The sequence below is a fragment of the Prosopis cineraria genome, unplaced genomic scaffold, assembly GCF_029017545.1.
Source record: "Prosopis cineraria cultivar Desert tree isolate PC_DT_omini unplaced genomic scaffold, ASM2901754v1 PC10, whole genome shotgun sequence".
Taxonomy (NCBI): Eukaryota; Viridiplantae; Streptophyta; class Magnoliopsida; order Fabales; family Fabaceae; genus Prosopis; species Prosopis cineraria.
Window position 1 is genome coordinate 21,868,330 of NW_026555341.1, and position 144,179 is coordinate 22,012,508.

The window sequence follows — 144,179 nt, forward strand, 5'->3', positions numbered from 1 at the left end:
TGAACCACCTTTAAGGATCTAGTTGTTGAACCAAGACAGTCCCAAAGGGTTCGTAGGTCTACTATTCCAGATGATTACATGGTGTATTTGCAGGAATTTGATTCAGATGCCATTAATAGTTTAGACCCGATATCTTACTAAGAGGCTATTTCTAGTTTGTGTTCTTCTGAATGGTTGGAGGCTATGAGTGAAGAAATCGCCTCTATGTACCACAATCATGTATGGGAGCTTGTAGAGCTACAAAGGGTTTTCAACCAGTGGGTTGCAAGTGGGTCTTTAAAACAAAACGAGGAGCTAGAGGTGAAATTAATAGATACAAAGCCAGACTTATAGCTAAGGGCTACAACCAGAAAGAAGGTATTGATTACATAGAAACCTTCTCTCCGGTATCTACAAATTAATTTTGCTGTCATATAACAGCACCTAAGATAAATTTTAACGTGTCTTATTTCTCCGTCCGACATCTAATTGAGGTGATCTAGGTGCTACATAAGCTTTCTCCTAGATCTAGCTAATGATATAAGTTTCACGATCAAATCATTTTTCTATAAAAAGTTAGACACCCAATACAAATCTTACTCTTTTTGCATATTAACCCGCATCTAGGGTGTTTAAACTCCAACACATATGCCAAAAGCCTATACCAAATCATAGATTACACTCAATAGATCGACTTGGACTCGCACAACACACCACAACCAATCAAATACACATATTGCACAAATTCACCATTCAACCCCTTGATTTATAAAAACAAGAAGGGGGAAATAACTTGCATAAAATCATCAACATTTGATTATTGACCGCCAAAATACACTTTACCCTACTTGTACTAGTATTTTGACCCTATATAAGTTTTACAACCACATATCACTAGCTCATGGCACAAAATACAAGATTTTCTCAACTATAATGCAAGCAGTCAAAATAATGGAATAAAATCCTATTTGGTAAATTAACAATGTTTAATACACATAATTAAAAACTAAGAGACCTACAAGTAGGATTTACTTAAAATCCTATGCCTCCAATCATTTTTCCCTTATCTTGATCCGATGAATTAGGTCCTGAAATATTGAATAATAGGGTGAGTACAACTATTCAGTAATTAAGGTCAACCTAGCCTATACAATTGCATATCAATTAATTATAGATGTAAATGGCAATAAACATAAATAGCACATGCATATATCAATTATAGCCTCGACCAAAAAAATAATAACCATATGATTGGGCATGCAACACATATCATCAAATATATCACAATTATACACATCTTAGGGTCACAAAAATAATAAACATGCAACCTTAAAACACTGGACCATAATAATAACAACCATATGGCTGGAACTAAATGCATGATCAATGCTAACTTTATACCCTCCTAATACTTTTGGCATGAAACCGTGGCTATTAAGTGCCTATATTCATAATTCGGACTAACTCAGCCTTTCACTTGCTAGAAGGTACCAAGTCAGAGTTAACTCACTCATTTATGTACCATGGTTTCCCTAATACTAATAACCATGGGGTGTCATACCCTTAATCAAGCCTCCTCATGAATCGATAGAGACTAGTTAGGCTCGAGCTCCTCAAAGAATAAATAGGACAGTCTCAAATCAATCATAAGACAAAGGCTACCTCCTAATTCTAATAGTTTATTCCAAGGTAAGCTTTTAATTTCAACAATAAGCTGTGAGTACCACGTGAATTTACCAATCTACTTCTCTCCTTATGCGAAACTCTCCCTAATGAATATACTATGCACATATTGATACTTAATATGTCATTTTAACACAAGTCATAATCTCATATCATATTCACACAATTTTCTTACTCCAACATGCTCCACATGTTAGATGTCACATATTCCTTATTTTCATAATATCATGTTTTCAAAATTATCATCATCATTAGTGACATAAATGAACATGCATATTATTTTTCCAACAACTCAACACAATTTCACAGATAATCATCACATTGCGAGAATTTGCAACAAAGAGTTTTCAAACACCCAACAAGTTCTAAACAATTTGATTCAACAACTAATTAATTAACAAACAACTATACAAATTAGATTTTCCCCCAGTTAACTTAAACCTTTGAGAGGTCAAAGGTTTACCTCTCAAAATGCCAACTTCTAAAGCTTCTTCTCAACCTCAAATGGTGCCAATTGATTAATTAACCATTATATCACAAGGACATTTATTAATACCCATCTTCGAGTAATTTTCCTAACATTTAACTCCACATTCTCATTTCTTCTCAAGCTGAGCAAGTAACAAGTATTGTTGCATGATTAATAAGTAAAGTTACATGATTAATGTAACATCTTGAATATTTTAAGACTCGAATTTATTTTTAAAAAATAAAATATTTATAATCAAATTAAAATTAAGAATAATTTGATAAAAGTTAAGAGTTCAAATTTTACTGAGTAAAAGTTTAGTTTTATTTTATTTTTAACTATGAAAAAAATTACTAAAGTTGACCCGAGCTTTTGTGCTATAATAAAGAAATGTTGAGCCCTTCCTTGTAATTTTCCCCAAAGTGTTTGGATCATTTTTGTAAGACCAATTTCACGCAAAAATGAAATAAAGTAAGCAAATAAACAAAGAGCAAGAAAATAAGAGAGTAAGAGGAAGAAGGGAGGAGCAAGAGAGGGAGTTAGGTTTGGATCTAGGAGGCTTTTGGACTATTGTGAACTCGGCTACACATAGTTAAACTCCCTACTTCAACTTTCTTCCTTCTCTCTTGGTTTTTTTTTTGAGTTTTTAAAAGGGGGAAATTCTTGATTTTGATCCTAAAGGCTTTATTCTTATAAGCTTTAATTTTCTTAGGTCTATGGAGGTTGTTTTGAGTTTCTATATGATGCTCTAATATTTTAAACGAGCAATTGGATGAAAAGAGGTGTTTTGGACACAAATTCAAACCCCAAGAGATTGGATTTCACTCCTTAATGGTTTAAGCCTATTGATTTAGTTATAATTATACTATTTAAATCCAATAAAATTTAAATTAAGCTTTGGTTTTCATTATAAGGGCAAATGATGAAAGTTGGTGACACTAAGTGAAGGTTTTTAATTGATTAAAAATTATATGAATTGGAAATTGGCCTAGTGGTGGCTAATAAATGGTTTTGGTAGTTAAGTGGTATTATGTGAATGGTTGGTTTAATATATGAACCATTAGGATAGATTATGACTCATTGATTTAAGTTGTGTGATATGAGTTATAGTCTTCATTAATGCTATTTACCATGAAAAGTGATATGGATCACTTATATATTGTGGGGAATTATTGGTGGAATTTAATTAGATGATAAAGAGCAAGCCAAGTTTTATTTTATATAAGGGGAAATCCTTTTGGTATAAAAGGGTTGAGATAATAAGGGAATTTATATTTCTTATTGCTTTGTTTAGCTATTTTTAAATAAATATTACTAGCTATCATGCATTACAAGTTTTAAATGATTAAATGTAATTAAATGTGTTTTATAAAGACTTATGGGGTACTACTTAGATAATAGTGCATATATGTTTTCTATTTGTTTAACAATAATATTTTTATAGAAATGAGGTTATTTGCATGCATTGTAAATATAGAGAATGGAAGTTGTACATAAGAAAGTGTAATAGAGTTAAGTACCTTAGATAGGCTAAGGAACCGCTTAAGGGAGGAGTGATATTTGTTATACTACCTTAGAGTGTTAAAGTGGTCAATACTCAAGAAAGGTAGATAAGAGTGAAAGGCATGATTTCGGTAGAAGTTCACTAATGGAGAGGTGTGGACTTATGATATTCTATGACACACTGCCAGTACTTAGTGTTGCCTTTCATATTGTAGGCTTAGTGCACTAAAGTGGTTAGTGTATTGAGTATTTGACACCTCTTAGTGGGGGAGGGAATCAGACATATAAAGTGCGAGGTTGAGTACCTAGGCTAAGGTAGCCCTTACATAGAGAGTAAGTCGGGCTAGCTCTGGCAAAGAGTTAGCTTCGATTGCTCAAGATTCACTTTGAAGGGGCACAGGCGATTTGGTGGATTAGATCATACCTTAGATTATGTTTTGTATTTGTGGAGGTATAAGGTTTACTTGTGAGTTAAAGAGTGCTAGGGGCATTCTATTGGTTAGTAAAGGCTATATCGGTCTATGTCATGCATTCATGCATTTGGAATGGCTAAATTGTGTACTATGTTGAATCTATTATTCGGTTGTTCGATTATGGCTTACTTTATAATAATCAATGTAGATTTCTCTATTACTAAGACTGTGGTTGTCTCATCCCTTTCTTTACAATTTTTATAGGTTCAGGCAAAGGATCCAGTGGTAGACGGGAAAAAGAGCTAAGCTAGGGGTTTGCTTGTGATTTGTAAAGAACAGCATCCCCTTTTCTTCTAAGCAAGTATATTGTAATGTATTTATGATTAGGGTGCCAGTAGGATATGATTATATATATACGTGTGTGTGAATATGTGTGGATTGTATGCTTGTGTATGAAATTTTACTGCTTGTAGACTTGTGTATAGGAAACTTGGTTATAGTATGTGGTTTTGATAGATTCATTTGATAGATTAAGTTTCCACTACAAGCAAACGTTTATTTTGGTGTATATATATGAATATGTGTGATTCTACACGTAATTGCAAAGTGATTGCATTGTGAATTGTATATTAAAAGGAAACATACACCTTACATAGAGAAAGTAGATGAGTGGACCCTACGGGGATCTCTAAGCCAAGTAAAAATGTTTAACATGTGAATTTATATAAATACATGGTATTTGGATTGAGTTTTGATCACTCTTATATGATTTATGCACTTTCAGGGTTTACGTTCCATTTTGGGCAATGGCACCCGGGTGATCAAATTTTGATGTATGGGGATTTTCCATTATTTGAATGTTTTATTAGGTACTCTTAGTCCTATTTGACGTGTCTAAAGTGGTCCCATAAGTTTGTAACCCTTAGGATGAGATTTGGACAATTTTGAAAATGGTTTTTACCAAAAAACTGTACTTTTGCATTTGGGTGTCTAAATCTTAATCCAACCGTTAGATCTTTTTAAAATTTAGAACACTATTAATAAATATTACAAGTAACATGTGAGATTTGAAATCACTTTAATCAGTGGCCAGATGGTGAAATGGCGCCTCCCGAAATTTTGCTCGAGAGGGCTGTCGTGACAGCAATTAAATGCCCCTATTTGCCTAGTTTGCTTTTGTGCACTATGCCGTAATTCTTCATATTTTTCTTAAAAAAATTAAATGTGTGTTTTTCCATTTTGTAGATTGTTTGTAGTGTGTTTCTTAAGTTGGTTTTAGGATCAACTCCTTAACTACACCTAGTTTATTTGACTTGAGTGATTTTTAAATAACACTAGGGGCAAGTGTTACAATTAACAAGTAATGCAGTTCACTTGAATAAGTCATGGATTTGACAAATAAATTCAAGTAATTAACAAGTCCTGTTAAAGTATTAACAACTATAGTTATGCGATTAATAAGTAATATAGCTCTATTATGAGAGTCACAAACTTAACAAGGAGAGTTAAATAATTAACAAGTCCTATTACGGTATTAACATGTATAGTTACGCGATTAACAAGTAATTTAGTCCTATTATAAGAGTTATAGGGTTAATAAGGAAAGTTAAGTAATTAACAAGTCATGTTAAGGTATTAATAAGTAAAGTTACACAATTAACAAGTAACATAATAATCAAGTGGTTTGGAAATAAGGTTTATATATATATATATATAAATAATTTTATACATTTGAGTGGCTTGGTAGTCTAAAACCTTTTAGTGAACTAAGGAGTCTTAAGTTCTACACCCACCTTGGCCACCTTTGAAGAAATTAATTTTCCATAATTCTCTAGTCACTGTCAATAGTGGTCTAGCCAGCGGCCGAAGCTCCGACTACAGAGGTCCAGTGGCTTCCATCACCGATAAGGTTTAGATTGCCGGTTGTTGTGCTTTGGCAATGGTGGCTAGTGGTTTTTAAAAAAAATATTTGAACTGGGGGTATTTTGGTCTTTTTTACATTTAACTTATTTTCAATTTCATCCTTAAGAACTAAAATGAGGTTTTGGAATCTTTTGGGACCCAGTAAAAAATATGTTTCTTCCCAAGTCCTTAAATGAAATTCTCCCTTTTATTTATTTATAATGGCTTGAATAAAATACGTTACTTGTAACTTCCCTTAATATCTACTTGACATTAGGAAGGGTTAACATAATCACCACATACATACCAATCTAAAATCAAATAAATTTTTTTTGAAAAGCTTGGGATCGAAGGTTTTGTTTTGCAAATCATCAAAATCATTTACATATCAAGAAATGCACAACGAAAGACACATATATGCATTCATCACTACCAACTTAAGATTTGAAATTAGAGAATTTAGGCCAGAAATTGGGCCACCCCTTCTCTGTGCCATGTGCCACAACATGATGCACAATGTTCCGCAACACACATGACATTATTTTGCTATCAAATATTAGTTCGCAAAAGTGAACTTTCGACGTGTGCTGTTTTCACATATGACATTCAATTGAAATGGTTCAAGCGCCTGCACGAAGCTTATTTCATAAACTAGTTAATAAAATAAGTTTGGATAAGATCTAATGGTTCGATTGAAATTTAGACACTTGAGTGTAAAATGTCACCTTTTCAAAGATTTAGGTGCATCAAAGTGTTCAAATTGATCACTTAGTCTCATTAGACCATTCGGGCCCTAAAACCAAGTCCAAAAGGACCTTATACACCTTATTGACCACAATATATTTCATATACGTACATAAATCAAGATTTGGTCGTTTAATAGCCTACTTGATACATTGGGCAACTTAATATACAAAAACACCGATTTGGCCACATTCACCATAAATTCACATGTTTCTATATTCACAACATATTTACAATTAAATCTTAGCTCATGTTACTTATTTCACCACATATTCTCACATATAGGCTAAGATTTATAAAATTACTACAAATTATAGTTTTAAACATGCTCATGTCATCTTGTGGCAACTTTTCATTTTTACAAATATATAAAAGGTAAGTTCGATACAGAAACTTGAGAATTCCACAACAATATCACAACTATGCTAGTCTTGAATCCTTTATTACGATACGTTGGTACTTAAGAGGGGGTGTGAATTGGGTGACACTTAAAATTTTTTAAAATTACAAAGAGTGAAGAACTAAAGTGTGAAGGAAGAAGATGAGACACACAAGATTTATGCTGGTTCAACCTTAAATTTGGCCTATATCCAGTCTCTGAGATCACATTTGAGATTTTCAACTAAGGTCACAAGCTTCAATAGGTACTTGCCACCACAGTACAACTCTCAAGACTTAACTTATCTTGTGTTCCTCAACGAACCTTTTTACAATCCAGTAAATTGTTATAAACACTTGAAAAATTCCTTTTCAAGATTTTTGAGAAAATAAAATAAGATTTTGCAGAAAACTCTCTTAAAGAGTAAATAGAATTACAATTGAAAGCTTATAAACTTATGAGAGCTTTTCACAATTTTTTTCAAGAATAATGAATGAATGCGAGATGTAAAAGCACAATTTGAAAGCTTTTTAAATGCTTAAATAATGATTAGTTTGCTCAAAGATCATTAGTTTTTGTTTTGGCTTAAAATGAATTGCATATATAGTTTAGATAGTTGATAGACTGTTGGAATAGTGATGCTATCCATTAGTGCAATTTCTTATGAGCGACTGGCAAAATCATGCATGAAATTGTACTTGAATTGTTCCAGAAATGTATATGTGATAAATCACATGTGAATCACTTGACCTCTCACATGTGGTTTTGCACTTTTGAATAAGCATCCAGTTTTGTGTGCTAAAACTCATGTGGTACCTCTTTGCTTTCTTGTGTGGTTTTGCACTTATGAATAAGCATTCAATTCTATGTGCTAAAACTTGCATTGTACCTATTTTCTTTCTCATGTAATCTTACACTTATGAATATACTCACATATTAGAGTGCTAAATCTTGCGAGTCAACTATTAGCTCTCACACATGGTTTTGTATATAAGAAACTATCATCAATTTTATGTAACAAAGCATGCGTGGAACTTCTTCTCTCTCTCACATGAAATGGCTAGCAGAAAGCAAAAGCTAATTTTTACTGTCAAAACTCATATGGAACTAGAAAGCTATCACGTGTGAAATGGCAAATAATAATGCACAAACTTATCTAGGTGTATTTTCACACGTGGAACTGCATATGGCTCAAGTAAGATTTTGCATGATCAAGAGATATAAATTTGTAAATCAATGATCATATAAGTGCACAATTCTAACTTGGCTTGAGATGACTTAAGACTCAACAAAACGAAATGTAATTGTGTAATAAGAAATAAATCATAAAAGGCTACCATTAGACTCATGCTTGAAACAACACTTTGATACAATGTATTGAAGCATAGTTGTTAAAACTTGTGTGACAACCGTGGCTCTTATGATTTTGCATGCAAAAACAAAGCTTAAGGCATCACATAACACAGTACAAGTGATAAATCATGTGTGAATCACTTCCTGACTCTTGTGTGATCTAGCAGTCAGTATACCTAACCTGTAGAATCTCGTGAGCGACTTGCATGATTTTGCTTCTCACATTACAAATACCTTTTATAAATTTCAACACGTAAGAAAGACATTGTTTGTAAGCTTTAATACACTTAGATGAATCTTAATGCATATAAATGAGATATATGATGCATTCATTTTAATGATTATAAAAGTGAGATTAAGCTCTCAAAGTTTTTATTTTGAATCTAAGAGAATTTAAATAACTTATCCTAGAACTTCTTCAACTCCTATTGATTCTTCATGCTCTTGAGATTTTGTCTTCATCCATGATTCTTTATATATACACACATAACAAATATATCTTCTCTTAGTTTTGTAATCATCAAAAGACATGATCTAATATCCTTCCCTTTGGCTGGCTCACTACTATGACCTATAAAAATGTAATCACGGGTGAGATAATAATTTTAGTAACTAAATTATTCACTACTATCAACTATTACGAGTAACTATAAGCAAGTATAACATAATATACATACGAACATAACATTAATCATAAAATTCACTTCATCAATAATATATTACACTACTATTCACCAAATATAAGCATAAATCGCTACCATTCGAACCTCCAAATTACCCTGACTTGAAACTATATGCTCACCTTAGACCAATACACACATACACACACATACTTATTGGCCTTGAGCACACCTTCAGTGGTAGAATTACCAGGCCAAAGACATTCTATCTCACTTCTAGACTATAGTTTCTCCTATCACACACAATGAGGTATTGTTGGCTCTAACACTACATCACAAATGTTAAAGGGCTAAAATTTTCAACATCGCACCTCGCATGGGCACTAAGGAGATAATCTCCCACACCACACCTCAAAAGGTACTAAGGAGATACTACAAAGTCCTAACTCAATCTAGACTTTACCATTCCTATTTACACAATCAACAAACACAAGAACAATAATATTAGAGTAATAGCCCTTTATTTGTTTTCAAATCATGGGATCTCAACTTCTTAAAATACATATTCAAATAAAAGGGCTAGTTGAAGCACAATATAAATATACTACTAAAATAGGCATAACATTATTCCCCTTGAAAAGGGCCATGCGCTCCGACATGTGGTACAAAGTAGCATGCCCTGTTTCTGTTTGTGCCATGCGCCGCAGTGTGGCATACCATGTCCTGTGGCGCATATGACAGTAATTTCTACTGTTATATGACAGCTTGGAAGACGAACTTGGGCCGTGCGCTATTGCCATATTCAACGTCTTATTGGAGTAATTTAAGCATCCACACAAAAGCTTACAACATATACTAGCTAATGGAATAAGTTTGGACTTGATTTGACAGTTCAATTTAAATTGGATACTTGAGTGCAAAAAGTCACTTTTTTTTCAAAAACTTGCACCCTAAGTGCTTAATTTTTATTCTTTGTCCCATCAAACCACTTCAAGCCTTGAACTAAGTCCAAAAGGACTACATACACCTAATTAACACTTCACACCATATATAATACTTCATATACATAAATTGACCTCTCAATGCCACAATACAAACTTATGGACTTATATGAGGTACAATCTATATGACATATAAACAAATAGACTTGTTCCACTTTTAACCCTTCGACTCTTACATATGGGCCTCTGCCTCACCATATGATCGAGAATCACAAACATACTCAACTCTTCTAAATGGGGCTTTGCCTCACCATTTGTGTCAAGTTCTCACATATATACAAAATTCACATTCAACACATATATACAAGTGGAACAAGCTGTATAATATCATACACTTGCTTAATTAACATCAAAGCCTACCCACGTACCCACTACTAGGCACCCTCGGTGAGATGCAACATGATATATATATATATATATATATACAAGCAAGCATGTTTCACAGCACAATGTATATACACATCCACATTTACTTATGCATCTTAGTTGGCAACTCAAACTCTAACAAATAATTATATGTTCATTTACACAAATGGTAGTCATATCATTACCAAGTGAGGTTACTCTTTCTTCAATTATTTTCTCGACCTTCTCGTGCTCTCTTCACCTGTGTTCAAAAGTAACGAAGTGAGACGTACGTCCCAGTAACTCAAAGGTAACCCAATTATCGGTTAGTAAGCAAAATCATAAACAAGAGATAAAGTAACATCTGTTTCAACCAAAGTAATATCATATGCATATTTAGAAATTCATTCTCATCAATCTCATCATACTTATGCTAATACATTCCTAGTTCCACTTAGTAGAGTAATCTCTACACTCAAACAAGGACTTCTAGTCACATGGAATAGGGCCCACCATACCATTGCTCAAACCAGATAATCCTCTTCACATATGGATGGTCTCTTAGGTCCATCATAGTGGAGTTAAACTCTACTTTCTAGACCATCAGGACTTCCTGGCCTTATATAGAGTAGGACTATGACCCCCTACCCTAGTCTAAGGTAACCTCGTGGATCATTCTATGTCATAAGTCTATCGTAGCGGAGTCAAGCTCTATGCTCTAGATCATTAAGATTCTCTTAGGTTTGTTATGGGGAGTTAAACTCAACGTTTTAGATCATCAAGACTTCCCGAATCTCCTTAGAGTAGGGCTTCTTCCCCCTACCATAATCGAGGGTATAATCACAGATACCATCACTTTAAATTTATTTCAATTAATACTCACACACTCACATGCATACTCTTTCACAATACTACTACTCTATCAGTTCAAAACATAATGCACATAGTTATATCAAATACTTGTAAACAATTTCACAAATAAACAAGTAAAAGGGTTACTCCAATTACCTTTAGCTCTTGCAACTAAGGGTTACTAACCACACTAAGCTCCTAAGGGTGTAGATTCTCACGAGCAACTTCATAGGTGCTTAATCTACATAACATAGTGCCCCTCAATCAATTCTTAACGCTTCACATAAGCATTGATTTAGCTAAACCGAATCTCTTAATACACAAAATGATCCAATTAACACCTTTTGAATTCACAAATCTACTATCTATAATCATTGGCCTATAGGCTATTTAAATGACCATAAAAACCTTCTAACACATTTATTCACATAATTTCATCCTTTTTAACCTTAATTTTAGGCTATTTTGAGCTTAAACTCTCAAAACTCAACCATTCAACTCTATATTAGCCACAAAACTTTAGTTTTGTATTCGATAACCCATTTTAAACCTTTCTTTTAGATTACAACATCTTAAAACTCCTTAATTCAATTTCTTAACCGATGGAATTCAATGATAATGGGATAGAAATGAAGCACAGGGTTGCGCATTACTTAACCAACAAATTACTAGTTGAAGCAAACTCTCGAGCTCTAGATATTGCAAGCCCTAGCAGATAAGAACTCCTCCTCCTCCTCTTCAAATATGTTTGCCTCTCTTTCCTTTTCTGATTTCATGCATTTAAACTTAGCTTTTAAATAAAAATATATACAGTGCACTATGGAGCATGCAGTTTTTGCTATGGCGTGTGGTATAGTGAGGCCAATCTCACTTGTGCTTGTGTATTATGCCTCGACTTGCCATTCTACCTTTCAATCCTATTAATACAACAACTAATCAATACAAAATACCAACTCAACATCCCAACCATGATTAATCCACTAATTACTAATTTATTCCTAATTAGTAACTAGTTTTCTCAGATTGAAATTTAAGATGTTACAAATACGATTCTTCGACACCACACCCCGTCGAGTACTAAGGAGAATGTGCCATATAGACTTTCACTACTTCTCTCTACAGGTGAACTCCCACCTCTATGATCATGCTTCCATATAAATCACACATTCAAATATAAATCCTTATATATATACACATGTAAAACCATACAAACCATGCAAATTTATAAACTCAAACCTTTAGAAATCAATTTCATGCAATAATACTCATTTAGCAAATATGCTTACTCTAAAATATTTTCATACAATAATACTTATACTCCTAAACAGTTACAATAGATAATCAAATAAAGAAAGTTATTCAGTTATCTTAACCTTTCTATCACAAGAAAGGTTACTCATAGGTTTTACCACAACTAACGATTCACTACAAGCTTTCCTTCTCACTCTATATGCAAAATATGTCAATCTACATACAATTAGCACAATTAGTCAATTAATCCACTTGACCAAAAACACTTAATTACCACTTAAAGCTAGACTTAGCCATTCATTCCTTTCTACTTAGCCAATCTAGGTCCATCTCTACTCAATTACCACTTTCTATCACTTTTAGCAATCCCATTTCACTTTCACTCAATTTTCACCACCTTTTACCATTGATTTAGGGTCGAATTAAGCTTATAGCTTTAAAGCTGTATCTAGGGGTGTTCAGCTTGGACCCATCCCGATTGGCCCGGTATCATCCCGATCATATCGGGACGGGTCTTGTCCCGGCCCGAAAATAGTCGGGACGAGACTTTACGAGACGGGACAGGAAAGGGGTTCGGGACGGGATGAGACACGGGATTACCATCGGGACGTCCTGTCCCATCCCGAATATTATATATATATATATATATATATTATTTTTTATTTTAAATATATTAATTATATTAATATAATTTATACTTATATTAATTATATCAATTATAATTTTAGTACTTACAATTCTTATTTAAAACTAAATTTTTTCTATATTGATAATTTTAATAACATGGAGTAAACATGATGATATCTTTCTTTATAATATATTAATTATATTATTATAATTTATTCTTATATCTATCTATTTAATAACTTTTATTTATAATGTATTTCTTGCTTTATTTTTAGAAGACTAATTAGCTTAGTACGTCTCTACTAAAGTAGAAGAACAATAATTTGATGTTGCAGTTAACTTGCCTATTATTGCTACTCTTATAGCATAAAGATCACTTGTATTTGCTATTATAATGTGTAGTTATGATTAATATAATTCAATAATTGACTTTAAATTATTGTGATTTATGTACTTATGTTGTTTTGATTTTAAATTTAATAAATTATATGATTTAAAATTTTAATAAATATTATTATCCAGATCTTTCTTCAATATTATTCTATTTATCAGGATGGCGTGATGTCCCGATCTTGTCCCGGTCCCGTCCCAACTCCTAACAGGATGGGATAACTTTCAGGACGGGATAGGACATGAGACCAAAATTCAGTCCTGATTTTTTTTTCAAGATGGGACACAGGACGGGGGTGTCCCGGTCGTGTCCCATCCGGTGAACACCCCTAGCTGTATCATTTAACCCCAAACCAATTGCAAAGTCTTAATTTAACTCCCAAGAATCTTTTTACTACCATAGAGTAAGAAACTAACTCCTTAAATTTTACTGATTCAATTTCTCTATAACTTATACTAAGAAAAATTATAGTAGAATCAAAGCTAAAGGCTGTATGAGACTTATTCGATAAGCTACCAATCAAAAATACCTTCCAAGCTCCAAAGAATCGATACCCTAGCTGACCTCTACTCTCCTCTCTTTTCCTTTCATGTTTCGTTATTTCTTTCTCTCCAAACTTATGAGCTCCACTACTTATCAACTCATTTTCTATGTCATGTACTGTGGCATAGGTAGCTTATGCTATAGCACGTGGCATAATTAGGAAATCCTCACCGCGCGCCCACGCTTCATTCTAAAACTCAATTCTAACACCCTTATCTATTCATTTAACATCTTAAAAACTCAAATCATCAAGTTGTCATTCAAAATTCTAATTATTCACTAATTACTAGTTCACCCTTGATTGGCAACTAGTTAAGGATTAGAAAATTAAGATGCTACGGTATTCACACACTCTTTTATCCCTTGGTTCTTTCAATTAACCCTTATTTAAAGCTAGAATCTAATGTATTCCAATAATAATAGAGGAAAGTAATGTTATCCATTGGTCTCCAGGAAATCTTGTACCACCATTAATGGACTCTCATTTACCCATTCTAAAAAAAATAATAGCCTCTTTTGTGACCCACATGATTGGATCCAAAAAAATGCAGCCTCCACAAAACTTCATTATGCTATTTATAAAAAAAGGCTAAAAAGCTCTATTTTAGGAAAAAATTTAAGTGGCCTTATCTGTTTGGTGGCATTTGCTATATGCTTTCTCTCTTCTAAAAAAACCTTAGTCATTCTCCCATCAACTAACAACTCTATTTTTTTTGTTCTCTTGTATCACTCAACCCCTTCCATTTTTAGTTGTCTTCCTCCTCTTTCATCTTCAAACACTTTCTTCTCTAGCCCATCATCCTTTTCTTCATTCAAAATCAAAACAATCAAAGCTACATCGACTTCCTCACTTGCTGTGAAAGCCACTGCCAAGTTCTTTACCTCAATCATTCCATCACTCTCAACTCCTTAAAGCTTTGTATATGTATTATCATCGCACCATCTATTCTTCATGTCTATTGGCTAGCTTGTGATAAGTCTAGGTCAATCCTAGGTGATTTGTCTATTATCAGTTTTGCATTTTTTCTATTTATATCCAAATTTTAAATTTCATATTGGGGGCCTTCTTATCTCAACATCGCCACTTGGTTGCTCATGGGGGGAGGTTCTAATTTCTACATATCTATTTTTCATCATCATTTTCTATCTTGGTTTTTGATTTCCTTATTTTCCATATTTTGAACTCTTCTCCCTTATTATTTTGAATAAAGGTCAATGAAGAATTAGGAAGAACGTGATGAAAAATTCAGCCAAGAATTTTGTAGATTTTTTAAGGTTAGTTGTATGCATATCCAATTTTATTTTTATTTTTTATTTAAAAATAAAATAATCAACATCATTTTCATCTTTGAATGTCTAGGAGATTTCTTGGGTAATCTATTTCTTTACATTTAGATCATTGATTTTAAGGATCCATCAATATGTAGTATGCATTTTAATTAGTGTTCTTTTTATGTTCATTTTAGGTATCTATAATTTTTTCTTTTTGCAACTAGCAAGTTAAAGTACAAACCAAGGTGGCTAACAAGAGTTTGGAAATGCACGTGCGTGCACACATATATAAATTAGTTGTTTAAAATTAAATTAATGTTCTTGGCATGATTATTTTAGGTTTATTTGAAACTAAAAAGATTGAGAGATACTTAGCATAACTTCAAATCAGGACATTGGGGTATTTTTTGTTCTACGACAACTATGCTTCTTTGAATCTAATAGTTGGTAAATAATGTCTTTAAATCTAGAGATTTACAATCCTTTAAATAGGAAGTTTAGCTTTTTATATTAGATGTTCAAGGTTTTGGTTCTGGCTTTGTGCTTTTGCTTTAAGGTAGTCCTTTGACTATTTTGTGTAGAGTATGTGGGTTTTGGTATTGTAACATCCTGATTTTCTAATCCTAAAACTAGTTATTAATTGAGGATAAATTAGTAAATTCGTGAGTGATTAGGATTTTGAATGGTAAATTGATGTTTTGAATTTTTGGAGTGTTGGATGAGCAAATATAGGTGGTAGAATTATGTTTCAGAATGAAGCATATGCTTATGGTGAGGATTTTTCTTATTGTGCCACCACCTTGAGACAAGCTACCTACGTTGCATCGCACGTGGCACAAAATTAAGCTAATAAGGATGTGGTTAGCTCGTTAAAAATAGAAAGAAAAGGGGAAATACATGAAGGGAGAAGGGCAAAAGACAATTCTCTACTAGGGCATTAGTTCTTGGAAGCTTGGAAGATATTTCTAACTGATAGCTTATCAAGTAAGTTTCATACCACCCTTAGCTTCAATTCTATACTAATTTTTCTTAGTATAAGTTACAAAGACATTGAATCAAGAAATTTTAAAGGGTTTGTTTTCTTACCCTTTTATAATGAAAAGGTTTTCGAGAATTGAATAAGGATTTATAACTAGTTTGGAGTCAAATAATAAAGCTTTTAAGCTATAAACTTAAACTAACCTTAAATAAGAAGAGGAGTGGAAATTTAGTAGAGATGTGATAGGATCAATAGAAGTGATAGAAAGAGGTGATTAGAATGTACTGAACCTAAATTGACTAAGTGGAAGGAAAAGAATTGCTAAATGTGGTTTTAAATGATAATTAATACTTGTAGTCAATTTAATTAATTGACTAAATAGTGTTAATTGTGTGTAGATTGTTATGATATGACTGTGCTTTTGAAAGGAAGTGTGTAAGAACATTAATAGCTGAGAGAAATTCATGAGTAATCTTTCTTATGACAGAAGGATTGAAGAAACTAACTAACTTCCTCTATATAATTATCTATTGTAACTATTTGGGAGTATGAATATTATTGCATGAACATGTTTTAGAATGTGCATAATTGACAACTGAATGTTTGATGCACAAAATTGATTTCAAAGGATATAAGTTTATGAAATTACATGGTTATGTGATTATATATATATGTATATGTATATGTACATATATATACATATATATATATACAAACATGTGGTTTGTATGTGAACATGATCATAGAGGTAGGAGTTCAGCCATAGGGAGAAGCAGTGAAAATCTATATGGCATATGTTTCTTAGTGCCCAACGGAGTGCGATTGGAGAATTTCATCTCCTCAGTACCTATTGAGGTGCGGTATTATAGATTATCTCCTTAGCATATATGAGATGCGATGTTGGAGATCAGAACTCCTTAATATCTGTGAGAAACAGTGGTGGAGTAACAATACCTCAATCATTATGTGTGATAAGGGGAAACAATAGTTTGAAAGTGGGACAAAACATCTTGGGTCAGGTGATTTTACCACTAGAGGCGCGCTTGGATTAATGAGAGTGTGTTAGCCTCATAAGAGTCTATGGTTTCGATCGAGGTGATATGGAGGATCAGATGATAGTTGATCATACTAGTAGTGATGATTTGTTGTGAAAATGATTTTATGAAGTGAAATTTTTATTATGCTATGTTCGATTATATATATACAATACTTACTTATAGTTACTTGTGATAGTTAGTAGTAGTGAGTTATTCTATTACTAAGATTTTTATCTCACCTCGTTGTTAAATTTTTACAAGTCATAGTAGTGAGCCAAGTAAAGAGAAAGACGTTAGACCTGCATAGTAGTGCTATTGTCGTGTGGTAAAGAGCTTGTGTAATGAATTTATTTTGTTGTATACTTGTAAATGAATAAGTTATCATAGGATTCATGTGCATATGAATGGTTGTGAAAAGTGGTGATCATGTGATCCTTAGCCCTGTAGTGGTGATTATGTGATTCTTAGCCTTGTAGTTGTGTATATGCATTGAATGTTATGAAAATGTGCTAATGGGCTAAGAGTTAGTTGTAATTGTGTATGTAGTAATGATGTGGTAATATATGATCATTGTGTGGAAATTAGCCAATAGTGAATGTTGTAGTGACATTGTATAAACAGCCCCAAATGGGCTATTAGATAGCCAAACGTTGATATATGTGTATAGATGTTGATGTTATTAGTTAACTAGGTGTGAATGGTCCTTTTGGACTTAATTATAGGCCCAAAATGGCCTAATGAGATAAAGTGAATAATTTGAACACTTTGGTGCGTGAATTTTTAAGGAAAAATAACTTTTTGCATTCGAGTGTCTAAATTTAGATTGGATCATTGGATCAAGTCCAAGCTTATCTCATTAGTTAGCTTATAAAATAAGTTTTATGTGGGCACTTGGATCACTCCGATTGGATGTCATATGTGAAAATGGCGGGTGCTTGAAATTTACCTTAGTGAATTATCATATGACAGTAAAATTTTGTCATATATGTCACAGCACATGGTGCAATCTGTTGTGGTGCATTACATAAAATGGAAGCTTGTGGCTTTGTGCCACATGCCGCAGCACATATGGTGCACATTGTGGTGCACTACCTTTGTTTTTTTCTTGACTTGAATTTTGAGTTATGAGTGATGAATGTTAGTTAAATGTCTTCCGCTGTGCATTATTTAATATGGATTGATTTCAAATGATTTTTATAACAAGAAGGTCTTGGGTTTTCCAAGCGTTTTAAATAAATTTCCTTGATTCCTATTTTGGTTATTTGATGTGGTGATTGAGTTAACTCCTTGTTATATTAAATTTATGGTGGGACTATAGTTTAATATGGGGAGAGGTCATAGGTATCATACATATTAAGTGTAGTCTAAAGCATATGAATTTATTATGTTTAGTCTAAATTATATGAAGCTTCATTTCATTATAACAAACACTCCTCTCAACTTCTGATAACACACATTTTGTGCAATCCTATTATTGCACCATCCTTAAGTTAGTAACCATATTGGGTGAAGTAAACTTGGAGCCAAAAACATAGGCCATGCAAGGAGAGGTAATGTTGTAGTCACTCCACACCCTCTTTACTCCTACTTTTTGTGAGTTGCTTTTGTGAGTCTTCATGCTTAATCTTTAGACATTAGATAATTAGCTTTGGCTTTTAGTGATAGGTGACTGTAACCAAGAGACCCATGAATAGTGCTTTGGATGTTGATCTTGATTTTGAGCAAAATGTGAGACTAGCTCCTGATATTATTGAAGAAGTTACAACTTTGATTGTAGCTTCTATCGGGGTGATAATCCAGAAAAGGATCTTAGAGGTAAATTTAAAAGCTGATAATCCACATCAAAACCAATTTACTATCTAACAATAATAAAGTGGACTCCATTTGTGCATTCTGGACATCTCAATGTACATGTGAGTCACACATACACACAAAGGCTTTTGTGGGATTGATTCTAACTCTAAATATGTCAAGCTACATGTGAGGGCACCATTAGGAATGCCTAAGGTCAATGGCTTTTGATCTTTAATGGTAATTCTAGACTCTCTATTCCCTATTATAGCTTGTGTTTAAACTATGCTAGTTCTATGGTTTGAAAAATATAGAAGTCCTTTGTGACAACTTGGAGGCAATCAACCTCATTAACAGACCATAAGTCTCAACTACTTTTATCTTGACATCATTCAAGATGCTATCAATTTATTGTGTAAGGATTGGGATATATTCGTTAATTTGATAGGCAAATTATTTTGCTAATAGTCTTGCTAGCTAGATTAGGTCATAGTTTAGTTAATGAGTTTCATATCTTTGATCATAAACCATCTTTCTTGTGAATGAAGTATGATGAAAGAGATTTTCTTTGTATTTTTTGTTTTTAGGCTCTCTGTATTTTGTGATGTTCTTGCTTTAATTAATTTTTCCTTGCAGTAATTAATTTTCTTGTATAGGACTTTAATATAACTTTCCTTTTTGTTTTCTAGTTTCAAAGAAGGGTATCAAATATGAGCTTCAAACTATGAGTATTACAAGTTCGAAAATGAATTGCTTTGCTCATTGTTTGCTTGTTTTATTTAGTATAAATTCTCTTGTGGTAGATTTTAGTACATACTTTATATCTTGTAATCACATGTTGTCAAGTACATGCAACTCCAATACAATTAACAATCAACTCACAGGTATAGAAGTTCCAGCCACGATAGATAATAGTCAAACAAGGTTGGGTGAAAACTATGTTTTTTATCATGTAATATTTCTTTCTTTCATGTTGTCTCCAGATGCCAAGTTAGCCCATCAAATAAATTCACATTTCCAAAAGAGAATAGTTTAAAATCCTTCTTACTATCAATTGGTTACAATGTTTTAGCCCATATACTTAGCAAAAACTTAGCAAGTCATTAATAAACTGAACCCAAGACAACTCTTACAGTTGATTGAAAATCGAAAAAAAAAAACAAAATGGAGTGCAAATTTGACATCATCAATTTTTATGTCCACTTCAATTGAAATGAAAGTATACTAAAAAAGGAGCATTTAACGTATTTCACTATAAATCAAAACTATGCAAGTAGTGATAACCAAGATCTTAAATTGCAAATCCAAAAGTCAATTTATTATGATGCTCAAGTATCATTGATAGACTTTAAAACAAGATTAAACTAATAAGAAACATTTCTAATCTACTCGAGTCATTTATAAGAGTGATATCAGATCCTACTTTTGTAGCAACCAAGCCAGGCAAGAAAGTTCCAATGCCAAGCTATGTGAAAACAATCAAATGAACAACAAATCAAAAATAGGCCAATCCTTGAAATAAAATCATAACAAAGTAAAAAAAATCATATAATCGAGGGTTCACGATATTTGGAATCTTGAACATATGTGCAATTAGAAGATTGGGGGAACACATTGAGAGTGAGAAAAGGGAGGAAAATGAACCATTTCGAATAGCAAAGACTTGTTTGTGTATTGAATCCTCAACTTTGCTATCGGATGAAAGGTCGAAGAATTGTTTGAGTATAACCTTGTGATCATCAATCATATGGCCTTGAATCTGGAGCAGCCAACATGATATGGGGTAGGAGACGATAAAACGACATGATCTAGAGTAGAGAAACCTAACAATGGTAGAGCAGTGACACTGAAGAGAAGAGGATGAGAAGAGTCATAGGGTTTAGGTTTAGGGATGGAAAAGATCAGGACTTTAAAGATTTGAGGATTTAAAATTTAGAAACTGATTATAAAAAGAATCATTTTAGATATATTAAAAAAAAATTTTGTTTTTAAAATTTGAAACACATCTAAACCAGTTAAAAACTATAACCAGTTTAATTATGTTATAAAACAATTTTTTTAAAATTTAAATATATATCTAAATTGGTTGTAATTTATAGCCAGTTTAGATGTCTCTTTAAAAAAAATATTTTAAAATATAATAGATATCTAAACCGGTTATATATTATAACCGGTTTAGATATCAATTTCTAAACCGGTTACTAAGGATAGATATCATCTCAACTGTCCATTTATGTATGATAATGCCACCGCCTCCTATTTTTAAACTGTATGCGTTTGAATCGGTTTAGATATGGGGGTTTAAAAAACATATTTTGTTATAGTGATTACGTACCTTTATGCTAACTAAGAAGGGTAAAATTAAAAAAAGTAATTTAATTATTATAAGGTATCTTATATTTTAGATAAAAAAATTATTTTTAGAAGATGTTTTATAAATAGGACCGGAGGAAGTAATTTACAATAAATAATGAATAAGAAGGGAAGAGGCCAAGATTGTCATTGCACTAAAAAATCACAAATAAGTATTTGAATGGTACATAAACTTTAGAATAAGTCCAAAAGAGACCAAATTTGAACCAAATATTGTGTCTAATTTCATGATTGAGTAGTAATGCATTAACATTATCTTTGTCGCTCGTGCACCCAATAAATGAATGAAATTTAAGTATATTTAATTTAGTCTTTTACAAAGCAATACAGTGCTAATATATCAATAAAACAAAGTCATAATGAGAACATAGAGTTGTAATGATAAATTGAAAATAGTTTTTTTTCCTGTGCAACATTAAAGCACTGAAAGAAAAAACCAATCCATATCTTAAATAAGTTAACAGTATAGATAATGATAACTAGGATAAGAAGTCTGCTAGCATGTGTCCTAACTTTTAGCTCAAAATTTATTTCCAACCTTGACTTTTTCTATTGTTTGTCCATTTGTCTTTATTCTAATTAACTCATGTGACATGAAAGAGCATTATTTCATGGTAGAAGTACCTTTTTTTTATTGGCTAGATACATGGTAGAAATAATTGACATGGTAGAAATAATTGACTTAAAAAACATGCATAGACTATAGAATCATGATTTTTGTATCTTATTTTTATGATAGAAACAAAATTTTGTTCTTATTACTTATTTATGCTATTAATTTTATAAAAGTTGTTGATTGTTGATGTTGTGAGATTGACTTTAACTTTTTTTGACTAAAGAGACTTATTTAGTCTCTGTTATCTTGCTTTTTCAAATTATTGTAATGAAAAAAAATTAATTCCTTAGCATTTTGATAAGATGTTCCCTAGTATTATACTTCTTTGATTAGCATAGCCTAAGATGTGCATTACACTGAGAGAGTAGCTACTACAAAAATATAAATAACTTTAAATTTCAACAAGTGTTAAACATCTTAAATTTCAACAATTATACACCTCAAAGTCTCACAAGAGATTTGCTTATAGCTTGCAAATATAAAAAGCCCCGCTATGCTTACTATTAATTATGCCTTTTCAAACTAGGATGAAAGATGGCGTATTAGGAAAAGATGATATGCCATGATGACCATCAACTTTTTGAACTTGCAATGAAGCATAAGACTCCTTTGAAGCTGTGGGCAAGTTTTTTATATTTATAAGGATTTAGGCTGTTGAATTATGCATATACCAATGGCTATTTCGTATCTTTTTCTTTTGAGGTTTATAGGCTTAATGCGTACTCCTTTGATCTTATTTATTAATCACTTTTAATATATTTTATTGAAATTAAAAAAAATTTTAAATCTCATTAAGTACCCGTTTAGATTTTAGTTAGGTATAATAAATTATGAAAATAATTAATTAAGTGGTAGATTTTAATCATAATTGATTATGTTATAATGTAATCTGTTTGGATACTGTTTTTTTTAAATTAATTATAATAGAATTGAAGATGTTTAAATAATTTAATCAAAATTAATTTTAACTATATAAATTACTATATAATTTAATTTTTAAATACCAAATATTATTTTTTTGAGATACAAAGTTTGAATTTTATTAAGAAAAGAAAGAGAAGGGAAGAGAGTTTAGTTTTATTTTTATTAAATTATGTGCTATTTTTATAATTATTTTTGAACCTTTCTTTGTAATTCTCTCCAAGCTTTTTGGCAAGCTTTTTGCGGCAGCTAGGATTTTCAGCTTTCAGGAAAAATTAATTTTTAACCCAAAAATGGATTAACCAAAATGTTGGGTGTTTGGATAATTTTGTGGAGAATTCATATTTTGGTCAAAATATTGATTATTTTTTGTATCCAAACACATACTAATTTTACCTTAAAATTTAATAAATTCTTACCTTTATTTCTAATAAATATTTCTAAATTTATTAGTGATATTTTTATTCCAGGCATTTAATAAGGCAAAAATAAACATTGAGAATTGATGAGTGTTTTATAAATATGACCACATTTTTTTTTTCTTTTTTTATGTTATAAATAGGATTAGAGGAGTATATGGGTGTTGCTATACTCATATTTCCTATAAGTTTTTTGTTATTTTATATTGAACTTTTTGGTCTCATTCTCATTTTAAATCTTTCTTTTTCTATAAATTTTATAAAAAATAGTTTTTATAATTTAACAAGTTGTTAATTATAATTTAATTAGTGATTAAACACATTTTAGAGAAATTATGTTCAGTAAATAGATTTAAATTTAATAATTTAATTTAATGCTCGCCGTACAACGTACAGGATAGTAAGAGCCAGTTTTCCCTAATAAAAATATTATTAATAATTTTTCCTAATGATAATATTATTAATAATTAACAATTAATAATAATAATGATGATAATAGGCCTTGCTACAAAACGCCCCGGTTACATTGAACCTGGGTTAGCTACCATTGACGAAGTGAAAGCAAATAAGGTAGTGAGTGTCGGTGATGAATTCGAGTCCGAATTACGGTAACAGTAACGGCTATCATATGCCGGAGCAGCAGCAGCTCGGGATGAGTCGCAGGGGGCGAGTCCGCCGTGGAAATCGGAGGTCACGAGATTCCAGAGACGGTGCTAGTAGCCTTAGGGTTTGCGAACAGCGGCAACAACAGCACAGACCTCCTTGTACGGACTTCGACATGGCTTATTTCCATTCTTATGCTCACGTTGGCATCCATGAAGAGATGATCAAGGTTGAAATATCTTTCTTAAACTTTATTTATTTATTTTTTAAAACTTTCTCGACACCCTTTCTATTATTGAACGTGAAACTTACTTCACACCTTTTTTAAAACACAGTAACCCCTTTTTTAAAACACAGTTGAAGAGCTTCCTTTATTCTTGAATGGGAAGCATTTCTAGTTTTTGACCGTTATTTTGTTTTTTTTCAAGCGAAAGACGGTTTTCTGTAAAAGGGGCCTTTTAGTTAGTTACCAAACTTGCTGCAAGTCTGCGAACATAACATAGCATTACTTGTGAATTTGGTATTCCGTGTCATTGCTGAAGTGAGTGGGTGTGCCATAAGCAGAATTGGCTGTTTAGACATCCTAACAACTGGGTATGCTTGGGCCAGCAGACAACACAATGTGCTATCTCTTTCAGCATTACTCTATGAAATTAGCGTTAGTTTGGTATGAAGCCAAAGGAAACAACCTTCCCTGGTGAAAAAAATGTTAACAACTGCACGTGCAATTGTCATTTGGGAAATGTCGCTATTTGGAAAGAATATCTTCTTGTCGTTCTTAGTGTCTCCTTGTACTATTTAAAGGCTTGGCCGTTATTTGGAACAGTGTATTGTGTTTTTAGAGGTGTCTCATTTTCTCTAGATGATCTCTGGGCATTTACTTTCTTTGAGCTTCTTTGTGGTGTTCCCCTCAAGGATTTTTGAGGGGAGTATCCTTTTGGATATGTTGAGGGACTATGTTAGCCCCGTTGCATGTTTAACTTTCTTTCCCCCCCCTAATATATATACACACACCCATATACGCACACATTTATATCTATATATTTTCTTTTTCAAAACATGTAATTTTGTTTTCTCGGGAGGATACCCTCATACACATTCCTTGTCTTTTGCACAACTTTTCTCTCTTAACAAAATCCCTTCTTTTATCCAGAAGAAACCAAATTTGATGCATGCCAATCTAGAGGTTTGTATTTATTGTCTTAGAAATTTGGACTCTTCCCTTGGATTGGGTCTCTTCAATGGCTTATGATGTTTTCAGCAATGTTGTCAAAACTAGATTGAATTAGCAGGTTCAACTGGTAGACTGGCGAATTGGCACCTGGTCTAGTTTGGACTTATAAGGGAACTGACCAGAAAGTAAACCAATAGTAAACTAGTAGAACTAGTCTTGAACAGGTGAAAATTGATAAAACCAATAGGTTAGTCAGGCTAAGCAGTTCCAAATTTCATGAGAAGAAAAACATGGCAATTAAAGAAGAACACAGCAGAAGTGTAGAACTCCACAGAAGAAACCTAAAGAAGAAACAAGAGAATGAAATACGAAGGAAATCAAATAATTGAATAATAAGAACAAAATCATATAAGAAAATGACCCATCAAGAGGAGGATTGACTCAATATTTCACAAGAGCATGCAAGATGAGCTGATTTGCGACATGGAGTGATGACTTCTTTGTTAGAGGAATAGCTGCTGGAGAGACAGTGTAGAGAATAGTGAGAGACTTAGACTTAATGGGCTGGGCAAATGTTTTTTTCCCATTTGGATAAGACTTATGTACTTAGCTTATATACTTTATAAGCTTTTGTTCAATTAAATCAAAACAAGTGAAAGCACTTACAATATTAATAAAAAGAGTTTGTTATATGATAAATAATATTAAAAAAATCTGCATACCTTGATTTGATTGGAAGCAAGCACAAGCACTTTAAGTATATAAAGTTAAGTACCTAAGTTTACTCCTTTTCATTTTTTAATCTATCTCCTCTTTTTCTTATCTTAACCTGTTATGTAATTGTAATATTGAAATATTAGTTACTTTTAGTTAGTGATCAAATAATAAATAGCTGTTGGCGGTTGGTGAGAGTTAGAAACCTATATATAGATGAATACCTATGTAATTCAATCTGTGATTTCCTAATGATAATGTTTCGCATTATTCAGTCACTCTTCTTTGTCTCTCCCTTTCTCTTGCCCTCATCCCTCTGAATCTCTCTCCTTCTCTGTTCTTTCTCTCAATCCTTGCTATTGCTCTTTCATTCCAGATTACATTCCTACAACATAAACCTTCTACAATGTCAATCAATCTGATCTTCGAACCCCTTCCAGCACAGTCATCATTGCATGCTACCTTCACCAAGACAACTTTTTACAATTTTAGGTTTAAGAATTCCAATGGATAGGTGAGCCAAGTGATTCTAATAGGTCTAGGCAGGTTTGATATTTATTTTTTAAATGAGGAAATCCTTAAATTTTTTTTTTTGTTTTGCTAATACTTAAAATTATTATTTTTGATATTTTTGTTTTCATTTTCATTTTTTTTAAGTAATCAATATAAAACTAAAAATTTATTAATTTGATCAAGAACAAATACATTAATGAATTTTATCTAATCTAATTCTATCATTATAATTAAATATTGCCCAAGTTACTTTTATTTTTCATATATATTATTTAAAATATGATAATTTAATTAAGACTAGTTTGATCATTGTTCAACTACTAAACCTTGAATCAATGCCTTACTTGGTTTAATGTTCGGTTTGGTTTTGAAAACATTGGTCTATAGACAAACACACAATACATTAGTTGTTTGTAGTGTGGAAATTACATAATAGTGAACGTCTATCCCTTGTAAACTTGATTACTAAAGTTCTGTTTTTAGTTGTGATTTGTGACTCTATATGAGGGCCAAAGTTTTTACTGGTTTCTATTTGTTGGATAAAATAGGGGTAGACTAGCAAGGGCGCCTTTAAATAAAATTAACCTAATATTTTCCTCACTGAAGTTATCGCATCTTTCATCTATACCATGTTAAACACTCATACTGGTACTTGTCCAACATGGGCAGGAAGAGATCAGCGGTAGGTTCAAAATGCTTCATAGTATTTGATGTTTAAAACCCACTTACACTCAATTGGCATTCTTCCTTTAGAAGAGATGAGTGATATCCGAAGTTCCATTCCTCAACAGAGCATCCATCTCCTCTAGGATTGTCTGTCTCCATTTGTTATGCTGCAAAGCTTCATTGATATTTCTATGAACTTCCTCACTTGAAACTTTAGTCATAGATGCTTGACAATTAGGAAACATATTATCATATTATCTCATGATATATAATTTCCAATAGGGTTATTAGTACAGGACCTAAGACCCTGTCTTAAAGGAATGTAAAGATCCAGGAATCATTATCAGCAAGAATACCCATACCTGGGTTGAGTGGAGGAATGACCTTGCTTGGGAGATTCATGGGCCCCAATTTCCTGATTTTCCATCCTCCTGGAATGCACCAACATAATCTTTCAATTGAGCAGTGCCAATTCTCTCATTTCTGCCTTGTGATATTGAACATCCATCTGACTTGTGGTCTTGGGTTTATGTTGATCTTGGGTTCATGGTACAGGCTATCAGTTTGAGGTCCAGTAGCAGGTTTGGTTAAGGCTATATGTCTAGGTCCAATGTTAACAGTACGAGGATCATTGTGGATCCCAGGTATCTCTAAGTGAAAAAATACCATCATTTCATCACAGGTTGGTTCTCCCCTTGAATGGGATTTCTTACAAAGGTTCATTTTCAAAGAAAGTCGCATGCATGGAGACTGGGAACATAGGCAGCGGGGAAGAACATTTATACTCTTTTGTTTTTTGAGGAGTTCTGAAATAGTATATACTTGATGGCTCTTGGGTGTTTCATGGTGTGAAAGCTGAACTGCATTTTCAAGATTTTGTGGTTAATTCGAAGTGTGATGCAGTGCTCAGTATTGTAATTTTAAGCTGTGTTTTAAGGTTATTTTCTTTTTAGTTTTCTGTTTCTTAATTTTTTTCCTTCTGTTTTGTACAGGATCGGGTGCGGACTGAAACTTACAGATCAGCAATCACACAATACCAGAGTTATATTGCGGGAAAAGTAATTTAGAAAACACAATGTCATTAATTGAGTTGGGCATAAAATTGTGTTTTATTTAATAACATAGTAAAGCAGAAGCTTCTAGTGCATTTTGACATGTGTGATTATAGTATTTTTGGAGTTGTGTGCTTTTGCTAATTCTTCCTTTATGTTTAAAGATGGCCTAAGGCCCAAAAGAAACAACAGCTAATTTTCTAGATTAACAGATAATTGATTTAATGATTTAATCATTATGGAATATCTGTTCTGGTATTTGACATTTTAAATTAGATTAAGTAAGCATTATATAAGCTGTAATCCTTCTCTTTCATGGGATTTGATTGTAATCGAGTGGCTTACATGTGGCTACTCTTTCAAAATCCCTGATTATATTGCTGCAAAAGAAAAATAATGAAGAGAGAAACCAGAGATGAGATCTTGATCATTCTTCCACTGGCTTTTCAGCATTTTGCTGATTTGAATTTGAAATTTCTCTGGTTTACTTTTTTGTTTTTATTTTTTTGGTTTGTGTTAAATCAATCATTCACAAACAAGCTGATAGATAAATATGGAAAACAGGCACACCTACATTTAGAAGTATTGGCGTGTTGGACATTGATATCACTATAATCTGTTCCAGTGTGTTTCACAAGTATTTTTTTTTTTCCTTGAATATGCATGCGTCAGACAATGTTGTTGCATGGCTGACCTCAGAAAGAAAGGGAAATGGGGGGAAAGGAATGGAGTGAGATACTAGAAACCCATCCTGTTGAGGTAAAATAGATAGCATGTGCACATAAATCTCTAAAGTAAAAAGGTTAGGGGACAAAATATCTGCTTGCCTCACTCTTACTTGACCCCAAGACCAAGTTTTAGGTCCCATATTGACAATAAATGAAGATGTTGAAGACTGTTGAAAGGCTAACAATCACTTCACAACTTTTATTAGAAATTAAGTAGGAGCATCAATGGATTAGGGATTTACTAACATGTAGGATTTTTGACTAGAGAAATATTGTTAACGCTTCCCTCTCTACATATATTTTTCCTTGGGATTTTCCTCAGAGTAGCTCTTCTCTTGTAGGTTGTAGTGGACGTTGGATGTGGCACTGGCATCCTTTCTATATTTTGTGCTCAAGCTGGTGCAAAGCGGGTAAGATCTTTTAAATTGAATTTTGAAAATCTATATTTCTTTATGATTAGGAATTGGTATATTTGCCAAAAGTTGGAAGTAAATTTATTAAGTGATAATCTTTTTGTTTTGTTGTTGTTGTTTTTTTCTTTTTGGACAAAGCAACCCATGAGATTTGGTTGATAGATCCTCCTTAATGACCTTTTGCATGGGAGAGTGCTATTTTAACACACCAAATATTGGCAACGAACTTCATTTAACTGGTCCTAGAAGAAACATACAAGGAATTTTTTTAATTATCTCTGAAGTCTGAACACATCTTTACAACAGCAGCAACAACAAGCCTTATCCCACTAAGTGGGGTTGGCTATATGGATTATATGATGCCATTGTACTCTATCATTTATTAAGCTTTTAGAAATATTGTTAATTAAAAGGCCTCACTCAACAATCTCCAAAAATGTTCTCTTTAGTCTTCCTCTATTCTTTTTAAGAGGGCTCAAAGTCATTTGTTTCACTCTCCTCACAGGCTAGGCTGCACAAATATGAGTACAAGTATCAGATATGATATGGCATGATTCAACGATACAGCAAATTTTAAAAATTTTAGGATACGGGTATGGGAATATATAAAAAATTTTATATAAATGTAAATAACAATTCATCTAATAAAAGTGCATTGTAATTCAACCAAATGCAAAGTGACCAAAGTGACATTCTTTTTGTAGCTCATTCATAGAAGAATAATGATGTTGAATTAATACTTCCTCCAAAATTATTAATTGTAGCCATATCTAATTAAAAAAAAGAAAAAACAAATTGAAATAAACTAAAATAAGACAGGACTAGGACCATTGAGAATCATAGTCAAACTAAGTCTAAAATAAACAAAGTGAGCAACAGGTTCTGTGCATATGGAGAGCAGGATATTAAATTAATAATATAAATAATAGTCAAACTTTTAAAAAAGCAGCAACATAAAATAATAATATGCTTCAGTTTCAAGCTATCGCAGTAGGCAGAGAAGAGCAGTGACATATTTTACCAAGAACTCAAGAAGGTAGAGATGAGAGAAGAAGAGACGAGTAAAGGACAAGAAGTCGAGAACCTTGACTAGACTGACAAGCTAAGCAACCACAGAAGATAGAATGAGATGCTACTTGCGAGTTGAGAATGGATGGGTTCACGATGGCGCAAACAAGAAAGCACAGATAGGGATGAGAGTGACAAACGAAATTGGGGAGAGATTGCAGGATCCAAAACGTTTGAACTGCTGAATGGCTTGCGAATTAGGAATTTAGTTAAATTTTTCACACAAAACGCAGCGTCCCACATAGAAGCCATGTCCGCTGCATCAAAGTTGTGTCCCGTTGTGACCAGCCATATCACCCAAAAAAAAAAAAAGTGTCAGATACGAACATACTCTCACAGAGCGAATGTCCATGCCTGATACGTATTGGACACGGATATGCCACCAAAATTAGCGTATCCATGCTTTCTAGCTCACAAGTGCCTCCCGTGGTCTTTGTTGTCCATGTCCAAACCACTTAAAATAATTTTTTACCATTTTTTCTTCAATAGGTGTCACACCCACTATTTTCCATATTCGTTCATTTTGAATTTTGTCTTTACATGTATGCTCACACATCTATCTCAACCTTCTCATCTTTGCTACTCCATCTCAACATTTGAATTTTATCTGAACACATACTCCATCTCAACATTTCGAATTTTATCTGAACACATCTTTATATATTGAAAATTTTGGTGGCCTAAACCATTGTGCCAAAATAATGTTTTATAACTAGCTCTTGTTGTGGAGCCATATGTTGGTATTTGGGTGACATCTTGGAATGATTACGAGAAATTTGGCTGAATTCATTGGTTGACCAAATCTGGAATGTCTGTGTAAATTTGAAACCATTTATTGGAAACAAAATCTCTCTCTTCAATGCCAAATTCTACCTGATGGTCTTCTCCCCACTAAACTCCATTAATATCTTTCCTCTTATAGCTTTATGGACATTAGCATTAAATAAAAGTTGATTTCATAGTTTTCTTTCTATGTTTGGAGCATGACCTACGGGTCAGACTTATTGAAACATTTTACAAACATGACACCACCTGTATGTTTGTCTTGGCAGGTGTATGCAATTGATGCAAGTGACATTGCGTTGCAGGTAATTGTCAAATATCACTTCTTTAATTGTTATAAGCTGTTTTTGCCCTATGGTTTAGTGTTTATGTTTGAGTTTGAGTTTCTTTTCTTTTTTTATCTTTATTTTTGATTTGTTTCTACTTTGATAGTGTTCAGCTTTGCTGCAGGTGCAAATGTCTCTTCATAATCAATCCTTTATGTCTGTGTGAAACCTTTAGCCACCAGTCTAGCCTTGTAAACTGCTCACACCACCATCAGGATTGTATTTAACAGTAAACTCCCATTTGCTACTTTAGTTTTTCCTTCTGGAAGTGTGGTTATCTTCCATGTCTTGTTCTTCTTAAGAGCCCTTAATTCTTCATTAACAGCTTCTCTTTACTTTGAATCTGCCATAGCTTCTTGAAAACTTTCTGGCACTTTTTCAGTTGAAAGGTTAGCCACAAAGGTTCACATATGAGCAGACAATTTTCCATATGAAACATGTTTCTGAGTAGGATGTTTAGTACGTGTCTTTATCTCCTTCTCAAAGCTATAGGGCAGCTGAGGTCATCATACCCTCTAGGATTTATATTCAGGTTGACTTCTTGACTGTGTTCAGGAATGGTAGTGGTCTCTACTTCCTCAGTCTGCTGGTTCTGAATTTCTGCATTCTGGAACTGTTGTGAGCTTGTTTCTCATTTATAACTAGTGTTAGCACTCATTCCCTCTTCCTCTTGAGCCTTGAAATTAAAGTTAGAATCATGCTGAGAATTATGTTTGGTTCTGCTTTGGCCAGGGTCAGACCATTCCGGGCTAGATTCAAATAAACTCAGATTCTCGGGGTCAGTTTTAGAAATGCAATTTGGCTTCTCAAGGTCTGTTTCAGGTCTGTGGTGGGATTTTGGTGTTTTCAGGTCTTAGGTTGAACATTAGATAGGATTTCATTGCCAGAATCTGAAACTAGCCATTCATCTACCTCTTTCTCCCCTTGAATGGGCAGTTTTGGGTAGAAGGGGCTTTCTTCTTGAAAAGTAACATTCATGGACAAATATTTTTCAGGAATCTGGACAGTACACTTAAAAACTTTCCCCTTTCCTCATGGTCAACAAACAAAATACACCTAAAAACTTTTTGACGTATGTTGAAAATGATAGGTGAATTTGGTTAGGATTCAAGAAACTTTTGTAAGGGAGTAGCAAAGTTCAATACCTTTGAGGGCATCCTATTGAATAGGGAAGCTGAAGTAAGAATGGCATCGTGCCAGACGAAACTTGGAAAATTTCTGGTTATCATCATCGCTTTATCAACTTCTAGAAGCTGTCTATGTTTCCTCTTAGTATTCCTATTCTGGTGATGGATTCCATGTGATTTGAGGAAATTTTAAAATGGAGAATTCAAATATTCATTGCCATTGTCACTTTTGAGGACTTTAATGGAAGTTTGGAACTGTGTAATAACAAGAAATGGAATGATTTAAAAATCTCAAAGACATCAGATTTATTTGTCATTAGGAATGCCCATGTGACTCTTGTGCAGTCACCTATAAAAGTGACAAACCCTTTTGTTTTTGATAGATTTGGAATTCTTGAGGGACCCCGGATATCACTATGGACAGTAGCAAAAGGTTGTGTAGGTTTTAATGGTTTTGGGGAATAGGAGCTTTTGACATGCCTTGCTAATTTACAAGCATCAAAGAGAGGGACAAATCCCATATTGATCACTCACCTTCCTTCACCTGAATCCTACTGTGCTCAATCACAACCTCAAAGGCGACTTTTGATTATGTCAAAGCACAACACTCTCTCATCTAGGAATCAATGACATAACTATAATATGATACACTAATGACCTAGTCCATGCTTCTCATTTCATGATCATCAATCAAAATCATATTGGGTTTAATTCATTATTGTTTCCACAATAATGATTGACTAGGGTGCTTAGAATAATTCTATAATTATTCATGGATCTTATTATTATAAAGTAAACATGCAAACAATATAATAAACACAATGTCTAGATCCAAATTATTGGCCTAAGTAATCACTAACAAAACAAGTAACTGGAGTGTCTAAATAAGGATGGAGAAGTAAAGATCATATTAGCATATAGGTGCTCACTTCTTTTGTTCCTTAAGTAACTTAGATGGTTGAGGATTCCTCTTAAATGTTTATAATTTTTAGTAGCATTGGGAGCTTGATTTGTTGGTTTTAATTGATCCTGTTCTTTTGTAAGCAGGCAAATGAAGTAGTGAAAGCAAATAATCTATCTGATATTGTCATTGTATTGCATGGACGAGTTGAGGTATGCTACTCTGAAACAATCCTCAATTTTTTAAATAGTTATTACTAATATAGTTTCTTAATTTTAGATTTTGATTGTCTAAATATTAACATGGTGTTTAGCATCTAAAAAATTAAACCTTTTTCTCAAATTTCAAACTTTTGATATTAATACAAAAAAATAGATGAAGTCCTTATTTTGTCCTTGTAAATCAAAGTTAAAGACTGAGTTGATGTTTGCTTTTTTAAGGAGAAGAATTTGTTGTCAAACAGTTGTCACACTTCACATGTGAAAGGAGTATTAAAGGTTTTTGATATGAAGAAATAGTGGCATGTAGCTGTAGTGATTTTTCTTGTTATTGTTGTTTGATAATTTTCTAAGAATCTTTTTTTATTTCCTTTCAGATATGATTACAAAGGTAAATAGGGTTTCACATCACTAACATAGTTGAAAATCATGGTAAAATTAAATGCTACAATACAGCAAAAGTCGAGTGTGGAATTTTGAGAGAAGAATATTTTTGATTGACGATAATCTCTGAGGTAGATGTTGGCTATATATATAGGAGGGGAAATAACTACTAATAAAGCCTAATAAATACTAATAAAGGCTATACAATATTTACAATAAGTGTCAAATATTCCCACACTTCTTCTCAAGTTGGATCATAAATGTTAATTTTGTCCAATTTGCTTATACAATTATCAAATGCAGGTCCAAGTAGCCTTTTAGGCAAAACATCAGTTGATTGCAACTTTGTAGGCAAATATGTCAAACATAGAATTCCCTCTTCTACTTTTTCTCTGATGAAGTGTCGGTTTATCTTTCCATGTCTAGACCTATCATGTTATACTAGAATTAAGGCCATGCTTATAGCAGCCTTATTGTCACAGTAGAGCTTTAATAGTGAGCTTGCTCCTACTTGTATGTCAGTTAAGACACGTTTCAGCCACAACTCCTCAGTTATTCCTTGAGACCTTGGCATTGCTTCTTGAAATTACTCTTTGCTTTTGGATTCTCCATGTGACTAAATTTCCCCACATGAATGAACAATATCCAGAGGTTAACCTTTGATCTTTATAGGTTCCATCCCAACTTGCAATGGTGTAAACTTCTATGGATCTTTGCTCATGTTTTCTAGAGAGCAACCCTCTACTAGGTGTACCTTTCATATATATCAAAATCCTGTAAACTACCTCCATTTGACTCTTCATTGGGTAGCTCATATATTGACTGGGTACACTAACAACAAAAGCTATATTTGGCCTTGTATTGTAAAGATATATTAGTTGTCTAACAAGTCTCATATATCTCCTTGTCGGTTACTTCTTCCTTTTCTTCGGCCTTTTCCTCTTCTTTCTCACCTCTCTCGAGCTTAGGATTCTTCGATTTCTTGACCCCAATAGTTTCAATAGGTTTGCAACCAACGTACCTGTGTTCATTAGAAGATCAAGTATATATTTTTTTCTGAGAAACATATATTACTCTTCTTGACTTGGTAACTTCCATTTAGCTTTCCAAGATCTTTGACTTCAAATTCCTTGCTAAGAGCAATCTATACCCTTTCTATCTCCTCAAGATGATCATTGGTGAATATTATTGTAGATATTCAAAATAAATATTTTATTCTATAAATATTTTATTTTATTAGATGGGGTTTTATTCGATTCCTGTTACCTCTCCTTCCCTGATTCTTAGGCCATATTTTTCAGCCCCCTGCGGTATATACCAAGTCATCCGACTCTTGTGGAAATATAGAAAATTCTCCTACTCCTTGTTTCTTCATGGTATTAGAGTAGGAGGGAGAAGTCGAGCATGTGTCTGAGGCTGAAATGGAGAACCTTCGGTCAGATGCTCATACGCACAATGAGTTGCTTGACCTTGAGGGATCTTCGAGAACCAATCCATGTCAGGGTGGCGGAAACTCTATAACTGCTGCCCTCAAAGGATCGATGGTCTTGCTAGTGCCTGAAAAACTCTTTGGAGATAATTACAGAGAGTGGGCCCAATCCATGAAACTCGCCATTGAAGGTTGGGCCAAGCTGGGATATATTTCAAGGGAAATTCACGACCCTAAATGCATTGAACAACAAAGCTCTACAACTGTGGAAGTCTTTAAACTCTATGATGTCTTGATAGCTCATCAATTCTATGCAACCCACCATAAAGAGAAGCTTCATGTTCCTACCTAGTGCACGTGAGATATGGGAGGCTGTCAAAGAAGTATGCTCGGATGGTGAAAACACATTCCAAGTGTTTGAGATTTGAACAAAACTTTGCCAGATAACACAAGGTACTCGAACTCTAAATGAATATTATCTAGAAAAAATGTCTCTTTGGCAAGAACTTGATATGAACACTGAAGAAAAGTGGAAGTGCTCTGAGGACGCTGTCAGGTTTCACAAACGTGTGGAAAAGGAGTGTTTGTTTGAATTCCTTGCAGGTCTTACTATTGAGTTGGATGATGTTCGTGGAAGAATCCTAAGTTTGGACCCACTTCCCTCAATGCATGAAGCATTTGCTATTGTCCGTCGGGAAGATTCTAAACGAGGGGTCATGTTGAAAGATAACTCAACGCCTTGTTCTAATTCCTTTGAAGCTTCAGTGCTCGCTGCTCGCTCAGGGGATCAGAAAACAAAGGAAAAATTGTTTGCCAACATTGTAAGAAGACTGGGCATATGATAAGGCCCCTTATTTTCCTAAGACATATCAGAGGAAGTCAAAGGGGAAGAATAACTCTAGTGGAAATACTTGAACTAGTCTAGAAGTTTACCCTTCGGTTATAGCCGTAAGGAACAGTATTTTGTGATCTTTTGTAATGATTGGGATCTTTTGGGTAGTATGGGCTATGTGTCAGCCATTGAAGGTATTAGTAGTCTTTTGCTTAAGAAGGGAGGGCCAAGAAGAATGAGAGTGGAATAGTAAGGAGAGATTGGCCTCTCGAATGCCAATGGGAGTGAGACTCTTGTATTGAAGCTTGTAATCTGTGTTGCTAAAGTGTTTTATCATCTTTTAGAGGAAATAGGGTTTTGGGCCAGAATCAAAGTCCCCATGTACATCTGATTTGGTTATTCATCTCATTAATATCGAAACCTAAGTATTTTGCTCTCATATTTATTGCTGTTGCTGTCTTATTTATTACTCTTTGCTGTGATTCTGGCTTGGGACACATTAGCATACTAAAGATACTTGCTGTGACCTTCATGGTATGCCTCCTGATTGGAAACCCAAGAAGGGAAAGGGCCGTGGTTATGTTGCTGACACAAAGAATGAAGAAGTACAGTAGCAACCAACTTTCTCTCAAGAGCAACTCAACCAGCTTTTGAACATGTTAAATGCCCTCCAAAACAACCCACGGCCACCGAAACAACCTACTACTATTGTGGTTCAGCGAGGTTATTTCTTTCATGCTTTGACCATAATCAAAGGTATGTGTATTGGAAATTGTTGGATTGTTGACTCGGGTGCCTCTGATCATATGATTGATGATGACAATATCTTTACTACCTACACACTTGTAAAACTAGAATCACTGTTCAGATTGTTGATGCGTCACAGTCTATTGTTGCGGGCATTGGGAGTGTTAAAATCTCTCCAACTCTTACTCTTCATTCAGTCCTTCATGTCCCAAAGTAAAAGTGTAATTTGTTATGTGTCAACCAGCTAGCAAAAATTGAGAAATGCCATGCTGATTTCTTTGCAAATCATTGTATTTTTTAGGCTCTATTGACGGGGATGACGATTAGCAGTGCTAGAGAATTCAACGGGCTTTATTACCTGGATGAATGAGTTAAACGTGATGTTAGAAGCTGCAATAAAGTGTCTCTCCCTAGGACTAGTGAATTGTAGTTATGACACAAGTGGTTAGGTCACCCAAATTTTAAATATTTGTCAAAATTGTTCCCTTCTATTTGTTCTAATAAATAGTGTTCCAATTTTTATTGTGACTTGTGAAATGGCCAAACATCACCATACTTGCTTCCCTAGTATGCCATATTGTGCATCTCATCCTTTTACAACCATACATGGCAATTTATGGGGACCATCCTGAACGCCAAATCGAACTCGGTCTAAATGGTTCGTCACATTTATTGACGATCACACACGAGTTAGTTGGGTCTATTTATTGAAAGACAAGACAAATGTTTCCCTAGTCTTCATCAATTTCTATCACATGATACAAAACCAATTTCAGACTCCCATAAAAACTCTACACACTGACAATAGTACTGAACACTTCAATATTTCCCTCACAAGTTTTCTCAAAACTTATGGCATTATCTATAAAAGCACCTGTCCTAAAACGCCTCAGTAGAATGGCATTGCTGAATGCAAAAATAGACACATCCTAGAGGTCATTAGAGCTTTATTGTTCAGCAGCCATGTTCCTAAATATCATTAGGATGATGCTGTTCTCACTGCCACCTTTCTCATAGATCGCTTACCAAGCAAAATGTTATCATTCCAAACACCATTACAGTTTCTTTACCAAACCTACAACTCTTCTTTCCTTGAAAATAACCTTCCTATGAGAGTTTTTGGATGCACTTCCTATGTCCATCTACATCACAGTTTGAAACTTGACCCTAACGCTGTCCGCTGCATTTTTCTGGGCTATTCTGCCTCTCAAAAGGGGTATAAATGCTTTGATCCTCTTACTAAGCGCCTCTTTGTTACCTGTGATGTTACTTTCCATGAAAATATTCCTTTCTACTCTTAGTCCTCAATTTAGGGGGAGACTTGGAGTGAATTTCAGACGTTAACACTACAGCCTGAAGTCACACTACCTACCTTAACACAACTTGATGTCACACCACTATGTACTTTAGCACAACCTGAACTTGGACCTGAACCTGAACTTGAAAATAACCTTGATGAAATGACAAACAAAAGGGATGTGCCTGATCTTAGTGCTAAAAAGAAGACAGGGGGAGACACAAACCATAATGTGAAGACACATACATGGAAACACAAGACAGGTACAAGACCCTATGTTCCTAGCACTCACCAAGAGTTAGAACTGGCAGTGGGTCCTAATGGTGATCAAGTTGAGACTGTTGAGGGTGAACAAGTGAATATGCAAGAAAAGTGAAGTTGTAGAAGATATTGATCTTCCCATAGCTGTAAGAAACCTAAGGCATGCACTTGACATCCCGTAGAACGTTTTGTTTCTTATCAGGCTCTCTCTTCAAGATATCATGGGTTTGTTACTCATCTTGACAGCATTAAAGTACCAAATACAATTGAAGAAGCAATGGCTGTACTTGAGTGGAGACAAGCTGTAATGGAAGAGATGGAAGCTTTGAAGAAGAATGGTACTTGAGAAATAGTTGATTTGACCAAAGGAAAAAAGGCTGTGGGATGCAAATGGGTATTTACACCAAAATATAATGCAGGTGGAAGTCTTAACAAATACAAAGCAAGGCTGGTTGCAAAGGGATTCTCATAGGTATATGGCATGGACTACACAAAAACTTTTGCAGTGGTAGCAAAACTCAATACAATCAGGGTTATCATGTCTCTGGCAGCAAAACTTGACTGGTCATTGCACTAATTAGATATAAAAAATGCCTTCCTAAATGGTGAACTAAAGGAAGAAGTTTACATCAAGTTGCCTCTTGGCTTCCCAGAACAACAATCAAATCAAGTATGCAAACTAAGAAAATCCTTGCATGGATTGAAGCAGTCCCCTCGTGCTTGGTTTGAACAATTCACAAAAGTACTAAAAAGGGAAGGATATACTCAAGGACAAAGTGACCACACCTTGTTCTTTAAACACCAATATTGTAAGACTACCATGCTAGTAGTTTATGTGGATGATATTGTACTTATAGAGGATGATGTGAATGAGATTGCACAAGTAAAAAAGGCTTTGGCCCAAGCATTTCAAATAAAGGATCTTAGGGAGATGAAATATTTCCTTGGAATGGAGGTGGCTAGGTCTAAGCGAGGGATCTACATTTCACAAAGAAAGTATATTTTGGATCTCCTAAAGGAGATAGGCATGCTTGGATGTAGATCAAGTGATACACCCATACGAGTTGACAAAATTAGTGATGAAGAAGATCCTGGAAAGGCAGTTGACATGGGTAGATACCAACGTATGGTAGGAAAACTCATATCTTTCTCACACTCATCCTAACATCACCTTTGTAGTTGAATGGTTAGTCAACACTCACATGATCCTAAACAAAAACACTTGAATGAGGTTTATAGAATCCTTAGACACTTAAAAGGCACTCCTGGTTGAGGCTTGTTATTCAAGAAAACTCAGAAACAAATTGTGGAAATATTTACAGATGCAAATTGGGCGGGTGATCAAGATGATAGGAAGTCAACCTCTGGCTATTGCACATATGTTTGGGGCAACTTGGTTACTTGGAGATGTAAAAAAATAGTGTTGTTGCAAGTAGTGCTGGATTTGAATTTAGGTTAGTTGCTCTTGGAATTTGTGAAGGCATATGGATCAAATGAATTCTAGAGGAATTAAAGAAAAATGTAATCTTCCAATCACACTTTACTCTGATAGCATGGTAGCCATCAATATCTCGCTCAACCCCGTACATGACAGAACCAAGCATGTAGAGATAGATAGGCATTTCATATGAGAAAAAATTGATTGTGGAATTATTCACCTGACCTATATACCTAGTAAGGAGCAAATTGTAGATATCCTTACCAAAGGTCTAGCACGAGACAAATTTGAATATCTAGTTGGCAAGTTGGATATGACAAACATTTATAGTGCAACTTGAGAGGGAGTGTAGATATTTAAAATAGATATTTTATTCTGTAAATATTTTATTTTATTAGATAGGATTTTATTTGATTCTTGTTATCTCTCCTTCCCTGATTCTGAAGCCATATTTTTAAGCCCTCTGCTGTATATACTGAATCATTCGACTCTTGTGGAAATATAGAAAATTCTCTTACTCCTTGTTTCTTCAATTATGTCATCGACATAGACAATCAAGATGCATTTCTTACTTCCTCAACTTTCATTGTATGATCTGACAAGGCTTGCTTGTAACTTTCAGACTTAAGGACTCTTGAGAACCTATCAAACTAGGCTCTTGGTGACTGTTTCAAGCCATATATAGAAATTTTTAATTTGCAGATTTGATTTTCTCTACCTTTATCAAACTTGGGAGGTAGAGTCATATAGACTCCTTCCTTCAACTCTCCATTCAAAAAGGTATTTTTGATATCAAGCTGGTGAAGAGGCCACTCAAGATTAGCTGTTACTGATAATAAGACTCTAATAGTATTCAATTTTGCCACTAAAGCAAACGTTTCTTCATTGTCCAGGCCATGTGTTTGGGTAAATCCCCTTGGAACCAAGTGTGCCTTCAACTTGGGACTTATCAGCCTTGTATTTTGGGGTGAACACTCACTTACAACTCATTGTTCTCTTTCCTTTAGGAAGCTAAACAAATTCCCATGTTCAATTCTTTTCTAGGTCCCTCATTTCTTCCATGATAGCATTCTGCCATTTAGAGATACTTAGAGTTTCTTGTCTAGTCTTGGGTACCTTCACCTTATCAAGGTTAGTAACAAAAGCCCAATATCGAGGAGAAAATGCATTGTATGAAACAAATCTTTCTATTGGATGGAAAGTACATGAGCAAGGTTGCTTCCACAAAGCAATAAGAAGATCAAGATTAGTAGATTAACTTACGTGTTTTGTAACATATGGCTTTGGGGTTTTAGGGGTTGCCCCAATTTCTAAGTCTCCATGAGTTTTTGCCTTAGGAGCTACCTCTGGTTTAGACTCTCTTGGTGCTTCAAGTATAAGTTGTTCACTATCTTTCCATCTCTTTGTCCGAATGTAAATTGACAGTTCACCCTTTTGTGGTCATTCTACATCTCTTGTCTGCCTGTGTTCCTCAGGTGGTGGCATAAAAGATGTTGATGCTGGTAGGTCAAGTGAAGGTAGTGGCTCAAGGTTTGGAGGTAATGTCTCATTCGGTGGCTTTGGAGTTGGAGATAATGGCTCAACAACAATAACAATAACAAGCCTTTATCTCACTAGGTGGGGTTGGCTACACGGATTGCAAGACGCCGTTGTGTTCTATCATTTATCAAATTTTTAGGAATATTAATTAAGAGATTGCATTCAACAATTTCTAAAAGTGTCCTTTTAGGCCTTACTCTACCCCTCTTAACAGGGCTCAAAGTTATATGTTTCACTTTTTTTATTGGTGCCTCTTGCGGTCTTCTTTATACATGCCCAAACCATCTCAACCATTTTATCCTCAATAAGTGCTACCCTTACTTTTTCACGTACGTACTCATTTCGAATTTTATCTTTACATATATGTCCGCACATCCATTGTAACATTCTTATCTCTGTTACTTCAACTTTATGCTCTTGCTGTCCCATTAGAGCCCAGCATTCACTACTAGATGATGTAGCCGGTTTGATAGCAGTAAGGTAAAACTTTCCTTTAAGTTTATTAGGTACCTTACGGTTGCAAATAACTCCTTTAGCTTTTCTCCAATTAAACCAGCTAACTTGAATTCTATGTGAAATATCCTCACTGATTTCGCCATCATTTTGAATAATGGCTCTCAAATATCTAAACTTTTCCACTTGATGTATAATTTGATTTTTCAATTTTACTTCCAAATTACTGTCGATTTGTTTCTTACCAAATTTACAATATAAATATTTCGTCTTACTTCTACTTAGATGGAAACCTTTTCACTCTAATGTCCTTCTCCATAACTCAAGTTTACAATTAATCTTTTTTCTTGTTTCCGTTATAAGAACTATATCATTTGCGAAGAGTATATATTTAGGGAATTTCCCTTTGAATATATTTCGTCAAAACATTTAATATCAAGTTAAATAGATAAAGACTCAAAGATGATCCTTGATGTAGTCCACTCTTTATAAGAAAGTCCTTTGTTTGACTACTAGACGTTTTTATACTAGTTTTTACCCTCTCATACATATCTTGCATGACTTTAATATAAGCAATCCGTACTCTCTTCTTTTCCAAGGCTTTCCAAAGCACTTCTCTTAGTATACGGTCATACGCTTTTTCCAAATCAATAAAAACCATTTGTAAATATTTATCTTTACAATGATACTTTTTTATTAATTCCCTGAGTAGATAAATAGCCTCTGTAATCGATATACCTGGCATAAAACCAAATTGATTCTCAAAAATACTTGTCTCCAATTTCAACTTGTGTTCAATTACTTTCTCTCACAATTTCATTGTGTGGCTCATGAGTTTAATCTCTCTATAGTTAGTACAATTTTGAATATCATCTTTATTTTTATAAAGGGGAATTAATGTACTTCTCCACTCGTTAGGATTTTCTTAGACCGTAAAATCACATTAAATAACTTAGTTAATCATTTCACCCCTTTTTCACCTAAACATTTCCTCACTTCAATAGACATATAATCAGGTCTGTTGACTTTACCATTTGCCATTTTTTTTAAGAGCTTCTTTTACCCCCTTATCAGGTATTATTTAATAGAATGACAAATTTTGTTCTCCTTCACAGGTTACTAAATCCTCCAAGTTACTAGATGAACCTTTTCCATCATTGAAAAGTTTAGAAAAGTAAGTTTCCCATCTATTTTTAATTTCATCATCTGTAACTAAAATTCTTCCCTCTTCATCCTTTATACACCTTACTTGTTCTAGAGCTCTTGATTTTCTTTCCCTACTTTTAGCAATCTTATAAATGTTTCGTTCTCCTTCCTTCGTTTCAATGCTCTTATAAAATTCTTTAAAAGTTTTAGAACGCGCTTCAGTCATAGCTCTTTTAGTTTCTGATGGAACCCTCTATTCTAATAAGCTTTAAACAAGCATAAACCAGAAACTACAACACAAATGGGGACTGAAAATTACTATTGCTGAATAGCAAAGTTGGATTACAGCGAAATAAGGAACTGAAAATTACAGCATACTGAAACAGAAACAGCACAAAAATACACAACCAAACAACATTCACAAAATATAAGTCACTCACTTGCAAACATACACTAAGCAGAAGATAAAATGATGAAGAAAGATGACTTCCACCACCCCCAACCTGACATTCGAGAGGCCAGAGCTCTCCTCATCACTCTCAATATTCCAAATAATCCACACCCTCTCTCTAGGCAAGGAGGAAGATTTAAAGACCCAAAAAGTGACTCTGACACAACCCTTACCCCTAGAAGTCTAACACATCACTAGGGACCTAACACATCACTAGACCATCAATTACTTTTCCTTATAACCAGCATCCAGAGGGCAAACATCTGAACCAACAATAATGTTATCTTCTAAGCTCATTGCCTTCATTGATTTCCTCTTATAGGTCTTAGTAAAATCATGGGCTTTATCAGTTTCCTTCTTAGCCATGTGGTACTTCTCCTAATTTTCCTCATTGTTACACAATTGTATGGTTTTAAAATAGTTCTTTTATATTTGATTTTGTCCTGTACACTATTATTCCATCGCCAAGACTCCTTATCTCTCGGACTAGAACCTTTTGATTCTCTCAAAACTACTTTTGCAACCTCCCTTATCTTTTTAGCCATATCTTCTCACATGATATTAGCACTTCCTTGAGATTCCTAAAATTCCTTTGTCTAAAAGATTCTGCTTGAAAATATCTTGCGTCTCACCTTTTAATTGCTACCACCTGATCCTTGGTGCTATTACTTGTCGACGTTTTTGAATTTTACTCATAATACACACATCAAGGACTAGGACTCTATGTTGTGTCGTTATAGCATCCCCGAGAATCACCTTACAATTTTTACAGTCTTCTATCTGTGTTCCTAACCAAAAGAAAATCAATCTGTGACCTTGAGGCTCCACTTTTGTAAAATGATGAGATGCTTATCTCTTTGTTGAAACACGTGTTGGTAATTTTAAAATCATACACTAATGAGAAATCAAGAAGAGTTTGTCCTTCATTGTTTAACTCTCTAAAACCAAAACCACCATGCACTCTCGCATACTGACTAGCCTCCCTCCTGACATGCCCATTAAAGTCTCCTCTAATAAAAATCTTTTCTCTCTGTAGTATGTGTTGAATCAATCCCTCCAGATCCTCCCAAAATAATTCCTTAAGACTGGCTTCTGTCCCGACTTGAGACGCATAGGAATATTAACAGTCTCACGTCCAACTATCATTTTTAAGGAAATAATTCTGTCTCCAATTTTGCTAACTTTTACAACATTCTTCTTCTACTCCCTATCAATAATGATGCCTAGTCTATTGCGTGTGCTTACTTTTTCTGTATACTAAATTTTGAAACCATGAATATCCTTAGCTTCTTTTCCACTCCATTTTGTTTCTTACAGGCATAGGATATTGATTTTCTTTTGAATCATAACCCCTACAACCTCTACAGATTTACAATTCAATGTTCCAATATTCTAAGTACCAAATTTAATCTTGTTCTCATGGACTAACCTCTTTAGCGTCCAGAATGACGCGGTAGCCCTTGCTCAATTAACACTACATCCGGGTGTCGATGCAGTGGCTCTAACTCACTTATGGCTGTACTCGAGCCATGCAGCACGTTACTTACGGGCAACGACCTAGCATTAGCATTATAATATTTATTATCCATGTTGATGATATAACAACAACAACAACAACATGCCTTTATCTCACTAGGTGGGGTCGGCTATATGGATTGCAAGACGCCATTGTGCTCTATCATTTATCAAGCTTTTAGGAATATTTTTAATTAAGAGATCGCGTTCAACAATTTTCAAGAGTGTTCTCTTAGACTTTCCTCTACCTCTCTTAATCGGACTCAAAGTTATATGTTTCACTCTTCTCACCGGTGCCTCCCTTGGTCTTCTTTGTACATGCCCAAACCATCTCAACCGATTTTCTACCATTTTTTCCTCAATAGGTGCCACCCTCACTTTTTAGCGTACGTGCTCATTTCGAATTTTATCTTTACGTGTATGTCCGCACATCCATCGTAACATTCTCATCTCTGCTACTCCAACTTTATGCTCTTGTTGTCCCGTTAGAGCCCAGCATTCACTATTATATAACATTGCCGGTTTGATAGCAGTGCGATAAAACTTTCCTTTAAGTTTATTAGGCACCTTACGGTCGCAAATAACTCTTAGCTTTTCTCCAATTAAATCACCTAGCTTGAATTCTATGTGAAATATCTCCACTGATTTCGCCATCATTTTGAATAATGGCTCCCAAATATCTAAACTCTTTCACTTGAGGTATAATTTGATCTCCCAATTTCACTTCCAAATTATTGTCGAGTAGTCCTTTACCAAATTTACAATATAAATATTTCGTCTTACTTCTACTCAGATGAAAACCTTTCGATTCTCCCAAAACTACTTTTGCAACCCCCCGTATCTTTTTAGCCATATCCTCCCATATGATGTTAGCACTTCTTTGAGATTCCCAAATTCCTTTATCCAAAAGATTTCGCTTGAAAATATCTTGCTTCTCACTTTTTAATTGCCACCACCTAATCCTTGGTGCTACTACTTGTCGACGTTTTTGGATTTTACTCATAATACACACATCAAGGACTAGGACCTTATGTTGTGTCGTTACAGCATCTCCGGGGAGCACCTTGCAATTTTTACAAAGTTTTCTATCTGTGTTCCTAACCAAAAGAAAATCAATCTGTGACCTTGAGGCTCCACTTTTGTAAGTGTTGAGATGCTCAACTCTCTTCTTGAAACAAGTGTTGGCAATCTTAAAATCATACGCCAATGAGAAATCAAGAAGAGTTTGTCCTTCATTGTTTAGCTCTCCAAAACCAAAACCACCATGCACCCTCGCATGCTGACCAGCTTTCTCCTGACATGCCCATTAAAGTCTCCTCCAATAAAAATCTTTTCACTTTGTGGTATGTGTCGAATTAATCCCTCCAAATCCTCCCAAAATAATTCCTTAAGATTGGCTTCTGTCCCGACTTGCGGCGCATAAGCGCTAACAATATTAACAGTCTCACGTCCAATTATCATTTTTAAGGAAATAATTTGTCTCCAATTCTGCTAACTTCTACAACATTCTTCTTCCACTCCTTATCTATAATGATGCCTACTCCATTGCGTGCACTTACTTTTCCTATATACCAAAGTTTGAAACCTTGAATATCCTTAGCTTCTTCTCCACGCCATTTTGTTTCTTGCAGGCAAAGGATATTAATTTTTCTTTGAATCATAACCTCTACAACCTCTATAGATTTACAATTCAATGTCCCAACATTCCAACTACCAAATCTAATTTTGCTCTCATGGACTAACTTCTTTAGCCGCGTGCGTCTAGAATGACGCAGTAGCCCTTGCTCATTTAACACTACATCCGGGCGTTGATGCAGCGGCTCTAACTCACTTATCACTGTAGTCGAGCATGCAGCGCGTTTCTTACGGGCAACGACCTAGCATTAACATTATAACGTCCATGTTGATGATAGATTCAATAAAGTTTTATGTTGGCTGTTGATAGCCTAACACAACCCTCCTCCTTTACCAGGGCTTGGGGTCGGCTATAAATATAGGCGGAGTTTGGAGATAATGGCTCATTTAGTGTAAATCATGGCTTGGGAAGTATCAGTTCTTTGTTAGAGTTCTGTTCCCAAGTTTGAGGTTGACCTATGCTCTCCTGCTAAATCGAAGGATTGGGATAGAATGGAGCATCTTCATAAAGGTGATGTTAAGGTTAACAAATGTGTGTTTTGAGACAAGGTCAAAGCATCTATATCCTTTTCGAGTAGCAAAATGCCCAAGGAATATGCATTTGATAGCTTAAGATTCAAGTTTAGTGCTTTGGTGGTTATAGACAAAAGTTTTGCAACCAAACACATGAAGCGAAATATTGGTTTCAGTATGAGATGTGGAGAAAATGCTTTGCAGTTTGTGGAAAGGAGTGTCAAAGGATAAGATTTGACTGGGCATACTATTGATTAGGTAGGTTGCAGTTAATAGTCTTCCCCTAATAAAGTTTAGGCACATTGTAAGTAAATATGAGTGCTCTAGCAACTTCAGGCATATGGTGATTTTTTTCTTTCTACAACTCCATTTTGTTGGGGTATAGACATAAGAATTGGTATGGGCAATACCATGCATTTGGAGGAAAACACTCAATGATTGGTTAAAGTACTTGGTGCCATTATCGGTTTGTAAGACTTGCATGGTGGTGTTGATTGGCTTTGTAAAATTTTCTTCTGTTGGAAAAAAAATTGAGAAAAATGAACATGTGATGGATGAGATTAAGATAGAAGGAGTATGGTAAAACAACAAAGATTATTTATGCAAAAAGTATCAAGTTATGTTAGAAATCATAAAATTGTTATGAAATTTAGGCATGATTTCAATTTTCTGTGAACGTATCAGTAACTTTGGTATGTAATATTTAATTGTATTGTTTAATGGTTTCTACTTTGCCCTATATTATTTAATCAACTTTGTTCTCTCTATTTGCACGTTTGCTAGTTGGAACCATTTTCTTAATTTGCTTAACATTAGGTATCCTTTCTGCAGGATGTTGAAATAGATGAAGAGGTTGATGTCATAATCTCGGAATGGATGGGATATATGCTTCTATACGAGGTGCTTATTCTGGTGCATGGAATTAGCGGTAAAAATGATATTTTTGAGGGGTGAAACTGATGCTATATCAGTTTTATAGTAACGAAAGAGATACATATTACCCAAAAAAAAAAAAAAAAGAAAAGAAAAAAAGAGCATAGAAATGCATTAAAAAGAGAAGAAAATACAGTTAGTTGACAATAAGACACCCCCATTGATAGAAAATATGGGAAATATTATTCTAGGAAGAAATAAGTTGCTTTTGTGTTATTTTAATACTTTTGTAAGAAGGAAATCTGGACCTTAACTTTATATGGACAAATTGTTAAGGTTTCCTTAAAAGGAAGGAAAGTTTAGCTTAAATAGACTAAGCTTGCTCTTGTATTGGACACTTGATGAATGAATGAAGTATTATGAGTAAAGTTTGATAGCTCCCCCCTCTCTTTGTGTTCTGCCCTCCCTCTCTTGCTCCCCTTGCTATTTTGTTCTTGTTTTCTTCCCTCTCCCTCTTTATTTCAGTTCTCTCCCTAGTCTTCCCCTCTTTGAAGCTGAGCAAGTGTGTTACATCACTCATATTTCTAATCACATCACATGTTATTTCTATTGAGCAGTTGCTCGAGTTTATTGATCAAGGAGTGTATGGATAGTTTGCTAGCTATGCAAGTTCATTATTCAAGTTAAAATAGAAATCTCATCCTTGGCTTGATAGATTTATAGAGGCAGTTGTGAAGTATGGGGTAAAGAAAAATATACCTATTGATTGTAAACTTTAAACATTTAATCACTCAAAAAATTTCACTCTCATTTCTAAAAAAAGTGATTGGGGTTATGTTGGCCCCTCGAACATATGGGGCCATGCATGTAAAAGAAGCCTAAAGAGAAAGCACAAGACAAGCATAGTAAGGGGGCAGAATGGGAAGATTGAGGAAATAATGACCCTTGACAATGTTAGAGGGGATTACGTAAAGGGAAGGGGGGAACTGTTTAAAGCAGATTGTTATATGGACTTAGAGGAGAGGCTTGGTCTTTCAAAAAACTAGGTCATGTGATGGTTTATTTAATGGAGATCTTGTTTCTTTTTCGTGAGGAGGTAAACACTAGTGGGTCAAAATTAGTGATTGTATTCTTTACATTTTCTCTATCGAAATAGAGGATACTTAGTTATTATCTTTCCATTTGCTGTTTTTTCTTACTGGTTCTATCATATTGGTATTAGAACAGGTTGTTCTAGGGACTGACTGTGATGGAGTTCCGAGATAATGAGTGATTTGGGAAGAGAGAAATTAGGAATAAATATTATTTTTAATTTATTTTAGATATTTTCTATTTAATAATATTGTTTAGATTTTATTTAGATATTTAGTTATCGAGATTTTATTTATTTAGATAGCTGGATATTTATCTAGATATTTAGTTTTTTAGATTTTATTTAAGTATTTAGTTATTTAGATTTAATTTAGTATTAGATCTAAATTTTGGGAGATTTTATTTAGTTCTTATTTTATCATCTAGTTATTTAAATTTTATTCATTATTTTAGTTGTATTTAGCATTATAAATATGCTTAGCAACTCAGAAGCATGCATATCATAAATAAAACAGACTTATGGGACTTTTGGCCTTTGGAAATTCTTTCAAGCATGGCTAGTGAGAGAAGCATAGAACTAAATTTTTATTCTATATCATATTGATAGATTTATTTTTTCTACTTTCTTCTATCAATTTTATGTTCTCTTATTAATATATGGAGTTAGATTCTGATTTCATATTTTAATAAAGACTTAGTCTTTTCATTTTTCTTTACGCATCTTGGATCCTATCAGGGTGGTACTAGAATGGAAGGCAAAGTTTAGAGTTTAGAATGAGTAGTTGAGGAGGTCTAAAGGAAACAAGGAGAGATGTCAAAGAAATTTACTAGTGCAAAGTCATTCATAGCACTCATTTGTAGCAACTTAATAATTTTCTAGTGGTTTTTGAATATGCTTATCCACCCTTACCACCTCCACCATTGGGGATCCCTCACGTGAGGATAACATAAACTCCAACCTTGGGCAAGAAGCACTCAGAAATCTAAAGAAATAAGTCAGGAACATTGAGATGGTGAACATTAGGGCTAAGGAGGAGCCTAGGCAAAATGAGGGTTCAAAGAATCATTGTTTAGAGTTATCTTTGTTTGATGGAGAAGATCTATTAGGGTGGACATGTAGGGTGGAGCGGTAATGTAAATGGAGTTGGGGAGAGTGAGTTGGATGCTACTATAGTGAGCTTGGAAGGGAAGGCACTAGCATGGTTCTAGTGGTTGGAAACCCAAGCTCTTATAAGAACATGGCGTGGCTTCAAGAGAGAGGTGATTGAGAGGTTTCATGGCCGTCAACTTGGGGGATGAATGCGAACAACTTTTGGCACTCAAACAAGATGCAATAGTTGTAGAATTTAGGGAGAAGTTTGAACTACTCTTTGCCTCATTAGGCAATGGGCTAGACAAGATGTTGATGGGGCTTTCGTGAATGGACTGAATGAAGAAATTTGGGCAATTGTGCAATTAATGTGCGCTAGAAATTTGAAGGAGCTCATGCATTATGTTGGCCAAATGGAAGATCGAAGCAAGGTAAAGGAAAGGGAGTTGGAGGAGAAGAGTAGAACAACGAAGATTGTAATGGGTAGTTGCTGGATCAATTTCAAGATGCTCATACCCATGTTTAGTGTAGTTGAGACCCTTGAGAGAATTAAGTCACCTTCTAGAATGACTTAGGGAGGGAAGAGTACTAAAGAGACTAAGATAACTCCATTGAAGACGACTAGCCCTAACGTGTCGATAATGAGCAATAGTGGGAGTGTTGCACCTTGCAAGAGGCTTTTGGAGGACAAAATTAATAGGAGACGTAAATTGGGCTTCTACTTTAACTGTGAGGAGAAGTTTGTCCTAATCCACAAATGTGAAAATAAGCAACTTAGGCTTATTGTTTTTTGGAAGAAGATGATAGGGGCCTAAATGACAAGTTGGATGTGTGAGGCTGAAGAATAGTGCAAAGAGAGAGAGAGAGAGGGAGATGGCTTCTATTGAACTAGCTATGATGACCATAGTAGGACTCATAGGGAAGAGAATGCTTAAGATGAAGGGCAAGACGTTAGGGTGAGAGGCTTTGGTGCCGATAGACTGTGGTGCTACTTATAATTTCATTACTGTTACTTGACTGGATGAGTTGAAGATTCCTACTCATGTGGTCAAGAAATATGTAGTCACAATGGGGGATAGGAGAATAATAATTTTGAATCTCAAGTGCCTTGAAGTGACAATGGAGATACAAGGTATGCAAGTTAAGCAAAATTTCTACCCTTTCAGTTTGGGGAATATGGATTTGGTGCTAGGGTCAAATGGCTGGAGTCATTGGGGGAGATGGAATGAATTGGCAACAATTATATATGAAGGTTAAGGTGGGGAAGCAATGGGTATGTCTTGGGGGAGATTGATCACTAACTCAATCTCAAGTTTCTCGAAGATCAATCAAAAGGCAGTTAGAGAGGAGGGAGAAGGGTATTGTGTCGAGTTAGCAACCATGCAACACCATGTTGAGGAAGAGCAGCCACTAATACAAGAAGAAACAGCTGAGATACTCAAAGAATTTCTTGGTGTGAATCCATTAAAGAGTTGCCAACACAATAAATATGAGGCTTTAAGTCTAGCTTGGTTGTTGCAACCCTTACCCATTCTCTACTGCCTAAAGGTCCGATAGAGGATTTAGAGTTGCAAATTCAACATGAAATGGTCAAGGAAGTAGGGAGAGCTGAAGATGGGAACTCCAACTCTTGATTAAATGGAAAGACTTGCTAGAACGTGAAAACCCTTGGGAGGATAAAGAGGTTGTCATCACACAGTTCCTACCTAAGGGACAAGTGTTGCTCATAGAAGGGGGAAATGTTGGGCTCCCCAACATATGGGTTTGTGGGTATAAGAGAAGGCCTAAAGAGAAAGCTCAAGACAACAAGTAGTGTAAGAAGTGGTAGAAAGTAAAGACTGAGAAGTGGTAGAAAGTGAAGACCGAGGAAATAATGGCCCTTGACAGTGTTAAAGTAGTGGGGGCTGCATAAAAGGGGAAGGGGGGAAGTGTTTAGAGTAGGTTGTTGTAGTAAATAAGCAATATGCTTCTCACTATATTCATCAAACGGGAGCCGAGTACATATATTCAGGAATAGGAGCAATAATCTCTTCAAAAAATAAGGGACTAGTATCGGTCAGTAGCTAGAATAAAGGTAATATCTAATTAAAGACAGATCCTACCTAATCTCCTAGGATAATGAATATTAAAAGGAATATTTATGCATAATTATCTAATAATTACATGGTCTGACCACACTCCCCCTCAAGTTGGAGTATAGATGTCAGTCATATCCAACTTGTGTATACAACTATCAAATACTGGTCCATGTAGGCCTTTGGTCAGCACATTGCAACCTGTAGCTTTGTAGGGAGGTATGTAAGACATACTGCACCGTCTTCCACCTTTTTCCTTATGAAATGCCTGTCTATCTCCACGTGCTTGTATCTTTCATGCTGAACTGGATTCAAGGCCATACTTATTGCAGCCTTGTTGTCACAATAAAGTTTCACTGGTGGATCAACCTTGACATGTATCTCCTCCATTACGCGTCTTATCCACAATCCTTCTGAGATGCCTTGGGAGAGAGATCTTAGTTCAGACTCAGCACTGCTTTTAGAAACTACCCTCTGCTTATGGCTTTTCCAAGTAACAAGATTTCCCCACACAAATGAGCAATAACTTGAAGTTGATCTTCTATCCTTATAGGTTCCTCCCCAGTCTGCATCCGAGTAAACTTCTATTAATCTTTGCTCTTGCTTTTTGAAAAATAAACCATTTCTGGGTGTACCCTTTAGATACCTTAGAATTCTGTATGCATCATCCATGTGGCTCTTTCTTGGATCACACATATACTGGCTAGCAATAGTTACAGCAAAAGCTATATCAGGTCTAGTGTGAGAAAGATCAAATTCCCCACTAACCTTTGATATCTCTCCTTGTCTGCAGGCTCATCTTCTTCATTCTCTTCTAACTCTTCCTCAAGTTCCTCATGGGATTCTTCACTTTCTTTTTCCTCTTTGGGCTTTTTTTTTTAACCTTCTTCACTACAATTGGCGTATCTACAGGTCTGCACCCCAACATACCCGTTTCCATTAGTAGATCGAGGATATATTTCCTCTGAGACACATAGAGCCCCTGTTTCGACCTTGCAACTTCCATTCCCAAAATTTTTTTTAAGTTGCCAAGATCCTTTACTTCAAACTCTTTACTTAAAGCATTTTTTACTCTCCTAATCTCCTCTTCATAATCTCCTATAATGATTATATCATTCACATATACTATAAGAATACATCTCTTACCATTTTCCATTCTCACAAATATGGTGTGATCTGAGAGACCCTGCTTGTACCCTTCAGCTTTCAATACTTTTGAAAATCTATCAAAACACGCATGTGGGGATTGTTTTAAGCCATAGAGTGATCTCTTCAGTTTACATACTTGATTTGTGTGCCTCGTGCTGAAACCTGGAGGTAAACTCATATAGACTTCTTCTTTGAGATCTCCATTCAAAAAAGCATTTTTTATATCTAGTTGATGTAGTGGCCTTTCAAGATTTACCGCCACAGAAAACAAAATTCTAATTGTATTTAACTTAGCTACAGGAGCAAATGTCTCCTTATAGTCTAAGCCATATGTTTGTGTAAAACCTCGTGCCACCAGTCTTGCTTTTAGTCTATCTAAGGAACCTGTGGAATCATATTTTGGAGTAAAAACCCATTTACACCCTACTACTCTTTTTCCCTTGGGCAACTCCACTATATCCCATGTTTCATTCTTTTCCAAAGCTTTCATCTCCTTCATAACAGCAGCTCTCCATTTTGGTATGCTTAAAGCTTCATATACATCATAGGGAATCTTCATTGTATCAAGATTAGCCGCAAATGCACGAAATTGGGGAGATAGAGCATGGTAACTTACAAAACTTCTGATAGGGTGCTGAGTACATGATCTCGGTTGCTTTCTAAGAGCAATAGGTAGATCTAGATCATCTATCTCCTTCTCTTCAGCTATACCTTTCACTTCGGGTTCGTTATTTTCCATAATCTCACCTTCAGGGACCTTTATCAGTTCTGAATTTGGTAGTGCTATTGGCATGACAGCTTGTACATCTCACCTCTTTTTCCTGGAGCAAGTTATGAGTTCTTTTTCTGGTGCTGTACCTGCATTACTGTTATTCTTCAAAGGACTTTTCACTTAAGTTTCTGGCCTAGAAGTTCGAGTTTCAGGCGTAAGTATGTTTGAATCAAGAGGTTCAGAACAGTTTTGAGGTTGTTCTGGCTGGTCTGGAATAAGTTCAAGCAAGTCAGGCAGTTCTGACAGTTCGAAAATATTTTCTTGGTTTTCCTAACTCCCCAAATATTGAAATTCACTCCCTCTCTCCCCTTGAATTGAAGGATTTGGGAAAAAAGGAACAGATTCGAAGAATGTGACATCGCGGCTGATATATAATTTCTTGGATGAGGGATCAAAACATTTATACCCTTTTTGAGTGGAGGAATAACTAAGGAAAATGCATTTGACAGCTTTTGGATCCAATTTGTGGGAATGATGAGAGTGGACAAACGTTGTACAACCAAAGATTTTTAGAGAAATATGAGTTTCAAGGTGAGGGATAGAGTAAGATTCTTTCAACTTATCAAGTGGGGTAACATGAGACAAGACCCGGCTAGGTATGCGATTTATCAAGTAATTTGCAATGAGTATTGCATCACCCCAGAAATATTTAAGGACATTATGTGTAAACATGATAGCACAAGCAACTTTCAATATGTGTCTATTTTTTCGTTTAGCAATACCATTTTGTTGTGGGGTGTTGGGACATGTACTCTTATGAATGATGCCATGGGTTTTTAAGAAAAGATGCATAGACTTATTGCAATATTCAGTTCCATTATCTGTATGAAGTACTTGGATTGTGGTGTCAAATTGAGTTTTGCTCATGGTATAAAATTCAGAGAAAATAGTGGAAACACCAGATTTATCGTGTAAGAAGTAAACCCAACATAATCTAGTGCGGTCGTCAATGAAGGTAACAAACCATTTGGCATGAGTACGATTAGGAACACGAGCTGGGCTCCACACATCACTATGAATAATGGAAAAAGGACGACAAGATTTATATTTAGAAGATTTGTAACTAGATCTTTGATGTTTAGCAAGTTCACAATCAGTACACTGAAAGGAAGACAACTTATGAAATTCAGGAAACAAATAACATAAATATTGAAAGTTTGGATGACCCATTCTCCTATGCCATAACATAAGATTGTTAAAGTCCTTATTCTCAGAGGTATATGCAATATTGCACCGGATTCTAGACCAAAGATTACTCGCGGTTGATTCATCAAGATAATAGAGGCCATTATGCTCCTTAGCATTGCCAATCATCTTCCCTGATGAGAGGTCTTGAAAAATATAATGGGTAGCACAAAAATGAGCCCAATACTGAGCTTGTTTTGTCAATCTACTAATGGACAATAAGTTGTAAGCTAGGTAAGGTACATGAAGTACGTCTTCTAATTTCATGACATCAGAAATAATAACATTCCCTTTACCTACTATAGATGAGGCATACCCATTAGCAGTACTGACAGTTTCATGCCTAGCACAAGGTGTATAGGAACTAAATAACTTAGAATCTGATGTCATGTGATCTGTGGCTCCAGTATCAACAATCCACTTGAAATTACTAGAAGTAGTAAGTAAAGGACAGTTACCTTTGTGCGCTATTGATGCAGTGTGACCTTGCTTTTGATTCGGTTCAGCCTTTTGAATCACATCAAGCATTTCAATTAACTTACCTAGCTGTTCTTTATTTATCAGAGGTAATGAATTTGAGTCAGTCTTCTCTTGTAGAGTGTCATGAGAAGTCTAATATCCTCGCATCTTTCCCCTTCTAGGCTTCCAATCTGTTGGCTTCCCATGCAATTCCCAACAAGTCTCATGAGTATGCCCCTTATAATGAGTTGCATCAGCAATATTTGACCACTCCACCTCAGTCATTAGATCGAGTTCTTGCCACAATGCAGTGAGCTCGAACTAGAATACAGTAACATCTCGTTCACCTTGTTGAACCGTCCATGTCTTTGTTTTGAGTTCATAAAGGCGTGCTAAGTCTTTTCCATCTGAATAAGAGTCTCACACAGCCACCCATATCTCATGCACAGAAGGTAAGAACATAAAACTCTGCTGGACTTCAGGTGTCATCGCATTAATGAGCCACGATGAGACCAGAGAATCATTGGTACACCACCGTTGCCTTTCATCGGGTTTGGTTTCATCTGGGATTCTGGACGAGCCATCTAGAAGACCCATCTTACCTCTGCCCATGTGCGATAGTTGTTGCCCTTTAGCTTCACAGTCACGATTTGCATCAAAGATCAATCGTGGTTAGCAGTCAACCCAGAGGGACCACCAACCTTATTCGAATCATACATCGAGGACTTATCACTCTGCGTCATCGGTGAAGACGGGCGACTGGGGTACAACTCGTCTACGATGCTTTCTGACTCATGCTCGGTGTCGAAAATGTCTAGAGAAGCAGTCGGCTCTGATACCATGTAGTAAATGAGCAATTTGCTTCTCATTATATTCATCAAACGGGAGCCGAGTACATATATACAGGAATAGGAGCAATAATCTCTCCAAAAAATAAGGGACTAGTATCGGTCAGTAGCTAGAATAAAGGTAATATCTAATTAAAGACAGATTCTATCTAATTTCCTAGGATAAAGAATATTAAAAGGAATATTTACACATAATTATCTAATAATTACATGGTCTAACCACAGTTGTAGTATTAGCTTAGAAGAGATGGCTTGATCTCTCAAGAACTAGGTTCTTTGAGGGCTTATTTTGTGGAGTTCTTATTTCTCTTTTGTGAGGAGGAGGTAAACACTAGTGAGTGAGTCAAGATTAATGATTGTATTCTCTACATTTTCCTTAACGTAACAGAGGATACTCAATTATTTTCTTCCCATTTGCTTTTTGTTCTTGATGGTTCTATCATATTACAAATTGGATCTAATGGAGAATTATGTACTAGTTCATATTGGGATGTATCAAGGTTAATGAGATGAATGACATACCTTTTTGATACAAGATTGATCTCTAATTCCCTAGCCCTCTTTGATGCGAAGCACTAGATTTTAAGGCATTGGGAATGATAATGGGCATGGGAGTAATTTTTGAAATCATATTTGGTATGTGATGGGATAAAAAAAAAAAAGCTAGGCTCCATTCAAACAAAAGAAAGAGTAAAAGACATGATTGTCCTCATCTTACATTCTCCATGACTGCCCAGCAACCCAAAAAAAAAAAAAAGATTTGCTCTTCCTTCCTTCTATCCTCATCATGTCCGTATAATACCTTCCTTCTCTCTCTCTCTATGTACATATCTCTTTCTCTCTTGCCCAGATTTTGAAACTCAACAAAATCAATTCTTGAATGCCATGACAGCTTGTATTGAGCACAAGAGTCTGCTATAGTTGGGACACTCCAACTCTATGATGGTCCTTTCTCCTCTATCATCAATCAAGTATCATAGAACAATCCTTATGGGCAATAAAACTTTTCTCGAGCAAGTAAAACTTCTTTCCTCAACATTGTCATCATCGTTGGAAAGGTTGAGTGCTCCAAATTTGGTCGCCTTGCCATCGCTCTTACCCTTGTTGTTCGGAAGATGGAGATGCAAGAGGAACACCATCGCCATGAGTGGAAGATATCACCATTGGCAAAAGATGATGCCGATAGAGGAGGAAGGGGATGGATGGATGGTGGGAAAGACTAAGGGGGGAAGGGAGAAGAGTAAAGGGTTGTTTGGTTTGAAAATGTTTAATCCTATAACTAATTCTCCAATATCATGGGGGGTGGTGGTGTTGAGAAATCCCATATAGGTGGGATTGGCATTGGTATTAAATTTGCCAGTGCTTCATACCAAACATGAAAAGTTGGGATTGCTCAATCCTAGTTCCAAGCTGAAGCTTTTAGTCCCATGTACCAAACAAGGCCTATGGGTGTAGTTAGTCAATTGAAGGGCATTTCAAAGTAGCTTATAGAATATTGAGGCACCTAAACTCACTTCTGGAAAGGATCTCTACTTGTAGAAAGGGATTCATAAGGATGCTAAGGTGCACACAGGTGGTGACGAGGCAGGATATATGGTATACTATTGGTTATTACAATTATGCCTAGGTCATTCTCATGGCTTGTAGGAGTAAGAAGCTAGTTGTAGCACATAGTAGTGCTGAAGTAGAATTTATGGCTCTAGCAATGGGAATCTGTGAAGGTACTTGGCTGTCTAGAGTATTGAAGGAATTGTAGATTGGGTTTCTAGGCCAATTGACATTCCTTAGTCACAATATGTCACCATTGGGCTGGTCAAAATCCTATATATCACTATAAGAAAAAGCATGTCACAATGTGTCAACCATTGGGCCGTTCAATATTCCAATATATGTGATTGTGGCAATGCTGGTGATAGGTTATTATTGGCTGTTTTTTCTGTTTATTTTATTTTATTTTATTTTATTTTGCATATCAGATTATTACTTATGAATTGTTTATTCATTTTATGATTTCTTCTTTCATAATATAATAAGATTGTAGATTTCCTAGATAATCCTTGATTTGATTTTCTTGTGAGATTAACAAGATCTCCAACGATCTTGACTAGTTGGGTAGGCTTGATGTCTCTAGGATGTCTTTAAAAGATTAACCCTATTAGAATAAAAGTGTATGACTGAGAAATAATTAATCTTAGCTGATTTCATGGACACAAAAGTAGGCGGGCAAACTTCCTAAAGTACAGCCACATGATCTGTGATTATGTTAACAAATCCCCCATCCTAATACCATTTGATTATGTTTGACTGTTTTCAAATTAATATTTATTAACTACTTGAATAACCACATTTTTTTTCATTGTAGAGCATGCTTGGAAGTGTTATCACAGCTAGGGATCGCTGGCTCAAACCTGGAGGTCTTATTCTTCCTTCAGATGCGAAGGTAACATCATTTTTTTTTTATGCAGATGTTTTGATGCATATTGTTTACCCAAAATTGCTAGTTTGCTTGTTTATTTCATCTGAATGGTTGCCATCCAAACTTCCCTTTTCAATTTACTTCAAAGTCATGTTTGTTTGGGGAAGCTAGGAATAAAGAAAGAAGCTTTGATATGAGATATTTCAATGATTATATAGACCTCAACAACTCAAATTGGGATATATAAACCTGTAAAATAAAATCAACAGCTGCTAGAAATCGTTGTTGTAGGTGTTGCAGATGACAGGATTATTTGCTCTTAGAATTTTTTTTTTTATATGTCTCTCTACTCACCTCCTTATTTTTTGGTTATTATTAACAGATATGTTCGACGTAGACATAATTTTATGTTTGTTCCTTGTTTCTCACCATCAATATATTTCTTTTGGTTAAGAAATAAGTGTTGTTAGACTTATTATTTATTGTAAATATTTATTGTATATATTTTTCTGTGAGAGAATATCGGGTAGATAATGAGGAGAATATTGGGTATTTGTTTAGGCGATAGCTTGCGGTATTCAAATCTGATTTAATCTCCATGATTCTTGGAGATATGATCAGCCCCTTGTGTATATCTGTATACACTATTTTGATCAACACAAGGAAGTTTTCATAGCTAATTGCTGCATGGTATTAGAGCACGGCTATATGTAGAAAATTCCAAAATTGAGAGCACTGGAAAAGAGTTGAACCCTAATCACACTTTTCCAATGTTGAAGAGTGATGGGTCCTCAAAAATTGACCTAAGCAGGAAAAGTGGTCCCTTTAGGTTGATTGTCAACCACAAAGGGTCACCGGTGCATATTGTCACTATCAAGCTCAGTGGAGCAAACTACTGTATGTTGGCACAAGCTACGAAGCTAGCAATTGGAGGCAAGGGGAAGATGGGTTATATTGATGGCTCATCAAAGGTCCTTGATGAATCCAAGATGCAAGAGGCTCAGTGATGGAACACAGATAACACGTTGGTATCATCGTGGCTCATAAACGCAATGGTTCCTGAAATTCAGTGAAGTCTCATGTTTCTTCCCCTAGCCCATGAAATTTGGAAGGCTGTATGAGATTTTGATGGAACCCTCTATGCTAATAAACTTAAAACAAGTAAAAATGCATAGAAAATGGGACGAAATAGAATAATGGAGTTGTATTACAAGCAAATTAAGGAACTAAAAGTACAAAGTACATGAAACAACACAAAATACAGCCTAGTACAGCAACAAAAACATAAGTTACACATGAACAAACGATGAAGAAAGATACCTTCCTCCACCCCAATTTGGCATTCGAGAGGCCAGAGCTCTCCTCACCACTCACAATTTTCAAAATACTCCACAACCCTCTCTCTTGGCAAAGAGGAAGATTTAAAGACCAAAAGGTAACTTTAACACAGCCATTACTCCTAGAAGACCCTTAACCATCACTAGGACTCTTAACACATCACTAGGCCATCAATTACTTTTTCCTCATAACTAGGATTTGAGGGGCAAACATCTGAACCAACAATAATGTTGTCTTCTAAGCTCATTGTCTTCCTTGATTTCCTCTTATATGTCTTAGTAAAATCATGAGCTTTATTAGATTCATACTCTGATAGGAAGCACTTGGCAAGATTGTACAATCTTGAAACAAAGGCTTGGATGCTACAACAAGGAGAACGCAATATCATTGCATTTTGGTGGGGTCTAACGACCATTTGGCCTTGCTGGATTTAATGATGGAAGTAGAATGGTCAAGTAGGAATGATGCTATACTCTTTAAAGAGTAGGTTGAGAATGAACATGTGTTTCAATTTCTAGAAAGGTGATAGAATAGAGACTATTATGCCTGAAGCACAACCAAAATTTGAACCTCTAGACTCGAGAGTGGGGGGAGAGATAACTTCCTACTAAGGATGAAAAGGTTGATGATATGGACTTGCCTATAGCTCTTAGAAAGCAGCCTAGAACTTGCACACAGCATCCTATTCAAAAGTTTGTAAGTTATCATGCTTTATATCCTTAATTTTGTGCTTTTGTAGCTATCCTTGACAAGGTGAAGATTCCTAATGGTGTATACGAGGCACTTAGTATACCAGAATGGAAGAATGTTGTGATGGAGGAAATGAATGCTTTGAAAAAGAATGGTACTTGGGAGATAATAGAGCTAGTAGGTTTTTACCCCTTAATATGATTTTGCAGGTAAGTTGGATAGATTAAAAGCATGTTTATTAGCAAGGGGTTTTACTCAAACTTATGGCGTAGACAAAGAAACATTTGCACCTATAGCTAAGCTTAACACCATCAGAATTTTCATTTTTGTTGGTGTAAATATCGATTGGCCATTGCACTAGCTGGATATAAAAAATGCATTCTTAAATGGTGATCTAAAAGTTTCCATGACATTGCCCCTAGGTTTTGATACAAGCAATCACAAAAGTGTGTAAATTTAAGAAATCTTAGTTTGGTTTAAAACAATCACCTTGGGCTTGGTTTAATAAATTCTCACAAATATTGAGAGTTGAAGGGTATAAGCAGGGGTTACTTGGTCATGCTATGTTTGTGAAGTTTGAAGATGGAAAGAGTTGCATACTCATGTTGATGATATACTCATCACAAGTGATCATGTAGAGGAAGTTACTAGAATAAAAAAGGCTCCTCGAAAGGAATTTGAAGTTAAGTATCTTGGCAACTTGAAATATTTCCTAGGTATGGAAGTTGCAAGATCACAATGTGGAATCTGTATGTCCAAAGAAAGTATATTCTGGGCTTATTAATTGAGATAGGCATGTTAGGGTGTAGAGGTATAGGCATATCCATTATGGCAAAAAAGAAGAAAATAGAACAAAAGAGAGATATCGAGAAGGAAGGAGATGAATCATAAGAAGAGGAGTTTTATGAAGAAGAAAATGAGCCAATGGACAAAGAAAGATATCAAAGATTAGTAGGGAAATTAATCTCTCTCTCCTTTGTAGTACGTGTTGTAATGTAGTATACGTGTGATCCTAGAAGGAGGCACATAGAAGTTGTATATAGAATTTTGAAGTATTTGAAGGGAACATGATACATTAGAATAATATGGAAAGGGGAGAGAAAGAGAGGAACAAGAAGGAACAGAGAGATAAGAGGGAAAGAGAGAAGAATAGAACAGAGAAGAGAGAAAGAGAGACGAGAGATTATGGGTAATATGATCAATTCAGTGGAATAGCCAAAATCATAAGGATTACAAAGGTATCTTAAGTGTTTATAGGCTCTTAATCCTTGTAACTACCTAAGGGTTATTTCCCTTAACTAACTCTAATTAACTAACAATAACTAACTTTTCAATATTACATTTACATAACAATACTTCCTTGCCAAAAGACTTTTGCCCCCAAAGGTCATGTACAGCAATTTGACGGTATTTTTCTATTGAAATATTGAAAAGAGAGCAATAATATGATTGGCTGCTATTGTTCACTGTTCTCTTCACTGTTTACTATTCAGTTCACTGTTTAGTGCTTGAATAAAGTGAAGGAACTCGTTCAGACCAGATCCTGACAGCATTTTAATCAATTCCCCTATATACCACAGAAAAACAATTAAATGGGTATGGAGTAATTGAATGATTAAAGCCCAGCAAAGAACTTCCTTCGTTAATAGGCTTATGCATATAATATTGGCCTTGGTATTTGACTGTTGGGTCCATATCTTGATAGTGGATGATAGCTGGCACCCATTAAGACTGAAACTACTATATTCATTTAATATGGAATACAACTGTGTTTGACCCATGCTTCCACGAGAGCAGATTCACAAAGAAATCCAATGAAACTTCACAGAGGGATGTGCTAGCTGTCCCACTACTTTTTCCACCTATCCAATGTCTATGAATTGAACTAGTGATGTGTGCATCTTAGTAAAAGCAGCAGAGAACTTCACAGTAGAGAATTCTTTCACGTATCCCCTTGGACTTTGAGGAGGGGAAATGCTTCACATTTGTCACAGTCAAGTTAAAGGAGTTTATCTGATTTACTCAAAGAAAAACCCCATGCCCATGAAAACCCAACAGCAATAGAGGAAAAGAAGCAAACAATGAAGGCCAAACATACACAGAATGAACATCAAATCTTGCTTTCACCCTTGGAACCCATGAATGAGCATTGGACAGCAACAGTGATGATGGAGTAGAGACACATGGTGACCCGCAAACAAGACCCATATGTGAAAAAATAGAACTTAGTGATGACAAAGAAGCAGAAATAGAAAGTGATGATGAAACCCAATACAACAACGGCAATAGTAAAGAACCAACAAACTTTGATATTGGCAAGGAAACGGGTAGGAATCGACGGTAGTGGTGAAATAATTGGCAAAAGACAAAAAGAAACAGGCACTGAAAGGCCTATCACAAATGGTAATGCCACCCTTCTTACTGACTGTTGATATTCATCATGCTATCCCACAACTTGAAGGAGCTGAGGATTCAACACTGTTTGAGTTGTCTACTGCAAGTTGTGTTGAAAAGAATCAAAGGCCTACTTGTCATTCTCCCCTACATCTTGATCTGTATCACTACTTGAGCTATATCCTTCCATTTTTTTGGTGGGGATGATGAGAATAACCCATCATCCATTGCCAAATTGTCTTGCCTTTCATTCTTTTCCAAAATTTCTTGACCCATAAATATCTTGAAGTGTCATTGCCTTCTTTTCCTTTTCTGCCTGAGATGTTAGCATGATTTCTTGCATTCTTGCAAGACTTCTAGCTTCTTGCATTGTTTTTGGTTTGAAGAGACGCACTGGTTCTACAAGTTTTGGCTTGAGTCCAGCCACATACACAGAATTCAAATATTTTTCTTGCAATTTTAGCCTGTTGGTGTGCCTATTAAAGAATTCATTAAATTCTTTCACACTCCCTTGCTGACGAAGCCACATTTGGTGGTCATCCTTATATTGGAATGAATGGTGTGCCATGGCCAAGATGACTAGCTTTGATACCATTGATATATAGGAATAATATGGAAATGAGAGAGAAGGAGAGGAAAGAGAGAAGGAACAATGAGATAAGAGGGAAAGAGAGAAGAAAAGAATAGGGAAGAGAGATTGTTGGTAATATGATTAATCTATTGAAATAGGCAAAAGCATAAGGATGACAAAGGTATCTATAGTATTTATAGGCTCCTAATCCTTATAACTACCCAAGGGTTATTTACCTTAACTAACAATAACTAACTTTTCAATATTACAATTACATAACAGAACACCTGGAAGGGGGTTATTATTCAAGAAACAAAACCTATGGTCTATGGAAATCTATACAAATGCAGGCTAAGGAGGAACATATCAGGATAGAAGGTTGGCATTAGGATACTGCTCATTCCTGTGGGGCAATTTGGTTACTTGGAAAAGTCAATAACAGAGAGTAGTCTTAAAGGGTAGTGCAGAATCAAAATTGAGAGCATTGGCTTAGGGCATCATGGAAGTACTATGGGCAAGATGTTTCATGGATGAAATACGCGTCCTAATTGACCCTCCATTGAAGCTTTACTGTGATAACAAAGCTGCAATCAGCATGGCATTAAATCCAGTTCACCATGAAAGATCCAAACATGTAGAAATTGATAGACGCTTCATAAGGGAAAAGGTTGAAGAAGGAATCTTGTGTCTTTCTACCTTCCAACTAGACTCCAAGCTACAAATGTGCTAACCAAGGGACTACAGAAACCAACATTTAATAGTTGTATGAGCAAGTTAGATATGATTACCATTTATAATTGAACATAAGGGGGAATGTGGTTAGACCTAATATTTATTGTATATATTTTTGTATGAGAGAATATTGGGTAGATAATTGAGGAGGATATTGGGTATTTATTTGGTGATAGCGTGCGATATTCAAATCTGATTTAATCTCCATGATTCTTGGAGATATGATCAGGCCCTCTCTTTTATATATTTGTATACACTATTTTGATCAACACATGCAAGTTTTTATAGCCAATTGCTGCAATAAACAATAAGACATACTTTTCCTTTGTAATTCTACAAGTCTAATTCATGTGTATCTCTTTAGTAAATGACTAAGCCTAAAGAACAGGAAAGGAAAGAAAGCAAATCACATTAAAAAGAAGTGGACTATCAGAAGAATAATAATCCGGGAGGATTTGATCTGAAATAAATAGGTTGAGATCTGGAAATTTTTTCAAATCGTCTATTTATTGATTTCAAATCTCCACATTTATTGGAGATTCAGCACCATGTTCCAACACTCTCAAGTTGGGGAGATGCTAATCATCCCCAGCTTGCTTCCTTGTTCTTCAATTCTGTGTTGGTAACTTCGGTTAGTATATGTTCTTTGAAAGTTCCTTAGTTCTGTCATGCTAGAAAGGATTCTTTTCTGGGCTGGTTGCTGCCATATTATCACAAAAGTTTTATTTGCCTTCATATGTGACTTTTAATTCCCTTAGAAGTTCCTTCAGCTATATTCTTTGACAAATTTGAGAGACAGCTTGATATTATGCTAAAGCACTCATACAAGCAAGTCTACAGGTTGTATTTTTGCTTCTCTATGTTAATAGGTTAAACGTATATACGGTAACTAGTTGATCTTTGATCAGTAATGGATCCAGCATAGTTTCCGTCAATTCTTTTTTAAGGTATTCCTTTCCCCATAGCCAAATTGTGGTACCTCAAAATTCTGTGAGCAGCTTCCAATTGAACTTTGCATGGTTTATTCATGTATTGATTGATGAAATTTATTGCAAAGCTGATGTCTGGCCGAATGCAAATAAAAAAGCTTGCTAACTAACCTTTGCCAGCTCTCACTGTTAACTAGAGGACTTTCTCCTATATACATGGTTTTATAATCTATCTCCATAGGTAAGTCTGTTGGCTAGCACCCAAGCATCCTTTATCAGTTAGGAGATCCGATCTCTATTTCCTTTTGTGTTAAAAATATGCGTTTGGTGGATCTTGCTATCCCCATCCCTATATTTAACTTGTTGCAATCTCAATTGCTATAACATAGAACATATAGGTTTCGCCAATGTTCTTTTCCATGGAGTTGACTAACTGAAGAATTCTGTTCAGAGTGATAAATTTTTTATTCATCTAGCCGGCAACTTAGAGTGATGGCAACAAGTCCGCCTTCCCTAGCTTAGTAATCCAAGGTAAATCAACTTATTTAATTTCAGATAAGATCAAAACAGATTCTGTCACAAATAATATTATTAAAACAGAGAAAAAATGGAAATGGTAATTTAAAAATTAAAACAGACTAATCTACAGTAGGTGCCGAAAATAGGAGAGCCCATAATTGGCTAGGTTTAATTGACAATGCCCAAGAATACAAGGGCATCATCTCATCGTCAGGTTGGTGCATAAATTGACTCACCACACTAATTGATAATGAAATGTCTGGTCTAGTGTAGTTAAGATATACAAGTTTTCCAACTAGGGATTGGTACATTCCTTTTCAAAAATAAAATAGACTAATCTGCAGTAGGCACCGAAAATAGGAGAGCCCATAATGGGCTAGGTATATGTTGCAAGGCCTAAGAAGACTAGGGCATTAGCATCTTGATCTTCAACACTAACCATCCTATCACTCAGCGGTTTTGGGCACTCCAGGTTTTGAACTTGTGATGGAGAAAGAGGAGTGGTATATGTAGAGCCTTGTTAAGTCCGTTTCAGCTCTCAAAAAGGAAGTAAAGGAATCACTTTTTTTTTTTTTTAAATAAATGCCTTACAATCAAAAGAAGAGGAAAGGAAAAAAAATAAAGCGCATTAATGGTTTGTTTGGATGGGGAGAAATGTTGGGATGAAAGAAAATGGAGGACAGGAAAAGCTGGAGAGATAATGTTTTCACTTGATGTTTTGATGGATAGAAGAAATCAGAGAGTCAAATCTGATGAAATCAAGTTGAAACATGATACTAAAATTGATCCTTATAATTGACGATATCTATTAAACCATTCGATAAAACATAATCTGCATTTGTAACACTGGTGTGCCAGTTGCCCTCCAACTAGTTTCAACTGCTATTTTGGTACGTTTGACCACTAGACGAACATTTCTTACACATTGAACCACATTTCCTTCTGTGCTTGGGACCTAAATAATAATTACTAGATTGAATGTATGCTTTTCTAGATAATGTTGATTTCTTTGTGTGCTTCTCTGCAGCTGTACATGGCTCCTGTAACTCATGCTGACCGATACAGTGAAAGCATTGACTTCTGGCGTAATGTCTATGGAATTGATAGTAAGTTCACTTCTTGTGACTAGATACCCCGTATTTCTTTGATATCAATATCTATAGTGTACTTATTACTGCAGATTTGAACTGAACAATATTTACCTGTATATGATCTGTGTGACTTTTGATATTTGATTGGGTATAACATGATCTGCATATAGGGAATAGTTCAATACTTTCTTTTATTTGTCCTGGAAGAATTCATTCACTCTTGTTAAAAGTATAGGATGTGCTTCTTTACTGTTGTAAATTTTATCTATTTGTCTTCCTTTTCTTTTCCTTTTTTGTTTTGTTTTTGTTTGTTTCTTTTTTTAAGTTAGTATTTTGATTATTTTAGTTTCTTCCTCTGATCAATTTACTAAATGAAGTATTTTATTGGATGATTTGAACAAGGAGCTGAAAACTGTGATAGAATCCTGTTAAATAATGTTCCTGACTGCTGATATAAGTGAAAACTTCCTTCTTCGAAGATCTGCCTAGCATGTAGAGACATATGATCGAAAAATTTATCTTCCATGTGAGATTTGTCAACTCTAAATCATTCAAAAGCATCCAATCTTTCAACATTCTTGTCTCGTACATGATGATTCTTGGGTTCCATCAGATGTCAAAAATATCAAGGTTTCCAGGTGGTTGAAAGGAAAAATATCACTAAAGTTCTTCCCTCAATATCACTAAAGCAGTATATGATTGTTGAAAGGAAATATGCACCTTTAAAAATAGCTAGGTAGCTGCTTCTTGCAACTGGTTGGTTTGGGGGTATAGGATCCGTTCAATCTTCTCCTTTGTGAAATGACGGTCAATTTCTACGAGTTTTGCTCAATCATAAGGTTTTTTGTATCCCAATAGTGGCTAATTATTATAGCACACTATTATAGGTTCAATAAACTACACCTTTAGTTCCTTTAGCAATTTCTGTATCCGCATTCCTTCACAAATCCCTTGATCCAAAGCTTTATATTTTGCCTCAGCATTGCCTCTTGCCGTCACTGATTACTGCTTTCTTCTCCAAGTTACTTGGACTTGATTCCAATTATTAAGATCGTATATACAGCTTCTATATGTTCTTGTGGCTTTCTCGAAAATTGACTAACTACACCTATTGAATGAGTTGTGTTAGGCTTGGTGTGTACTAAGGGAGGGATGACTGCAAGATTCATTGAAATGTCTGAACAGACTTTTTTCCTCTAAAATTTTGTTGAACATGACTATACAGAGAGAGCTTAGCTGCCTAACGAAACCTTGCTAACCTAGAGAAAAGGAGCTTTTAAAATATTGTCTCTTCCCCTTTTATCCTACCAGACATGAAAAGATTAAATAAGTAATTAAGAATGCAGCAAGAAATGGAGAAAATAATATAGAAATAGAATGTACAAGTGAAACTCAATTTGTTGGGCTTGGGCTCTAGTGTTTTAAACAGATAGTGTAGGGAAAATATTTTAGCACTAGTTCTTTGGCTATGAGAATGTAAACATAGTTGTAAAATTTGGTAGATGGTATAAGTAGATTGATGTGGATATACTTCAAATGTCTAGATGTGTGTCCATTAATATTCTATTTCTTGTGATCCATTGTATTTTTGTTTTGGTTGCAGTGTCTGCCATGCTACCTTTAGCTAAACAATGTGCATTTGAAGAACCATCTGTGGAAACAATCACGGGTGAAAATGTTTTGACATGGCCACATTTGGTGAGTGTTCATGTTTATTAGACCATTTTTAATTCAACCTCTTTTAACTACTTCTAAAAGCTTTCTCTCCCATCTGATGTGTGTACATGATTATGTTTTATCCTGTTTTCCCACCTCTGAGTTGTCATCTAAAATACCCCACTCAAAGTGAAATGATGACTTGCTACTCTCTTGGCCAATGCATATGCTTCAAATAAGTTGTTGCATGTGTATTAAATGTGCATAGTATTATGCTTATGCGTTGTCTTAAAATCATGTTAAGTGCATGCAACAAGCAATCTTTTTTATGAGGACCTGGGATACACCATTCCCTCTTCTCTTGTCTCCATCTTGTGCTAATTTGTTAGTTATCTTTTTAGAATAATATTTTTTATCTCTTTTCTCTATATTTTTCAATTACAGTTTAGTGGGCATCTATGTTGCACTGATACACCATTTTGGGTGGTGTATTTGTATCCGATATGGCGAGTTGTGCAGTGACTCAATATTCTATATATGGCCTCCATGTGTTCTTCCTTAGGGTTGTTGGCAATTTGACTAACTACCTAAACAAGATATAACTAATGACTAGTCTTGTATGGAAGAGATAAACAAGTCTTCGACATCTTTCTTTATTCACTAATATTCCATTTTCCTTGAAGTACAATTCAGTAGCTGTCTTCATTGGAGTAGCTAAGGGTTTGGCACCAAGCATCCTCATCTCTCTCAACAAATCCAAAGTATACTTGTGTTGTGATGTCATAATGCTCTTGTATGACTTTGTAAATTCCAAGTCTTGTAGGGAAACTACTTCCTCCTTCAATAAAAGTAGTTCCTTCATCAATAAGAGTATTCTTTCACGAAGCATCTAACCCTTCCAATTGTCAAGCAATACTTTAAAATTGCTCCATATCAAAACCTATGTAGTATGGATATGCTACTTTGGGCAGCATATCTGTATTTGATATGTGTCGAACATGGACACTTGCTTCGTGTATATACGTTCGTCTTCGGCACTTTTTTTTTTTGCATGATATGGCCCAAATGAGGTGAACATGGTTGGGATACGCCTGACACAACTAGGATATGAAACAATGTTCTAAACAAAATTACACTAAGCTCTATTTTTCAAAATACTCCCCATTCCATTTGATGTTTGATGCACTCTACCGTCCCATCGCTCTCAATCTCCACTCTCCTCTCCATTTCACAACTCCTAGTCGCACCGTTATGCCTTTGTCATAGGACTCATGGACATGCTTTTGTGCCTTTATTGTGGACTCGTGAACATACCACCTCTACCTTGTCAGCCTGCTCAAGAGTGTTCTCATTGGCATCTATCAAGTTTCTTTCTCTCTTCTTTCACTTGTCTTACTTAGGCTCTGGTCTTGCTCGCTCGCAATTTCCTTCCCTTTTGTAAAGTTCTATTCCTGTTTGGTTTGCATTGTGACTAATAATGTTCGAGCTCTATAGTTACCTTTCATTCTAATCTGAAGGTTTATTTAGTTTGTTTTAATTTTTTTTTTCCTTTTTTAGCTAGATATGGCTGGAACTAGTAGTTTAGGGGGGAATGTTAATTCAGCTTGTTATTTTTCTCCAAATGAGCTGCAAAAAGATGGAACTCCTTTGTAGTATTGTTACTTTGGTAAACAAGATCTGAGATTGAGAAAATATATCGGGAATGGAAATAGATATAGGAAGTGTAATTGTAATAAAGAATATAATGGCTCTTCCTTGAGTTAAGTTCCACTTGTTAAAGACATAGACAAAGGAATTGGTGTGTGCCTGAAGGTTGATCATTATTGCGTAGCTGAGATGAAAAAATTGCAAGAGGCTGATGATAAAACAAAGCCTAAGAAAGTGCTGTTACAGCCCTTAGTTGAGGGCTTGTCTTCTTTAAGTCAAAGAGATAACAATCCTATTCCCAATGAATATAGCCAAGGCAAGAGGAGGGCAATAAACCCATTAGAAATAGCATCCAATAAGGGGTAGGGAAGATTTACATGCTTAAATTGCAAGAAAGTTTTATACAAGTGGTTTATCTCTTCATTTGGCACGCAATCCATATTTCACCAGTTCATATCAATATGCTACCAATAATCTAATTCTTAGATATAAACCTCTTGATAATGAGGCTTATTGAACTTCTATATTCCAGTCGAGAAAGAGTACAGGGATAAATACCAGAGAAATGTCATCAAATCTCTGAGAATTAAGGAGATTGACTCAAATACAAATATCCTATAATAATATCAAATAACTACCTGAGATATTCTCCTAAACTATTTCAACAAATATATTGGGTCTAACCACACTCCTCCTCAAGTTGGATTGTAGATGCTAAACATATCCAACTTGTTTATACAACTATCAAAAGCTAGTTTGTGCAAACTTTTGGTTAGGACATCTGCTGCTTGAAGTTTAGTGGGTAGATAGACAAGACATATAGTTCCTTCTTCAACTTGCTCTCTTATGAAGTGTCTATCAATTTTCACATGCTTAGATCTTTCGTGTTGAACAGGATTTAGCACCATACTAATTGCAGTTTTGTTATCACTGTAGAGCTTTAATGGACGATCAATATTGACATGTATTTCATCCATAACATGCCTTATCCATAGTACTTCCGTGATCCCCTGAGCTAGTGACCTTAATTCTAACCTTGCACTACTCTTTGAGACCACTCTTTGCTTCTAGCTCTTCCATGTAACTAGATTTCCCTAGACCAATGAGTAGTATCCTGATGTTGATCTCTTATCTTGGTGAGTTCCTCCCTAGTCTGCATCCATATAAATCTCTATAGATCGTAGACCTCGCTTTGCGAATAACAACCCTTTCCCAGGAGTTCCCTTTAGGTACTTTAAAATTCTGTATACTGCTTCCATATGCCTCTTCCTAGGATCACACATGAATTGGCTTGCTACACTCACTGTATAGGCAATATCCGGACACGTATGAGAGAGATAGATTAATTTTCCTACTAGTCTCTTATATCTCTCTGTCTATTGGTTTATTTTTCTTCTTTTCTACTTCTTCAAGTTGTCCTTCGGGAGGCATTTTCCTTTTTTTTCTTTTTTCTTCTTTTGAACCACCATGGGTGTTTCTATAGGTTTACACCCCAGCATGCCGGTTTCGGTCGGCAGGTTAAGAACATATTTTCTTTGAGACACATCGATCCCACGCTGTGACCTTGCAAACTCCATAGCTAGGAAATATTTCAATTTTCCTAGATCCTTTACTTCAAACTCTTCCAAGAGCCTTCTTTATTTTGAGTACTCCCTCTTCATAGTCACCTGTGATGATTATATCATCTACATACACTATAGTATGCACCTTTTTCCATTACTCACTTTCACAAACATGGTACGATTGGATAACCCTTGTTTGTATCCTTCAGTCCTCAATACTCTTGAAAATCTATCAAACTAGGCTCGAGATGATTGTTTTAAACCATACAGATATTTTTTCAGTTTGCATACATGATTGCTGTGCCTCTTATCAAAACCTGGAGGTAAAGTCATAAATACTTCCTCTTTCAAGTCTGCATTGAGAAATGCATTCTTAATATCTAGTTGATCAAGTGACTAGTCAAGACTTACGGCAATAGAAATTAGAATTCTGATGGTATTAAGTTTAGCGACAGGTGCAAAAGTTTCTTTGTAGTCTAAGCCATAAGTCTGAGTGAACCCTCTTGCCACTAATCTAGCTTTTAACCTGTCCAGCTTACCCATAGAATCATATTTTGGGGTTAAAACCCACTTGCACCCTACAACCTTTTTCCTTTTTGGAAGTTCTACTATCTCCCGAGTACCATTCTTTTTTTGTGCATTCATTTCCTCCGTCACAGCATTCTTCCATTCAGGTATACCAAGTGTCTCATGTATATCAGATGGAATCTTTACTTCATCTAGGTTTGTTGCAAACGCACAAAATTGAGGAGGTAAGGCATGGTAGCTTACAAATTTCTGAATTGGATGTTGTGTGCATGTTCTGGGTTGTTTCCTGATGGCTATAGGCAAGTTTAACTCATCAGATTCTTCATTCTCAGCCACTTCTTTCCCTCCAGATTTATCTCTTATGTCACTTTCAGCTTCAGGAACCTCTATTGGTTCAGATTTAGGTTGTGCTTCAAACATAATAGTCTCTCTATTTCACCATTTCTTTCTTTCTTATGTCAATGGTGTCTTGTTCGGTGCTTTTCCTTCATTATAATCTAAAAGACTTTTCACTTTAGTTGTTGGCATAGAAGACTGAATACTAGAATCGGTAAGTGGCTGGATAAGAATTCTAGTATTTGTGGGGTGTGTCTGGGAGTTTTCAGATGTTGGAAATGATTCTGCAAGTAATTCGGAATTTTCAGAAATAGCTGAGTTCTTACTCAAAAGCTAAGAATCACTCCCCCTCTTCCTTGAAGTTGAAGCTTTGGAATAGAATGGAATATGTTCAGCAAAGGTGGCATTACGACTGACATACAATGTTTAGAGTGTGGGTCAAAGCACTTATATCCCTTCTGAGTTGAGGAATATCCTAGAAAAATGCAAGGAACAACTTTGGGTTCCAATTTATGGGATGAGCGAGCATGAACATAAGAAGTGCAACCAAAAATTCTAAGAGGTAGGTTAGTATCAAGGTGGATAACAAAATGAGTTTCTTTTAATTTTTCAATGGGTGTAGAATAGGAAAGGACCTGACTAGGCATGCGATTTATCAAATAGGTAGCTGTTAAAATTGCATCCCCCCAGAAATACTTTGGTACATTATAAGTAAATAAGAGGGCACGAGCAACTTCTAAAAAGTTTGTTTTTTTGGTTCCATAATGCCATTTTGTTGGGGAGTGTTAGGCCAAGTACTCTTAATGATGCCATGCTCTATAAGGAATAGATCCATGGTGTTATTGAAGTATTCTGTGCCATTATCGGTGTACTTGAATAGAGGTATTGAATTAGTTCTTTATCATTGTAAAGAAATCAGAAAGACAGACAAAACAGAGGATTTATCATGCATCCGGTAAACCTAACACATTCTAGTGTGATCGTTTATAAATGTAATGAACAATTTGGTATTTGTGCGATTAGGAATATGAGTAGGCCCCCAGAAATCACTATGGATTATTGAAAAAGGATGAGTGGATTTATACTTAATTGGTTTGAAACTTGATCTTTGATGTTTAGAAAGTTCACAATTGATACAATCAAAGGAAGAAATTTTATTATATTGGAATTTGGGAAACAAACAATATAAATATTGATAATTTGGGTCACCCATTCTTCTATGCCATAACATAAGATCTTGAAAGTCTTTATTCTTAGATGTAGATGCAACATTGCATTGAATTCAAGACTAGAGTGCACTCACGTTTGATTCATCTAAATAGTAGAGACCATTATGTTCTTTAGCACTCCCCATCATCTTCCTTGATATGAGGTCTTGAAAAATACAGTGAGTAGAACAAAAATGAGCCCAACAATTTGCTTGTTTTGTTAGCTTACTTATTGACAATAAATTGCAAGCTAAATGCGAGACATGTAACACATGTTCTAATTTCATAGCATCAGAAATAATCATACTCCGTGTTCTTGCAATTGAAGATGTCCCATTTGATGTACTAATTTTCTTGTTCCTACCACTAGGGACGGATGTACTGAATAATTTTGAATTAGAGGTTATATGATATGATGCCCCAATATCAACAATCCATTTGAAATTAGTAGTAGTGGTGAGTAGAGCACAATTACCTTTGTGGGCCATTGGGGTAGTATGATTTGACTGTTGATGTTGATCACCTTTTTGAAGTACATTTAACATCTCAAGTAACTTACCTAGTTGCTCCTTATCAATTTGGGGCACTGTTGGTATTAAATCTGGTTTTTGTGGTTGTACGTCATGAGATGCTTGGTAACCTCTAGTCTTTCCTTTTTTTAGTTTCCAGTCCACTAGCCTACCATGGCTTTCCCAACAAGTATCTTGTGTGTGTCTAGTCTTTTTGCAATGGTCATAGGCAATCTTCCCTTTTTGGCCCTTTTGGTTATCAGCACTCTTGCTGACGAGTGTAGCAGAGTCTAGAGAAGGAGATGAAGATGGAGTAGTTTCAAGAAGCATTACCTTTCGTCTAGAAGCTTCACGACATACCTTAAAGAGTACTTCTCTTGTTGATGGGAGTGGCATACGACTTAGAATCCTCCCTTGAACATCATTTAGGGATTGATGAAGTCCAGTGAGAAATTTGAAGACATGTTCACCTTCAATTTGGTCCTTATAGCGAATAGCATCTCTGCTACTGGACCACTCCACTTCTGTCATCAAGTCCAGTTCTTGCCAAATGGCCCTTAGTTCTAACCAAAAGGCAGTAACCTCACGTTCTCCTTGTTGTAGCGTCCAGGCCTTGGTTTTAGGTTCATATAGTCTTGACAGGTCCTTCCCATCAGACTATGAGTCACGTATTGCCTTCCAGATCTTATGAGCTGTAGGAAGAAACATGAAACTCTGTTGAATTTCTGGAACCATCGCATTTATCAACCACGATGAGACTAGGGATTTTTTGGTGTGCTAGTGCTAAGCCTCCTGTGATTCAGACTCCTTTGGAGTTCTTGATGAACCATCAATATAGCCTATCTTCCCTCCTCCTCTAATCGCAAGTTTCATTGCTTGAGTCACACTTGATAATTTTCTCCACGGAGCTTAACAGTGATGATATACACCAACGATTCTTTGTGGTTGGTAGTTGACCAAAGGGGACCGCCTGCCTTACTTGGATTAGTTTTTGAGGACCCATCATTCTTTGAAATTGAGGAAGAAAGATTTGGGTTGGACTTGGTCTCGACGTTTTCTGAATCAAAATGATCGGAAGTTTCAGAAGATAAGCCGGACTTTGATACTATGTAGCAATGAGGCTTATTGAACTTCTATATTCTAGCCGAGAAAGAGTATAGGGATAAATACAAGAGAAACGTGATCATTTCTCCGAGAATTAAGGAGATTGGCCCAAAAACGAATATCATATAATAACAACAAATAATTACCCAAGATATTCTCCAAAACTATTTAGAGCAAATATATACAATAAATATTAGGTCTAAACACAATGTACTATGAGGCCCCTTGTTGTTCTATCCGCATTCCTTACCCAAAAAAAAAAAAAAATCAATCTGTGACCTTGAAGCTTCGCTTTTATAAGTGATGAGATGCTCATCTCTCTTCTTGAAATAGGCATTAGCAATTTTGAAATCATACGCCAAAGAGAAATCAAGGATATGTTGTCCTTCATTATTTAGTTCCCCAAAACCAGAACCACCATGCACCCTCGTATAATGACTTGCCTTTCTTCTGACATGTCTGTTAAAGTTTCCTCTAATAAAGATCTTTTCATTATGTGGTATGCTTTCAATCAACCCTCCAAGTCTTTCCAAAATAATTCTTTAAGACCGGCTTTTGTCCCAACTTAAGGTGCATAAGTGCTGACAATATTGATAGTCTCGTGCGATGATCATTTTTAAGTAAATAATTCTGTCTCTAATTCTGTTAACTTCTACCTCGTTCTTCTTCCATTCCTTATCGACATTGATACCCACCCCATTGCGTGTGTTTACTTTCCTAGTATACTAGAGTTTGAAACCTTGGATATCCATAGCTTGTTCACCAGCCCATATAGTTTACTGCAGGCTCAAGATATTAATTTTTCTCTAAATCATAAGCCCTACCACCTCCATAGATTTACCAGTTAAGGTCTCAACATTCCAAGTACCAAGTTTGCTCTTGCTTACATGGACTAACTTCTTTAGCTGTGCTCATCCAAAATAACACAGTAGCCCTTGTTCATTTAACACTACATCCGGGTGTCGATACAGCGGCCCTAACTCACTTATCACTATACTTGAGCCATGTAGCGCGTTACTGACGGGCAATGACCTAGCATTAACATAAAAACGTCTATTGTCTATATCCATGTGAGATTCAACAAAGTTTTATGTTGGCTATTGAGGGCCTAACACAACCCTTCTCTTTTATCCGGGCTTCGGACTGGCTATAAAAGATAGGCGGAGTTGATTGAACTGACTTGCATAACTAAAACTAAATTTGCATCCATAATTGTAATGCTTAAAATACTCAAGTTAATCAAAACTTCTCTTTGCATAATAGTTATGAGTGAAGTAGGGAATGCTTGTAAGGAGACACCCATAATCCAGGAACCCTAAAAAACTATTGCAGAACCAAAATGCTTTGATACCATATAGATTTTAGATGAGAATATTTCTCTTGTATTGATATTGAGATACAATCATGTACATATATACAATATGAGAGAAAACAATAGAATAAAGACTAATAAAAGCCTAATAAAGGCTAATAATGTACAATAATTACTCAATATTACCACACTTAAATTATAAATCATACATAAACTATTTAAATCCTTAGTAATGCTTAATTATTTTCTTGCTTATTATAATTACATAACAAAGTGCAACAAAATCTAGTCCAGTATGCCCACGTATAGGGAGCACCATTAAGTCATTCAGGTATATAATGCCTACAACATTTGAAAAAAAAAAAAAAAACTATTAAGAACAAAACTAAATGTTTCATGAATGATAAACTTTGTAATTTTACTAAGCTAGAATTCAATGAATGTGCAAGATAATTAAAAACTTTGCAGCTCTTTGTCTATTCGTAATGATTCCACAAACAACTTCATAGGAATTTGAATGCTTAAAAGTGATTTATTTTCATGCTTGTAAATGGACTCTATCACTTGTTCTACCATTGAGTGCCACATTTTGTAAATCAAATGAAGTGTAGGTCTATTTATATCAGCAAACTCAAGCATGTCATAAATTGGTCTTGTGAAGGAAACTGTATAATCAACTTTGTTCCACTAGGAGTCATTAAGAAAAAAGTCTTTAACTATAGCTGCCTTTTCAACATCATCTCATTTCATGTTTCACTTGTAATCATTGTGTAAAGAGAAGTTTTGTTGAGCTTGAGGCTCTTGAGCATCACAATTGTAGATGCAAATCTAGTTTCAGCTATGGCAAGTAATTTCAGTGGCACAAATTCATTAAAAATTGACAATCGTATAGAAAGACACATGATAAAATTTATAATGAAAATTGCATCATCTTTAACCTTCTCAATCCAATGAGATTCAACATATTCTTTGCTACAGATATTCTTTATTACGAGATTGAGTATATGCATAACATAGTGACAAAAATTGGTGGGATATTCAGCCTCTATAAGTCTATTTGCAAATAGATGCATTATCAGTGATTATTTGAACTAGATTTTGGAGGCTTAACCTCTTCAATCACTTCACGCATCATATTAGCCATATAATGTCTATCTTTATATTCCTTTGATCCATCAATTGTCTTAAAAAACTATAGGATTCTCATCAGATACGTCCATAAAATTAATCAATAGCCTCCTTTGAATATCTATGCAATTATTTGTAACTATACTTACCCTTTTTCTCATCACAAGTCCCTTTAATTGGCTCAAATAGCTTATCTGTGTTAGCTCGTTCTCTTTGCATCAAGGGGCTCTGTAGTGCATTATAACTAGTAGGTTGATATCCAGAAATTTGATTATTAGCAACATATTGATGTGAACCGATAAGATAAGAATTACATGCCAAATAAAAAGATAAACCACTTGTATAAAACATTCATGCAATTTTGGCATATAGATTTTCCTTAGCTCCTCACTAGAAGGATATTTCTCATGGTTTATGAAGATACTTGAAGGAAAAATACTTCTATATCATCACTAAACCCTTTTGAGGGAATATATTCAAGTATAGAGAATCAAAGCAATAAATATAGGCCATAAATCTTGGGATAGGCTGAGATACAGGGAAGGAATATGATACAAAGAATCTGGCTAGTTAATAACGTATTTATAATACAACAACCACAACAACAACAAGCCTTATCCTACTAGGCAGGGGCCGCTACATGGATTATATAATGTCATTGTGTTCTATCATTTATTATGTTTTTAGAAATATTATTAATTAAAAGGTCTCGCTCAATAATTTTCAAAAGTGTTTTCTTCGGTCTTTCCCTACCCTTCTTAACAGGGCTTAAAGTCATATGTTTCACTCTCCTCATAGGTGCCTCCCATGATCTTCTTTGTACATGTTCGAACCATTTCAAACAATTTTTTACTATTTTTTCTTCAATAGGTGCCACACTTATTTTTTCTTTTACTCGCTCATTTCAAATTTTGTCTTTACATGTATATCCACACATCCATCTCAACATTTTCATTTCTGCTACTTCAATTAATAACATATTTATAATAAATAAATAATATTTATTTAGAAATATTAAGTTATCGACACTCCTTCAAGTTTGATTATAGATGTTAATCATTTGCGGCTTGCCAACAAAATATTCAAACTTGTCTCGAGCCAATCCTTTCGTAAGAATATCTATGGTTTGTTCTCTGGATGGGATGTAGGATAGTCAAATAACACCATCTATTCTCTCTCTGATAAAGTGCTAATCAATCTCTACATTCTTAGTTCTGTTATGTTCAAAAAGATTATGAGATATGTTAATGGCTGCCATGCTATCTTAATATAGTGTAATTGGGAGATTCATACTTTGCTTCAACTCTTCCAAGACTTGCTTGAGCCAAATACCCTCACAAATTCCAAGAGCAATTGCTCTGAATTTAGCCTCAGCTACTCCTTGCAACGACACTTAGTTTCTTACTTCTCTAGGTGACAAGATTGGCCCACACAAATGTACAATACCCTGAAGTAGACTTCCGGTCATCTTGGTCACCTGTCCAATCAGCATCTATAAACATTTCCTCGTTTCTCTTCTCTGATTTTTTAAACAATAGTCCACGACCAAGTGAACCTTTTAGATATCGAAAAATCTTGTAAACTTTGTTTAGATGTTTTTGCTTCAGATCATGTGAGTTTTTGACTAATCACTATGGATTGTAGTGAAAGGATGAAACGCATGATACTAAAGACTAGGAAAGGATGAGCGATGATGTTTAGCATGTTCACAAGAGTTGCAATAAAATGTAGATGAGTCTTTGTTAGAGAAATTGAAGGAAACGATTGAGACATTTAATGAAACTAGGGAGACACTTTATTACAAGTTCTGACAATCTTAAGATCACTTTCATTTAGGTAGTATAGCCCATCGAACTCTCTAGCACTCTCAATCATCTTCATCAACAAATCTTGAAATAAGCAATGGGTAGTAACGGAGTTAGCATGGCAACGTGTGTTCTTTGCCAGTTGGCTAACAGATGGTAAACTACACTTTTAACTTAGGAACATGAAGAATATTATGTGAAGTTAAGGTAGCAGAAATATAAATATTGTTGATACCAGCCACTAAACAATCAGAATCATCATCAATTGTAACAGCAAATTTTTTCTTGCATGAGACATGTGTCGTGAAAAGTATAATATTATCAGTCATACGATTAGTTACCTGAATCTACAATGCAGCAGTTAACTGAGCACTTACCTTTGATGGCAGCTAGTGCTTGAGAGAAATTACCTCATTTGGCAATAGTTGCAACTGGTTATTTGTCGCTTTTCATGGCAACAAGCATTTATAGAATCTTGTTGAGATGATCATCTGGTGAAGACATGTGTTCCTCGCCCTTGGATGCTTCAGCTATATATCCTTGACCTCAATCCTTTTGAGGATTCCAATCAGGTGGTTTTCCATATAAATCCCAACAAGTGTCTTTAGTGTGCCCTACGTTGTTACAATGATCACAAGTAGGACGTCCCTTTTGATTCTTATGCTCATTAGAACGCATAGTAAGTGTAGAAGATGATTTAGGCAACAGAGAACATGCCACAAAGTCGCCTTTTAAGCATGACTTTTCACCGTGATTCTTCCCTTCTTAATATAACAAATGCCTCTCGAATAGATAGGAGAGGTTTTTGTTCAGAATTTTTCCTCTAGCATCATCAAACACAGCATCTAGAACTACAAGCAACTCAAATAATTGCTCCTTTTTTAATTTTTTCCAAGATTTGGCAGCAGCAGTGGGCAACACCATGTATCATCACTCATTAGGTCTAGTTCTTGCCAAAGGGATGTCTTTTTGAGCAAATACTCACCCAAACTTTGATCATTCTAGTTAGAAAGTGATAGAGACTTGGTAGTATGGGATATCAAGTCCCACATTGAGTAGTATGGGATGCTCAATGGGGTATTATAAGTTGGTTGGTTCTCCCACTTCAATAGCTAGCTTTTGAAGTAGGGTTCCTCATCCTACATAGGTACCTATCAATTGGTATCAGTCTCGTTGTCGGCGGTTTCAGAAATGGCTACTCACAGAGGGTTCTGATCGAAAGAAGACCAAGTTAAGTGCTATGGAATGCAACCATTGGGATGTCGGCTTTCCATGGGGGGCTAATTGATAGAGATTTAGTAGTATGGGATATTAAGTCCCACATCGAGTAGTATGGGATGCTCAATGGGGTATATAAGTAGGTTGGTTTTCCAACTTCAATAGCTAGCTTTTGAGATAGGGTTCCCCAACCTACTTAGATACTCTTTCGGCCATAACTTCTCTCTCAATTTACCCAGAAATCTCACTCTGATGCCAAATAATGTGACCCAAACCAGTAATACAATAGAAACAATAAAAAAGACAATAACAGCACTAAATATGAGAGGAAAATGCTGAGGTTTTTTTTATAATAATGAGCTGAATGAATCGAATCAGAGTTACAAGGACACTATAATTCTGGCAAAAACCCTATTTCCTTTATAAAATCAAAATAACTCTAGCCACTAGATTTCAAGCTTCAAAATAAAGGTTCCACTACCACTGGCATTAAAGAGGCCAATCTCTCCTCACAATTTCATTATCCTCCTTCCCTCCCACTCTCTAAGCAAAAGACTACTAATACATTCAGCATGGCAAACATAGCCCATACTACCCAAAAGATTCTAATCATGACAAAAGATCACAAATTACTGTTTCTTATGGCTAGGGACTGAAGGATAAGTCCTTGGACCAGTTAAAGTATTTCCATTAGAGTTATTCCTCCCTTTTGACTTCCTTTGATACGTCTTAGGAAAATAACGGGCTCTATCAGAGAGTTTTTGTTTTATCTCAAATAACTGGGAGACATTTTGCCAGTGCTATAGGCTTCACAAACAGCTTCCCAAATATCTTGGGTAGTAGAAAGAAACAAGAAGTTTTTTTTTATGTCTAGAATCATAGCATTTATAAGCTATGAAGAGACTATGGCATTTTCAGATTTCCACTTCTAAGCCTTTATGTTGGATGTTGGAGGGGCAGTAGAGTCATGCAAAATAAGACCCATTTTGGCTTGACCTTTGAGAGCAAGCATCATGGACTGTCCCCACTCGCAATAGTTCTTGCCATTCGACTTCTCTGGTATGATCAGAATTGCAGAGGTCTCAAGGTTAGAAGAGATGACTCATGCGGACCCATTTGAGGAGGAATCCTCTGTCATTAGCGGCATTGTGGACTGTGACTTGATCTACTCTGGTCAAGGACTCATCTTCAACTCATTGTCTAGAGAGGAATTGTGTTTTCCATCCTTTTGCTTTGATACCATGAAGATATTTGAGGGAAAAATACTTCTATATCATCACATGATTGAACAAGGCATGTTGAGATGAATCCCCATTTCATAAAAGAGAAGTTAGATTCAGGCATGATAGATCTGTCTTGTGTGAGTTCTGGAAGACAAGTGGCAGATTTACTCATGAAGTCTCTCACTCGATCCAGATTTGAAGAATTAAGAAGTAAACTGGGAATCATAAACATATATTCTCTAGCTTGAGGGTAAGTGTTGGTGGAATATTTCAAATAACATTCCAGTATTTATTTTCTGTTATTAGTCTTATTTATTCCCTGTTTTTTAGCCTTTTCTTTCTCTGTAAATCTTTCCATGTAATAGGTTTTTTTTTTTTTTTAATTGGATAGCAAAAGTGTAACTATTTCTTCCCTATACATCAATGTACTGTTTTTGTCAGTAATATAGAATATTCTTTCAAAAGTGTTCAATAAGAAAATATGCTTTTATAAAATCTACAGTGTGTTTAGTATGTAACTGTCTCCATGCATGGACAAGGAACCTCTCCATTTCCTTATCCTTTTTCCTCCACTTTCCTAGTCTTGTCCATTTATTAAATTTATGGCTGAGACAGATTCACTTAATGCAGTGATGTTAATTGATATGATTAGAAAAGTGGAGGGAACAAGATGATAAAACAATGGAGAGGTTCCCATTCCCTCCATCCATGCATGTTTGAGTTTGTCCTGATTCAAAATATTCTGCTTTTCAAATAACCAGTATAGTTTCCAATTTTTTAATAATTCCCCGTTGCAGGTAATACAAGTGGACTGTTATTCGGTTACCATCCATGAGCTAGAATCTGTTTCAACTAGATATAAGTTCAAGTCAATGATGCGAGGTAACCTTTCTTATGCCTGTTCTTGTCTCATTTATGTATTTCCAAATGATACTTTCTCTTTCTGCTAATTTTGAACGCTCCTCCTTTCCCTCCTTTTGTATTAGCTTGCTCTCAAATTTCATGGGCCAAACTCAGTTATTCTGTCTCCTAATCCAGCGACCATGTTTTCAGCTCTGTTTTAAATCTGTCAAATACTCTCTCTCTCTCTCTCTCTTTCTCCCCGCCCCCTTTTTTAAGCCCATTTTAGCGCTTTTGTTAGCTACAGATATATCTTCACTTGCTTCTTGTAATATCTCTGTTAATTTATTTTCATAATTTTTCCAGCTCCACTGCATGGTTTTGCATTTTGGTTTGATGTTGAATTTAATGGTCCCGCAACATCTTCAAATTCTCATTTTACAAATTTTTCTGTCGACAACCATCCAATGAATGGAAGTCAGCGAAAGAAACGGACAAACCCTAGCGAGGCATTGGTGCTGTCCACTGCACCCGAGGACCCTCCAACCCATTGGCAACAGGTGCCGTTTGATTTTATAATTTCTAATATTGCAAATAAGCGCTCTTAGTTTTGTTGATCAGTGTTTTCAATTTTCAATGTTTGTGTCATTGCTTATCTCGAAGATATTTCGATGCAAAAAATGCTCAAACATGTAATCATAAATTATAATAAAGAACGTGCCACACGGGTCTTGGCACCATGGTGCATGGCATACTATTTGGTGCAAGACAACGTTGGAAACAACACTTTATTTGCCATATATAATTTGAAATAACTCCTGTATTATTCGATTATATGAACAACATAATACGAGTATGGATGAATAATACGAGTATGTAAACAAAATTAGACTTTTCTTGTATATGCGGTTCCTTTGAAGCAGACATCCTTTTTTTCTTTTTTCTCTTTTTTTTTTCAGGCCTCTAGGACATATCCTGATCTTGTGTGTTGCTGTAACACAACAAATCTGACAGTTGCCAGGATAAATAATTAATTGCTCCAGTTAGGACAAGACTGGTGGGTCCCCCCCCCTAAAATGAGGAAAATAGCTCAAGGAAAATCATAGAACGATAGTAGAAAATTCATGAGAAGGACTTGTTGAAATGGAATATAAATTAGTATTTTGGCATGACACTTGCTAGGGTATTGTGATTTAAAGCTTCATGTTATGTGTAGCATGATGACCGTCCTTCTTTAGCAAATTTCAGTTGTATGATTTGGTTGTTTGGCCAAATTTCAGTTGTTTAATCGAAATTTATAATTTACGGTTGATTATATTTCTTATCAATGTGTTTTTGCACAATGTGTAGACGTTGATATACTTCTATGATCCCATAGAACTAGAGCAAGATCAACTTATTGAAGGCTTAGTGGTGCTGTCACAAAGCAAAGAAAATCGTCGATTTATGAATATTCACCTAGAATATTCGTGAGTTGGATTTTACTACAACATTTTTATGGTTGTTTTGAAGCATCTTTACATGGTTTCTAATTTCATTCTTATCATTGCAGTTCGGGTGGTCGATCCTATGTGAAAGAATCTGTTATGAGATGATTGCACAAGTTAGTTTTAATTGCCTTTGTCATGAAAACCTACACAAAATGACTTGCAATCATTACTTGCTGATTTTGGTATTCTAACAGATCCAGGATAATAGTTTGGTGCAGTTACCAGATAATTTATACTCACAAGGTTCGAACGGAGCATGTGATAAGCATTGACGGGATATACATTGTATTAGAGTTAGGTCAACTTGTTGAAATTTTGATGCAACCCCTTTGATGCTGAAAACTAATTTTTTTTTTTTTTGATAAAGATGCTGAAAACTAAAATTTAACTGATTCGTGAGGTTGTATACTGACGCGGATTATCCATTGATTCTTGTTCCTTGAAGAACAATATTTCATTCATATTTGCTGTTGGACTTTAGTGGCAATATTCTTTGTACTATCAGAATTCCAGTTGCATATTATGCTAATATTTGGGATGGTGCAAATTCATGGCTCTTCCTTTAAAAGAAAATTTTTTAAAATGGAAGCAGCAATTAAAAGATGATATTTAGTTTACATTTTACCCCAATTTTCGAGAACAAAATAATGAGATTTCCTAATTATAATTCAGGTGGAAGAAATTAAAAAAAGAATAATCGATGCTCATTTATAAGCTGAAGAGCATTAAATCCAATTTCGACAGAATAATGCTCAATATGACATAGGAAGGCGGGTTATTACTCCATGAATTTCTCAATGGACTTATTTTTGTTTTGCTTTGTTTTAGTCTTTTTTTTAAACATTTTCACGAACACCTACTAGTAACTTCGTTGGCTGGATGATCTTTGACATATTTCCTATATTTTTGTAAAATCAATTTTATCATGTGGCTTTGTCTTTGTCATCATCTTCTTTACTTTGTAAATTGAAATCATTCGTTTTCAAATCATCTTTCTATTGATGTTTATTTTCTGAAGAGAGATTTTTTATTGATGTCTAATTTCTTAACTGGGTTACGTTGATTTTTGTGTAGCTTGGGATCCCAACTTTCAAAAGTTTTATACTTTATAAACCTACTTTCAATCTTTTCTTTTTTTTAATTTGAGTAAATACTGTCAATCTATTATTGTAGTTTTTTATTATATTAGTTTATCTTTTGGGTTAAAGAGCATTTTTATCCTTATACTTTTTTTTTTTGAGGAATACTGGATATCTTATACTATTAATTGAGGGATTTCTATCCCTATATAATTTTAGTTAGGTGCAAATTTTTCCTTCCATCAATCAACCGTGATCTCTTCCATTTTCTGCTTACTAGACTAGCTTGTGGGGCCCACTTTTGGTGGCACTTCAGTGTTTGACTCACAATTTGACCAATGACATTGAGGTCATTCTTCATCCTCTGCTTAATCTTTACATCTCGAATTTGATTACAATGGACAAAAGAAGACAACAAAAAGACTCCAATATTCCTTCCCAAGTCTCGGCTCTCAACACGAAAATCTAAATTGCTCATCCTTTCTTTTTAATTTCATGCCTTTTCTAGTTTTCGATTATGCATTGTGTGGAACTAGTACCGACTCTATAATTTACATTTGAATCTTACATTTCCATATTGATTAGTGTATGTGAACAACTTACTCTCAACGTTGTAGCGAGTTGAAAGTGTCGCATCTATGATGAATCTCTCCTTGATTCTCGATCTTGACATCTAGATTGCTAACCTTGATCATGAAATCTTGGAAGAACTTGCTCTGATTCATTGTGCACGAATCCATGAATGACTTCGTCCTCTTATCCAGCCACAATGTCGTGTCTATCACTAGTAACCCCAATCCTTTTTGCAGATTCCATTAATACACGTTATTGAACATCCTCGCCATCATCATGTTGTTGAAGGTGCTCATTCCTAGATCTTTGTGTAACATTCTGGATTTTAAACTTTAAAAATTTAAGTGTTTGAGAGGAGTAAATTAGTAAAATTGAGTGACTTATGAGTTAATAATGTTTTCAAATGACAAATTTGGCCTTTTGAACAACTGTGAAAATGAGCTAGGATGATATTCGGATCAACCGGGCTCAAGTGGGTGGCCAAAAATGGCATATGGCCTTGTTGTACCATGTGCCGCTATGCATGCACCTTACACCGTGTGTAACATCTACCTTGACATTAACAATATTAACCACAAAGTCACAACAAATAATGGTAATTAGGAGCTATATATAACTCTAAGGCTTACCATGAACATAGAAGTGTTAAAATAATTAAACATTTAAAAATAATTTGAATATTTGGGATCCCATGTAAAACCCATCAAATTTGAAGTTTGAGCTCAAACTTAGTTGTTAAACATATGGGAAGCATGAAAAATTATGAAAAGCAAAACACAAAGATAGGGCCAAAAATATAATTTTTGCACATTCTGGCCCATATGCCACAGCTTGTGGCACAGAGGACTCAATATCGTTACTGTATCGTATGCCGTGGTGCACATGCCAAATCATGACATATGCATCCAACGTTCAATTGGAGTGATTCAAGCGTTCACACGAAACTTATTCGATAAGCTAACTAATGGTATAAGTTTCATTATGATTTGATGTCATATATGAAATTTGGACACCTAGATGTAAAAGTTTGATTTTAAAATGATTTTTAAGAATTCAAGTACCAAAAAATCAAAACTTATACCATTACCCCAATTTGAGGCTTGAACTAAGTCCAGTGGACTATTATACACCTGATTAACAGTCCACTTGATTGAGTATTTAAACACACTATAACATACCAAACACAAAAATTTAGCCACTTAATGTTAGTTTCACCCAATATGGCCAAAGTCACCAAAATCATAAACAAACACTACTTGGCCCTTATCATAACCACATAATACATCACATATATATTATCACCACATGTATACAACATTTTTTCACTTGTATTAGTATTTTGGCCTAATCTCACAAGGGTTCACCAAACATTCCCTTTAGGCAAAAATATCACAAATTTATTATACAAGTAATTTAACATATCACAACACATTTTACAATGTACTTGTACTTGTATTAATATTTTACCCCATCGTTACACATGTCACCACATATATCATCACATCATACAATTCATGAGCTAAAATACATCATAACACATTATCATGCAAGTGCCACTCAACAAGTTTATGCATTTCTAGTTGGCAACCCAAAATATTACACATTCATATTTATATGCACACCTAGAATATAAAATGGGCAATACAATGGATATCTGAGTAGCTATTCCTTACTCGGCTCTTTCCTTTGTTCCCTATCTCTCTTAAAACCTATAAAAATGTAAATCCATGGGGTAAGACTATTAGAAATTTTGCCCTAGGGTCAATTATTGTACAATAAACATTGTTATTTAATGAATTTTTATTTTGTTATCATATTAATTGTATGTTCACTATCATAACTGTATCCTTGGATAAACTATGGTGAATGTCCTAAATGTTCCTAGTTGGTTAACTATGAGGGATCATAAATGAAACAAGACTAGTATGACTTTAATTAATTATATATATATATATATATATAAATCAAAATCGTAGGCACACATAAGACATATAAGGTGCTGGACTGACTTGCTATGAGAAAGCTGCATGGTATAAGTTATAAGCTTATCTCATATAAAATCATATCACTAAGCCCTTTGACCTGAGATCAGTATTGATTCTTATATGATGACAGTTGAAATTTGACTTAGTCAAAAGTCACTTTTGATTGGATGATCATAAAAGCTATGATTGAGTTTAATGATATTCATGCAGAGGAGTATGAGTGGTCAAGATGAAATTTATTCCTTATGTTAATTGAGAGATATTACTGGTCTCCTCGATGAGTAAGACTGAGAAAAAGTATGGCATGCTACAATGAAAAAGGTTTTTCCATTGTTATGTCAGTCCACTTAGAAAAATTGAGAAAGTAATGGTTAAATAAAGGAAAATGAGAATTTCATATCTCACACTTGACCGAAATATCATGTGACAAAAGGAATCTAATACATTTACATGATTGGTTACATTGGATCATCGACCCCCATTAGATAGTTGCAATGTCTTGTTAGAGGCCACTTGTGACTTATAGGCTAGTAGCGTAATTAGCCTGTTGGCAACTTCATGTGGGCTTACATGGTCACACATAAGAATAGCCCAACTCAAGCTATAATGTTCAATTTTATTAAATTTGTAATGTGTCTAGATTCAATAAATGTAATGTTTTTCTAAGGTGAACAATATATATATATATATATATTTCTTTTATAAAAATTAGGAAAAGAAATTAAAATGAAAATGGGAGCCATGTCACATTTGCAAGGTGGCACTCTCCTATTGGTTGGTAGATGATTCCAATATATGCCTAATTTTTCATGTATCATCCACCTTATTTAAGCTAATTTAATCCCTCAAAACAATTATACTTCACTTGCAAATGCTTAGCCATTGACCTCAAGGAGTGTTGACCTCAATTCCCCAATTGATGCACAAGTCACATGTCATTTACGTCAAATAAATCAAATAATTCAATTAAATAGCATGTGATATAATAAAATGAAATCAATGTCTAGAGTTAAATTCATAATTAGAAGGGAGAATTTATTAAATTAACCAAGTTTTAGGCTACACAAAATTATATAAACATTTTCACACAAAAGCAAACCGAAAACTAGGTCAAACTAAGACACTTTAGAAAGTGTTGAATTTTTATTTAATTACTCCCTAAATAAAATAAATTTTAAAAATATAATGTCACCACTCATGAAATGAACATAAAATGCACTTTGTCAATTTTTCTTGTACATTTTCTTAAAAGTTCATTTTTTGGACCAAAATACTTTTAATGCATTAAACCTAAAAACTTAGGCAATTTTTCAAATCTAATACAATGAGTGCACTTTGAGGTGATAAAAAATTAATAAAAGGGTCCTAATGGACAAATAAAAGTAGAAAAAAAATGTGTTCTATTAATTCCCCTACACTTATTTTTTACAGTCCGGGCAAAATCAAGTAAAAAAGGACCCAAAAGAAACTCTAAGACAAAGAAACAAGAGAAAAATAATGTTCAAAATCACTAAAATACTAGCTCACGAACTTCTACAAATTATCAATCAATGTGGCAATAATTAGAGAAAGAATCATGCACATCACAAACAAACCTTTACCAAGAATCAATGTCAAAGAGTAAGCCTCTCTAGGTAAAGTGTTTGCTCTCATCACTCAAAGTGTATAAAGTATTCAATTTCACTCAAAATTCCTTAGGATAAATCCTACCATAAATTTGTAAACCTTCTACATCACCACTAAATAGAACTTGCAATCAAGAATCAAGTGGACTTTATTATGTTATAATGTGGGCAACAAAAGGATGCCTAAGAAATGCATATAAGAAAAATAGGGTTAGTATCAAGATAATCCTAATGTCAAGATATATCCCTTTAATGTACAAAGCGTAACCTAATTCAATTGAGTGGACACCTTAACACAATAAGGATGAAAAGAAATGACAAGAAATAATGAAACAATGAAATTAAATGAGCTAGGAAACTTTTATTCTTGTCTTTCTTTTTTTTTCTCCTTCTTTTTGTTTCTTTTTCTAGCAACTTTATTGCTTTTATTCTCACTATATAGTTTTTTTCAATCCTTCTTTACTTTTCTTCTTTTTTTTGTTGCCTCTAACTCTTTGAAAACAATGGTTATAATGGTGAGATAATAAAGGATAAGGAATAATGGATAGAAAAATGACAATATTCATCCATTCACTTGATCTAGGACATGTAATGAATATTAAAATGATATATAAAAGTGTAACATGCATCCTTTGAGGAAAATAAGGTGAATATTTATTTTTAGAAAGAATCAAACCAAATTCTCAAAATAGCTAACAAAGGATAATCAATAATAATAGGTTGGCTATTTGGCTCTTGGCTATTTTTATGAATGCCTTCTTTCATCTCCTATCAAACAAGTGCAAGACATGTGGTCTTAATTAAGAAGTGAAAAAAATTCTAGAGGGTCACGTGACTAAGGAATTAATCACACATGAGTATTTAGCCTCTTCCATGAAAGGGTAATGTGCCACTCTAATCCATTAATTTAAGGTAAAAGAATGCTCACTTCACACCTAACAATCCTAAAAATTACCGCATCTCAAACATAAAAATATCCATTCAAGAGTTAGGTAATTAAGTAACCTCAAACAAAACAAAAGAAAGCACACAAAATTTTTTTAATTTTTTTTTCAAAAGCCAAAACAAAACAAAACAAAATATTTATTTCTCTCCCTTATGCTTCAATCATGCATTGTCTTCAATGTACATATAGACTAGTGATAAAATAAGGTGAGATCAATAATGAATGCATAAAAAAAGTGTGGTGTAGAATTTTTTTTTCAGCACATAAACAAATAAAAAGAAACAAGCAAACCAAAAAGAATGAAATTCTACCTTTTCTTACTAGATTCATTTCCCCCACACTTGTAATTTACTTAATCAAAAAATCAAAGCATAAAGTGAAGTAAAGAGAAAGGGTGAAGATGATACAACCTAGTTTAAATCTTTGCAAGCTATTAAAGTTGAAGTTTTCATCTTTGAGCAGTAGTATAAAGCTACTCATTATACTCTTCTCTCCAAGAACCTTGGGTGGAGACTCAAGATCAATTTGTAATGGCTCCAAGGTGTATGATGTGGATTTTTCTCCCTTCAAATTATATAAAATGCAACCATGAATATTTTCTTTTGCAAGCAAGGATGCATCAAATGCAACATGGTCATCAAGAATAATAAAATAAATGGAATGACATTAGAGTAGAGATGGAGAAAATTTATCATGATATGGAAGACAACCAATAAAATCAAAACAATCAAATGCAATACTATCAAATGAATTGAAAAGAAAAATAACTCCATTATCTGGTGCAAGATTACATGATATGATTTCCTTGAAAAATTCATGGATAATATCTTCCACTATGAAAGATTTGACTTGGTTAGTCTTTGATTCAACCTTCTCATCATCTAAGCTCTTAGTCTCTTCCATTATTTGAATGGAAAAAGGTATTACAAATGTAAAATTTTCTTCCAATAGCTTGGGAACCTTATAGACATCAAGCTTAAGTGGAGAAAATTCTTTAAAATTGGCTCCTTTGGTGTTTGTACCTATATCACAAGACAAAATACCCTTCTCATGCTCATGAAGCTTAAGTATAGTAGACATTTTATTATCATCAAGTAATTCATGAGAAGATGTGTCATCTTCATGCAAGTACTCATCAATTTTCAAACAATTTTGGCATCTATAATCTTTCAAACAAGTATAAGGAGATATGGAAGTATAAGAGTATGAATTAATACTAGACAATAAGGCAAGATCACTACTAAATTCTTCAATCATGAAATCATCACCACTCAATTTACCTTTAGGATTTGCAAAGTCATTTCCTTAAACTTCAATTCCCTTATGCCTTAAGTCCTCTAAACTCTCTTCCTCTTGTGACTTGTCCTCAATTCCATGTAAGCCTTGAACATTAACCTTTTCAAGTTGAGAAAGTTCCTCCTTGACATCAAGAGATGGTTTGGCCACATTGCTTATTCACCTACAAAAGAAGGTAAACAACCTTTCTCAAGCACATCATGGTTAGAAGAAACAAGTTCATGTGCACTATCAATAATATCACAAGAAAGAATTGGAATTTCAAGCACACAAGATACATCATCACTACCATCAACATCCATTTCATTTTATTTATTCAAATTAAGTGCAGATTCAAACTTTCAATGGTATTTGAATTTAAATCAAGAGAATTATCATGTGAATTCAAAGTGTTTTTCTCCCAAGGGTATGATTTTTTGCAATATGATTCATGCTCAAACATCCAAGGTGATTCAACTATAATTTCTTCATCTATGTCATCATCATTCAAATTATTATGCACATCATTAAACAAAGTCAATGTGGAGAAGAATGAACCTCAATAGGAATAGGAGAAATTAGCTCTTGAAGCAAAGGTTGGATTGACTCCTTCTCTTTTGGAGATTGAGTGGCTTGAGGTGTATTTATGTTCTCAATAACTCCATGAGCAACTTTTTCTGTATCTTCAACTTGAAACATGTAATTGCTCTCTTTTAGGGCTTGGGCTAGTCCATATGGTTCACAATATCCTTTTAGAATAGGACAATTATAATAGAAGTGGGAAGTAGCCTCACAATGCACATAATAAAATTTACCCCTTTGTGCACATAATTTTTCTAGATGCTTTATGCTGATGGGTGGTGTATGCTCAACATAAGTGCTTAGATTAGATTCAAAACTCATGGGATTAGAAAATTCATAATTATGACTTAGATAGAAATGATCATAATATGGGGATGGATTATCAAAGTTATATTGTTGAAATTGATTATGGAAATGGGATGCATGATCAATGTTAAGTGCTAGAAATGGATGGGAATGCATGTCAAGATGAAGGCTGGAATGAATCATGATAATGAAACCAAGCCATAAAATACAATGAAACTTATACCCACAAGTAATGATACCAATTCATACTCAAAATGATGGAATGACTAAGGAAGGTCAAATGATATGTCCTTTACAAGTGCATGAGTGGAAATGCATAACAATAATGTAAACAAAATCAAGAAAGAAAGAAAATAAACAAACAAAAAGTCACAAAAACAAGAATAATTGAAAAGTAAAGAGGAAAGAGTTAGAAATACTCATTTAAAGAAACTATGCTAATTCTAGAAATTGCATAGTAGGCTCTCTAGAGATAGTAAACTTATGGATTTTCTAGAAGGCAATCCACATGAACCTTTCCCATGAAACTTTTATAAGAGACACGAGAGATGTACAGTAAATTAAATAAAATTTTTAGATTAAAAATCCTTCCTAATTGTTTCCAAAATTTTTCACAAGTTGGTCCACAGTTCTAGAGAAATAGGATTTCATCCAGAAGACCTTCAGAGCTTCCAACAAACTTTCAAAGAAGAAAATGGAAATATTGAAGAAAATAATAAACACAAGAAACAAATTTAAGGCAATAAAAAGAAAAATAAGACTAGTATCAGTCAATTTGGACACACAGAGAGGGAGATATGCCAACTTTAAATTGCAACAGGTTATTGGGAATCCTCTATAAAGGCTCCCTAGACCTTGTTAGTTTTTAAAAATCCCACAAGACAATCCCCACATCCAAAATTGACTAAACAAATTTTAAAATGAAGCTAAGATATAGAGATTTCAAATAAAATAAATTTCAAGTCCAAATTTCCTCAAATTCATTCCCAGTTGATTTTTTCAATTTTAGACAAATACATTGAAAATAGAGTATTTTAGCTCCACACTAAACCCACAAAAACTACACTATTTTTTTTAAAACAGAAAAAAACACTCAAAACACACAAAAACACTAAACAAAACACAAAACACAAATATTTACAATTTTTCAAAATTTTTTAGGAACACAAAATAAACAAATTAAGCACTATAACATCCTTAAAATTAAACCTAAACATACTACTTGGCAACGACGCCAAAATTTTGATAGGATTTAGTTGTGTATCCTCAAATTTAAACTAAAGCTAACCCTAATATAATATAAGGTCAACCTTAGGTCATCTCCCAATGAATGGTTTTAAGTCTAATTTAAAGTTATCTAGTGGAATAAATCACCCAAATTTAAAGTTGATTAACTAATTATTAACCTAATTATGTAGTGAATTAAACTAGCAAACTAAATCTAATTATGAAAGAAGTGGCTTCCTAATTTAAGTAGGAACCCTAGGGTGTTGCCAATAGAATCCTAGCCCTTTAGTTAATTATGACAGCTCACTTAACTCTCCTTCCTTAGTTGAAAAATATATTTACCTAAGACAACTATCTCAAGTGTCTTAGCTTCACTAATTCAATTCCTTAAGTGCTATTACAAGCCCCTTAGGTAACATTATTAACTTAGCTCTACAATTAACCAAGTGTTTAGTTAAAATTCATTCCCAAATGCCACTGCCCAAAGCAATACACAGGCTCAAAACTATGAAAACTCAAGCAACTCATCAAGTATTCACCACACAATTACATATTAGGCTAATACAAGACGTTCACCCATTGAAATCACATATTACCACACCAATTCATAGAGTGGATGAAATTACAATAGCAACAGAAGTATGAAATTCAACTAAATAATCTTGTTTCAACATTACAAATTACAAACAACCATGAAACTAAAGTCAAATTGAACCACAATCAACAATAGTCATTGTATTCTAATAGAATTGAAACAAGATGAAGAAATAGTTGAGCTTAGCTAAGTGAAGACTTCAAAACTCCTCTTCCATCAACTCTCCCCTAAGATTCTATAAAGAATCTAGCTAGAAAACATCAAGAAAATCTTGGTTCCTCCATGAACACCATGTGGCCAAGAGGCATGCTCTATAGTCTTAATGAATTGAGCTTCAATTCTTCCTATAGATGCTTGGGGTGAGTTTGGACATGATAGGGGAAGAGAATGGTGGAAGATTTGAGTGGATCTGATGGAGAAATGGTGGAGAAATAAGGGCTGGACGTGCTAGAGTGTAGAGAGAAGGAGGAGAAAATGAAGAACACCAAGAACAAGGGAGAGAAAATGTGGAAGATGAATGAGATGATGATTGAATTTGATTTTAGGCTGAATGGCATGCAAAATGTGGTTTGGAATTAGCTGAAGATAAATTCAAAAATAGGAAAATAAATTAAAATGGAAATGAGAGCCTTATCATACTTGCAAGGTGGCAATCTCCTATTGGTTGGTAAATGATTCCAATTTATGCCTAATTTCCTATGTGTCATCCACATCATCTAAGCTAATTTAATCCCTCAAAAAAATTATAATTCATGTGAAAATGCTCAGCCATTGACCACAAGGAGTGTTGACCTCAATTTCCCAATTGATGTACAAGTCACATGCCACCTATGTCAGATAAATCACATAATTCAATTAAATAGCGTGCGATATAATAATTCATAAATTAATGCCCAGAATTAAATTCATAATTAGAAGGAAAAGTTTATTAAATTAACTAAGTTATAGATTGTACAAAATTATATAAAAATTTTCAACAAAAGTAAACCAAAAACTAAGTCAAACTAAGACACTTTAGAAAGTGTTGACTTTTTATTTAATTACTCCTAAAATAAAATAAATTTTAAAAATCTAATTTCACCACTCATCAAATGGAAATAAAATGCACTTTTCCAATTTTTCTTGGACATCTACTTAAAAGTTCATTTTATAGACAAAAATACCCCTAGTGTATTAAATCCAGAAACTTAGGCAATTTATCAAATCTAATGCAGTGAGTGCACTTTAAGGTGATAAAACATTAATAAAAGGGTCCTAATTGATAAATAAAAGTGGGTAACAAATGTGTTCTATTAATAGGCCATGCACCACGACGTGCAATATGTGCATCGTGGCATGTAACATAGAGCCACATGCTTAACTTTCTGTGTCATGCGCTGTGGCGTGAGACATCATGTGTCGTGGTGTGCCAATAATAAAGGAATTAGTTTCTTATCCTCAAAATTAAACTAAAGCTAATCCTAATGCAATATAGGGCCAACCCTAGGTCATCTCCTAAGGAATGATTTTAAATCTAATTGAAAGTTATCTAGTGAAATAAATCAACTAAAGTTTGTAGGAATTTAGTTACCCAGCTAATTATCTAAACAAATTACCTAATGTGCAAGTAATTAAAATTCTAGTAAAAGTGAGTGAAATGAACTTCCCTTTTCACAATAATGGAACCCTAGAGATTAGTTGATTTTAGACTCATTATCTTCTCATGATTAGGCTAAATTTAGCTTCCCTTTCCTCTTGACTAAAGCTGTCATGACTTAAGAAAATTATCCTAAGCCAATTAACCTAATTAGCTAACTTTCCTAAGTCTTAGATTAAAGTCCCTATTTCAATTAACTAATTTGTGAAGAAATTAGCCAAGTGATTCACACAAAATCTCCTCTCAACAGCCACGGTCAAAACAACAATGTGAATAACCACAAGATTATGTCAAGCTACTCAACAACACAAGCATTAACACCACAAGATTATGCAATATTAACACAAGTAATTCACTAATTGAAAAACGTAAGATTATGTGCCAAACAAAGAGTGGCAAAATTCAGTCATGGTTGTCTAAGGAAGAAATTAAATGAAACAATCCTCTCTCTTTACATCAACATCAAATTCCAATTAGAATTTACAAGCTAAGACAATTAACCTCTAGATTAAGGAATCTAACCATCTAGTAAAAAGAGAAGAGGATAGGAAACAAAAGAACTTAGCCAATTTAAAGCTCAAGACTCATCCTCCATCTTCATCTCTCTAGGATTCCACAAAGAAACTTAGCCAATTTTCATCTTCAAGAACCCTAGTGATTGCTTGTGAAGGCCAAACTCCATAGCTCTTGGATGATGGAAATGAGCTTCAATCCTTGTGAAAATGGAAGGGATGGAACAAAAATGAAGAGAGAAGAAGAATGGTATGAGTTTTGTGGAGGTTTCATGGCTGAAAATAGAGGTTAGGGTGCTAGAAAATGAAGAACAAAAGAGAGAAAATGAAGAACACTATGAACAAGAGAGAGAAAATGTGGAAGATGAATGAGATGAGTGTTGGATCTGAATTGGGGCTGAATGGACATGCTCCTAAGTGTTTCCCATCAGATGAATACTCAATTAAAAAATGAAAAAATAAAATAAAAAAAAATGGGAGCCTTGTCACACTTGCAAGGTGGCACCCTCCTATTGGTTTGTAGATGATTCCAATGTGTGCCTAATTTCCCACATGTTATCCACATCATTTAAGCTGATTTAATCCCTCAAAATAATCATAATTCACGTGAAAATGATTAGCCATTGACCTCGAGGGGTATTCACCTCAATTGCCTAATTGATGCATAAGTCACGTGCCACCTATGTCACATAAATCATATAATTCAATTAAATGACATGTGATATAATAAAATATAATTAATGTCTAGAATTAAATTTATAATTAAAAGGGAGAATTAATTAAAATAACCAATTTTTAGGCTACACGAGATTATATAAAAATTTCCACACAAAGGCGAACCAAAAACTAGGTTAAACTAAGACACTTAAGAAAGTGTTGACTTTTTTATTTAATTACTCTCAAACTAAAATGAATTTTAAAAATATAATTTCACAACTAATCAAATGGACATAAAATTAACTTTTTAAATTTTTTTGTACATTTTCTCAAAAGTTTATTTTTTGGACCAAAATGCCCCTAGTGCACTGAACCTAAAAACTTCGGCAAAATTTCAAATCTAATGCAATATGTGCACTTGAAGGTGATAAATCATTAATAAAAGGGTCTTAATTGACAAATAACAGTAGGTAACAAATGTGTTCTATCAATTTTCCCACACTTAGCTTTTGCACTCCAGGCAAAATCAAGTGAAAAAGGTCCCAAAAGCAATTATAAGACAAAGAAACAAGAGAAAACCATGTTCAAAGTCACTAAAATGCTAGCTTATGAAATTCTACAAATTATCAATCAATGTGAAAATAATTAAGAAAGAATTATGCACATCACAAAAAAACTCTTACCAAGAATCAATATCAAAGAGTAAATGTCTCTAGGTTAAGTATTTGCTCTCATCACTCAAAGTGTATAAGGTATTAAATTTCACTCAAAATTCCTTAGGATAAATCCTACAATAAATTTGTAACTCTTCTACATCCCATCACTAATAACACTTGCAATCAAAAATCAAGTAGACTTTATTAGGTTGTAATGTGGGTAATGAAAAGGTGTCTAAGAAGTACATGTATGAAAAAAAAAATAGGGTTAGCATCAAGATAATGCTAAAGTCAAGATATATCCCCTTAATATATGAAACACAACCTAATTCAATTGAGTGGACACCTTAACACAATGAGGATGGAAAAAAATGACAAGAAATAATAAAACAAATGGAATGGATGATCTAGGCAACTTTTTATTCTTTTCTTTTTATTTTTTTCTTTTTCTAGCAACTTTATTTCTTTTCTTTTTTACTATAATTTTTTTTTTCAAATCTTTCTTTTTTTTTTTGTTTTTTTTTGGTTGCCCCTAACTCTTTGAAAACAATAAAAAAATGGATACAATGTTGTAGCAATAAAGGATAAAGAGTAATGCATAGAAAAATGATAATAGGCATCCACTCATTTGATCTAGGACATGCAATGAATATTGAAAAGACATATAAAAGTATAACATGCATTCCTTAGGGAAAATAGGGTGAATATTTATTTTTAAGAATCAAACCAAAAGCTCAAAGTGGCTAACAAAAGATAATCATTAATAATGGGTTGGATATTTGGCTCTTGGCTATTTTTATGAATGCCATCTTTCATCTTCTATCAAACAAGTGCAAGACATGTGGTCTCAATTAAGAAGTAAAACAAATTCTAGAGGGTACATCACTAAGAAATTAATCACACATGAGTGCTTAGCCTCTTCCATGAAAGGGTATGTGCCACTCTAATCCATTAATTCAAGAAAAAAGAATGTTTAATTCACACCTATTCAATCCTAAAATTTATCACATCTCAAGCATCAAAATATCCATTCAAGAGCTAGGTCATTAAGTAACCTCAAACAAAACAAAGCAAAGAAAATTTTTAAATTTTTTCAATTTTTTTTGCAAAACCAAACAAAGTAAAATGTTTATTTCTCTCCCCCACACTTAAATCATGCATTGTCCTCAATGTATGTATAGACTAGTGATAAAATTAGGTGAGATCAATAATGAATGCATAACAACAATGTGGTGTAGAATTTTTTTTTTTCAAACTAGAACACAAAACAAAGAAGTCAAATAAAGCAAATAAACTCTAATTTTCCTACTAGGTTCATCTCCGCCACACTTGCAATTTACTCAATCAACAAATCAAAGTATAAAGCAAAGTAAAATAAAGAGCAAGGGTGAAGAAGATACAACCTAGTTTAAATCTCCATAAACTCTTGAAGTTGAAATTTTCATCTTTGAGGAGTAGCATGAATCTACTTATTGTCATCTTCATTCCAAGCACCTTGGTTGGAGGCTTGGGATCAATTTGTAATAGCTCCAAGATGTATGGTGTGGATTATTCTCCCTTTAAATCATATAAAATGCAACAATTAATATTTTCTTTTGCAAGCAAGGATGCATCAAATGCAACATGTTCATTAAGAATAATAAAAAAAAATGGAATGATGTTTGAGTAGTGATGGAGGAAATTATTAAGATATGAAAGACAACCAATAAAATCAAAACAATCAAATGCAATACTATCAAATGAATTTAAAAGAAAAATAACTCCCTTATCCGATGCAAGATCACATGATATGATTTCCTTGAAAGTTCCATGGATAAGATCTTCCTCTATGAAAGATTTGACTTAGTTAGTCTTCGATTCAACCTTCTCATCATCTAAGCTCTTGGTCTCTTCCATTATCTTAATGGACAAAGGTACTACAAATGTAGAATTTTCCTCCAATAGCTTAGGAACCTAATAGACATCAAGCTCGAGTGGAGAAAATTCTTTAAAATTGGCTCATTTGGTGTTTGTACCAACATCACAAGATAAAATACCCTTCTCATTCCCATTAAGCTCAAGTATAGTAGATGTTTTATTATCATCAAGTAATTCATGAGAAGATGTATCACCATCATACAAGTACTCATCAATTTCCAAACAATTTTGGCATATAAAATCATTCAAACAAGTACAAGGAGATATAGAAGTATGAGAGTATAAATCAATACTACAACAAGGCTATTTCATCATTAAATTCTTCAATCAGAAGATCAAAATCACTCAATTTACCTTTAGGCTTTGCAAAGTCATTTCCTTGAACTTCAATTTCTCCATGCTTTAAGTCATCCAAATTCTCCCCTTCTTGTGACTTGTCCCCAATTTCTTGTAAGCCTTGCATATTAGCCTCTTCAAGTTGAGTAAGTTTCTCCTTGAAATTAATAGATGGTTTTTCCTTGTTCACCTATAAAAGAAGGTAAACAATCTTTCTCAAGCACATCATGGTTAGAAGAAACAAGTGCATGTGCACTATCAATAATATAACAAGAAGGAATTGGAATTTCAAGCACACAAGATACATCATCGCCATCATTAACATCCATTTCATTTTCTTTATTCAAGCTAAGTAAAGAGTCAATACTTTTTATGATATTTGAATTTAAATCAAGAGAATTATCATGTGAACTCAAAGTGTTTTTCTCCCAAGGGTATTCTTTTTTGCAATATGATTTATGCTCAAACATCCAAGGTGATTCAACTGTAATTTTTTCATCTATATCATCATCATTTAAATCATTATGCCCATCATTAGATAAATTCGAATGTGAAAAAGAATCAACCTCAATAGGAATAGGAGAAATTACCTCTTGAAGTAAGGGTTGGATAAACTCCTTTTCTTTTGGAGATTGAGTGGCTTGATGTGTATTTATGTTCTCGATAGCTTCATAAGCAACTTTTTATATATCTTCAAATTGAAATATGTAATTGCTCTCTTGTGGGGCTTGGGCTACTCTATGTGGTTCACAATATCCTTTTAAAATAGGACAATCATAATAGAAGTGGGAGGTAACCTCACAATGCAAACAATAAAATTTACCCCTTTGTGCATATAATTTTTCTAGATGCTTAATGTCAATGGGTGGTGTATGCTCAATATGAGTACTTAGATTGGATTCAAAACTCATAGGATTGGAAAATTCATAATTGTGACTTGGATGGAAATGATCATAATATGAGGGTAGATAATCAAAGTTATATTATTGAAATTGATTATGAAAATGGGATGTATGATCAATGTTAAGCGCTGGAAATGGATGGGAATGCATGTCAAATGAATTATGGAATGAATCATGATCATAAAACCAAGCCATAAAATGCAATGAAACTTATATCCGCAAGTAATGATACAATGCAAGCTCAAAATAATGGAATGACCAAGGAAGCTCAAATGATATGATTTGTCCTATGCAAGTGTATGAGTGAAAATGTAAGCAAACAAAAATCAAGAGAATTTTTTTTCTTTTTCTATTAGACTCAAAAACAATCAAAATAAAAAAAATAAAAAACAACACCAAACAAGTAGAAAGAGAGTTAGAAATGCTCAATCAAGAAGCTTTGACAATTCTGGAATTTGCACAGTAGGCTCTCTGGAGATAGTGAACTTGTCAATTTTTTATCAGCCAATCCACATAACAAATTCCCCTGAAAGTTTTTTGAGAGACACAAGAGATATATAGGAAAATTATATTAAAATTTCAGATCACAAAACCTTCCCAATCGTTCCCAGAAGTTTTCACAAGTTGGTCTACAGTTCTGGAGAAACAGGATTTTGTCCAGAAGACCTTTGGAGCTTCTAACAAACTTTCAAATAGGAAAATAAAAAAATTGAAGAAAATCCTAAGCACAAGAAACAAATCTAAACAGTGATAAGAAAAATGAGACTAGAATAAATCAATTTTGATACACAGAGAGGAAGATATGCTAACTCAAAATTGAAACAGGGTTTTGAAAGTTCTATGTAAAGGCTCCCTAGACCTTATTAGATTTTAAAATTTCCACAAGACACTTCCCACATCCAAAATTGACCAAGTCAATTTTAAAACGAAGCTAAGATTTCAATGAAATAAATTTCAAGTTCAAATTCCCTCAGACTTATTCCCAGTTAATTTTTTAATTTTAGACAGAGATACTAGAAATAGAGCATTTTCAGCTCTACACCAAACCAACGAAAATTACACTAATTTTTTTTCTTTTTCCAAAACAGAACAAAAACACTCAAAACACACAAAAACACTAAGAAAAACACAAAACACAAATATTTATAATTTTTCACAAAATTTTTCAGGAACACTAAAGATGTAAATTAAGCACTAAGCAACCTTAGAATTAAACCTAGACCATTCCCTAGCAACGGCACCAAAATTTTGGTAAGGAAATTAGTCGCTTATCCTCAAAATTAAACTAAAGCTAATCCTAATGCAATATAGGACCAACCCTAGGTCATCTCCCAAGGAATGATTTTAAATCTAATTGAAAGTTATCTAGTGAAATAAATCAACCAAATTTTGTAGGAATTTAGTTACCTAGCTAATTATCTAAACAAATTACCTAATGTGCAAGTAATTAAAATGCTAGTGAAAGTGAGTGAAATGAACTTTCCTTTTCATGATAATGAACTCTAGCGATTAGTTGATTTTGGATTCATTATCTTCTCATGATTAGGCTAAATTTAGCTTTCCTTTCCTCTTGACTAAAGCTGTCATGACTTAAAGAAATTATCCTAAGCCAATTAACCTAATTAGCTAACTTTCCTAAGTCTTAGATTAAAGTCCCTATTTTAATTAACTAATTAGTGAAGAAATTAGCCAAGTGATTCACACAAAATCTCCTCTCAACAGCCACGGTCAAAACAACAATATGAATAACCACAAGATTATGTCAAGCTACTCAACAACACAAGCATTAACACCACAAGATTATGCAATATTAACACAAGTAATTCACTAATTGAAAAATGTAAGATTATGTGCCAAACAAAGAGTGGCAAAATCCAGTCATGGCTGTCTAAGGAAGAAATTAAATGAAACAATCCTCTCTCTTTACATCAACATCAAATTCCAATTAGAATTTACAAGCTAAGACGATTAACCTCTAGATTAAGGAATCTAACCATCTAGTAAAAAGAGAAGAGGATAGGAAACAAAAGAACTTAGCCAATTTGAAGCTCAAGACTCATCCTCCATCTTCATCTCTCTAGGATTCCACAAAGAAACTTAGCCAATTTTCATCTTCAAGAACCCTAGTGATTGCTTGTGAAGGCCAAACTCCATAGCTCTTGAATGATGGAAATGAGCTTCAATCCTTGTGAAAATGGAAGGGATGGAACAAAATGAAGAGAAGAGAAGAATGGTATGAGTTTTGTGGAGGTTTTGTGGCTGAAAATGGAGGTTAGGGTGCTGGAAAATGAAGAACAAAAGAGAGAAAATGAAGAATACTATAAACAAGAGAGAGAAAATATAGAAGATGAATGAGATGAGTGTTGAATTTGAATTTGGGCTGAATGGACATGCTCCTAAGTGTTTCCCATCACATGAATACTCAATTTAAAAATGAAAAAATAAATTAAAAATAAAATGGGAGCCTTATCACACTTGTAAGATGGCACCCTCCTATTGGTTTGTAGATAATTTTAATATGTGCCTAATTTCCCACATGTCATCCACATCATTTAAACTGATTTAATCCCTCAAAATAATCATAATTCACGTGAAAATGATCAACCATTGACCTTAAGAAGTGTTGACCTCAATTGCCCAATTGATGCATAAGTCACATGCCAACTATGTCACATAAATCACATAATTCAATTAAATGGCATGTGATATAATAAAATCTAATTAATATCCAAAATTAAATTCATAATTAGAAGGGAGAATTAATTAAAATAACTAGTTTTCAGGCTACAGGAGATTATATAAAAATTTTCACACAAAGGCGAACCAAAAGCTAAGTCAATTTAAGAAACTTAAGAAAGTATTAACTTTTTTATTTAATTACTCCCAAACTAAAATTAATTTTAAAAATATAATTTCACCACTAATCAACTGAACATAAAAATGCACTTTTTTAATTTTTCTTGTACATTTTCTCAAAAGTTCTTTTTTTAGACCAAAATGCTCTTAGTGCACTAAATCTAGAAACTTAGGCAAAATTTCAAATCTAATACAATGTGTGCACTTGAAGGTGATAAATCATTAATAAAAGGGTCCTAATTACCAAATAAAAGTGGGTAACAAATGTGTTCTATCAGCCAATCCAAATTTTTTACTGTCATTTAACAGCAAAAATGATGAATTTTCGGCGTGCGCCATTTTTACATGCGACGTCCAATTAGAGTAATTCAAGTGCCCATATGAAGCTTATCTCATAAGCTAGTTAATGAGATAGGTTTGGATACGATCTAATAGTCCGATCAAAATTTGGATACCCGGATGCAAAAAGTTACTTTTTACAAAAATTTCATACAACCAAGCTCTTCAATTAATCCATTTATATCATTAGACCTTACAAGGCCTTAAATTAAGTCTAAAAGGACCTATTACACTTGATTAACCATGTTATCTCACATATATACTTGTATATCAAAATATAGATATTCAACAGCCCATTTTTACATTTCATAACTTTTCACAATTTGCCATCATTTCACACCACTCGGCTTGCTTGGCCCTTTTTCTCACCACAAAATCACATATATCCATATTCATAATATAATTACAACTTAATCCTAACCCTAAATTACTTATTTCATCATAATTTCTACACATGGGCTAAGATTCACCAAAAACCAACAACATTCACAAGACATGCACAACCAAATCTTAGCCCCTAATTCTCATTTCACCACATATATACATAATTGGGCTATGATTTTACACAATCACTTCATTTTCTTTATTTCACTACTCAAAAGCATGCATGCAATCCTTATGGTAACTCATATACATAAAATTGGCACTAAATTGGTTCATCACATAAATTGAGAGCTTTCACACAACCACGACACCACTATGTCAATCCAGACTCTTTTTCCTTGCCTTGATCATTGTTTTGTCTTGTAAAATGCAACCATGGGGGTGAGATAAAAATTTCAATAACAAAATAACTCACTCTTATTGACTATCACATACAACTATATGAAAGTAAAGCGTAATATTGCATTTAACATAATATATATCACATATTCCATCAAATCTCATCAATATAGCATAATCACCCTGACTCAAAACTATAGGATCATCTTAGTCAAACAAATGAAGTTATTCAATTACCTCAACCCGTTTGTCACTAGAAAGGTTACCCATGGATTTTAACTACCACTATAGCTCTTTACAAGCTTCCTTTCTCAATCCACACAATCGATATATCAATCTAAACATAATTGGCACAATTTAGTCAATTAGTCCAATTTGATCAAAAGTACATATTTAGTCCTTATGGGTATATTTAGCCATATATTCTTTTTCATTTATCTATTCTAAGTCCATTATTACTTGATTACCACTTTTACATCGTCTTAACTGGTCTCATTTCACTCAAATAGGATTTTCACCCTAATTTCCTCTTAGTTTTGGGCTAAATTGAGCCTATGGGTTCAAAGCTCTATCATTCAACTTTAAATCAGTCACAAAGCTCTAATTTAACTCTCGAAAACCCTTTTATTACCATTGTACAAGAATCAAACCCCTAAAATTTTATCAATTCAATTCCTCTATAACTTATTTCGAGAAATTTTAGTAGAATGGAAGGTAAGAGTTATATATAGCTTCTTTGATAAGTTACTAATTAGAAATGCCTTCCATGGCTTTAAAATAGCTTGCCCTTGCATACCCTTCACTCTTCTCTTCTCCCTTTTGCATGTTTCAATTTTCTCCCTTCTAAAATTCATGAAATTTCATGACTTAAGAAGTCACTTTCTAGTTCATAGGCTGAAACACTTGTAACACTAGTCGCAGTGTGTGGCTTAATAAGAAAAATTCTTACCACACATACTTGCTTCGACCTGTAATGCAATCCTTCCACCCGTACTTATTCATACAACTATTAAGAAATCATCCAAATCTCTAATCCTTTGCTAATTACTACTTTATCCTTGATTAATAGCTAATTACAAGATTAAGAAATTAGGATGTTACAATTCTCTCCTCCTTCTAAGAATTTTACCTTAAAATTCATAAAATGCATAAACACATATCTAAAAAAATAGATAAGGATACTATTGCCTCATGTTATCCTCTGTCTCTCAAGTAGTGTCACTAGGAGCCATGCCTTGCTAGAAAACCTTAACCAATCATATAGTTTTGTTCCTCAATTACTTCTCTTTCACATCTACGATTCGCTCTGGCCCAGCCTTATATGTCAAATTCTCTTAGAGTTCAATCTCCTTTGATTCTATTACATGTGAGGGATCAGGTTAATACTTCTTAAGTTGTGATATGTGGAACACATCATGCACACCAGACAATTGTGGTGGCAAAGCGATTCTATAGGCAACTGGTCCAATTCTTTCTAGAATCTCAAAAGGACTAATGAATTAAGGAATCAAATTCTTGGCTCTAATTGACCTCCTATTCTCATTATTGGTGTGACCCTTAGAAACACATGGTCTTCCACTAAGAATTCTAATGACCTTCTATGCCTATCTATAAACTCTTCTGCCTACTCTGAGCCATCAACAACTTTTACTTGATTAATTCAATCTTTTGAGTCATCTGATCCACATTATCCAATCCCAAAATACTCTTCTCCAACACTGCACCTTGAAAGGTACTAAGGAGGTATAATTTTTCAATACCACACCCAATTGGGCACTAAGGAGAATGTGTGATTTGGTCTTATCACTGCCTCTCCACTTAGGTGAACTCCTACCCTTATTATCATACTTTCTAAACCATTCATAGGTTTCCAATCACCATTTTACTTATGTATATACATGCACACATGTTTACATTAAATTACACAAATTTCATTACTTGTTTAACCAAAATCTCTTTTTACACAATAAAGATTCAATGTTACAAAACATGCTTAGTTCAAAACTATTTCATGTATTACATAGCAAACTCACACACAGTTACAATAAATAGTCAAACAAAGAAAGTTATTCGGTTATCTCAACCTTTCTATCACTTGAAAGGTTACCTGTGAATTTCAACTATCACTATAGCTCTTCATAAGCTTCCTTTCTTAACTCACAAGCTTGATATGTGAATCTAACTACAATTGGCACAATTTAGTCAATTAGTCAAATTTGACTAAAAGTACATATTTACTACTTATGGCTATATTTAGCCGTATATTCTTTTCCACTTATCAGTTTTAAGTCCATTACTACTCCATTATCACTTTGCATCACCTTAACTAGTCTCATTTTACTCAAAATATTTTTACCTTAATTTCCTCTTAGTTTAGGGCCAAATCGAGCCTATTTGTTCAAAGATTTATCATTCAGCTCTAAACTAGTCATAAAGCTCTAATTTAACTCTCGAGAACCTTTTTATCACTATTAGGCAAGAATCAAACCCCTAAAATTTCACTGATTCAATTTCTCTATAACTCATATTCAGAGAAATTTGGATAGAATGGAATGTAAGAGTTATATATAACTTACCTGATAAGTTACTGATCAGAAGTGCCTTCTATAGCTCTGACATAGCTTACCCTAGCACATCCTTCACTCTTCTCTTCTCGCTTTCATGTGTTTCAATTTTCTCCCTTCTAAAATTCATGAAATTTCATGACTTAAGAAGTCACTTTTTGGTCCATGCACCATGACTTATATAGCACTAGTTGTGGTACATAGTGAGAAAAATTCTCACCATACATACTTGCTTCGACTCGAAACACAATCCTTCCACCCATACCTATTCATATAACATCGTATTAATTCAAACTATTAAGGAATCATCCAAATCTCTAATTGTTTACTAATAACCACTTTATCCCTATTTAACAGCTAATTACAAGATTAAGAAATCAGGAAGTTACACTTGACACATGAAATAGTTTAATTATCACCTTTCAAATACATATATTCTATTCTTTATAGTTGATAGCCTTATAGGCTTTTCAAATGACCATAATACCCTCCTAAATCATTTATTCACCATTTTCTCTCTTTTAATCTAATTCTTTAGGCTAATTTGAGCTTAAACTCTTAACGTCCAACCAGTTAACTTCAGACTAGTTGCAAAACCTTAGTTTCACATCTAGATGCCCTTTTTAAACCTTTCCCTTAGACTATAACTCCTTAGAACTTTCTAATTTAATTTCTTTATAGATCAAATTAAAAGCAAATAGGGTAGAAATGTAGTGTAGGGCTATACGACACCTACTCAATAAGTAACTAGTCAAAGAAAACTCCTGATAGTTAAAAAATGTAAGTCCTAACAAAGATGAACTCGTCCTCCTTTCCAGATGTGTTTCTCACACTTCTCCCTTTTGATTTCACAAGATGATCATGTTAGCTTTAAGCAATTTCCATGTAATGCATCGTGGCATATACAACACTTGAAACTCGAGGAGTTTAAGTAGATTACTTCATTACCTTTGTAAGGGGGAGTGATATAGATACTTACTCGATAAGTAACTAGTCAAAGCAAACTCTTGATAGTTAGAAAATGTAAGTCCTAACAAAGATGAACTCCTCCTCCTTTCCAGATGTATTTCTCACACTTCTCCCTTTTGATTTCATAAGATGATCATGTTAGCTTTAAACAATTTCTATGTAATGGTCGTGGCATATACAATACTTGAAACTCGAGGAGTTTAAGTGGATTACTTCATTGCCTTTGTAAGGGCGAGTGATATAGAATTTAGTTGAAGTCTAGGATTGTATTGAGGCTACCAAGAGCCCAAATTAATCTTGGTGAAGTTAGTGGAGAAATCTCAAAGAAAGCTTGAGGACTGGACATAGGCAAAAGTGGTTGGAGCTGAAAAAGGATAAATATCTGAGCAAGCTTACTCTTCTTTATCTTCTTTCTACTTGGTGATATCTCTCTAAACTCTCTTTCTTATTTTAGCTATCATTTATCAAATTTTTATAAAACCCAATACACCCCCTCTTGGGTGGATTTTCAATTGATATCAAAGCCTGGTTGTTCATTATTGACTTAGCGATCAGAGTATAAAGATCTTACTAATCGCTAATTTTGCAGATGACAACCTTAGAGAAGGATTGTCCATAACTAGACCACTTGCCATCGAAGGAGAAGACTACCTATTTTAGAAAAGTAGAATGATGATGTACCTTAAAGCTCTCAACATTGAAATATTGGATATCATCACTAAAAGGCCATATGTCCCAATGACAACTGGTGATGATGGGCTAATAAGAGAGAAAAGAAAAGAAGAGTAGAGTGAAGAGGATAAATATCTTTTAAATCTCAATGCTAAGGCCAAGCTTAATATACCTTGTGCACTTAATCGTACCGATTATTATCATGTTACTCATTATATAACTACAAAAGAAATGTGGGATGCTTTAAGACAAGCTTATGAAGGAACTGATGGAGTTAAGGGAAATATGAATAGCAGTTTGATACACGAGTATGGGACCTTCAAAATGAAAGAAGGAGAAAGTATCAATGATATGCAGATTAGATTCACTCATATCATAAATCATCTTATGAATCTAGAAAAGACATAGACTCAAGAAGAACAAGTTAGGAAGATTCTAAAAATTCTTCTAATGAAATGGCAACTCAAGGTCATTGCTATCACAAAGGCTCAAGGAGGTTCAATGAGGTTATTGCTCTCTTTAGTAGCTTAAAGGAATATGAATCAACACTTTTACAATATAAGGAAGACATGAATAAAAAGAAGGGAATCGCCTTGAAAGTTGTGAAAAATGATGATTCAACTATGGAGTCCGATCAAGATGATGAGTTTGCAACGATGGTTAGAAGATTCAGAAAATTCTATAAAGGCAAAAGGAATTTTTAAAGAGGATCTTCTAGCAACAAGGAGGATTAAAAGGAACCTCTCACTTGTTATAAATGTCAAAAGCTTGGTCACATTAAATAGGACTGTCCTTAATGGCAAAAGAAATAAGAAAAGGATAAGAAGAAAGAAAAACCTCAAAAAAAGAAAACTTTTACAGCTTGGGGAGATAATTCTTCAAAAGATGAAGATGAAGAAAAAGAAATAGCCAATCTTTGTCTCACAACACGAGAGGAAGAAGATAATCTGATTGAATCACAATTAAATGAGGTAAACTCTGACTTACTTTAAGATGAATTTAATGACTTGTTTACCTTATTTCAAGAACTCTTCTACACACTACAAGGACTATCTCTAAATTAGAAAATAAAATTTAGTCCTTTTTCTAAAAAGAATGAATTATGTGATAAATGTAATTCATTACAAAGCTAAAATGACTCCTTAACAAATGATTTAGATAAGTTTACTCAAGGTAATAAGATGCTAAATATTTTAATTGGTTCTCAACATTGTATTTTTAATAGATCAGGAATCGAGTATAATCTCAGGAAAAACTAAAGACGGCAGTAAATTATTATCATAGTTTTTTAAGCCTTCTGTGTATTGATCTAGTCCTTTTATCACATGTGCATTCTATAATAAGAAAGATCATCATGTCAAATCTTGTCTTCATAAGAAAAATGGCATTAGTATGTCTATGAATGGGTTTCCAAAGGCATTTATGTACCTAGGAGTTCAACTAACAAAAAAGGACCTAAAAAGAAATGGGTACCTAAAAAGAAATGATTGTCTAATTGTAGGTTTGCCTCACTATCTCAAAGGAAAAGAAACAGTGGTATATTGATAGTAGGTGTTCGACACATGACTAGACATATCAATGAGTTTGTGGAACTCTTAGAAAAAGAAGGAGGAAATGTAACCTTCGATGAAAATCAGAAAGGTCACATTGCTGGCATTGGGAAGATCGGTAATGAAAGAGAAGAAATCATTGAAGATGTTTTATACACCAAACAACTCTTTCACAATCTTATCAGTATAAGCTAAAGTTGTGATAAAGGAAACAGAGTTATATTTGACTCAAAATCTTGCATAGTACAAAAGGGGTCAAATGGAAAGATAGTTCTTCATGGTGACAGGGATGGTAATTGTTATGCATTCAATTTAGAATTTGAGTCTTGTTTACAAAAATGTTTTATGAGTAAATATGAGGAAACCTTTTTATGGCATAGATGCTTAGCACATGTTCATAAAAAACAACTAGAAAAATTAGTGAAAAATGATTTGGTCATTAGACTTTCACCCTTAAGTTTTGATCAAAGAAAAATCTACTAAGCATGTCAGTATGAAAAATAAACTAAAACTTCTTCCAAATCTAAGGATTTTATATCCTCTAAAAGACTCCTTCAGTTCTTGTATATCGACTTGGTGGGTCCTTCAAGGATTAAAAATTTTGGTAGTAATTTATATATAGTTGTTATTGTTGATGATTTCTCTAGATTTACATGGACCTTCTTCCTCAATTCTAAGGCTGAAACATTCTATGCATTTAGTACTTTTGCCATAAAAGTCTAAAATATGAAGGCTATATCTATCATGTCTATTAGGTTCAATCATTGAGGAGAATTTGAAAATGGAGACTTTACAATTTTTTGTGAAGAGTAAGGAATTAGTCATAATTTTTTTGCACAAAGAACTCCTCAACAAAATGGCATAGTGGAGAGAAAAGAATATAGTACTTACTAAAATGGCTAGAGCTATGTTGTATGACAATGGAGTATCGCAAGTTTTTTGGGCAAATGTAATGAGTATAGCATGTTACATTATTAATAGAGCCTATCTTAGACCAAAACTCAACAGAACTCTATATGAACTCTACAAAGGAAGATAGCCAAATATCTCTCATCTCCATGTATTTGGAAGTGAAAACCTTGGAAAGTTTGGTGCAAAATCAAACATGGGAATTTTTTTGGGCTACTCAAATAAGAGAAAGGCTTTTTTAGTATTGAATCTCAAAACAAAAGTTATAGAGGAGTCTGTACACGTTATCTTTGATGAAAATCCATCAAAGAAGGATAACTCTGACATGGATGAGTTAACTGAAATGATGGATAATCCTCAATTTTTAAAATCTCAAAAAATTCCAAAAGCAGCTGAGAAAGTAGAATCTTCATTTGAGATAGAAGCAAACTCTCAACAATATTGCTTGGAAGAATAATAAGAATCATCCTCTTGACCATGTCATTGGAGAAATAAGTAATCCTGTGTGTACACAAAGTCATCTACAAAACATAGCTAGTCACTCAGCCTTCATTTTAGAGATTAAACCCAAAAATATCGAAGAGGGTTTATTCGACTCCTACTGGATAGATGCTATGCAAGAGGAACTCAATCAGTTCGAATGAAGTTAAGTTTGGAATTTAGTCTCAAGACTAAAAGATCATCCAGTTATTGGAACCAAATGTGTTTTTATAAATAAGCATGATGAAGGATGTACTATTATTAGAAATAAAACAAGATTGTTAGCCAAAGGATACAATCAAGAAGAAGGGATTAATTATGAAGAAACATTTTCTCCTGTTGCAAGATTAGAAGCAATTCATCTTCTTTTTACTTATGCTTCTATGAAAGGCTTTATCAAATAGACATGAAAAGTGCATTTCTAAATGGATACATCCTTGAAGAAGTGTATGTTGAACATCCACCTAGTTTTGAAAATCCACAAAATCCTAATGCTATATTCAAGCTCAAAAAGGCATTATCTGAACTTAAGGAAGCACCTAGAGCATAGTATAATCGACTAAGCTCTTTTCTTTTAGAAAAAAGGTTCGATCAAGGTAATGTTGATACTACTATATTCATTTAGAAAAGAAAAGAACATTTACTTATTGTAGAAATTTATGTGGATGATATAATATTTGGTGCTATTGACCAATCCTTGTGTAAGGAGTTTTCTGAGCTAATGCAGGGTGATTTTGAGATGTCAATGATGGGAGAATTAAATTTCTTCTTGTGACTCAAAATTAAATAAAAATATGATGGTATCTTCATTTGTCAAACAAAGTATTTAAAGGAGATGCTTAAAAAGTTTGGAATGGATTAAGTAAATGGAATAGAAACTCCTATGAGTTCATCTATTAAAATGAATTGGGATGCAACTGGAACAGAGTATGATTGCAAACAATACAGAGGGATGATATGATCATTTCTATACCTCACTATAAGCCAACCTAATATTTGTATTAGCGTAGGACTCTGTGCTAGATTTCAATCAGCTCTAAAGAAATCTCATGTGGCTGTTGCAAAGAGAATATTCAGATATCTCAAGGATATTGATGCATTAAGACTTTGTCAACCTAAAGGAGGAAGTGAATTCTTGATTGGATATTCTGATGTAGATTTTGGAGGATGTAAAATAGAAAGGAAAAGCACAAGTAAGATTTACCACTTCTTTGGTGGCACACTTGTATCTTGGGCAAGTAGGAAATAAAATACTGTCTCATTATCATCAACTGAATTAGAATATATTGTTATTGGATTATGTTGTTTAGAAATTCTCTGGATGAAGCAGCAACTTGAAAATTTTGGAATTAATCTTAAAGAAATTTCAATCAAGTGTGATAATATGAATACAATATGCTTGACAAAAAATCTAGTACATCATTCTAGAACCAAGCTTATTGGTAGTAGACATCACTTTATTAGAGATCATGTGCAAAAGAGAGATGTAATGGTTGAGTTCATCCTAACTAATTTTTAACTAGCAAACATCCTCACTAAGGTATTGGCAATTGATCAATTTATATACATAAGGAGAGAATTGGGACTACTAAATCCTAATGAACGGCAAGTATTCCTATCCTAAGTTATAATTATTGTTTTATAGAAAATTATCTAACTTAAGCTTTAGAGTGTTTTAAGATGTTTTTGCAGGATCTTCTATTTTATATAAGTTTGATTGAGATTAACTAGTTTCTAAGTAAATGAAGGTTCAAAATCCTTATTATTTACTTCTTCAGGAATAATAATGTTATTCTGGAATAAGCTATTTATTTTGGAATCTGGAAGATGGCCGAACACTTGTTCAGAGAGTAACTGATTTAGAATAGCATGTGAGTCAATATGAGCTATTCTAGAATAAGTATGTCTATTCTGGAATAAGCTATTTGTAATGAAGTCAAATCACTTTAAAATAAAGCATAACATGAGACACAAGACAACTATTCCGAAATAGTAATCACTATTCCAGAATAATAAGGATGTCTTTAACTTTGACTTTTTATATTCCACAACAGATAGTTTTTTAATAACTCTTATTTCGAAATAGGCTATTTATATGTTTTGCTCAGTCCTTTCCTATACTTTGGCCTCTTCTAAAAGAATGCCCTAAACCTTATATCTCTCTGAATTGCCACTGAATTCACTTCGTATCCTGAATTTCTGCCAAAAACCCTCACCTATCACGCTCAATCATAACTTAACCTTCAAATTCATCTCTTTCATCAACTATGTCTGGATCTTCCTTGAAAGCTACTTATGCCAAGAATACTCCTGAATCTTTAACAGCTCACAGTCTTACTCCCCAAGATTTCTTCAAAGTAAGGGATGTTGTGATTAAGAGATAGCATAGAAGTCATAGTACCTCTGCTGGTAGCAAGCACAATGATGTTATGAAGAAAGCAGAGTAATTTGCAAGGGCACAAAAGAAAATGGGTTTTGGAAAATAAGTTCAAATTCAATAGCCTACTTAGGAAGGCGAAGAACATCAAAGTACTCCCAATATTGCTCAAGGTACAATCTAGTCTCCTTCTCATATTTCTAAACCATAAAGCTCAAGAACTATTGAAAGATCAACCAAAGGTGTTAATGAGGAAGAAACTAATGTCTAAAATTAGAGAAAGCAAAAAAGAAAAGAGAAAGTCAGCATAGACTGATCTGATTATAAATGTGGAAGCCTAAATAACAGGGTTATTCTAATATAGCTCCTCAAGTCACAATCTAAAAGTCTTGGATTAAGTTGTTTTGTAGATTTCAAAATACTACATGACAATGGTTTGGATGTAACCAGATATATGGAACCATACAAGAAATTGCTAGATATCAAACTCCCTATGTATGAAGAAGTCATACGAGCCTTCTATAGTTATATTCATATTTTTGATAATGGGAAGAAGTTGAAGGAAAAAATTCAAGACTAAGAGTTTGAAATCACAGAATAGTACCTAATCGAGTCACTTGAATTACCAACTGATGGCTCTATCCTGAGATTCTCTGATTTCAACTTCACAAAGCCAATTATGTAGAAGACTTTGGTACCTTATTGGGAACCAATTGATCCACCTGTGACTAAGCTAGCCACTATGCCTCCAGAGCATAGGACTCTAAATCATATCTTAGCTAAAGTTATCTTGGGTAAACAAACTAGATTCAATGCTCTGACTTAGGAAGATTTTGTTGATCTAACTGCCATGATGAAAGGTATGAAAATCCATGTAGCAACAATCATCCTAGAAAAAATGAGATTACTAGTCTCACTAGATCACAAGCAAGCTAGTAAATTTCTTCTGTATGGCTCTCTCATCTCTAAGGTTCTAGAAGATAAAAAAATCAAATACTTGGATGATGGGAAGAAGATTGCTCAGGTGGACATTATGGAACATACTACTTTAAAGAAGATGCAACTTCTTGCAGAAAAAGAAGGACATAGTGAAGCCTTCTCTTTTGCTCCTCAAACTAAGCCTAGCTCCTTTATGCACTCATTTGCTAGTAAGAAGAGAAGAGTTGATCCTTTTATGCCTGGCTTTTCTCAGCCTATTCAAGAAGATGAGCCTTTACCTAATATAGATACACATACGGTGATATGGTTAGGTAGGAGATTTAAGACCCTATTTGAAATCTTCATAATGTGTCTAGAAAGGCAAAATGAAGGTTATAAACTTGAGCTGCAAACTCTTAAGCTAGATGTTGAGTTACTTAAGGCTCAATCAGTATCCTTGGAAATTCACTTAAAGAGATCAAAAATCTGCTCAAAAGGAACTATACTCGGTTATCCACTCCTAAACATGTTTCTGTGCACACTACTAATATATCTTCCCATGGAGTATAGAAGAAGGATTTTAAAGAATTTAAGGGTCCTAGTACCTTAGGAATTCTAGAAACTCCTAGTACTAAGCAATAGTTTGAACCTGATCCTCTAGTTGACAGACATGGTCAATCTACTAAACAAAAAGGGGGCTCAACAAATAAAGCTTTGAAAGCTATTATGGCCATTGCTCAAGCTTATGGCAATAAGGATTTTGATGTAGAAGGTGACATCTTAGACTTCTATTGCCTAAAAATCTTCACTCAAATCTCCAAGTATTCCTATTTTAGCTCTTTTTTAGGACCTTATGAAGAAAGACTCATAAGTATTTCTAAATCCTAAGCCTTTAACTACCTTACTAGCCTCTAGTGAGACTATCAAACTCTCTCCCTAATTTTCCCCTTGGCCTACTTGGGAGGAGTTAGAAGAGAAGGTTAAAGTAGCTGGTCTAATCACTCCAATTACACTACCTTCTCATTTATTTACACTAGTTTCCCTGCCTTCTCAGCCCCTTCATGCTAACAAAAAAGGGGAGAACAAGTCAAAGAGTTCATAGAGTGGTTTTGGTAGTTTGAAGAGTGGTTCTAGTATGCAAAGTACTGAAGGAAAAGCAACTATGGATTCAAGGTTAGACAAGCATAAAGGATTCCCTATGATCAGAAAGAAGAGAAGTGCAGGAAATTCAAACCTAAAGTTGTTAAGGAAAAAGACCCTATGACTAAGCCTCAATCCTCATCCCCTTCAAAAATTTCTAAGAAACATTCATTTCCTTACCTTGATATCCTCACAGATGACTGGGTGAAAGATTTTGTTGCCAGAGTTGATACAGTAAAGATCAAGAATGGTCCTATCTTCTCTAAATCTAAAAACACCAAACCTGAGCCTTCCTTTGTTTAAAATTGAGCTTATGTTTTAATAGCTTGTTTTGCTTCTCATCAATCATAACTATATATTGTCTTACTTCATTTCAACATATGTGCTTATTTAGTTCATGACTTAATTTATTTCTCTATTTATTAATTGTTTGAGAGCCAAACTCTCTTTAAGACTAACAAAGTGCATTTAGGTTTGTCATCATAAAAAAAGGGGAGAAATGTTGAACCCTAATTTTGATGATTACAAAATAAGAGAAGTTTGTGTTTGACAGATTTAATAATCAAGAATTAATAGCTTGTAAGTGAATTAATCAACTTAGATTTAAATTTCTATAGAACTCACTATTCTGGAATAGTTGTTTTCTTCCCAAATAGTCAAAAACACATGAAATCTTCTTTGATCTTCTTACTTTGTGTTTCTCACAAAATATTAAGTATTTGAATTAATCTTAAACTCTTATACTACCTAAAAGGTGTCTCAAGCTTTCCTAAATCAAAATCTTATCGTCTGTGTGCCTTTTATTGTTTTCCTGATCATTAGTCCTTATTCCGAAATAGTGACCTTATTTCAAAATAGCATATTCCCAAGTAAGTGTCCCTTCTTCCCAAGTATCATTCCTTCTGCTTATTCAGGAATTGTCTATTTTGGAATAGCAGCCTTTATTCTAGAAAAGTGGTCTGATATTCATAAGCTTATGCATTAAATCTTTCTAAAGTTTAGCTTGTTTGGGAATAGCCTGGTCAGGAATAACTTATTTGGGAATAGCAGTTCTTATTCCTAAATAAAGTCTTTCAAATCATCATCTCGTAACTTTATTATGATATATGCTATATCCTTCAAAATAAGCTCTCTACATTTTTATTTAATATATTCTTCCTTATTCCTAAAGAGCCTCACCTATTTCAAAACAATCACACTATTTTATACTCTATTTCGTGCGAGAAAAATAGAGGTTTTTCATTACCTTTGCTGAATCATTTCCTTTCACATTTTGAGTGTCATATTAATCATATAATGTCTCTAGAATCATTCTAAATGCATTCTTGAGATAAGTTGGGCTTAGTTTGATCATACCTATAAAATCCTTATTCCTAAATAAGCTTCTCTCTTTCAAAATAGCATTCTTACCTACCTTGTCAGAACATTTAATGAAAAGTTGTGTTACTTTCCTTAATTGCAATAACAAACAAAGCTTCATTAAAAAGAACTATTCCATTATCCTAATTCAGCGATTGTTCAGATATCTTTGAGAAAAGAAGCCATTGACTCTAATGGCTATATTCATGAGAGTAACGAATCCTTAATAAAGCTTCAACTATAAATGTAAATATTTATGAAGATAGAAGAGACACGAAGAAATATGAAAAAGCTCAAGTTATTCATATTTATTATTCACCAACCTTCTGAGCATATATTTATTTCCAGTAAGCTTCATTGATTATATATCAACTATAAGTAAAAGTATTTAATAGTTGTTATTCACTTTTAAACATACTCTGTTTGTCTCTATTTAATTGATTAATAACAGAGCAACTTAAACTCAGGGAGTTTAAGTGGGTTACTTTATTACCTTTGTAAGGGAGAGTGATAATAGACTTTAGTTAAATTCTAGGATTGTACTGAGGCTACCAAGAGCCTTGATTAATCTTGGTGAAGTTAGTGAAGAAATCTCAAGGAGAACTTGGGAACTGGATGTAAGCTCAAGTGGTTAGAGCAGAACCAGGATAAATATTTGACCAAGCTTATTCTTCTTTATCTTCTCTTTGCTTGGTGATATCTATCTAAATTCTCTTTCTTATTTTAGCTATCATTTATTAAATTTTTATAAAACCCAATTCACCCCTCTCTCATATGGACTTTCATCCATCATGCATCACATCGATACTAAGGAGTTTAAATCTCCAACACTACACCTTAATAGGCACTGAGGAAATACATTTCTTGAGAAGTATTTACATTGCTTACTTGAGATATTTGTAGAGCTAACATTTTCCTTATCTTGGTAGCAAGCTAGTCTGCTAATGAATCACTAAACATAGAAGACCAATAATATTGACAGTCCTTTTCTCTCTTTTTGAGTATTGAGCACCACTTGAGGCCATTTTGTTAATTAATTCCCAAGCCTTCAAGGAAGTAAGGTCAATTAAGCTTCCACCACTAACGGCATCAATGTTAATTTTTGTCTCTTGAAATCAAGCTCTCATAGAAATATTAGACTAAATTCTCACTAGAAATTTGATGATGTGGGCATTTAGCTAAAAGTTCTTGAAATCTAGTCTAATATTTATAGAGACTCTCATCCTCTCATATTGGATCCTATAGATTTTCTTTCTTAAGTTAGTGACTTTGGAATTTGGAAAGAACCTATCTAAGAAGAGCCTTCTTATCTTGGCCCATGTGTAATATCTTGAATTTCTTAATCCTAAGTTTAGAGGTTAATCAAGGGTAAAGTGAAAATTAAAGTAGGATTAGAGATTCGGACAATTAATTGGTATTTTGACTTGTTTGTGTTTATATGAGTAGATATGGGTGATAGGAGTGCGTTTCGGTTTGAAGCAAGTAAGCTGGCAAGAATAAATTTCACTATGCCACGTGGTGAATAGACCAGAAATTCACTTCATAAGTCATGAATTTTAGAAAATTTTAGAGGAGAGAATTTGAGAAACACACGAAACAGAGAGAGGAGAAGGGCTGAGGAGATAGCTTAAATTATTTTGGAGTGGTGGAAGGTGATTCAGATTGGTAACTTGCTAAGTAAGCTACGTATAACTCTTACCTTCCACTTTACACAAATTTATCTAAAAATGAGTTATAGGAAAATTGAATCAGTGGAATTTAAGGGGTTTGATTCTTGTCCAATAGTAATAAAAAGGTTATCGAAAGTTAAATTAGAGCTTTGTGACTAGTTTAGAGCTAAACGGTAGAGCTTTAAGCCCATAGGCTCAATTTTAGCCTTTAGAGAGAGAAAGTTAGGGCAAAAATCTCATAGGAGTGAAATAAGACCAGTTGAGGTAGTGTAAAGTAGTAATTGGGTAGTCATGAACTTAGAATAGATAAATGAAAAAGAGTTTATGGATGAATATAGCCCTTAATAGTAAAAATGAGTTTTTAGTTAAAATGGACCAAATGGCTAAAATGTGCCAAATGTGTTCAGATTGGCATATTGGGTGAGTGAGTAGAGAAAGGAAGCTCGAGATAATCTTGTATGATAGTGGAAATCTATGGATAACCTTTCTAGTGACAGAAGGGTTGAGGTAACCGGATAACTTCCTTTGTTTGACTGTTTATTGTAACTGTATGTTAGTATGCTATGTAATGCATGAACTGGTTTTGAATTGAGCATGTTTTGTGGCATTGAGTGATTGTGTGTGTAAAATGACTCTTAGTCAGAATGAGCATTGAAATTGTTTTTTGTAATGTAAAGTGCTATATATATTTATATTATGTATAAGAAAGTGTTAATTATGAAAAGAGTACCTTAAATGGTTTGAGAAAGCATGATTTAAGTGGTGGGAGTTCACCCGAGAATATAGGAGATGATAAAGACCATATGGCAAGGTTTCCTTAGTACCCTATTAGGGTACGATGTTGGAAATAATTCTTCTTAGTGCCTTGAAAGGTACTATTAGAGAAGATCTCCTGAACACCTATTAAGCTACTGTGTTAGAAATGAGAGACTTCTTAATATCTTTGTGATATGGGTTAGAGTCAATGACGCCCCATTATGTGTATTAGGGAACAACTATAGCTCGCATTATGCATTAAAATATCTTTGGTCGGGTGATTCTACCACTGCAGGTGAGCTCAAGACTAATGAGAGTGTACATTAGTCAAAGATAAGCCTATAGTTTTATGTCTGGGTGATTTAGAGGTTTAGTTGGTAAAGATCATGCTAGTATTTTATGTGATATGATGAAATATATTAAGATAACACAAAATCCTTTGGGATTGATGAGAAGTTAAAAATGAAATGAGATATGCAATATAAATACTACTTTGCGAGGTTTTAAATGATATATTTATTTACTTTCATATTGTTGCATGTGATAGTCAACAAGAGTGAGTTATTCTATTAATGAGATTTTTATTTCACCCCCGTGGTTACATGTTTACAGGACTAAAAAGTGAGCAGGCCAAGGGAAGAGAGTCTGGACTAGCTTGAGTTGTGAAGCCGTGTACTCTAAGGTTATGTAATGAACTAAACTAAAATATTTTATATATAAGTGTATACGAGTTGCCATAGGTTGCATGCATGTATTGAACTGAGTTTTTGTGAAATCAAGCTCGATTAGGTGTATAAGTGTTGTTTGAGACAAAGGGGCTTTGATTTGAGTATGTTGTGTTAAATAAGTTCTTTGTGGTGGTGAATCTTAAGCCAAGGGATAAATTATAAGGAAATGAGTAATTTGGGGGCTAAAATTGTATTGTGAATATGATTGCATATATGTGAGTTGAGAAATAGCCAAGTGGGCTAAGTTATGCCAAGAAATGGCATAGTATGTTAAGTTAGTGAATTGTGAAAATTAGCCATAGAAGGGTCAAATTTTGATATATGAGCATGATTGTAATTAATTGTGGTCAATTAGGTGTATTAGATCCTTTTAGACTTAGTTTAAGGTCTAGTATGGTCTAAGAGAGAAAGGGATCAATTTAAGTAGCTTGGGTGTGCAAAATTTTCAAAAAAAAGTGACTTTTTGCACTTGGATGTTCAAATTTTCAAATTTTGATCATGTCTAAACCTATCTCATTAGTTAGTATACGAGCTAAGCTTCGTGTGAGCACTTGAATCACTTCGATCAAATGTCATATGAGAAAATAGTGCACACTAGAAATTCATCATTTTTGCTATCAAAATGATAGTAGAAAAATGTGGCATATGCTACGGTGCATGACACAGACAAAGAGAGCAAGTAGCTTTGTGCCACATGACACGGCATATTAAGAATGCTGGTGGGTTATGTCTACTATGTATTTAAGGAGTGCATGATTTATTTTCACTATGTTTTTCTTTGATTGTGTTGTAAGCTGACCAGTTTTATAAAATAAGTCTTCTCTTATATTGAAAATAAAATTTGATTATTGTGAATGATGTGAGATAAGGGGAACACCATAATCTTCTTTTATATTATGTGGATATATGAGAGGAGGTTATATTTTGGTATCAGTTTTTTAGTTTTCAAGACTTGATTGTTATTGATGCATTCATTTAGAAATATAGAAACTTGTCTTGTTCATTACATAACTTTTTCCTTACTGCCCTTTATGTTTCATATTTTCGTCCTTAAGAGGGGAGAAAATAGTATAATATGAGAGGCACTCGAGCAAGAACTGCAGCATCTAGATAGGTTGTAAAGGAGGAATGGGAGTTAAAAGTTCACCTGATTTAGCCACAAAGGAATAGACATGATGAGCTACTAGAAGAGCTCAGGGATATAGTAGTTGACATAAGACAAACTATTGGGATCATGACACGATCCTAATGGGCAGAGAGCAAGAAGAAAGAGTTGAAGTTTATAATATCCCAGTACAAGAAGCACATAGTAGATCTAGACCGTCTCAGAATTCAAGTAGCGAACCAGAGATTCCTAACACTAATCTATCTATTGATCGTGCTTGGAAGATGTTTGTTTGGTTCAATTCATTGAAATTTGATCAAAGTATGAGGGAAGGTAAAGCAAAATTATAGATAGAACAAATGGAAACCATCTTTGAGGTGGTGATCTATACTTCAGAGAAAAAAGTTATTTTGGCTACTATGCAGTTGGTTAGTGCTGCTAAGAGATGGTGGGAATCTGTGAGACTAACTGGTGATATTCATTTGAACTGGGATGAGTTCAAGAGAATATTCTTTGATCAATACTTTCTAGTCTCATTCAGAATTGAGAAAGAAGAGGAATTTCATGTTTTCAAGTAGGGAGACCTAGACGAGGAAGAATTTATAAGAAGATTTAATGACTTATTGGCTTATTCCACATATCTCCGGTATAGTAATGACTTGAAGTGGAAAGCTAAGGGATTACTTAAAAAGATGAGACCCGAGTATAGGCAACAGATAGTATTCTTGATGTGATGACATATGAGGAGATGTGCCACAAGCTAAGGGTAGCAGCTAGGCGTGGTAGAGAGGCACATGTTGAAAGGAGACGAGATAGCATGGGAAGATTTTCTTCTCCTCCAAATAAATCTCCCTGCATGAACATATGAAATTCTTCTTCTTTTTCAATTTTGAATGAGACTGGGAAGTACTGATTGAAGAAAACCTTCTTAAACTCATTCCAACTCAACTAAACACCACTAATTGACCTCACAAACTCCCACCACCTCTTGGTAGCCCTAACCAATTATACTGTGGCCAAGACAACTTTATACTCAGAGGTATAGACCATGACTTCAAAGATGGTTTCTAACCTCTCCACCCACAATTCTGCTTCCCCCTCTCTCATAGTGCCATTGAATGTTGGCAGGTTGAATCGAATGAAAGTCTTTCAAGCACAACCAATTGATGGATTAGTGCTAGGAATCTCTCTTCGACTACCCGATCCTTGAGATGGTCTAAGTTTGCTCTGTGCTTCCTCTTGTATTGAAATGCCTTGAGCCTCAACTCTCTTCTCTTATTCTCTACCTTTCAGGATCATATCATGATCTCAAAGCGTCTGCTTAATATCCACTATCATGTCTCTTTAGTTCTTCTAGCAGATTATCCCTTCTATCTCTTTGTGACTAAATTGATTAAACTTCTAGCTCCTGTTCCTCCTCAATTACCCATCTAGAAATAACACTTCTAGCACTAATGCCTCTCCTCATAATACCTACTATTTTCTCCTTTCCTATGGATAAGAATAAGAAGGACAAGTAAGAAAAAGGTAAAGAGTTGTGTAATAAACAAGAATAAGTTGCCATATCTCTAGAATGAATGTATCAAATAATCACCACAATCAAGTCTCAAAACTTGAGAAACTGATATCAAAATTGTAACCTTCCCCTATATGCTCCAGATACAGGAGAAGATTAACTTAATTACCACTCACACGAAACCAAAATCATAATCTAACAATATGTTTGAAAGGCTTGGGCCCAAGACTTATTTTGCAAAATCATAATATATCAGATCAATACATAGCGAAAAGTAAATAGTTGCATTCAAATAAACTATTGCATGCTTTAAATACAAAGAAATAAGGTTAGTTTAGGAGCCATGCATCGTGGCATGTGGCAAAAAGCCACACGCCCAGACCTCTTTTGTGTCACATGCCACGACATGAAACACCATACGCTGTGGCGCACATGTTTGATTCTACAGTTGTTGACAACTCAAATGATGAACTTCCAGTGTATGCTATTTTCAATACGACATCCGATTAAAGTAATTCAGGTGCCCAAACAAAGCTTAAGTCATAAGCTAACTAATGAGATAGGTTTGGATATGATCTAATAATTTGATTAAAATTTAGATACTCAGGTACAAAAAGTCACTTTTTTAAAAAATTTCAAACACCCAAGTACTCAATCGATCCCTTAATGTCATTAGACCATTCTAGGCCTTGAACTAAGTCCAAAAGGACCTGTTATACCTAATTGACCACATTATAACACACAAACACATGCATATATCACAAATTATCTACTCAATAGCCTATTTTCATATTTCATAACTTTTTACAATTTAGCATAATTTGACCCACTTCTCCATTTCACCAAAAAACTCACCAAAAATTTGCTTCATTTTCACCACTACAAGATTTACAACATATTCACGACTATATCTTAGCTCCAATTTATTATTTTATAACATATTCACACATATGGGTTACAATTCATAAAATCACTACAATTATCTACAAATTACTACTTAATCATACACATAATCCCTTTGGCAACTTATATACACAAATTCACCCCAAACTAGGTCATTACACAAACTTGGAGCTTTCACAGCTACGGCACTACTATGCCCGTCCAGACTCTTTTCTTGCATCCTAATCACTGCTCTATCTTGTTAAAATATAACTATAGGGGTGAGATAAAAATCTCAGTAATATAATAACTTTCTACTACTGACTATCACACGTAACCATAAGTAAGTATAGCATAATATATCATTAAACATAGCATATATCACATGTGTCACTTCAAACCACTTAAATATAACATTTCACCACTTTTAAACTATAATCACCACATTTTACCACTTTACTAGCATAAGCATGATCATTACTGACTAAACCTCCAAATCACCCTAACTTGAAACCATAGGCTTGTCTTAGACTAATATACATTCTCATTGGCCTTGAGCTCACCTTTAGTGGTAGAATCACTCAGCTAAAAGTGTTCAATCTTACTACCAACTATGATTTTTTCTAATACACACAATGGGATGTCGTTGACTCCAACACTGCATCACATCAATACTAAGAAGTTTGAATCTCCAACACCACATCTCAATAGGCACTAAAGAGGTAATGTCTAATGTTATGCCTCATCGAGCCTTAAGGAGAATGATGCCATATGATCTTTCTTTGTATCTCCACACTATGGGTGAACTCCCACCCCATGATCATGCTTTCTGAACTAATCATAAGTTCCAATCACCACCATACATATATATACATATATAAAAATTAAAACCTTATGTTTTAACCCATCTATTTGATAAGAAATGATTTTCACGTAACATTAATATAATGCCATAAAAAATGCTTAGTTTAAAATATAGTTTGGAATAATTTCATGTACTAGATAGCATACTCACACACAGTTATAATAAATAGTCAAACAGAGGAAGTTATTCAGTTACCTTAACCTTTTTGTTACTAGAAAGGTTATCTGTGGATTTTAATTACTACCAACGGGTCACTACAAGCCTTTTCCACACTCTACCCGCACGATATGCCAATCTACACACAATTGCACAATTAATCAATTAACTCCATTGACCAAAAACACTTAATTATCAACTCTTGATATAACTAGCTATTCATTCCTTTCCATGTATCTATTTTAAGCTAGCAACCAATTAATTACCACTTTATATCACTTCAAATGATCTCATTTCACTTAAACATGATTTTCACCCTAACTTTCCATTAAATTAGGGCTAAATAGAGCTTATGGGTTCAAAGCTCTATCATTCAACTCTAAACTAATCGTAAAGCTCTATTTTAACACCCAAGAACCTTTTTATTACTATTAGATAAGAAATAAACCCTTAAAATTTCACCAATTCAATTTCTCTATAACTCATACTAAGAGAAATTTAGGTAGAATAGAAGGTAAGGGTTACACAAAACTTACTTGATAAGTTACTAATCAAAAGTGCCTTCCTATGCTTTGAAATTACTTACCTTAGTAGCCAAGCCTTTCACCTCTTCTCCCTTTCATGTTTTATAATTTTTCCCTTTTGAAAATCATGAAATTTCACAACCTATTTAGTCACTTTTTGGTCCATGCGCTGTAACACATGTAGATTGTGCTGTGGTGCATGGCACAGTAAGGGAAATCTTTACCATGCATACAAGCTTCGACTAAAATGTGATCTTTCCACCTGTATCTATTCATTCAATATCGTAAAGACTCAAATTACTAATTAATCATCCAAATCTCTAATCATTCACTAATTACCACTTTACTTATGATTAATAGCTAATCATAAGATTAATAAACTCTAGTTGTTACATTCAGGACTTTCTAGCCTTACACAGAGTAGGACCACGACCCCCTACCCTAGTCTAAGGTATACTTGTGGATCATTATCATAGGTCCGTCGTGATGGAGTCAAGCTCTACGCTCGGGACCTTTAAGATCTCCTAGGTCCTTCTTAGTGGAGTAAAGCTTTATGTTCGAGAACTTCAAGACTTCCTAGACTTGTAAGAGTAGGGTTACGACCCCCTACCCTAGTTTAAGGTACTCTCACTGATACAATACACATGTTTGCATATATTCCTTCACATTTATCTCATACATTACTCACACATTTACATACATATCTCTTTCATAATATAGGGGAGATTCTTATGAGTAATGTCACAAGTGATCAATCTACACAATACAGTATCCCTCAGTTAATTCTTAATACTCAACGTAAGTATCAAGTTGGCTAAACAAATCTCTTAAACACACAAAATGGTTCAAGTAATGCCTTTCTAATTTATAAATCTACTATCTATAACTATTGGCCTTATATGCTATTTAAATGACCACAAAAACATCGTAACTTATTTATTCAACCAATTTTCACCATTTTAACTAACTTTTTAGGCTAATTGAGCCTGAATCCTTAAAGCTCAACTATTCAACTCTAGATTAGTCATAAAACCTTGGTTTCATATTCAAAAGCCCTTTTTAAACCTCTCTTTTAGATTCTAACACCTTAAGACTTCATGATTCAATTTTTCAATTAATCAAATTCAATGAAAATGGGGTAGAAATGAAGCTTAGGGCAGTATAATACTTACCCAATAAGTCACTAGCTAAAGTAGACTATTGATAGCTAGATAATGCTTGCCCTAGCAGAGATAAACTTCTCCTCATCTCATATGCATTTTCCACCACTTTCTCTTCTGATTTTATGAGCTGATCACATCAAGTCGAAGTAAATTGTGTGCAATGTGTCACGATGCATGTAGTTTCCACTGTGATGTATGGCACAATAAGGTTTATCTTATTTATGCTAATGCATTACACCTTTAATTACCATCCTACCCTTAAATCCTATTAACATAACATCTAAACAATACAAAACATCAAATCAACATCTAAACCATAATTAATCTACTTATTACTAATTTATCTCTAATTAATAACTAGTTTCCTAGATTGAAATTCAGGACGTTACCCCATCTATGCATCTCACATGATGATCCGGGAGCATTGATTACTTGAGACTTTCTTGGACACTCATAGGAAAGTTCCAAAGATGACATTATGCAACATGCACTTTATAGTAGTAACCAATGAATTCTAGAAAGAATTACAAGCTGCACAATTTAAGGAAGAGTATCTGCTTGGAATTTATGAGGATATTGAAAAGAAGAGAACTACATAGTTTAAATTCAATGATGATAGATATGTGATTTACTGAGATTAGATTTGTGTACTAAGTATTGAGGAGATAAGGAAGACAATGCTAGAGGAAGCATACCATAATTAATATACTATTCACCTAGTATCACCAAGATATGTTAGGATATGAAGCAAATGTAGTAGCGGCCAAGAATGAAAAAAGATGTGACAGAATCTGTAACTTGTTACCTAATGTGTCAAAAGGTTAAGATTGAGCATCAAAGGCTGGGTAGTGTGTTATGATTCTTGAATGGAAGTGGGACAGCATATCTATGGATTTCATTACTAGATTGCCTAGGACTCAGTTGGGTTATAATGTAATATGGGTGATTGTAGATTGATTGACTAAGTCAGCACATTTCTTAGTAGTAAAGATGATGTATTCACTGAAAAAGTATGCTAAGGTTTTTGTGAATGTGATAGTGAGACTTTATGGGGTGCTAAAGGACATTATCTTTGATCGTAATCTGAGGTTCACATCAAACAATGGGCACTAAATTGAGATTTAATATGGCATATCATCTATAGATAAATGGCTAAACTAAGAGGACTATCTTGATGTTAGAGGATATATTGCAAGCTTATGTACTAGAGTTGAGAGATAGTTGGGACAACCATCTACCATTGATGGAGTTCGCCTATAATAATAGTTATCACTCTAGCATCAAAATGGGTCTATATGAGGCTTTAAATGGAAGAAAGTATTGATCACCTATATGCTGGATAGAATTGAGTGACATAAGTTTATTGGGTCTAGATTTAGTAGAACAAACCATCTAAAAGATCTAAATGATTAAGCAAAAGTTATTAACATCCTAAAGTTAGCAGAAGACCTACGCAGATTGGTGTAGAAGACCGTTAGAATTTCTAGTAAGGTGACCATATGTTCTTAAGGGTCACAATGATGAACGGCATTAGGAGGTCAATAAAAGCTTAGAAATTTCCTCCTAAGTTCATTAGCCCCTTTGAGATTCTGGAGAAGTCAGGACCTATGGCCTATCAAATTGCTTTGCTGTTGAGTTTGTCAAGTGTCTACAATATTTTTCATGTAAGTTAGCCAAAGAAGTATCAACTAGATCCTCTTAATATCATAGAACTAGAAGATGTGCAAACTCAGGAAAATCTGATGTATAAAGCTAAGCTAGAATGGAGTATAGATGTGAAAGACTGATAATTAAAAAATATGACTATCCATTTAGTTAAAGTCTTTTGGAGGGGTATGACTCTCAGTGGTGCAACTTAAAAGACTAAGGACAAAATAAGACAGTAAAACCCCCATTTATTCTCATAAGGTATGTGACTATGTAAGCTTTTGAATTTTAAGGAATAAATTTCTAAAAGGAGGGGAGAATTATAACATCCTAGATCTCAAATCTAAAAAATTTTAAGTGTCGAGAAGGGTATTTTGGTCAATTTAAGTAAATTTATGATTTAATAATGTGTTAAGGATTAGTATGGTTATTGGATCCTTGGATAGCCTTGGAAGAGGATTGTTATAGTTTGAATAGGCCATGGCACAGAGAGAGACCAAAAATGTGTGTGGGAATCTTTGTGCTATACTCTACGTTTGAGCAAAATCTATACTTATCAGCTTCACAAATGAGACTGAAAATTAAAAGTGGATAAAAGTAAACACGAGAAGGTGATGAAGAACAATTTGTGACTACTAGGACTTAAATTTAGGACCTATTTGGAAGCATCTAGAGCAAGATCTAACATTGGGTAAGCTTTCTACACATCCCTCTCTTCTTTTATATGAATTTTTGATGCATTTAGTTATGGTTGGGCCTTGATCTCAGTTTTCCTTAGGCTATAACTAAACTCATTGACTTAGTTAAAGTCTTGGGGACTTAAGTCAAGCCTCTAACCTTAGGTTTATTGCTTTTGCATGATTTGGAATTTTTAGTTAGGGCTTGAAAGAACCTTAGGTATAATTTGGGAGTTTTGGAATAAAGTGGATAAATATTTGATGATATTGGTGTGTTTGGATGCTAAATAGGATTAATAGAGTCTATTAAAGGGGTTGATATTAGTACATAAGGATTTTGGGTATAATGGGTATACAAGAATTAGTGATTTTAGTGTTTAATTAGAGTAATAATTGATAATTATTGCTTAATTGTATAGATTAAGTGTTGCTCAAGTGTTATCGTGTGTGTGGAATGTGTGTGGCAAACGTTAGACCATGGTAACCCTTTTTGTGACAAAATGGTTGAGGGATTGGAATAATTTATACTATTTGATTAAAGTGCTTAACTATCTGTAAGTATATATGTAAACTTTCTCCATGTAATTTGAAAGCATTGCATATTGCGAAATAAGGTTTTTGTGTATTTGAAATGATTTTTCAATCGATTGAAAATTTGTGAAAGTATCTTATACAAGTGTAAATTAGATACAAATATGTGGTATGTATAATAAGTATGAGCATGATCATTATAAAAGGTGGGAGTTTACCCATAGGATGGAGTAGTGAAAGTCCATATGGCATATATCTCCTTCATACCTAGTAAGGTACAGTGTTGAAAATTATCTCCTTAGTATCCATGTGAGATATATGTTGGAGATTAATGCTCCTTAGCATTTGTAATGTAGTATTGGAGTAACGACACCTTGATTTCTTTATAATAAGGGGAGACCATAGTCTGGAAGTGGGATAAGACACCTTTAGCTAAGTGATCTTACCATTGAAGGTGAGTTTGGGCCATTATGAATGTGTATTTTGTCCAATCAAATCTATAGTTTCAGTCAAGGTAATATAGAGGCTCAAATGGTAGAATGATTATGCTAGAATGGAAATGACTCATAATTATTGAAAAGATTATGTTAATTGTGCTAAACGGATGTTTTTGCATATATTAGCTTTACTCTCTTATAGTTGTGTATGTTAATTGATAATACAAACTATTCTATTACTGATATGTTTATCTTACCCTATGGTTATATTTTATAGGCGAGGGCTTTGGTAAGGGTAAGGGGAAGGAAGGGACTACCAAAGAGTGAAGAGCTTTGTTTGTATAGCTCTTCCCTTTCATGTTTGGGCTTTGTAACAAATATGTTGTGAAACATATGCCACCTTTGGATTTCATGCATGTTTTGAATCACCTATATGAGAATTTATGGAATGTATGCATATCTCAACCTAAAATTATTGTATTTATGGTTATCTGATTGTGAAAGGATAAGATACTAATACAAGTGATGTTATGGTAATGTTGTAAGTATGAAAATGACCCTAGTATGATATTGAGAATTAAATTATTCCCTTGAAATTCATTGTGAAAATGGGGAATTTGATAGTCATTGTGTGGTTGGGCTATTATTATTGTGATATGATTGGCCTATTAGGTTGCATGTGGTCCATTTGAGTTAGTCCAAGCAGTTCCTAGGCTATTAGCATAGGTTCGTGTGTTGTGGATACTGATAGGAAATTAGTCGCTTATCCTTAAAATTACACTAAAGCTAACCCTAATGCAATATAGGGGTAACCCTAGGTCATCTCCCAAGGAATGGTTTTAAGTCTAATTGAAAGTTATCTAGTGAAATAAATCAACCAAAGTTTGTAGGAATTTAGTTACCTAGCTAATTACCTAATGTGCAAGTAATTAAAATGCTAGTGAAAGTGAGTGAAATGAACTTCCTTTTTCACAATAATGGAACCCTAGAGATTAGTTGATTTTGAACTCATTATCTTTTCATGATTAGGCTAAGTTTAGCTTCCCTTTCCTCTTGACTAAAGCTGTCATCACTTAAAAAAATTATCCTAAGCCAATTAACCTGATTAGCTAACCTCCCTAGGTCTTAGATTAAAGTCCCTAGTTCAATTAACCAATTGGTGAAGACATTAGCCAAGTGATTCACTTAAAATCCTCTCTCAACAGCCATGGTCAAACATATAAATTGAGCAACCACAAGATTATGTCAAGCTACTCAATAACACAAGCATTAACACCACAAGATTATGCAATATTAACACAAGAAATTCACTAATTGAAAAACACAAGATTATGTGCCAAACAAAGAGTGGCAAAATTCAGTCATGGCTATCCAAGGAAGAAATTAAATGAAACAATCCTCTCTCTTTACATCAACATCAAATTTAAATTAGAATTCATAACCTAAGATGATTAAACCCTAGATTAAGGAATCTAACCATCTAGTAAAAAGAGAAGAGGATAGGAAACAAAAGAACTTAGCCAATTTGAAGCTCAAGACTTATCCTCTATCTTTATCTCTCTAGGATTCCATAAAGAAACTTAACCAATCTTCATTTTCAAGAACCTAGTGATTGCTTGTGAAGGCCAAACTCCACAGCTCTTGAATGATGGAAATGAGCTTCAATCCTTGTGAAAATGGAAGGGATGGAACGAAAATGAAGAGAGGAGAAGAATGGTATGAGTTTTGTGGAGGTTTGGTGGCTGAAAATGGAGGTTAGGGTATTGGAAAATGAAGAACAAAAGAGAGAAAATGAAGAACACTATGAACAAGAGAGAGAGAATGTGGAAGATAAATGAGATATGTGTTGGATCCCATTTGGGGCTTAAAATGGCTTGCTCCTTGGTGTCTCCCATCAGCTGAAGCTTAATTAAAATAAGGAAAAAGAAATTAAAATGTAAATGGGAGCCTTGTCACACTTGCAAGGTGGCAACTTCCTATTGGTTTGTAGATGATTCCAATGTGTGCCTGATTTTCCATGTGTTATCCACATCATTTTAGCTGATTTAATCCCTCAAAATAATCATAATTCACGTGCAAACCATCAGCCATTGACCTCAAGGAGTGTTGACCTCAATTGCCCAATTGATGCACAAGTCACATGCCACCTATGTCACATAAATCACATAATTTAATTAAATAGCATATGATATAATAAAATCTAATTCATGTTCAGAATTAAATTCATAATTAGAAGGGAGAATTTATTAAATTAACTAAGTTTCAGGCTGCACAAAATTATATAAAAATTTTCACACAAAGGCAAACCAAAAACTAGGACAAACTAAGACACTTAAGAAAGTGTTGACTTTTTTATTTAATTACTCCCAAACTCAAATGAATTTTAAAAATATAATTTCACCATTCATCAACTGGACATAAAATGCACTTTGTCAATTTTTCTTGTACATTTTCTCAAAAGTTTATTTTTTTTGGACCAAAATGCCCCTAGTGCACTGAACCTATAAACTTAGGCAAAGTTCCAAATCTAATGCAATGTGTGCACTTGAAGGTGATAAATCATTAATAAAATGATCCTAATTGACAAATAAATATGGGTAACAAATGTGTTCTATCAGATACCGACATGTATGTTGTGGGTTAAGAATTGACCATTTTGGGTCCAAGTATCTAACTTTTTAATGATTGAAAATTTAGGTATGGGACTAGTGCTAATAGCTAGACAGCTTGAAGAGCTACATGTAGACACTTAAATTGCTTAAATCAAATGTTGGATAGTGAAATGACACATTTTAAAAGTTGGCCTGGAGTACTATCATAACAGCAAGTGCATGCCGTGATGCATTTGACTAATGAGAGCATAGCTCTTTGTGCCATCTACTATGGTGAGAGAAGGCATGCACTACAGAAGATGAGCAAATTTTGAAAAATTCTAGATTATTTTACTATTTGTTTTTAAGCACTGGTTTTGGTTTTTGTGCTTTCGTTACTATATTTAACTTATTTTAAACTATAGTTTGAGCTTAAATGACTTTTGAAAAGGACTTTATTGGGATCCCAAAATTTTAAACTATTTATTTAAACCCTTAGGTTATGATGACTTATTTTGAGAATTTTAAATTAAACTTAGTTATTAAAATGGTGTTAGAGTGTTGTCCTAATAATGTCAAGGTGGACATTACAGTAATAGTCTTAAATATGTACCACACCTAGCATCATAATATGTTAGTAATACCATATAGATTTTTCACCATTTTTCTCTTCAATGTCTCCCCCTTATACTATAAATCACCATATATCTATAAACAATTCACCACAATGCCATATAGTACATGTCAAAATAGTGCATTACATGTCAAAACAGTGAATTATGCCAAAAAAAAAGGCATGTACACCACAATGAACTTTTGACGTGTCCAAATCTCCATCCAATATCCAATTGAGGTGATTTTAGCGTTTATAGAGAGTTTTCTCTTAACTCTAGCTAATGGTATAAGTTTCACACTCGAATTCATTTTCTATAAAGAGTTGGACACCTAAACCCATTTTTACTTATTTTTCAAAAAAACTCATAGGAAGGGTGTCTAAACTCATACAAAAATACCAAAAGCATACACCAACTCTGTGGCCGCACTCAATGGATCCTATAGGACTTGTGCAACACCACAATCATGCTAATACACATATAGCACAAATTCACCACTCAACCCTTATTGTCATAAAACACAAGGGGTGAATCTTTACTCAAAATCATCTACACTACTTGCACAAATGTTTTGGCCCTACACAAGGTTTCACAACTACAATTTGCTAGCTAAAGGCATAAAATACACTAAATTTACACAATGGTAATGCAAGTAGCTCAAAATAATCATATAAGTCCTAATTGGTAAATTAACAACATTAACATACAAAATTTACATGAGAAGGCATATGGTAAGATTTACACTATGATCTTACGCCTTAGCATGTTTCCCCAATCTTGATCCAATGAGTTAGGTCCTAAAAATATTGAAGATTGAGCGGTAAGTACAACCACGCAGTAACCAATGTCCATCTAGTCTATACAATTACATATTAATTAAAAATAGATGCACATAGGACACAAATATAGTCTTGGCTATAACAATAATAACCATGTGATCGAGCATTAAATGAATTCATCAAATATATCAAATGCACACAACTTAGGGTCACAAAACTAACAACTATGCGCCCCTAACATATGCCAGACCACAATAATAACAACCATAGGGCCAGAGCTAAATGCATAATGAATGCTAGCCTTATACCCTCTCGTTACCCCTGACATGAAATCGATGGCCGTTAAGTGGTTATGTCTACAACACGGACTAACCCAGCCTTCTACTTGTAAGGAGCTATTGAACCAGGATTAATTTACTCACTTGTGCATCGTGGTTTCCCCCAATACTCACAATTATAGGGTGTCGTACATTTAACTTAGCCTCCTCATGAATTAGTGGAGACTGGTTAGATTTAAGTCCCTTATAGAATGAATGGGATAGTCCTAAATCTATTGGATAAGGTGACGCAGTGGAAGATTAAAATTTTAAAGTCCCTATCCTGATATGGACCGAACAGACTCGTTTAAGTCAAGGTGGATAAAAGAGTTATTTTTTAATTCTTTGAAGTTGGTGCACGTTCTTTTCAATAATTTGGATCTCATGAGATAACAAAGTAGATTTGCTCCCTCTACCGGTATCCACATGAAGAGCTCTCTAATTTGAACAGCGTGCTAGCGCTCTCAACGTCCATTCTCCTTTGAATGTTAATTTTCCTTTCTATAAGGTGTTTTGTGGTTCTTAAAGTGTTTTTGCTGTCAGAACTTTTCTAACTCTCTCATCCTTCATAAAGGATGTTCCTATCTATATAGTATATAGATAAGGGTTTTCATCTTCCACTTAAAAGCCCATAAAAATTTAATTAAATTTATCTCATAAATTCAATCCATAATATCATATCTAATTTGAATTTATCTTATAAATTCAAATTTTAAAACTAACATGATATTCTCTCATATCATGTTAGTTATTAAATTTAATCTATCATATAAAATTAAATTTAAAACTAACATAATAATATATATGACATATACATATTATATTGTATACACACACACACACACGAATATATATACACATATATATGTCAAATATATATATATATATATTACATTATCTATATTTAATTGTATATATCATATACATATATCATATATATATATATATGATATATATATATAGACACATATATGAATATATATATTTCAAAAATATATATATAATTATATTTTGAATTTTATATTTCATATAAATATATATATATAAATATTTATTAAATAAATATTCAAATATATATATAAAAATTCATTCACCCTATATTATATTCATTAAATTTAGATATATTTCAAATTCAATGAACTTGGACATTATAGCTCGAGTTGGGTTGTTCTTATGTGCGACCCTGTAGACCCATATAAAATTGGCAATAGGCTAATTATGCTATTAGCCCACAAATCACAAGTAGCCTCTAGCAAGACATTGCAATTACCTAATTCATATAAGAATTAATGATCCGATGTAACATATCATGCAACCATATTACATCCCTTTTGTCATGCGATATTTTGGTTAAATATGAGACATGGAATTGTCATTTTCCTTTATCTAACCATTACTTTCTCGATCGTTGAGTAGACCGACAGTAGTAATGGAAAAACCCTTTCTATTCTAGTATGGCCATACATTTTCTCAGTCTTACTCATCGAGGGGCCTAGTAATATCTCTCACTTAATGTGAGGGACAAATTCCATCTTGACTGCTCATATTTCTCTACATGAATATCACCTAGTCAAAGGTGACTTTTGACTAGGTCAAAGTTTAGTGGTCATCATGTAGGAATCCATGATGATCTCAAGTCAATGGGCATAGCGATATTGTTATATATGAGATAAGTTTATGACTTGTACCATACAACTTTCTCATAATGGATCAATCCAGCACCTTGTACTCTTTCAAGTGCCTATGACTTTAATTTGTATCTCTATAATTAATCAAAGTCATACTAGTTTTGTTTCATCTATGATTCCTTAAAGATGATTGTGAACATCGTATTTTGTCTGGGCATTTTTCTTAAATTTGATAATAAATAATCAAAAAAAATATAAAAATGTAAAAATAAAATTTAATCCTTTTTAGGAGTATATTTAACAAAAAAATCTTGTTTAAATCTTCCAAAATCTCTCTTCAAATTATCCCAACCATTCAAAATATTAGGAGCTAATTTTTGAGAATCAACTTCTTTTGAATTTTTTCATTTAAATTTTGTTATCGTCTAAAAAAAAATACATGCTTGCTTAATTCAAAATTAGATTTCTTTTGTCTTTTTCTTTTTTTCTCTTCTAATTTTTTTTAAAATTAAAAAAAAAAGAGAAGAAAGGATTATAGATTTTTCTCTTCAAAAAAATATATATAAACCAATGGGTTAAATCTTAACCCATTGGTTCTAAAATTTGGTGCTTGGTCAAACACCACACACACAGAGTTAGAGGAAAAGCACCAGCAAACAAGGCAGAAGAGAAAAGAAGACACAGAACACACGCACCCTTAGAATTACAGAAAGCAAATGGAGCCAGGCATAGAATGCATGCATGAAGAGAAGATATAGAGGAGAGCAGACAGCAGAGCAGAAAAAGAAACCAGATGCAGAAAGGATCAGATGTGAAAAACACTTGGTCATGCAAAGAAAAGGAGTCAGAGACGCATGCAAAAAAGAAATGCATGCACGTATGAAGAAGAAAAGAAAAACAAATGCTGGACACGCACATGAGAGAAACAGAGAAAAGGAGAAAGAAATAGAGAAGACGTGCACGGCAAAGAAAAAGAGCCTGAGCTTCAAAAATAAAGGGATCTCTCACGCAAAGATCTGGAGGGGACAGGACCGAATTTTTTGCTCATGGAGGAGAGAACGAAGGAGAAAAAGATGGAGACAGAAAATGAAGAAAAGACAGAGCATAGAGAGAAGGAGAAACAGGAACACTTCAGCGAGAGAGAAGAGGAAGGAGAGACAGAAAAAGAGAGAACCATAAACATAAGAGAGAGGCGAGACCGAGGAAGAGTCCAAGAGAGGACCGAAAAAATGAAAAACAGAGGAAAGAAAAACTAGAGGAGAGTGACAGGGAAGAGTGGACGAAGGAGAGAGTACATGTTTCTTGAAAAGGACTGAGAGAGGAGTGAAAAAAAGATAGAACTCGAACAGAAGAAAAAGAAACTGAGACTGAGAAGAGGTGACGAGAAGACTCGAAACTGGATGAGAAACAGAGGGAAGAACCGAGAAGGAGACAGAGAAAAAAGACAGAGCATAGAAGATAAATTTGAGATAGAGAAAGAAAGAGCATGAGGATAATGATTGTGTTTAGGAGTTGTGGGGAAACAATTTGCCTAAAAATTTCTAAAACCTGTTGACTTACTTTGGCCTTCATCACCTTTCTTCTCCCTTGATGCCAAATGGGCAACTACAAAGCAAAAACTTGTTTCCTCAATCAACATGCTAACTGTGACGGAACCTCTATTTCCCAAATAGTCCATTATGCCACATGCTACTGAACAAAACTGTCACATTTGAGATACAACACTTGTTGAGCAACTCCTATCTCATCGACATACTAATGAATAGTCCAACCATCTTTATGTTTCCCAGCAAGGAGTACCTATTGTCTTCTTTCGGTTTGACATTTTAAGTCTTCTATTCTGCTGTTCCGTGTATTTTTGTGTGGCTGCTATAACTCCTCTTTCCAGAAATGCTATTCTCTTTATGGACGTAGCTTTTACTTGATGATGACTTTAGCATGGGTGTTAACCATGGACATCCATGCCTATCGTTCAAAGTTCTTCCTTTAAGTAAGTTCTAACTTATTGCCACTGTTGGGTCTTCTGCTCCTATCATAGACAAATGTGTTCAGCGCATTCTTGAGATTCAACCACTCATCTAAATCTTTAACTAAGCTTCCCACTAGAGATCTTCCTACAACATTCCAAGCATCTACTAAGATTCTAAAATGGGCAAAAACTAAAAACTTGGGAAATGTTTGAGATCTTAGTTTCTGGTTCTCCTCGTCCATTACTCTGGTCATGTGGTCTAGTCTATTTAGGCCACACCAATGATGAGTGGCAAGGTAACTAGCAAATTGCTAGAGTTGTGTCAGACTAAGGGCGTGTCTAATGTGGTGTAGGCCATCCCAAAAACCACATTCCAGAACACGAAACTCGAAAGCAACCTTCTATGTTCACTCCTATATGAACTTTCACTTTTGGAGCAGTTGGACATGGAAGATGAATAATATGAAACAGAAGAGCGGTGGTGCCTACGACGTTGCTTGGAGTGGGATTTACTCATCTCTTTGGACCTTTAGGGCTTCTTTATCTCGGTCCCGACAATTTGAGTACGCTCTTTCTTGTTCAAAAATTTTATACTTCTTTTAAAATTTCATATGCCTGCTTCATTCATTCAAATGATCACATTATTTTGAGGAAAATTAAGAGTATGCCTATATATAATATAGGACTATTGTTTATTCACAAATAATTTTTAGACATCAACTTCATTTTGATTCTCATGAGAAATAAATTAGGTAATTAATGGTGGAGATGGTATGTAGATCTTGTTAATTTTAATTTTTGGATGCTATTACCATGACTATCATTATTTCCTTTTGAAAGCCATATCTAGCATTAGGCTAATGTATAAAAAGAAAAAGATATATATATATATATACACATATGTGCGTGTGTGTGTGCGCGTTTATGGTTTATTTGTAGTGTGAGATTTCAAGAGTCTCCGCAAGCATTTAAATTTAAAATGGTCTCATACCATGTAAATCAATAAGATTTCGCAGGTACGAGAATCAATCTTATAATAAATAATTAAGTTTCATGTGAGATTTTAAGAATCTTCATAGAGACTTAAATTAATCACATCATCGTGTAGGATAATAAATCCTCACAGATATCGTGATTCACAATTTGTATGGTAAACAAATAAATAATTTTTGTAAATAATCATATAATACACAATTAGAAAACTTAATTAACCAAATTAATGTATTTAAATTATAACCATATTTACCAATTATATCTTTTAGTCATCTGAGATTTTTGAATCTCTGTAGGCTTCTAAGATCATCGTATTATCGTATGAGTCAATAAGACTCTACAGATATAAGAATTAAGTTTTTAAAAAATATATATATACATATATATTATATAATTAATTAAATCAATTAATTAAATTTAATTCTTTTATTGTGTGAGATTTTGGAATCTCCGCAGATATTAAGGATAATTATATTACCGTACAAGCTAATAAGGCTTTGCAGGTATGATGATTAAGTTTCTTTGAAACATATATATACACACTTAAAATTATTATTAACACTTAAAAATATACATAATAATATAAATAAATAAATTAAATGGCCAAACTTTTTTATCGTGTGAGATTTCAGAATCTTCGCAATTATCTAGAGTAATTGCATTGCCGTATGAACCAATAAGATTTTGAAGGTACTGCAATTAAATCCTCAATCATAAAATATAAAAAAATAATAATAATTTTAAACCCTTTTCTTTTCTTTAATTTGAAATTCAAAAATGGAGAAAATAATTAAAATTAAATTACCTTTTGCAATTTAAAACACACATATCAAAATTTCAAAAATTGTTTTATTTGCAAAATGGTGAATTGTTTCTAATTAATTTCTCTTCAAAAAATATATGTTCACCAACAATTTTCAAGCCCGAACTACGTGGACTTTGATCCCTATCATAGGGTACATAGGCCTCAAAGTCAGATTCTGAGTCAAGTTCGTCCTCCCTCATAAATAAATAAACATTTCTCACTTAATTCTTATCATTTTTTGAAACACATGACTATAAAAGGGATAATTAAAATAATTATAAAATCATATTAAAAGAGCACAGCAAACTTCAGTTAACCATTCTGACGAACGGGTGTTGTGGGGTACCTAACACCTTCCCCACACTCAACCGACTCCTGAACCTATTCTCTGATTATGCAAATCACCCTTATCTTCCATTAATCGATTTCCTGAGATTTACCTCAAAATCTTGGTGGTGACTCCTCGTTCAATCCGGTTCCCACCACAAAGGCTGGGACCTCCGCTCGCACGCCCTCTGCGATGCATTTTTCAGGGTGTGACAGTTGGCGACTACACTAGGAACAAGTTAGAGAGTCAAGCCTGTATGAGTTTGTTGTGCTAAAAATATTATTATTATCCCTTTTAATTTGTGTATGCTTTTACCCTTCTTTTTCTCTTCTCTCTCTATTTTCATTTTTATAACATGTTTTAGGATAGATAATATGCAGAATAAATCTTAGGATAGAAGACTTTTATTTGTACATATATCTGTCTCTGTGTGTGACCTGATTAACAGTTGAGGGTTGGGTAACATGTGAGAATAAGATAACATGCTTGCATGCTCTCATCACACACTATGCACTTACACAACTTGACACACACATATTTTGGGCCCTATACCCGGGTCTGTGAGTACCATAGGTTAGTAGAGGTTAGTAGTAGTTTCCCTGTGGAGTTTTTGAACTCTTGGAGGTTACCATAAATAACTCACCCAAGCTATTACTTACTCAGTAAATTCGGTCCCTGTAGAGATTATGTTCTTGGAGGGTCAAAATTACTAAGTAAGGTCTTCACCATGTGGTGAGGGCATCTTAGAAACCTTCTATCTATCAGGACTATAAATCTACCCTGGAGCTACACGTTTTAGATAAAAGCTAGTAGCCAACCATTTTAGCTCATACCTGATGATTACGAAGATAAACAGACTTAAGCTTCCCTAAATAGGACATAAAATGAGAGCATGTTTTATTGCGTCATTATCATCATCATGACATATCATTTATGCATACTACCTTAAGGAAAACAGCTGTTGGGTACTTATGTTAGAGCGGATATTAAATGTCATTACACTAATCAATGTTAATGTGTCACAAGGATAGCACTAGCATTAAATAACTAAGCTTTGCCTATGGGTCTTTGACCCCAGTGATTATAAATTCATAACATTGAAGAGTTGATGCATTTTGTTAGCTAATTCCTGTTAAACAACTTCTCTTATTATAGGGTAAAATAATACATTTCATTTTGAAAGTAAAACATTAGCCATGTATTAGTTTTGACTATTCATAGGCTAATTGTTAATCCTTTCTCCCTATAGTGCAACAAGTACCTAGAGGAGATTGGAAACTTCTCATTCCCAAATGATAAATTAAGCTTTATTTAACAAGTTGACTCTTGTACACAAATGTCTAAAAACCAACTATCCTTGATTCTTTTTTCTCCTTAAAAAAAATAAATTATAAGGCTATTACTCTTATGATTTTAATCATGTAGGGATTTTGGTCTCTTGTAGGTTAATAGTTATTTTCCATTTCCCTATGATGCAATAAGCATATGGAGGAAGGGAAATTTTGTTTGGCATAAGTGAGGTAGCCTTGTAATCACTTAAAAAAAACAATAACAAGCTATAAGGCTATTACTCTCATGACTTTAATCATGTAGGGATTTTAGTCCCTTGTAGGTAAATAGTCATTTTCATTTCCCTATGATGCAATAAGCATATGGAGGAAAGAAAATTTTGTTTGGCATAAATGAGATAGCCTTGTAATTACCTAAGACAGTGTGCAAAATTACAATATTTTGATAGTGTGCAAAATTATAATATTTTTTTAATATCCACACCCTTTTATAGGGATTGTTGAATCATCTTGTGCTTTCCTTAACATAAAGGTTTAAGGCACAAGTAAGGCACAAGTAAGCACACTTGCTTATTTAACCCCCGACAAGCAGTGAAAATGATATTTGAAATTCTCTCAATTCGATCACAAACCCTACGTCTCTGAGTGAGATTTAAAATTCTTTCAAATTGGTCCCCTACACTAATGTAAAATTGTAAATAAATAAATTGATACATCTTTTCATTTTGACCCCCCACTTGATTTCACAACAATCATCTATTAGAGCAAGGCCATACATAGCAAACAAATGCATCCATTCATTTTCCTATCACATGCCATGATAAAAAGACTTTGAAAATTTTGAAACATTGGATTTTTGGGTCCTTTACCTGGGAAGGTCATGGTCTCCCACCTTGCCACAATGCTAGTCATTTTCTCACCCTTTGCCTATTGCCATTATCTCATCCATTCAAAGCACATCAACATTTCACAATATACTTTCATACCCTTGCCTTGACCATCAACAATGATATGGTAGGTGTGGATGCTAGCATTTACTTGGGGCACATAATTTTCCTGATCAAGTTGTGAGGTTAAAAAATAAAAAGGGGAGATAAAGAAATCAAGCCCAAATATCACATTCATCAATAAGATCATTCACTATTGAAGAGAGAATTCAAAGATATTATTTCTAACATGTCTTATCTTTATTACGTAATGTCTATATGGTCAAACTCTATCACTAGAAATGATTTTGTTTAACTTTATCAATATTGTAATCATACTTTTCCATTTGACACCCCTATTTGCTTGTTTTATCCCTTGACCATCAAATTTCTCTTATCCCATCCATTATTGCCTTAACGTTTGGTATTCCAAATGAAAA

General features: G+C 34.1%; 1 protein-coding gene across 3 annotated transcripts; it reads left to right on the forward strand.

Moving 5' to 3' along the window:
- The first annotated feature begins 23,996 nt into the window (after nucleotides 1-23,996).
- Nucleotides 23,997-85,685, forward strand: LOC129322336 (probable protein arginine N-methyltransferase 6). Of its 3 annotated transcripts, none has more exons than XM_054968627.1 (14): nucleotides 23,997-24,295; nucleotides 28,126-28,191; nucleotides 29,255-29,323; nucleotides 31,447-31,482; nucleotides 33,678-33,743; nucleotides 48,221-48,289; nucleotides 59,295-59,372; nucleotides 67,549-67,627; nucleotides 69,216-69,310; nucleotides 83,646-83,730; nucleotides 84,055-84,248; nucleotides 85,039-85,157; nucleotides 85,241-85,291; nucleotides 85,373-85,685. In XM_054968627.1, exons 1-13 carry the CDS (start codon nucleotides 24,050-24,052, stop codon nucleotides 85,281-85,283), a joined length of 1,245 nt encoding a protein of 414 aa, XP_054824602.1. In that variant the 5' UTR covers nucleotides 23,997-24,049; the 3' UTR covers nucleotides 85,284-85,291; nucleotides 85,373-85,685. The 3 variants fall into 3 exon arrangements, with proteins under 3 accessions (XP_054824602.1, XP_054824603.1, XP_054824604.1); XM_054968628.1 differs by having other exon boundaries at nucleotides 85,387-85,685; XM_054968629.1 differs by lacking the exons at nucleotides 85,039-85,157; nucleotides 85,241-85,291; nucleotides 85,373-85,685 and adding an exon at nucleotides 84,648-85,002.
- Nucleotides 85,686-144,179: the final 58,494 nt, after the last annotated feature.

Bases quoted from the DNA above. Each gene is read 5' to 3' on its own strand.
- LOC129322336 (XM_054968627.1), top strand. From the start codon at position 24,050: ATGAATTCGAGTCCGAATTACGGTAACAGTAACGGCTATCATATGCCG. The intron at 83,731-84,054 runs GTAACCTTTCTT...TAATTTTTCCAG, and splicing joins GTTCAAGTCAATGATGCGAG to CTCCACTGCATGGTTTTGCA. The intron at 84,249-85,038 runs GTGCCGTTTGAT...CACAATGTGTAG, and splicing joins CTCCAACCCATTGGCAACAG to ACGTTGATATACTTCTATGA.